At 42.2% G+C, this 144,179-nt stretch overlaps 2 protein-coding genes, 4 non-coding genes and 2 pseudogenes across 7 annotated transcripts; 6 read left to right on the top strand and 2 right to left on the bottom strand.

Moving 5' to 3' along the window:
• Positions 1–822: 822 nt before the first annotated feature.
• On the top strand, positions 823–13,741 carry LOC144223754 (uncharacterized). 2 transcript variants are annotated; one of them, XR_013332812.1, is made up of 5 exons: positions 823–974; positions 3,505–3,716; positions 9,561–9,696; positions 10,710–10,751; positions 12,889–13,741. XR_013332812.1 is itself a non-coding variant. In XM_077754568.1 (5 exons), exons 1-3 carry the CDS (start codon positions 844–846, stop codon positions 9,660–9,662), a joined length of 504 nt encoding a protein of 167 aa, XP_077610694.1. In that variant the 5' UTR covers positions 823–843; the 3' UTR covers positions 9,663–9,696; positions 10,710–10,751; positions 12,889–13,741. The 2 variants fall into 2 exon arrangements, 1 of the variants encoding a protein (XP_077610694.1); XM_077754568.1 differs by having other exon boundaries at positions 823–1,033.
• LOC144223790 (small nucleolar RNA SNORA81) lies at positions 9,747–9,925 on the top strand. The gene has a single exon (XR_013332832.1). It is a non-coding gene; the product is annotated as a small nucleolar RNA SNORA81 (small nucleolar RNA).
• On the top strand, positions 10,513–10,643 carry LOC144223781 (small nucleolar RNA SNORA63). The gene has a single exon (XR_013332825.1). It is a non-coding gene; the product is annotated as a small nucleolar RNA SNORA63 (small nucleolar RNA).
• LOC144223785 (small nucleolar RNA SNORA4) lies at positions 10,823–10,957 on the top strand. Its single transcript, XR_013332827.1, has one exon. It is a non-coding gene; the product is annotated as a small nucleolar RNA SNORA4 (small nucleolar RNA).
• Positions 13,742–21,514: 7,773 nt separating the features above from the next.
• Positions 21,515–22,696, top strand: LOC144223753 (large ribosomal subunit protein uL30 pseudogene; annotated as a pseudogene).
• A 24,496-nt stretch (positions 22,697–47,192) lies between these two features.
• Positions 47,193–106,670, bottom strand: KLHL6 (kelch like family member 6). Its single transcript, XM_077754487.1, has 7 exons — positions 106,351–106,670; positions 84,749–84,914; positions 68,105–68,554; positions 61,168–61,405; positions 54,667–54,869; positions 52,884–53,097; positions 47,193–51,363 (listed from the first exon to the last, which is right to left on the bottom strand). Exons 1-7 carry the CDS (start codon positions 106,641–106,643, stop codon positions 51,062–51,064), a joined length of 1,866 nt encoding a protein of 621 aa, XP_077610613.1. The 5' UTR covers positions 106,644–106,670; the 3' UTR covers positions 47,193–51,061.
• Positions 54,052–54,155, bottom strand: LOC144223788 (small nucleolar RNA U13). Its single transcript, XR_013332830.1, has one exon. It is a non-coding gene; the product is annotated as a small nucleolar RNA U13 (small nucleolar RNA).
• Positions 106,671–127,004: 20,334 nt separating the features above from the next.
• On the top strand, positions 127,005–127,391 carry LOC144223752 (small ribosomal subunit protein eS17 pseudogene; annotated as a pseudogene).
• Positions 127,392–144,179: the final 16,788 nt, after the last annotated feature.

The following is a 144,179-nucleotide window of genomic DNA, read 5'->3' as shown; positions in this document are numbered from 1 at the left end:
GGGTACATGGGAAATCTCAGTCTCTTCTGCTCAATTTTGCTATGAACCTAAAAGTTCTGTTAAAAAGTCTACAGACTTGCAACTAGAAGATGAGTAAGTTCTGGAGGTCTAATGCACAGCATAGTGAACTATCAACACCATACTATATATTTCAAAGTTGCTAAGAGACTAGATCTTAAATGTTCTCATACGCACAAAAAAATAATTCTGTGACTTGATAGAGGTGTTAACTAATGCTACAGTGGTAATCATACTGCAATATATAGATATGTCAAATCAGCACACTGTACAGCTTAAACTTACACAATGTGATGTCATTTATATCGCAATTTTTAAAAATACTATTATAGAAAATATCAAGTCTATTTAAAAATTCTGTGATTTCAATTTTGAGGCGATTAAGAGGTCTTTTTTAAGTTTGTTTTTCACATTCTTGAAAACATAAAATTTTGTATACTTCTTAGCCCATATCCCTTTATATTCTAAATCAGCTCCCTTCCCTTCCCCCCTCAGAGGCTCTAAGACTTGAAGGTCATGGAGTGTTCCTTGCCCCAGAGCCCACGAGAGAGAAAGAGCCCCACGGACCACTGGAGGACACATCTACCTGACACCCTGGGGCCTACGGATGCTGACCACAGGGCCGACACCTCGCCAGGAGGCAGACAACCTACAGGGCAAAGGAAACCGACTGGCCAATCGCCACCACAAAGCCCAGCTCTGTTCTGTGATTGGCGTTAGCGGTGACGCCCCCTCCCGAATGGCCTGCTTGGATTGGTCTAGTTCCTGGCTCTGACCTGGACGGTGGCCAGAGGAGGACAAGAGACTTCCAGAAAGAATGGAGGGATGATTTGGGTGACACATGAAACGCAGTCGCACATCCACAAGCAGCCGGGCTCGGGGGACGTGGCGGCGGCGCTGATGGCGACTGAGAGGAACCGGGGGGAGTGCCTCCCGAGCTCGCGGCTGCCGCCGAGGTACCGGGTGCCTTCCCGCTCAGGGGTGGGGGATGTTTGGCCTGCCAGAGCAGTGAGAGGTGAGGAGGGGGAGGAGGATTGGAGGAAAGAATTTGCTCGATCCGGGTTTCTGCTTTCAGTCCCACCCCGAAACGGAGTCTTCTTACACCCAGCCCTTCCCTCTCTTCCCCCTCCCTACGTTCACCCTTCAGCCCCAGTTTCTCCCTTTGGGGGGTGGAGGACCATGGAGCTGGGCTTGCCATTCTCCATATTCCCTCGCCCTGGATTTGCCAGATTTGGCAATAAAAACACGAGACGCTGGATAAATTTAAATTTCAGATAATTTTTGAATATAAATATGTCCCCAATGTAAAGTGAAATTTAAATATAAAACATTATTTGTTATTTGTCTGAAATCTAACCGAGCGTGTTGTTTTTTATCTGGCAGCCCTAGACTAGAATAACACTTGTAAACCTCCGAACCATTTACAAGGCGCTCTCCCAGTAGCCCCAGTGTGGCGAGTGTTATAAAACATGTTCTGATGAAGCCTGAAGACTTGCCTAAGGTTATGCAACTAGTGGGTACTGAGGCCAGAACAACAGAAAAACCCATTTTAGTTCTGCTGCCCTTCATCATGAGAAGAGTCCTGGGGAGTTCTTTCTTATTGTTGGAATAAGTCCAGTTAACAAAAACAAATCCTTCAGAGGCCTGGAGAATAAGTTTATATTCAAGTTCTCCTCTATAATGAATACACAATGGCATATCATTTGGCTTTGATGTCAGTGGACAAGGTTATACTCATATGTATTGCAAGAAGTCCATACATTGCTCTGAAAGAAGGGATTCAGTCAGTGTAGCATGTAGAGGCTAAGAGCTCAAATTCTGGAATGAAACACACCTGGGTTTAAAGCATAATTTTGCCACTTTGATGGCAGTAGGCAAGTTATGTAATCTCTTTGGGCCTCAGTTTCCTCTTCTTTAAAATAAAGATAATAATAATTGTACCCACTTATAGGATTGTCAAGTGCTTGGGACATCAAAAGTAAATTTAGCTATTAGTAGCTGTTACATATGACCATTAGAGTGAACCTTTGGCATAACAAACCATTCTATAGTTTATTTTTAATTTGTAAATTTTTACTTTGATTTTTAAAAGGCCAAACAATTAAAAATGTTATAGATATCTGAGTTTCAGTGAAAAGAAATGCACTGTTCAATAATAAAGCAAGTATTTTAGATTATAATATACCAATTTTACCAAATCAAATATTCTATAAGCTGGGCTAATAAAATACTTACATATCAGGCTTATTCATTGTTCCCCATGCATAGTTTATTATTATTTTTATTTTCATTGTGTTTTAAACAGAAGAAACATTACCAACCACTAGGGGAGAGAAAATAACTACAAGGTAATGGGTAAAGCTAGAAAATGGGTTTACAGTCAGTGGTTATTTACAGTAAAGTAGACTTAGTATGTTTTAGAAACCAAAGGTCAAGCCCAATAGGAGTTTTATATTTCTTTGTATATTGTTTTATTTGCTTAATGTTTACAATATTAAAATAGTTTACTTGTAGACTATTCTCTAAAATCCCTTTGGGAATTTTTCCTGGTTTTCCTTCAGAAAACTACAAAACCTTTCCACCACCTAAAGAGGAATGTAGAATTACAAAGATTGGAGTTCTAATCTTAGCAACTACTGTTTATTACCCAAGTGATTGTAAACAAGTCACTTATCATCTCTGATTCTTGATTATTTGTAAAATCGTAACAAAAGCCTTAGTCTCCGCCCCTAAAGTTTATAAATGCTGTCAATTATTACTAGCTATTTATCCACCAGAGAAAGCCACCGCCATGGATGGATCCAACTGTTTTTCTTCTTTGTGCCTACGTCAAGCTTCCTAGAAGAGCTGGAGAAGCTTGTGCACTGAGAAGACTTGGTGCTAAAAGAAATTCATGGTAGTCACTGTTACCTAGTCATTCAGCACTGCACAGCAGGCCCATGGCCTTTCTCTAGCTACCTCATTGTTTCATTTTATGCAACTGCTGTATCAGATTTTCTTCACTCTTTTCAAAGTTTTTTTAATGTTTTATTTATTTTTTATGAGAGACAGAGACAGTGTGAGGATGGGAGGGTCAGAGAGAGGGGGGAGACACAGAATCCGAAGACAGGCTCCAGGCTCTGAGCTGTCAGCACAGAGCCCGACATGGGGCTTGAACCCAGGAACCGTGAGATCATGACCTGAGCCGAAGTTAGACGCTCAGGGGCCCGTCTCTTCACTCTTTTCAAACCTCTGACGTCCCTGACAAGCCATTCTCAGCAAATGATGTCAATGTTAATGAGGAAATAGAATACCTGAATTCTGAGCTTCCCTCCAGCAAACATTAATGTTTCCACCCCCATGCCAGTGTCATTCTTGTCATATCATAGTTCAATCTGAAGTCCTGTAGTCCCATGGTAATGTAATAGAGCACAGGCTTTAAAGCATTTTTCCTGAAAATGATATTCTTGCATTTATTAGGGACTGTGTTGTGCTTCTTCTTCCTAGATTGTGGACTGCACGTCACACTGGCTTCCTACTCCACCTGTGAGGGCACCCAGAGTTTGACACTAGAAATCATACACACATCATTCAGCAATACAGTGATCAATTTCACCTCTATGGGCTTCAGTCAGAGAAGTTTTCTGCCAGAAAACTCTGGGTCTTATCCTCAAAAAGAAAGCTGGGACCAGTGCTTTCAAAGTTCAGACACGAACAAGGTACAGAATGTTTTCTATTTCCTATGATTATCAAGGGTTTTTATTGAAGCCTCACTCAAACCTGCTTTTCTTTCTTTGACACCATTTTCTGAAGTTATTTTTATTACCCAGTAGAGCTTTGCACTCATAAAGATTAAATTTAACTACTCCACTAATGTTGTAGAAATGTATCCCTTTCATCCACACACTAGGTCTTCCTGCAGCCTGTGCTGATCCCTTCCAATTTGTTTTGCTCACTCCTCCTCATGGTCGTCTTGGCTGTGTCCTCCATATCTGCAGCCACTTCCTTGGACACTGGGACTGGAGATCGAGCTGTGCCACAGGGGACCCTAAGTGGCTGGCTTATGGTTTCTCCTTCTAAATCACACCATGGAGATTCAGATGCTCTCAAGTTCCCATCATTTATGGTTGAGTTGTTTCCTCTTGGCTTTACCATCCTATGATTGAATGTTTGTTTACCTAGAAACTTAAGCACCTTATAGTACCAAAGACCCGTGCATAGGAAGGACCATGACAGGGATTCATCCTGGCTGCTACACACACACACCCAACCCCACCCCTAGCATCCTCACTAAATTGTTGCCCAACCTCTTCAGGAAGTGGAAATCCATCACCTTCTAGCTTAGTACAATTTCAGTCATCTGTCCATTAGAAAGTTCTTCCCTCCAAATTGAGCCAAAATATTTGCTTTCCCAAATAGCCCTCGTAATTTTTACCCAGGTTAATTTTGACCTTTGGAGCAAAAGAAAAAAAATCTAATTTAGTCATCCCTTTTATACTTGCAATTGTTAATTTCCAGGTTCATTTAATAAATTCTCATTGAATGCTTTTTGCATCATCTCTCATCTTCTTCTAGTAAATGAAAACACATCTACATATTTCGCACAAGAGATTCTTGAGCATGAACAAACTTTTTACTTTACCTTCCTCTTCGTAAAATTAGTAATTATAGAGGGGTACCTGGTTGGCTCAGTCATCAGAACATGCAACTCTTGATTTCAGGGTCGTAGGTTTGAGCTCCATGTTGGTGTAGATCACTTAAAAGTAAAATCTTTTTTTTTTCATGTTTATTTTTGAGAGAGAGAGAGAGACAGAGTACGAGCAGGGGTGGGGCAGAGAGAGAGGGAGACACAGTATACGAAGCAGGCTCCAGGCTCTGAGCTGTCAGCACAGAGCTTGACACAGGGCTCGAACTCACAAACTGCAAGATCATGACCTGAGCTGAAGTCAGACGCTTAACTGACTGAGCCACCTAGGTACTGTCTTAAAAGTAAAACCTTAAAAAAAAAAAGATTCTAATTGATACAGATATGAGTTTCAGATTAAATTACTTAAATTTAGCTGAGCTAGAGCTCCTGGATAAAAAAAAACCTCATACTCAAATGTATACAAGGAACTGGCCAAGCAACCCACATAAGTAAAAAAGCCAGTTGCAAGGAAAATAAGGAGAGGTAGAGGTCCTGTTACGTACAATGCATATGCCATCTAAACTGGGGTATCAAAGCATAAGGAACAGGGTTACAATCTACTAATTTTTCATGTGAAGGTGGAAATTTGGATTTGCATATGAAATTTCCTCAGAAAGCATCTAATTCGGATTTAAAACACTGTGTAGAACAAAGAAAACAAATGAGCTGCCAGTTTAAGACTTATGTTGTTTCTTTTCTGTAAATTATAAATGTTAGTAGGCTTCATACTCTTATTTTTAATTTTACAAACTTTTAATTTGAAATTATTTTGGACTTCTAGAAAAGTTACAAAAGTGGACAAAGAATTCCTAAATATTCTTTATCTAGATTTCTCAAATGTTACTATTTAAAACACATTTGGTTTTTTTCTCTGTATAAAAACACAATTGCACAGATACTCACATAATGTTTTTCTGAAGCATTTGGCAGTAAGTTAGTGACATTATGCCTGTTTACCCCTTAATATTTCAGTGTGTGTTATGTAGAAATAAGGGCATTCTCTTACATCATAACACAATTATCAAAATAAAAAAATAACATTGATTCAATATTATTTAATTTGTAAATCTAATTCGAATTTCACCAGTTGTCCAACTAATGAACATAAAAAAAAAAAAAAGAGAAAAGAGAAAAATGGCTTGTTTACTGGTCCTGAATCTAATATAGGATCACATGTTGGGTTTAGTAGTTATGTCTCTTGGGTCTCCTTCATTCTGGAATAGCTCCTCAGTGTTTGTCTTTCATGATTTTAATAGGTTAGATGATGAAGTGATTTTTGGTATTCATGAGTGTATCCTTGATAGAGATCTCTGTGTGTACTAAAAATATGTGAGGAGAGGATGGTGTCAATCATTGAGAATGGAGGACAGTTTTTTAATAGAATATTCCTCCATTGTTCATTTGTTTGTTTTCCGACACTGCTCCCTAGATAGATTCAGGTTATCCATTTGGGGAAGAGAAACCACGGAAGTGATGTTGTGTGCATCTCAGTGCATCGTATCCAGAGGCCAGGCAAGCTATCCTCTCAAGCAGTTTGCCCTGGAGGTGGCTCCTCCCCACAGAAGAACTGTGGGATCAGTGTAGCCATTCCTAGGGGTTGTCCTTACCAGAGAGCCCGCACTCCTGTATTTACATCTGCACCATCAGTCATTGGTTAATGGCTGTCCCCCAGGGGGACGTTAATTTTCAGATACTGAAGTTTTACAGAAGTGAAGAATAGCTTAAGATTTAGTATAAAGTGGTCCATTCAGAACCTTTTTAATTATTGTCCACGTGCAAGCACAGAGTTTTGTTTCAAATTAAACAGGAACTAGGTTAGCAGAGATGGTTTGCAGGGCTATATCTCACCAGCCTGAGAAACTAAAGCTTTCTTTGTTTCAGGGTAGACAGAATCCATGCCCTTTGTGTTTTTATTGTTAAGTCTACATGCAATTTTGCAACATGAAACCTGCAACGATCTGTAATTAGTTGAGAATCTTTCTGGTTCATGATAAATCTGTTGCATGCTGTTTTTCAAAGCTCACTGCAGGCGCCTGGATGGCTTAGTTGGTTAAACATTGGACTCTTGATTTTGGTTCAGGTGATGATCTCATGGTTCATGAGAATGAGCCCCATGTCTGGCTGTGGGCTTGTTGTGCCCGAATCGCGAGTTCCAGAGACCTCCAAGGAGCCGGCACCGATGCAAATACAAAAGGGTCTTTATTACAAGCTCGAGCAGGGGCTCACCAGCCTACCGGTGTCGTGGCAGCAAGGTGAAGCAAAGAACAATAGCGAACAGGGTTTTTAAGGAGTAAGGGATGGGGGTGTTACAGTACATGTAGCATCATCACATAAGCACCAATTACAATTACAGCTTTGACCATTCAGTATCTGTGAGGTGTTCATTACTTTTGGTGGGACCCAATCAGGACTTTTGAGAATCCTTTGAAAATGACCAATTATGAGGTGAGTTTAAAGGGCCCACGTGGGGTTCAGGCGAGTGGTGAGAAATTGGCTAGTTTGTATCTGCAGTTCCCAGCCTTGACTCAGACCATAGGAATGTTGTTGGTTTTTGTTTTTTGTTTTTTTCTTTTTGATTAGCTGAACTGAGGGCAGTCTGAGGATGGCTTTAGCCTTGAACAATCTGAGGCTTTTCTTGGGACTGGGACTGGGGCTATGTGCAGCCCGAGGTTTCTCTTAATGGAGGACTTAATTTTTGGCTCTTCAGGCTGAAGCACAGAGCCTGCTTCAGGTTCTCTCTCTCTCTCTCTCTCTCTCTCTCTCTCTCTCCCCCTCCCTCTCCCTCTCCCTCTCTCCCTCCCTCCTTCCCTCCCTCTCTTTCTGTCCCTCCCTGCCCTCTTTCTCTCAGAATAAATAAGCATTTTTTTTAAACTTCACTGCTATTAGCTATGAAATAAAGCTTTTCTTAACCAAGCTGTAGGCTTTATTAAGATCAAGGCTATATGTTATAGCTTCCCATTGGAAAGATTTATTTTTAAAATAACTGATAATCAGTGAATACATAACAGAACAATTTGCCTTGAAGGTATAAATGCAGAACTTATTTCACTACTTACATATCCTGCACATAGAAGAATAATGTAGGAGATGTTTGTTTGGATTCTTAATTATCTAACTGGTATCTCTAGGAAACTGAGGATCGCAAGTTTGTAAAGGCACAAAAATCTAATTAAAAATGAGCCGCTGTGGGGTGCCTGGGTGGCTCTGCCAGTTGAGCATCATCAAACTTTGGCTCAGGTCATGATCTCACAGTTCATGAGTTCAAACCTCACTTCAGGCTGGCTGCTGTCAGCTTGACAGCGCAGAGCCCACTTCAGATTCTGTCCTCCTCTCTTTCGGCCCTGCCCCACTTGTACTCTCTCTCAAAAAATAAAACAGTTTTTAAAAATAAAAATGAGATGCTGAAAGGGATTTTATCATGAAGCAGTTTAATTCTTCTTCACTGTAAGCGTAGAAGTGATTCTGTGTTGTGCTGCATAAAAGCTGTTTGCAGACCAGAATCTTAAACTAAATTTGAGCAGTTCAGCATTTAGCCATGTGCTTCAGAAATTGCTTGGTAGAGCCTCTATTTCTACAACATAATAATTTAAGCTTTAACTTTGAGATCCAAATGGTAATTCTGGCACTTGAATACTATAAGGAAACAATTTGTCATGCCTGCATTGTGGAAATGGTGTTCCAAGTGAAATGCACAGCATACAGTTGAAGCAGCACATACCGTTATTGGTATTTCAGGGAGAGCATCTGATATGTTAAATAGAAGCTGTCTTTGTAAGTATCACCATATTTTTCCTAGAGCATTTTTAAACTTGTGATACTGAGGTATGGGAGGGAAAATAATTAGCCTAATTGTTTAAACCAAATGCATGAATTCCTAGACATGATACTAGCACTTTCCTTTAATAAACTTTATATTTTAGATCCATTTTAGGTTTACAGAAAAATTGAGAAGATAGTTCAGAAAGTTCCCATATACTTTGTAATGAGTTTCCCATATTAACATCTTACATTAGTGTGGTATTTGTTAAATTAATGAACCAACCTTGATACATTATTGTGAACTGAAGTCCAGAATTTACTCTGATTTCCTTAGTTTTTACCTAATGTCCTTTTTTTTTTCCAGGATCCTACCCAAGATACCACATTATATTTAATTGTCATGTCTCCTTAAGCTCCTCTTGGCTGTGACAGTTTCTCAAATTTTCCCTGGTTTTGATGACCTTGACAGTTTTTAGGAGTCACATATTGGTCAGATGTTTAATAGGATGTTCTTATATTGGAATTTGATATCTTTCTCAAGGTTAGACTGCAGTTACAGGTTTTTTGGGAGGAAGACCACAGAAGTAAAGTGCCACTTTCATCTCATTAAATTAAGGATTATTACTGTTGAGTTGACTTTGGTCTCCTGGCTGAGGTTTTGTTTGTTAGGTTTCTTCAGATAAAGTTACTCCTCACATCCCCCTTCCATACTATAGTCTTTGGAAGGAAGGCCCCATGCACAACCCCCATTTAAGTAAGATTTATTTTGTTAACTTTCCAAAATGGGTCAAGATGCTTATTTTGAATGAAGCAGATAAAAATGTTGAGTAAGGTCATACCCATGAGATTTACCAGAAATTAAATACAAGTATTAAGGTGTGCACATGATTTGTCTATAGTTAGCGGGTTGGGTTAATTGTTACAGTATAGCTGTGAAGTGCTATATTGTCCTTTCCCCCTGCTGAAAGCAATTGTTTCCTACAATCTCTGTCTAGCTCAATTCTATAGTAAGACAGGGACGCTTGGTCTCAAACATTTCTCTCTGTATTATTATGAAAACTGTTATATCTGCTTAATTGATATGTCAACATAATTAGTTATCTCTCTTTTTTTTAAGGTTGTTTTCTGCCTTAATGTCAATCGTTATGATGGAAGTTATCAAGAAGTTCATGAGAAATCCATTTCAAATTCTAATGAAGAAGGAAGAATTGACCCTTGAAAGGACCAGTATTTTATACTATTTTTGAAAGAGGGTAATGTTTTTCTAGTTGATATACATAAAATGATGGCCAGAACTTTTTTTACCTTCTTACTTAAGCTCTGTACTAAAACTGCAGAAACTAATAATCATGTCTTAGTATGTATAAATAAAGCAGCAGAGTAAACACAAAAAGAAAATCAACTGTACCAGAAAATAGAAAACCTGAGTTGAACCTCTTTCTTAAGCCCAGAGTACTTTATTCTAAGATTTGGACAATAATATCTGTATTTAGGTAGAATTAATAGAAAGAATTTCTTTTTTAAAAAAATTTTTTTTACATTTTTTAATGTTTTATTTATTTCTGAGAGAGAGAGAGACAGCTTGAGCAGGGGAAGGTCTGAGAAAGAGGGAGATACAGAATCTGAAACAGGCTCCAGGCTCTGAAGCTAGCTGTCAGCACAGAGCCCGATGCAGGGCTCAAACCCGTAGACCGTGAGATCATGATCTGAGCCAAAGTCAGATGCTCAACCGACTGAGCCACCCAGGCACTCCAATAGAATGAATTTCTAACACGTCCCTTGCAATAGCAAGGATGAGAGTAATCAAATGGCTATTTACTCTGACTCTGAAGGGAATTAACATTTTCCTCTCTGAAATACTGGGGGGAAGAAAATTGTATGCTCTCTGTGGCATACGAGAGACCAACTGGTACACAGGCTGTTCTTTTTCAGAACACAAGACAAAGGGAAGGCTGGCTTCTGAGAAAATGCATGCCAGGAATTTCAGCTTCTGATGTCGTAAGAGTAGTCCTTCCCTATTATTGCCAATTAAGACACAGTTAGTATCTAATTATTTCCTTCATGAACGGATGCAGGATCTAGTTACAATGTAGCTGTAAAGTGCTGCCTTGTCTTTACCCCCTGCTCAAAATAAAACTGTTACCTTTCTAGCTCTGTCTGCCATGGGACTTAGCAGTCAGGGATGCATGGTCTCAGACATGTCTACCAAGTTAAACACTGACTTGAGGAATGACTCTTGAGGATTAAACTTATTAATATTTTGCAGGTGGTGACGGAAAGAAAGAGACATCATCAGGAAGGAATTCAGGTACGGGACAAACCACATTTTGATTACTACCAACTTACTGGTGTTTCGATTCCTTATTTAATTATATTTATCTACCAAACATTGGTTTTGAGGAGAAGATTTTTAGCAGTCTTTTTTAGCTCAAGCTATGTGGGAGAATAAAAACCACACTCCACAGTGAGCTGTATCATTTCTAGGCAATTCATTACTGTTTTGTGGCCTGAAAGAGTATGCAGCAGCTGCTTTTAGAATCAGAATTTGAATGTATACTATCATGATCTCAGGCTCATGGTTTTTATGTACCACTAGTGTCTATGGTTATAAACTACAAACTGCCCACTACTTGTGAAAACTGTATTCTGAGATGAATATTTGTCATGTTCATTGAGTATTTGCTTGTATTCTGGTGAAATAAATTTATGTATTGTTGTTCAAGTGTGATTCTGTTAGCCAGACAATCTTTAAAATCAGATATATGAATGAGGACAATAATCCTATCACCTAGTAACATGATAAGATGTATTTAAATTCTACTTGCAGAGATTCATGGTTGATCAGAACACAGTAGGAAAACAAATGGGAAATGTAGCCCAGACTTCGGATTTTGTACAGTTGATATTCAAAGGAAAAAATCAATCATGCTGTTAGATCTGGTTGCCTTAGCTTGCACTTGAGATTTTTTAAGTCACGTTATTCATACCTTGTGCTCTCTTGGTGATTTGTCTATAATTGGGATTTTGTTAGCATTTTCTGGTATCAATTTATATTGACCCTGGCTTAGGTATAGTGGTTTTATTACTAAATAAATTATGTCTTACTATTAATATAAAAGTAACTTTAAAAATAATATAGAGACACCATGTCCAGCAGCAAAAGGGGGTGGGAAGAAGTCCCATGAGTCCCTTATATATAAGGCATTCAAGCAGAAACAGAAAGAAGAGCAGAAGAAGCTCCAGGAGCTGAAAAGCAAAGACCAGGCCACAGGGAAGGGCCCGCTGGCCACAGGTAGAATTGAGAAATCTGGCAAAAAGAAAACTGTTCCTTGTGCCTGAGGCAATGGTGATCCTTAATTCCATTCCTGTTTAAACATCTGGATTCCCTGTGATAGCACTGTTGACACCTATAGCTAGAATGTTGTCTTAGATCCTATTGTACATTTAAGAATAAACTTTTGTTTAAAAAAAAATCAATCAGTAAAAAAAAGAAAAAAATGTAATAGTCAACAAGAATAGATGATGAGATGGTGTTCAGGAGTGGCATTGGCCTAATTTAGGACATGGTTTCATGAGTGAAACAACATGTAGTGTCAATAAAGAGTGAGTCATTATTTCCATTATTTGTTTTTTTCTTGTTCTGGTTATCTGATATTTTAAATTGCTCCAGCCACAACATTTTTGATTGGCATATTATCTGTTTTGGTATAGAGCTGTGGTGGTAAATATATCTCAGCCATTTGTGTTACAGTGAACTGAGCAGAAAGCAGTAATAAATACAGGTTATCATGACAGACCTTTGGAGCTTCCTTCCACACACACTATAAAAAGTTTTAAGTCCTAGACCAAGTCTGTCCAATAGAACTTTGCAGTAATGAAAATATCCCATATCTGTGCCACCCAACACAGAAGTGAGAGGCCACCATGTAGCTATTGAAGTGTGGTTAACTGATTAACTATTTTCTATTTTATTTAATTTTAATTTCAATATCGACATGTAGGTAGATGCTATTGTATTAGATGCTAAATAATAGATAACATTCCTATAGTTCTGAAAGTGTGTCAAGATGAATGACATAATTGTTCTTTTTGTTTGGTCTGTGGTGTTTACATCTGTCCCAGGCCAACAACTGCTCTTGGCTAGACCTTTTGGGTATGAGCTTTAATTTCACTACCAGAAACACAATACTGTCATGTGCTTTATAAATAATAATGCTTAAGATGCCTGAAAGAAGCTGATTTTGCAGCCAAAGGANTAAAAAAAAAAAAAAGAAAGAAATCCTTTTTTTTTCTCTAGATATTGTAATTGGCATCTAGTTAGAATCACTGTATATATAATCTTGGCAAAAAAACAGCCACTGATGGTTAACAAGTAGCTCATATTGCTAGTAGTTCATGTCATATTTGATAAGCAATATTCTGATTAATAATTTTTGTTTGTTCAGAATTGGCAGTGGAGGTCGATTTGGGAGGAAAGCTGTGGCCATAAACATTAAAGAAGACAAGTAGATTCTTTGTGACAATGAGACTTTCTACAATACCACTGTGGAGGAAATGCCAGTGAATGTGACTGACCTTATTTAATTCCTGGGATGAGAGAGTTTTGAATGCAATGCTTGCTGTTGTGGAATAAGTGATGATAACATGCATTGATTTCCTTTCTTTGGGAATATTTGAAGCTTGTCTCAATGCTCATAACGGATCAAAAATACAGATTTTGATGGTAACACTACTCTTACTCGTGGGCCCATATGATGAGGGTCATTGGTTTTATCTGCTTTAGAATTAGAATATTGGAGTCGGATATGAAAAATGAGGTTGTAAAAATTATTCTTAGAAATTTATTTCCTAGTTCTGCAAAAATGGTTATATTGAGTGTTCTCTATTATTTAGTACTATATTGTGGACTGTGCTCTGTAAAAGCACCCAATTATAGGGGCACTTGGTTGGCTCAGTCAGTGGAGCGTGTGACTCTTGATCATGGGGTTGTAAGTTCAAGCCCTAGGTTGGATGTAGAGATTACTTAGAAATAAAATCTTTTTTCTAAAAAAAGCAGCCAATTATATTAAACTAGTGTATCTGCTTTTATTGTGTCAGTCATTAGACTGAATTAAACAAACTCGAAAATTGTTTTTTTAAAGGAAGAATTTGATTTCATTTTGTATGGTATTGTGTTTTTACTTTGTAAAATAGTTTATTAGTGGTAAGCGTGAATTGGAGCCTTTTACTAATAAGTACCAGTAACAACCATATACTCAGGTTTAAATCCCCCCAAAAAATGCCATATTGTATATTGAATACTCAATAAATTATAATAAAGAATATTTTTCTTTAAAGTTGTTTGGTCCTTATTCCTTAAAGAATTATGCTTTTTGCCTTAATTCCATATTTTCCAAAATAAGATAAAACAGCACACTGTGAGAAATATTTTATTCTAGTTACAGAATTATAAACAAAGAATACACCCACTGTGGCATTTCATTAAAAGTTTTAATGGCTCCAAATTATCTGCTGTTTGGCTATAGCACAAAGACTAGGCACTTGGTCAACTGCAGATGTTCATCAGGAACATTGGCTAAGCACTCTGTGCTTCTTTGACCAAAAAAAAGAAGTATTAGAATGCAAGATTTCTCCTTCTTCTGATGTGGCAAACATTTCCTGGTATATGCAAAGTAGCTATTTAACAGCAAAGTTTTCTATGTTAATAAACTAATTAATCAGTAAAGCTCTTTTTCGATAACAATAACATGGAGTCATAGGCCCTGTTAGGGAAGGATTGACACCAAGTGTGATCCTTGCTTTTTCTTAAAAATTACTTATTGAGCAATCTTTATGTTGACCACAGCCCATAATTTATCAGAAGAACCACTGATAGGCAGCAAATATTCCACCAGTTGTTTTGATTGGTATCACACAGAAAAGAGTATGGTGGTGAATTTCTAGGTGAAAACAGCCCCCATCTGGGGCGCCTGGGTGGCTTAGTCGGTTAAGCGTCCGACTTTCGCTTAGGTCATGAGCTCGCGGTTCGTGGGTTCGAGCCCCGCGTCGGGCTCTGTANAAAAAAAAAAAAAAAAAAAAAAAAAAGAAAACAGCCCCCTTCCTTTCTCAGTCCTAGTATTGATGCTTGCCACTTTCACAGAACTGCTGCTGTGACAATAAGGCAAATGCTAGAATCCTTGAAAGTATCAGAGCAATTAAAAGTCATCACTGCCTTCAGTAAGTAAATGTACAAAAGGAAATCCTAAATAATAAGATGCTAGGGATGATATTTACCCTGATGTTCATTCCCTGCCAAGACTAGAAGGCAGGTGGAAGGAACTGCATAAAGATGAGATCAAAACAAACATAACTTGTATTTGGAAAAGGTATAACTACAAAACTTACTAGAAGGCCTTCATTTCCCTGTCTAATGTGGATTTTATTCAGGCTCATGGTCATCCATTACCTCCATCCAAGGACACCTTTGATTACTTTCTTCAACTCATTAGCACAAAGCACTGCTTCATCTTCCACACTTCCTCCATTCCAGGGCCTCACTCCCACTCTTCCTCCTCTGTACAAGGCCCTCTGCCTCCTCTCCACACCCTCGTTGGCTTCCTATATATCCTTCCAAGCATCAGACCAACTGCTCCCTGGATGTTTTCAATCTGATGACTCTGGCACTTCCACAGGTTCAAAATCCAACTTTCCATCTTGCTCCAGGGCTACTTTTCCCATTACCTTGAACTTCCTTCTCTTATCTAGACTTTGGCAACAGTCGCCAAACTTGTTTCCCTGTCCTTGGTCTTGCTTTATCCAATCCATTTACCACTCAACCCTCAGGATGATCTCATAAAAATATAAGTTACTGAGTGGCTTTCCTTTTGCTTCAGGATAAAGTCTAAGTACAAGGCTTCCCCACTTTCGGTGTTGCATCTAAAACATCATCATCAAACCTAGGGTCATCTAGATTTTCTCCTATGTTATCTTCTAGGAGTTTCATACTTTTGTGTTTTACATTTAGGTCTGTGATTCATTCCAAGTTCATTTTAGTAAAGGATTTAAGGTCTGTATGTAGATTCATTTATTTCCACATGATGTCCAGTTCTTCCAGCACAGTTGTTGAAGACACTATCTTTTCTCCATTGTATTGCCTTTGCTCCTTTGCTAAAGATCAGATCAGTACAGTTGACTATATTTATGTGGGTCTACTTCTAGGCGTGTATAAGAGAAACTAATTTTCTCCTCTGCTCTCAAAACTCAACACTTCTGACACTGCTGGTCATCAAATGTTGGGGCTTTTCCCACACAAAGCAGTTCTGCAAAGCCAACCGGGTGTCCTAAAATTTAACTCAACTTTCACACCATCTAACTTAGAGATAAGTTTAGGTCTCAAAGGCTAAGGGTTCAATGCTATGAGAATAACCCCTTAACCAACCATTTCAGACGCCAAATATAAGTCCTTGTTATTTATGCTTCTGACCAACTGGCTATAAATTGGAGTTTCCCCTGACCCCCTTCTTAGGTTTTATTAATATACTAGAGTGGCTCACAGAACTCACGAAAATTTACGAGATTACCAATTTTAAAGGATATAGTTCAGGAATAGTCGGATGGAAGAGATGCATAGAGCAAGGTGTGAGGGAAGGGACATTCTCCTAGCACACCTGTGTGTTCACCAACCCAGAAGCTCTTTGAACGCTGTCCTTTGGGATTTTTATGGAGGCTTTGTTATATAGGCATGATCGATTAAATCCTTGGTCATTGGTGACTAATTCAACATCTGGTCAGAGGCTTAAAAGTTCTAACCTTGTAACCACAGGGTTGGTTCCTCTAGCAACCAGCCTCCATCTTTAGAGGCTTTCTAAGCCATCTCATTAATATAAATTCTGGTGTAGTTGAAAGGGACTTAGGATGAATAACAAAAGACACTTTTTTCACCTTTATCCTTTGGACTATTTCAGGTACTGGGAATAAAACTAAATATCATAATGAAAAGTGTCCCTATGGTTATTATATAGGAAATTACAAGTGTTTTAGGAACTATGTGCCAGGAACAGTGGAAGACAAGTATATATTTCTCACTATAAATCACAATATCACAGCTCTCTTTTCTGTTCCATTGATCTATTCATTATTCTTTTACCAATACAACACCATCTTGATTACTGTAGCTGTAGAGTATGTATTACAGTCAGGTGGTATCAGTCCTCCAACTTCATCTCCTCCTTCAATATTGTGTTGGCTATTCTGGGTCTTTTGCCTCTCTATATAAACTTTAGAATCAGTTTTTTGTTTTTTTTTAATATCCACAAAAATAACCTGCTGGGATTTTTATTGGGATTGCATTAAATTTATAGATCAAGTTGGGGAGAATTAACATCTTTTATAATATGGAGTCTTCCTATCCATGAACATGGAATATCTCTGTTTATGTATTTCTTTGATTTCTTTGATCAGAGTTCTGAAGTTTTCTTCATATAGGTCTTGCACATATTCTCTTAAATTCATTCCTAAGTACTTCATTTTAGGGGTATTAATGTAAATGATAGCGTGTTTTCTTTTTTTTTAATTTTTTTTAATGTTTTATTTATTTCTAGGAGAGAGAGAGACAGCGTGAGCAGGGGAGGGTCAGAGAGAGAGGGAGTCACAGACTGAAACAGGCTCCAGGCTCTGAGCCGGCAGTCAGCACAGAGTCCGTCGCGGGGTTTGAACCCACGAACCGTGAGATCATGACCTGAGCGAAAGTCGGACGCTTAACCGACTAAGCCACCCGGGTGCCCCAATGATAGTGTGTTTTCAATTTCAAATTCCACTTACTCATTACTGGAATATATGAAAGAAATTTATTTTTGTGTATTAATCTTCCATCCTGCAACCCTGCTATAATTGCTTATTAGTTTCAAGGGCTTTTTGTTGATTCTTTCAGATTTTCTACATATATGACTAAGTCATTTGTGAACAAAAAACTGTTTATATCTTCCTTCCCAATCTGTATACATTTCTTTTTTTTTGTCTTATTGGATTAGCTAGAAAGTTGATTATGATATTGAAAATAAGTGGCAAGATTACTTTAAGTGTTCTATAATCCTATGAATAGGTCTTAGTGTTTTAGTGGCACTGTACCCCTCAGCTGTGAACTTCACATATGCTTCTCAGTTCTCTCCTCTTCCCACAACTCCTACCCTTTGATGTGATAGTATGACTAGAGTGAGCTGGAGTTGGGTACTTTCCTTCCCCCAGGTCAGTTAGTCTCTGATTAAATATATTTTCCTGAGGGAAGCCTTGTTAAAAAGAACAGAATGCTCTGGCTTATTTCAAAAAAGTGACTTTTCTCCTCTTCTGTTGGAAGCATGAGAATATTTTCCCTCAGTGTTCACTGTAAGAACCTGGTCAAGATCCTAGAAGTAGGGGTACCTGGTTGGCTCAATCGGTCAATGGCCAACTTTGGCTCAGGTCATGATCTCACCAGTTTGTGAGTTCAAGCCCTGTGTCAGACTCTTTGCTGCTAGCCTGGAGTCTGGAGCCTGCTCTCTGTGTCTCCCTCTCTCTCTGCCCCTCCCCAACTCACACTCTGTCTCTCTCAAAAATAAACATTAAAAATTAAAAAAAAAAAAAAAGATCCTGGAAGTAAAATTTACAGAAGCATGGGACCACCAATGATTGGGCCCTTCTTCAGTTTAAAAGTAAAAATTTTTAATTATGACTCTTTTTTAAGAGCATTTTTAGATTCAAAGTAAAATTGAGGAGAAGGTAGAAATTTCCCATGTACTCTTTACCACCCTCGTTATCACCATCCCCCACTAGAGTATTACAATTGATGAAACTATATCCCTTGAAGTTTTTTTTAATGTTTTTATTTATTTCTGAGAGAGAGAGAGAGAGAGACAGACTGAGTGGGGTGTGGAGGGGGTCAGGTCAGAGAGAGAGAGGGAGACACAGAATCCAAAGCAGCCTCCAGGTTCTGAGCCAGCTGTCAGCACAGAGCCCTACACAGGGCTCAAACCCACGAACCGTGAGATCATGACCTGAGCCGAAGTTGGACGCTCAACTGACTGAGCCACCCAGGCGCCCCTATCCCTTGAAGTTTTTAACTCTCAGAGTTGTCCACCCTGAGTTCTCACCAGTTCATCAATTACAGTTGAAATTTCCCTACCCTGGTACTGGTTCCCGTGGTGATCTGTGCTTGTGGGCTTCTGGTCAGGTAAGCTGTGATTCCTTGTATTCACATGTGGGTCTCTCCAATTTGGGGGCAGCTGTTTGTCCTGTGACCTCACTTCTCCCATGGATAAGAAGAGTTGTTGACTTTTCAGTTTGGTCAGCATTTTACTTCTTGTTAGGATGGAGTGGCAACTTCCAGTTTTTTACATGATGGGCCAGAAACCAGAAGAGAAGGTTTTCAGACTTGTAGGAATTAGGTCCCAGCTCTTCAGTAGTATTCACTTTGTATCTACAGACTTGTTTTGGTAGACCAGCTGTTTGTCAGCCAAGTCCTTTGTTTCTATTAACACATGATCAGCAACAGTGATAGCTATCTTGTGGGTACATGTCTGAAAAAGCTATCTCCTTAATCCCTATCACCTATTTAACCCATCTCTTCACCCACCTCTCCTCCAGTAACCATCAGTTTGTTCTCTATAATTAATAGTCTGTTTCTTCTGTTATCATAAAGAGAAAATGATACTGGCACAAAAACAGACACATAGATCCCTGGAACAGAATAGAGAACCCAGAAATGGACCCACAAATGTATGACCAGCTAATCTTTGACAAAGCAGGAAAGAATATCCAATGGAAAAAAGACAGTCTCTTCAGCAAATGGTATTGGGAAAACTGGATAGTGATATGCAGAAGAACGAACCTGGGTGAGCCGCTCTGACAAGTGTGATGTGATATCTTAGGGTAGTTTTGACTTGCATTTCCCTGATGATAAGTGATGGTGAGCATCTTTTCATGTATTGCTGGCCATGTGTATGCCTTCTTTGGAAAAAATGTCTAATCATGTCTTTAACCCATCTTTTAATTGGATTGTTTGTTTTTTGGATGTTGAGTTTGAAAAGTTCTTTATATATTTTGGATATGAACCCTTAGATATGTCATATGTAATTATCTTCTCCCATTCTATAGGTTGCCTTTTGGTTTTGTTGATTATTTCCTTCACTGTGCAGAAGCTATTTATCCGGATGAGGTTTCAATAGTTCATGTTTGCTATTGTTTCTCTTGCCTCCAGAGACATGGCTAGTAAGAAGTTGCTGCGTCTGAGGTCAAAGAAATTGTTGTCTGTTTTCTCCTCTAGGATTTTGAGGTTTTCTGTCTTACATTTAGGCCTTTCATCCATTTTGAGTTTATTTTTGTGTATGGTATAAGAAAATGGTCCAGTTTCACTCTTCTGCTGGTCAGTTCTCCCAGCACCATTTGTTGAAGAGACTGTCCTTTTCCTATTGGTTACTTTTTCCTGCTTTGTCAAAGATTAATTGACCATATAGCTGTGGGTTTATTTCTGGGTTCTCTATTCTGTTCCATTGATCTGTGTCTATTTTTGTGCCAGTACCATACTGTCTTGATGATTATAGCTTTGTAATGGCTTGAAGCCTGCAATTGTGATGCCTCCAGCTTTGCTTTTCTTTTTCAGGATTGCTTTGGCTATCCGGGGTCTTTTGTGGTTTTATACATATTTTAGGGGGCGCCTGGGTGGCTCAGTTAAGCGTCTGACTTTGGCTCAGGTCATGATCTCACAGTTTGTGGGTTCGAGCCCTGTCTCTCTCAGAAATAAATAAAATATATTTTTTTTTAAATTTTGGGATTGTTTGTTCTAGCTCTATGAGAAATTCAGATGGTATCTTGATGGGGATTGCATTGAATGTGTAGATCGCTTTGGGTCGTATAGGCATTTTAACAATGTTTCTTCTTTCAATCCATGAGCATGGAATGTCTTTTCATTTGTTTGTGTCTTCTTCAATTTCTTTCATCAGAAAGAGAAATTAAGAAAACAATCCCATTTACAATTGCACCAAAAGTAACAAGGCATCTAGGAATAAACCTAACCAAAGAGGTGAAAGACCTATACTCTGAAAACTATAGAACACTGATGGTTATTAAATTTCTTACTCCAATTGTATGTGTCCCTTCATCTTTCTTTAACATAATGAACACTTAGGACACACTGAGGTTGCAGACTTCAGTTGCATCACTTAGAGTCATACATGGATGAATAATTGATTATTGTGAACTGCAAATCATGACTGCCAACATGAGCAACACCAACTCTGGAAGACAAATAATCTATGCTGTACCCATTTGACACTAAAAACAGCTTTTGGGACACTTGGGGCTGCCATATGGATTTATGCATTTATAAAATTCAGTGTACATTGTCTAAAGCTGGATTTTCCATGTGCTGGGGCAGTGGTTTCCTAGTATGCAGGACTTTCCGTGCTAACTCAACAGAGCTGTGCAAATAGGAACAGCCAGTCGTGTAATCAGAAAGAGTTAGGGGTCTCCAGAAAAATAAAGTTGAGACACAGTTTTCCTGACACAAAAGAAGTTATTTCAGGCCCCCAACTATCCTCACCCCCTTCAGCCCCACCCCCATTCCCTACTTGTCCAAGCACACTTCCTACAGAACTTACTAGGAAGTGTCAGAATTACAAAAAAAAAAAAAAAAAAAAAAAAGGCACTGAAACCTCAGCAGTTAAGGACTTGGAGGAACAAAGTAAGTTCAAAAACTAACAGTCTCTACCAGGCAAGAAAAGAGCCTAACTGTATCAGAGACAATAATCAGTAGCAAAAACTGTGCTGTTTCAAAAGTAAGCAAGGCCCTAAAGTCCTTTCCCAAGATAATGAGCCCGAGACCCCAGCCAGTTTATACTAGCTCTGGAGCTTGCCTTTAGCCACTTCCCCTTGTCTGACAGTTACCTCTGCATCACTATAAAGTCTCTGTCCTAGCGGGAGTCCAAGCTTCATTAACATACTGTACCATGCATGTAAAGGCGTAGAGGCGTGTTTGCTAAGCTTGTGCAACCTTTAAAGACAATGANAAAGAATTTGTCACCACTAAGCCAGCCCTACAAGAAATCCTGAGGGGGGGAAAACATGGCGGAGCAAGAGCAAAGAAAAAAGATCCCTTTGGTTCCAGAAAATCTCCTGAAAAAGAGGAAAGCTTATCAGGCCCTTAAAGCCACTCAAGCGAAGCAGGCACTTTTGGACAAGAAGGAACAATAGAAAGGAAAAGAGGTCAACTTTAAGCGACTGGAATGGTTCCTACATGATTCCTGGCGGCAGCAACGTGACAGGGTGCGACACAGACGACTAGAAGTGAAACCTCACGGTTTGGAAGTGCCGGATAAACATTCCTTGGCCTTTGTTGTACGCATCCAAAGGATTAACGGGGTGAGTTCACTGGTGCAGAGGACCATTGCAAGGCTTCGCCTGAAGAAGATTTTCAGCGGTGTCTTCTTCAGAGTGACCCCCCAGACCATAAAAACACTGCGAATAGTGGAACCTTATATGACCTGGGGATTTCCAAATCTGAAGTCTGTCCGGGAACTCATCCTGAAACGTGGACAAGCCAAGGTCAAGAATAAAACCATCCCTCTGACAGACAACATGGTGATTGAGGAGCACCTGGGGAAGTATGGTGTTATTTGCTTGGAAGACCTCATTCATGAAATTGCCTTTCCGGGGAAGAATTTCCAGGCGATTTGTGAGTTCTTACGTCCTTTCCATCTCTCAGTGACCCGTCATGCTACCAAGAATAGAGTGGGCTTCCTCAAGGAGGTGGGCTTGCCCGGCTATCGAGGCAAACGCATCAATCAGCTCATTCAGCACCTGAATTAAATCCAGAATATCTGAAAGCACAGCACATTGGAGCCATGTGTTTTGTCTTTTGGAATTGTTATCAGTGTCTTCGAAGAAGATTATTTTCTGCTATGTCTTCAGAAACTAGAAGGGGAGGAGTCAAGGAAAAGATGACGACGTTCCTGGCAGGCACTTCTGGTCGCAGTCCAGGTCCAAGAAAAAGTTGCAGTGTGTTTTGCACGTTGACTGCACTGTCCCCTCTCAAGTCAGCAGAGGACTCATGCTACGGAAGAGGGAACCCTGCTACGTCACATCTTCTATTCTGGGGTTTGATGTTGGTAAACGACTATCCAAGCATGAACACAAGACCGCAGTGGACCAAGCTCAGGGTCATACTTGAACCTGGGGGCTCCTGGGGCTTTTTTCTGGAAGGAACTTAAAATACAAAGAGCACGAACACAGTGCTCAGTTGTCCCTGCTGTGAAAAAAAAAAAAAAAAGACAACGAGAAAGCCCCTTTCTGAATATTCATCCTAAACCCTTAATAAAAGGAACCTGCTTACCCCTGCTCAGGGAGTCGTGGCTTTGGAAGTTATTCCTCTGATCTCTTTATTTGCTGCAAATAAAGTTTACTTGGTGTGACAACCCCCTCCCTAGTGTAGACTCTACCTGTAATTCACCAAGGAGCAAAGTCACATGAGTTCAGTTACCGTCACCCTCCTCAGTTCAGGGTAGTTAGGAAGTTTTCAAACACAAATGCCCCATCCTCAGTAGCACCATTTACATAAACTGTAACCAAACCCCACTGGTAGAACTGATCTGATGAGGGCAAGATTAGGAAAGGTGAACTACCCTGTTGCAGTACCCAGCTTTGTAACTGAACCAATGTGAGTTTGCTCCTTGGTGAGTCAAACTGCACCAGGTTGAGTTGTGACACAAAGAAAACTTTATCTGCAGCTAATAAGGAAGTCTAACTCCACAAGCAAGGGTGGATGGGTTCGTTTTATTTAGGGTTAGGATGAATATGTAGATAGGGAAGCTTTGTCACCATATGTAGAGGTGACACATGTTTTTTAAGGAAACATACCTATGTGTATGTTCATTGTATGTTACATAAATGAGCTTGTGCTTATCCTTGGGCAGAGATTTTAGTATTATAATGAAATAGAGGTAGTTGCTGGTCATTCTACATGTTACTCCATGGTCCATCTGCGGGGGTGCAAATCAGGGGTTAAAACTCAGGTCTGGGTGGTCTCGCAGGCTGCAGGTCTTGTCACAGGGGTCACTATCAGTGGAGGGGCAGCAATTTGCTCTTGATCAGAGATTAGTTAGAAGGAAGAGCTTAAGGATAGTAATGGGACAAAGCTTGGGGAGTACAAGCAGGTGGGTAGTAAAGGTCGGGTCTTAGGGTCTGGCTGGCGACAGCTTCTCTTCTTTAACAAAAGAACACTTGAACTTCACCAAATTGAACACGGTCACTAGGCAGCCTTGCCCAATCAAAAGCAAAAGCACTTTCAGGGTCAAAACTCATTAATTACAACTAAACAATGTTGCCCCAACCTTGGCTTTACTGACTGAAAAACTCACAAAACTACCAGCACCAGCTCTTTTGGTCTGCACAGTCACAGAATATGAAGAAAGCCCCAGGCTCTGAACTGTCAGCACAGAGCCTGAGAGGGCTCGAACTCACAAGCTGTGAGACCATGACCTGAGCCTAAGTCCGACACTTAACCGACTGAGCCCCCCAGGTGCCCCTATTTTGCGTAATCTTAAAGCTTGTCTAAAATATTTTTTAGGGTTTATTTATTTTTGAGACAGAGAGGGACAGAGCATGAGCTGGGGGGTGCAGAGAGAGAGGGAGACATAGCATCTGAAGCAGGCTCCAATGTGGGGCTTGAACTCACAAACTGTGAGATCGTGACCTGAGCTAAAGTCTGATGCTTAACTGACTGAGCCACTGAGGCCCTCAAAGCTTGTCTAAATGAAGCACATCTTCTAGCTTCTGTATTCAAAGTGCAGGGGAGGGGACTGCAGAGAAACCACAGCCTGCCTGACCTGGAGAAAGAAAATGCTGGGCCTTACAGGAAACAAAAGATCCCGATAATGCATGTGAGCTCAGTAACCATCCACAGCAGAACGCTGTGCCTGCAGCTTCCTTTGTGTGCCCGTAGCCCGCAGCTCAGGGACCAGGCCACAGGCTGCAAACTCCAGGGCTGCCCCCACGTGGGGCCAGGGTCATTGTGTAACCTTGGGCAACCCTCACTGCACTCTGATTTGGTGGCTTCATCTGCAAATCCAGGCTGAATGTCCATGTATCATTACCGAGGGGATATAAAAATTACAGATGGCTTCGGAGTCTGCGGGAAATAGGAAACAAGAAAGACCATGAGAGAGAACAGGGCCAAGAACTGCTTAGAGGGAAATAGGCAAATATTTGGAATATAATTTGGGTTTGTGTTTGGTCTGGAGACATATTTATATCCTCTTTTTTTTAAAGTTTATTTATTTTGAGGGAAAGAGTGAGAGAGTGAGCAAGGGAGGGGCAGAAAGAGAGAGAGAGAGAGAGAGAGAGAGAGTCCCAAGCAGACTCCACACTGCCAGCGCAGAGCCCAATGTGAGGCTCGAACCCATAAGCTGTGAAATCATGACCTGAGCAGAAATCAAGAGTCAGACAGTTAACTGCAACTGACTGAGTCACCCAGGTGCCCTACATTCTCTTTTTTTAATAGAAGGGGAACGGTCAGAAGGATGAAGAAGAGAATAAGAGAATAAAGGAATATTGAGAAGCAGGTGGTAGACCCCACCCCAAGTCTGGGAGCTATGTTTCATAACTATTCAAAACATACTTCTTCACAAGAGAGCTCCCTTAAGGTTTTCTGGACTAAGCCAGTTTAGTACAGTCACCTGTTGCACCTGAATTTAGCCTCAGTCCTTCTATCTTGACCCAGAGTTTACCTTCTGGGTCTACACAACTATCCTCAGGTGCAAGGAAAAAAACAAACAAGAAGACAAGGGTTAATGGTCCCTGTTAATGGTTATTTACGATACAGCTGGCATACTCTGTCCTTGAGGTAATAACTGTTTTTCAAAACCCGCCTACGACCCTAAACCTTGCCTTCAGAATGACAAATGTTTTCCTACACACCAGGATAAGGGTTGCTTTCTTTATCACTTTGTAGTCTTTTTACAATAACCACTCAATTCTGCTTCTGTCTCGCCTGCTTGCCTGCTTGCTCATTATAAAAAGCACGAAGTCCTTGGACTCGGGGCCGCACATTTAGAGTTCTGTGTTAACTCTGTGCGGTCCGGCCCGGTAATAAAGACTCCCTCAATTCAAAGACTCCCTTAATTCGGCTTTTGTGGTCTCGGTTGGTCTCTGTGTCTCTCAGCATAACAACCTTTCCTTTATTGCCTCACCCCTGCCAGTAACTCGTTTCTTTGTTGAGTCTACTTTTTGATGCTAAAATATATGCAAAACCAATCATACGCATTGATATTGTAATTAATTTACATTAAACTACAACAGTTTCCAGTATTTCAATTCATCCTGTATTTGAGTACTTTCTACATAAGTACTTATACTAGGCACAAAGGAAAATAATAAAGTACTAGTGTCTTCCACCTCGAAGTATTGAAAACAACCAGTTGAATTCAAGACTAAATCGCAGAAAACCAGCACCTTACCGTCAGGTTCAGAGGGCCCATCAGCTGGAACTGGGCAACCCCAATGGCAGCCCCAATGGAGGGTCCCTGAGAGCAGAGATCAGTGGTGGTTGTGATAGGGAAAAATCTGTTATAAAATGACTGACATGCTGATAAGGAAATACCTGTTCCTGATCAAAGACTCCCCCTTCTGGGTTCTTCTTCCCACCCCTGTTTTACGCATGCATTAATGAGGAATGCGAAAGTAACAGACTATAAACTGTTCCCTCTGCTGATTCTCTGGGCTCAGACCTCTGGAGAATGATCTCTGAGCCCACAGATGTCAAATAAACCTCCTGCCTTCCAAGATCTCCCAGTGCTGCTTGGTTCTTTTGCTGGTGATCCAGACCAGATTCCATAACAGTTGGATGAGTCATAGGATTTCAGGAGACCCTGAGGATCAACAGGAGTTAGGTGGTCACCAGAGGAAACAAAATGATTGTTTCAGGTGTCAAAGATAAAGTGAAACCTTAGTTAAAGCGGTGGAAACATTTTATCCAGTAGTCCTGTCAGTGGGTGAAAGAGCTGAGCCCATCCCCATTTGTGCAGGGCTGACTGGTGATTTCAAAGGGAGACCAAGAGTAGGGAGAGGGCGTGGGCGGGGGCTCAGTAAGGCTGGGAAATGAGAACTTTCAAGAAGTGAGTATGTGTTGGTCCGTGTAATCATGGTTAGCCCAGCTGCATCTGCTGACTGGCAATCATGGAGTTAGGATCCTGTCCTCCCACAGAGACTGGCAGAAAGAAGAGGTCCAGTCCTTCCTGATGATTACATTTCAGAGGAATGGCTTTCAGGTCCTTGAGAAAGACACTCCCAGGTTGAGGGGGTACATATACATTTCAAAGGAACAGAGGAAAAATACACAACTCTAAGCTTATTTTAGTAAATGTTCCAAGAAGGAAGCAGGTCAGGGATCTATCTTCAGGTCTTGTTTAGGACGAATAATGCATCCCTTGAGTTTTTTCAGGGGAACTCAAAAGGAGACTGGGTCATCACAGGGATGCAACCTTGGGCTTTCAGAGGTCATGGTAGGTCAAGTCTTAGTGCAGGGGTTTGGACGGAGTATAACATTATAAGCGGAAAGTTCTCTGCATGCAAGGAAAGAATTGCAGTATGGTAAATACTTGAGACACAGGCATGTATTTGAAAGCAGGGAGATCGGGGCCAGCTTACAGAGAATCTTGAAAATGAGGCAGAGGAGTGAGTGTGTGCCGAGGCCAGCAAGAAGTCACAGAGTTTCTGTTTTTGCTTCTAATGATATCTCCTGATGAGGGAGCATAAGACAAGCTGACAGGCTGCAACCCTCCCCACAGGTGGGATGTGTGTGATATTTCTCGGTATCCTGGCTGCCCAAGAACAAAAGAAAGGGGAAGAACAAATGGTTAACTGATAGAGTTCATAGTCCCTCAGAACCCAGTCTCCATCAGTTTACAAATATCTTAGTAAATCACAAGAAAAAGGCAATCTTATCAATAACCTAATCTCCAAAAACCTATAGACTCTGGTTCCTGCAGCCCCAAAGTCAACCCTCCATAGTGATGTGGGAAACAAAGGCAGAAGGAAATGGCAGATAGAACTAAATTTCCTTATAACCTACAGCCCATTGGCAAATACTTGAGGCTGGCAGAGTAAAACTTCCTGTTGTCTTAAACGCTAATGCTTTGCTAGAGGGAAAACCAACCTTAGCTTGATACAAGCTAGGCCTTCAGTATCCTGTGAGTCTTCTTTAGCATATGAAAAGCTCACTGGAAACTTCCCTTGGACTTTACCTCCCGCATCTCTGTAGTATATAACCAGTCTCTCCTCATGGTCTGGGAGCAGCAATTCCTGCCCATGGGTCCTGACCCCGTGCTTTAATAAAGTCACCTTTTTGCACCAAAGACATCTTCAAGAATTCTTTCTTGGCTGTCGGCTCACATCAGCCCCGTGAGCCCCACTATCACCCCAAAAAAACCTCATCAATTCTTTTGACAATATGTATTAGGCTTTATATGAAAGGAGTTAATGCAGCAGTGGTATGCAGGGTGGATGTAGGGAGAGTGGAGATTGGACCCCANCTCTTCACGGGTCCCCAGGCTGGCCCACCTTCTCCAGTCCCTCTCTAAAGCACACACTGACTGTCAGGGAGACACAAGTGAGGCACTTATTTAGGGCACAAAACTTAAGGGGGCGCCAAAAAGCACAGTAATCAAAATAAATACTATCTTAATGCAATGCTTTTAAAAAATCAAATTAATACACAAAATCCATGATAAGCCAAATTTCAAAATTTTAAATAGAGACAGGATCTAACCTGTACTGATTCAACCCTGCCTCACTCCCCTCACCCTAATATCCTGGCTATAGGTGCTAAACGCTGCTGACTAGAGAGTCATCTGGGTTCTGCATTCATATATACATGCTGGGAACAAAGCTTCACCAATAAATATTTATACCTACTATATGGCAGTCTACATTTTCACTTAAAAAAAATTCTGATGTAACCACTAAAAGGTTTCCATGAACCATCAGATTTCTCTCCAATGGTAAAAGGATCGTCTTCCTTACCGATCATTGCCACAACAAAAACCAACCCCAAAGTTCCTCAAAGGAGATGATATAATCCAAAGAGATGACTAGAGAACTAGAAATAGGCAATACTATATGATTATTAGAAAAAGATCTAAGTCATTTAAATGAAAAAAAAATTTTCTTTTAATGCTAAGTCATTTAATCATTCCATTCTGACTCCAGGTTCCTCTTTGTTGGGGAAATAAAGCATTATAATGAGGGGCACCTGGGTGGCTCAGTCTGGTTCTTGGTTTCAGCTCAGGTCATGATCTCACGGTTGGTGGGTTCAAGCCCTGCATTGGGCTCTAACCTGGCAGTGTGCAGCCTGCTTGAGATTCTCTCCCTCTCTCTCTCTCTCTCTCTCTCTTTCCATCCCTCCCCCACTCATGCTGCCTCTGTCTCTAAATATATAAATAAACTTTAAAAATAAAATAAACAAAAAATTTTAATGTTTATTTAATTTTTTTTTTTTGAGAGGCAGAGAAAGAACATGATCAGGGGAGAGGCAAAGAGGGAGACACAGAATCCAAAGCAGGCTCTAGGTTCTGAGCTGTCAGCACAGAGCCCGATGTGGGGCTTGAACCCACAGACTGTGAGATCATGACCTTAACTGAAGTCTGATGCTTAACCCACTGAGCTACACAGGTGTCCCCCCACCAAAAAAATCTTTAAAGCATTATAATAAAACCTGCCCTCCTAATGTCTCTATATCCCCTCTATGGACATACACTCAAATTTTAGGTCACTTATTTCAGCATGAATAGCTTTGAATGAATTAGGAAATAAGACTGTGGCTCTCATTAAAAATCAATCTAATATTCAAAACACTTCATGAATCATCACTATTAAACATGAAAGCGGCAGGTTCAAAAGTTATGAGCATAAACTGATGAGGCTCCCCTGGGAAGCCACAGTAAACCTCCATTTTACTGCCTTGTATTTTTTACTTTTAATCTTGCAGTGCCAAGGTAGAACGATTCTTGACTCTTGTCCAAGGATGGCAAAAGAAAGATAAAATTACCTCTAAATTCTTTATGCTACCTCAACTTCTACATTCTAAGTCCTTTCCCCCTGGCTCATTCTGGTGATCTGTTCCTCATCAAACAGCAAAACTGGATTTTACTCCTGCTAAATCCAGTCCCGGAGCCAAATGAGCATGTGAAGTGGAATGACAAATCACAAATCTACTGGAAAGCTTGTCATTTCAACTATGTAGATTTTTCTCAGTAAACACATTGAGCAACTGGCGCTCAGAGGCATAAATGCTTACTATTTAATGGTTCTTGCTTATTATCTTAACCTCCTAAGAAAGGAGGGAACAACCTGCAGTTTGAATTTATAACCTACATTTTTTGTGTTTGGAAAGTTATATGTTCTCTCAGGCATTACTTATTAATTCAAATTTGAGGGCTTCCAACGTGTTTGACTCCTTTACAAAAGACAAAATCCTTCTGGTGGACGGCCAACACCCCACCCCGGGCTGCAGAAAGCCCCTCTCCCACAAAGAGCCAGCAGAGGTAGTCTTCAGGCTCATCCCACCATCGCTATAAAAGGACTTGCTTGTTTCTTTTTTTTTTTTTTAATATTTTCAATGTTTATTTTTGAGAGAGAGAAAGCTTGAGCAGGGGAACAGCAGAGAGAGAGGGAGACACAGAATCTGAAGCAGGCTCCAGGCTCTGAGCCGTCAGCACAGAGACTCTTGAGGGACTCGAACTCACATACTATGAGATCATGACCTGAGCCAAAGTCTGGTGCTTAACTGACTAAACCACCCAGGAGCCCAGGACTTGGTTGTTTCTTTTCGCATAGTTGGAAACACATTTTCTGTTAATACAGCATCACCCATTAATATAATGCAGCATCTCCTTGCTGCCTCCCCTCCCTTACTGCCCGCCAGCCTCCTCCCACCCCACACATATCCTTCTAGGTTTCTTTTCTCTCAACACTTGATCCTCGGTGATCCCATCCATTGCCTTTAATGCCTGATTTATATTTGTAGTCTAGATTTGGGGCTCCAAACTTGAGTTTCTCCACTCAAATGTGTCACATAAGTCTTCAGCTGAGCATGCATGGAATGGAATATCCAAATGCACACTAATGAGCTGGTTAATGGATGGGGCTTGAATGCCCCAAAGGCCAGAATCCTGTTCCTTCCCATCAGTGGACCCAGCCCAATGAGTGACATGTTAATAACAGTCCATGGCACTTTGGCGGGGAGGAAAACCCTTCCGCCCTATGGTCTTTCTTGCTGGACTTAGAATCAACTTGACATGAGACCGATTGACAGGAGAAAATCCAATTTAATCAGGTCACAGGGGGAATCCATACAGGTATGAGATTCCAAAGACAACAGAGGCAACAGGAAGTCTATAAAAGCTTAGGAGAGGGGGAGGGTCTGAGGACACAAAGGGGAAAAAACTCGTTAGCAAGAAGATGCAAGGGGATGTTNGATTCTGTGTCTCCCTCTCTCTATGACCCTTCCCTGCTCATGCTGTCTCTCTCTCTCAGAAATAAATTTTTAAAAAATTAAAAAATAAATTTAGGCAGTTACGGGGGAGGCAGAACTTTTCCTGCATCTGTTGAGTATTTATGACTTTTAACTCAAAGTAATCTTTAGGCTAAAGTGGCACATTTTGGAGCAGCATGCCCTAAGCCTGTACACATTTCCCTTGGGAGTCAGAGGATTAATTAGTAGAATAATGACTATCTTCTGGGTCTGATGAAAATGGGTGTAGAAAAGGCAGCAGGCTCTTCTAAACATTTCTGGAATATTAAATAGTCATGTTTTTCACCCATGAGAATTTTTGTACTGGATCTACTTTTGCTTCTATGTAATCCAGCTGAGAGCACATTGATGATTTCAGCATGTTTTTCTTTATTGAACATTGTTTAGTTACTTGGATACTCTTGCTGGGAATGACTGCCAGCACAATTCTCTCCTGTGTGTTGAAGCAACGATGGTTTTTCCAATAGTTCCCATCTGTAGTATTCCAGGAATATTCTATTGTAAGGCCACAAGTCTAAACGTCTAAACCAAACTGACTCCACGATAGGCTTTAAGTTTCCCCTCTAAACTAGAAGGCCTGAGTTTCGGCTTCCCCTAGTTACACATTGCCCAAGGCAGGAGAAACTACCCTTGCAACACCCAATCAAGAAAGGCCAGCGACCACCCTCCACATTGTTAAGGGAGAGGTCTGGAGATAGAAACTATAGATAGGACCCTGTTACCTAATGTTAAAGTTAACCTGTTAGTCGCGGAACAAGACACTAGGCTCGCTCTGTGATTGGTTGAATTTAAAGGTACTCTAAATGTTGTAATTGGATCCCGCCAAAAGTAACGAATACTCTAGGCAATGTGTATGGTCAAACCCGCTGTCAATGATGTTGAATAACTATGATTGGATCACTGTTCCCATGTCACAACTTCTGTAATTCCCCCGTCTCAAACCCCATAAAAACCCTACTCTGCCCTTGTTCGGGGCTCTCAGCACGGATCCATTGCGCTGGTGAGGTCTGGGAGCCCGAGCTTAAGCCCGTAATAAAGCCCTTTGCCTTTGCATGTGTGACTCGGTCTCCCCGGTGGTCTCTGGTCGGTGAGGATACTGCGATCTGGGTATAACACTGTGGTATGCCGGGAACCTCTCTCTCGCTCAGCATCTTGCTGCATCTGGATTGTAGGTGTGCTGCACACCATGACCCTAAGAGTCAGGCCAGGTTCCTTAAATCCTGTGCGTACACAGGTGAGGGCTCGTTACAGCCTCCCTCTAACCTGCTTGTCTGTGACCCTGCTGTGCAGACCCTGTCACAGAACTGTTGCAAAGTCAGACATTGGCCAGCTACTCTCTTGCCTTTGGTTCCTCTTGCCTAATGGTCTCTCTTAGAACCTGGAGCTGACCTCTTTTTTTTTTTTTTAATTTTAATTCCAGTATAGTTAGTATACAGTGTTATATTAGCATCAGGTGTATGATATTGGAGTTGACCGCTTAACACGCAGTCTAACCTCAGCTGAGTCACTGAATTAGTAAGAATCAGGGTTTCTGTGGTGTGCTGTCTTGGCCAATGGTCAAGAAAGAATTCTTGAAATGTTTTCAGTGCAAAAACGTAGTTTTAGGGGCGCCTGGGTGGCTTAGTCGGTTAAGTGTCCGACTTTCGCTTAGGTCATGATCTCGCAGTTCGTGGGTTCAAGCCCCGCGTCGGGCTCTGTGCTGACTGCCAGCTCAGAGCCTGGAGCCTGTTTCAGTCTGTGACTCCCTCTCTCTCTGACCCTCCCCTGCTCACGCTGTCTCTCTCTCTCTCCTAGAAATAAATAAAACATTAAAAAAAAATTTTTTTTTAAAACACGTAGTTTTATTATAGCATGGGGACAGGGTCCATCGGCAGAAAGAGCTGCATTATAAGTGTGAGGGGTGACTGATTATGTAAGATTTTCTATCCTACGGAGGGGAGGGTGATGTGAGGGTCCCAGGAAATTGAGTCTATAGGTTCCTGGAGGTTTGGCTATTGATAAGATTGCTTTTTCTTATAAATCATTAAGACAGTTGCAAACTGATGGAGACTCTTGTCCTGCATGGCTGCGATCTCTATCAGTTAACCACTTGTTTTTCCTTTTCCCCTGTTCTTGGACACCCAGCCAGGAGTGCCCGAGGAATGCCACACACATCCCACCTGGGGGAGAGGGTGCTGGGTGCTCATTTGTGCTTTGCCTTCAGCTTGCCTTTTGCTCCCTCATCACTGGCCAATGCTTAAAAACTTGCTCTCAAGGAATGGGGGGTGGGAGGGTGCTGACTTACAGTTTTTGCTGATTTCATTGGTGTAAATATTCCCACCAAGGCCAACTTCAAGCTGCTGAGATGAAGTCATTTAGCACTAGTGGAGCTGAGAAGAAATATATGCCATTGGCTCTCCTGAGATGGTCCTGACGCCAGCACACCTCTGCTCCCTCTTCAGTGAAACAGGAATAATGACTAGAACACATTCTTGCTCACAGAATTATTTTTACTTAATTCATTCATTCATTTTTTTCAATAAGCATTTATGGAGAATCTATGTCAAAGCACTGTGCTAGGTACTGGGTATGAAAGAGTTCAGTGTCAGGATTGTGGCTCAAATAAAATAATGTACACCAAGAAAAAACTCCACCTTTTTTAATCCTTAAAATGCTATACAAATATAAATTAATTTGAAATAGGTTTAATCACATGGGTTTACAAAGGACTTCAAGTTCTCTGTCCAAAAGGGCTGTGTCTATGAAGAGATGAAGAGCTATTTTATAATTATTAGCATAATGAGATATTGAAGAAAAATAGATCTAGTGAAACTTTAATCATTTATTTATATCCTACCCACTTCCCAAAAGCATTTGAAGTAGTTTATTACGTAAAAAAAATAGGTTAGAAATATAAGACTGATACTCTTTCTAGAAAACTCAAAAGACTCCACCAAAAAATTGCTGGAACTAATACATGAATTTAGCAAAGTTGCAGGATATAAAATCAACATGCAGAAATCTGTTGCGTTTCTACACACCAAAACAGCAGAAAAAGAAATCAAAGTATTGATCTCATGTGTAATTGCACCAAAAACAATTAGATATCTAGGAATAAACCTAGCCAAAGAAATAAGACATCTGTCTGAAAACTAAAGAACACTTATAAAAGAAATTGAAGAGGACACAAAGAAATGGAAAAGCATTCTATGATCATGGATTGGAAGAACAAACATGTTAAAATGTTTGTTCTAACTAAAACTTCCCAAAGCAATCTACACATTTAATGCAATTCCTATCCAAATGCCACCAGCATTTTTCACAGAGCTAGAACAAGCAATTCTAAAATTTGTATGGAACCACAAAAGACCCTGAATAACCAAAGCAATCCCAAAAAAGAAAAACAAAACTGGAGGCATCACGATTCCAGATTTCAAGCTATATTATAAAGCTATAGTTATCAAGACAATAAGATACTGGCACAAAAAACAGATGCATAGATCAATGGAACAGAATAGAGAACCCAGAAACAACCCACAGCTATATGGTCCACTAATCTTTGACAAAGCAGGAAAAAATATCCAATGGGAAGAAAAAAACAGTCTCTTTAACAAATAGTGTTGGGAAAACTGGACGATGACATGCAGAAGAATGAAACTGGACCACTTTCTTATACCATACACAAGAGTAAATTCAAAGTGGATGAAAGACCTAATGTAAGACAGAAAATCATCAAAATCCTAGAGGAGAAAACAGGCAGCAACCTCTTTGATCTCAACCACAACAACTTCTTACTAGACAAATTGCTGGAGACAAGGGAGAAAAAAGCAAAAATGAACTATTGGGTTTCATCAAGATAAAAAGCTTCTTCACAGCAAAGGAAACAATCAACAAAACTAAAAGGCAACTGATGGAATGAGAAAAGATATTTGCAAATGACATATCAGATAAAGGGTTAGTATCCAAAATCTATAAAGAATGTATCAAACTCAACATCCAGAAAACAAATAACCTAGTTAAGAAATGGGCAAAGGACATGAATAGACACTTTTCTAAAGACATCCTGATGGCTAACAGACACACGAAAAGATGCTCAACATTACTCATCAGGAAAATACAAATCAAAACCGTGATAAGTTAGCACCTCACACCTGTCAGAATGCTAAAATTAACAATTAAAGAAACAACAGTATTGGCAAAGATGCAGAAAAAGGGGAACCTTCTTGCACTGTTGGTGGGAATGCAAACTGTTGGTGCACTGTTGATGGGAATGCACCCACTCTAGAGAACAGTAGAGTTTCCTCAAAAAACTAAAAATAGAACTATCCTATAATTCACCAATTGCACTACTAGGTATTTACCCAAAGGATACAAAAATACAGATTTGAAGGGGTACATGCACCCCAATGTTTATAGCAGCATTATCAACAATAGCTAAACGATGGAGGGAGCCCATATCTCTATTGGCTGATGAATGGATAAAGAAGGTGTGGTATATATACAAAATAGAATATTACTCGACCATCAAAAAGAATGAAATCTTGACATTGGGAATAAGGTAGATGGAGCTAGAGTGTATTATGCTAAGTGAAGTCAGCCAGAGAAAGATAAGTATCATATAATTTCACTCATATGTGGAATTTAAGAAACAAAACAGATGAACTTATGGGAAAGGGGTAAAAAGAGGAGAGAGGGAAACAAACCACAAAAGACTTTTAATGATAGAGAACAATCTGAGGGTTGATGGAGGGTTGTGAGTGGGCAGATGGGCTAAATGGGTGATGCGCATCAAGGAGGCCACCTATTGGAATGAGCACTGGGTGTTGTATGTAAGTGATGAATCACTGAAGTCTACTCCTGAAACCAATATTGCATTGTGTTAACTAAAATTTAAATTAAAAAAAGAAAAAAGAAATAGACCAAGTCCAATGATCACAAAGGCAGAAAATGAGACACAAAAAGACAGAAGGAGCAAGTGAGCAAAACTTTCAACTGTGAGCCCCCTAAAAACAGGGAAGTGTTTATATTCATCAGCTTTTTAAATTAATGCCTAAAAAATCATTGGTTTCAACATGATCACTGTATGGGTCTGTAGTGTCCATGTTGCTACCGTGTACAATGGGACTCAGAACATGGTGCACGTACCATGTTCTGAGAATGTATTGTGTAATTACGGAACACCTAATCAAAACAGAAGAAAGATGTAGAACAAAGAATATCTTCTCCTAAGTCAGAGCTCTCAGGGCCCATCCTGTGCTTAGTGAAAAGGGCTCCTGGAGAGTTGCCCAAATGAATCTCCTGCACCTTCCCCTGGGCATCAAGTCTACACTGTAGCCCAGCAGGATAACCATCTTCTTCATCTGGGATCCCCCCAGCCCCCTCACTCCCCAGCAGCGTGGTTCACACAAAGGCCTGCATGTAGTCAGAACTCCTAGACCCTGCTCATGTTTCCTTCTTCCTGGAACAGCCCTGTCTTCCTGGCCAAGCCCTCACCTCTTACAGAGGACAGTTCAGATTTCACTGACTCCAGAACATCTCCAGCCCATGTTGATTCCCCTTCTTCTTGCTGTCCTGGTGCACTTTCCAGTTACACACCAGCTATTTAGCCACTTGAGGATGTGAGTGAATTGACTGTCTTAAAAGCGTTGCTTCATTTCTTGTAGAAATGAAAAGTGAGGTGTGATTCGGCCAAAGACCACATGGTAAAAATATTTTAGAAATAGAAACACTTCTATAGAATCAGTGTAGACTGGGAAGGGATCATAAAAACAGTCTATCCCAGCTCTTTGACACATAACGAAACTGAGACTCAGAAAAAAAGTGACCAGCTCAAGGTTTTTCAATAGGTTAATAACAGAATTGAAACCACAGTCTAGGGAATCTAGGTATTTTATAACACCAGCTTCATTTTGTATTTCATTGAACAGCCAGTAAATCGGACTTCAGATATACACCAACACAGGCCCCAAACATCACGATTAGAGAAAAGAACAGTGAAATCAATGAGTCAGGACATCTTGATTTCCACTCCAACTTTCCAAAGCCTTAGTCATGTAACAAATCACTTCATAGTCCTGAACCTTTTCTCAAAACTCCGCTCAAACAGCACACACTTAACATAGTCAGCATCCACCCCTGACTACTAGCCAAATTAGATGTCCCTCCAGCTCCTGTAAAATATTGTGTAAATATCACTATCACCGTCTCACTCTACATTGTCATAATTTTTCCTCATCTCACCTGTTAGGATAAGAACTTACTAAAGCTGGGAGTGTGTCTAGTTCATGGTTCTATCTTAAATACCTATAAGTATGCATGGCTCATAGCAGGAAATCAATAATATTTGGTGAATGATTTGTATTATTTTAGATCAGGAAACAAGATCAAGTCTGTGGTACTGATTTTGGTTGAATTTGTTAAAGAGGCAGCTTGACTGAAGGCTGGGATTGGAACTGAACATTTGAGGATGGTTAGAATAGAAGAGATGTGGAAAACTGTGACATAACACTGGCCTCAGTCAAGATTTTATTTAAAAATATTTTTTAATGTTTGCTTATTCTTGAGAGAGAGACAGTGTGTGAGTAGGGGAGGGGCAGAGAGAGAGAGGGAGACACAGAATCTGAAGCAGGCTCCAGGCTCCTAGCTGTCAGCACAGAGTCCAATTCAGGGCTCAAAGCCACAAACCATGAGATCATGATCTGAGGCGAGTTGGCCGTTTAACCAACTGAACCACCCAGGCGTCCCTAAGCCTCCAACTTTTGATTTCAACTCAGGTCATGATCTCTCCAGTGTGAGTTTCAGACCTGCGATGGGCTCTGTGCGGACAGCATGAAGCCTACCTGAGATTCTCAGTCTCCCTCTCTCTGCCCCTCCCCTACTTGTCTGTGTGCGTCCACATGTGCTCTCTCTCTCTCTCTCTCTCTTTCTCTCTCTCTCTCAAAAATAAATAAATGTATTTTTAAAGGAGTGGAGAGCCTGGGTGACTCAGTCAGTTAAGCAGCCAACTTCAGCTCAGGTCATGATCTCGTGGTCCGTGGGTTTGAGCCCTGGGTCAAGGCTCTGTGCTGACAGCTCAGAGCCTGGATCCTGCTTCAGATTCTGTCTCCTATGTCCTTTAAAAAGTTGTGCATAAATTGTTTACCTTTATTTTCTGAAAAGAAAAAAAATTAGATGGAGCCAAAATAAAAATAGTTTCCTCACTTTAAACCTGTGTGGGAGAGCAGCCTCTGAGCTACTGATATCTAGTGTGGTCCCATCCCACCATCTAGTGGACAATTAGGGAAAACCCAAATTTAGAGGAAAGTAATCTGGCCCTGATGTTTGTTTCAATTAATTCACTGAAAATGTGTTTCCTAAATTTTTTTGATGTTTATTTATTTTGGGGAGAGAGACACAGAGTGTGAGCAGGGGAGGGCAGAAAGACGTACACAGAGTCTGAAACAGTCCCCAGGCTCTGAGCTATCAGCACAGATCCAACCCAACAAATGGTGAGATCATGACCTGAGCGGAAGTCAGACGCTTAATGGACTGAGCCACCCAGGCACCCCTGAAGATGATCAAGATAATTTAGATTTCCTATTATGTTCACTAGTTAAGAGATTTTATTCAGTTAGTTAAAGCAAATCGACAGTGCCAGTATTTAAACACTAAGCCCAAACACTGAATTTCCTGTGGCACAGTGATGAAGTAGGTCTGCTTAGGAAACAGAGAACACTCCCCAGCTCTTACCAGCATGAATTTTCATGCCTCACCATTCTCATTCATCTGGTCCTTCTCCTTCAACACACTTGGTGTTTATTGTGGCGTGCAGACTGGGGGTGCCCCCAGAGACTGGGGTTATGTCTCCCCTATGGACTGCTAGACAGACACTGCAGGATCAGAGTCATTCCGTTAATTTTCCAAGAATGCAACCATCCTTTGTAACCAGGATAAATGCTTGGCAAGGGCCCATGTTCTTGGTTTGTTGGTGTGTGTGTGTGTGTGCGCGCGTGCATGCGCCTGAGTGTGCTTTTCCTTTCCTTTTATTATTAAGGCTGTTCATGACAAACATAACCAGCTTCCTCCAGTGGGTGTTTATGAATATTTCCTTTTTGTCTAGGATGAAAACAATAGCAGCCTCATCTCCCCCCAAAACTCAGTAATGGCAGCGCGCCTGAAGTATCCTGAGTGGTCCTGAGACTCTCTAGTTAGTGTGGCTGTAATTACGACTAACAATAATCATAGCCTGTACTATTTTTGAGTTCCCAGGTGCTCTATGTTATATACATTTTTGCTAATCCTCACACCAGCCCTGCAAAATAGGTAGTATCACCCTCATCTTAGAGATAAACTGATGTTCAGAGAGGTTGAGTGGCTTACCCAAGATCACACAGCTAGTGAGTAAGTGGTAAAGTCAGAACTGCGCTCAGGTCTCACTGACTCCAAAGCCCCTTCTCCTACAAATGGGCAGTGGGCCTTTCCTTTATTCATTCATGTGAACTGCCAGACCCTGGGCCCAAGATTCTAGGGTCCCCCAGTGCTGTCACCCCTATACTACCTAAGACTTAGTACCTAAGACCCCTAAAAGCCCATGACCAACGGGTCCAGGAGGAAGGGATTAAATATGCAAATGACAAAGATATAGCAAAACTCAGCCTGTGAGCTGCACTTTTGTCCCCAAACTTCCAGCTTTGACTGAAGGACGTCGGGCTCAGATCATGCTCTCGCAGTTGGTGAGATCAAGCCTCACGTCACTCTGACAGCACAAGGCCTGCTTGGGACTCTCCCTCCCCCCTCTCTCTGTCCCTCCCCACCTGGTCCTCTCTCTCACTCTCAAAATAAATAAACTGAAAAACAAGGAATGAAACATTGATGCATGTTACCACATACGTGAACCTTGAAAACAAAAAGCCGGCCAGAACGTATTGTATCATTCCATATATTCCATATACATGAAACGTCCGAGAGTAGGCAAACATGGAGGCAGAAGTAGAATAGTGGCTGCTTAGGGCTGGGCATGGGACAGGGAATGACTGCAAAGGGGCATGGAGTTTCTTTTGGGGGTGATGGAAATATTCTACAATCAGATTTTGGCGATGTTTGCACAGCTCTGTAGATGGACTAAAAGCCACTGAATTGTACATTTACATCTGGTGAATTTTGTCCCATCTAATTAATATCTCAACAAAGCTGTTTAAAAAAAGAAAAGAAAGAAATTAATGTACTGACACACACAACAACGATGATGAATCTCGATAATCGCTAAGGCAAAGAAGCCAGACAAAAAAGAGTACAAGTTGTATGACTTCATTTATATAAAGTTCTAGAAGATGCAAACTGATCTATACTGACAGAAACAGATCACAGGTTGCCTGTACAGGGGTGATGGAGAGATGGGGATGAGTGAGAGGGAGGGATTCCCAAGGGGCAGGAGAACCTTCGAGTTCTATTATCTTGTTTGTAATGATAGTTTCATGAAGGTATACATTCATCAAAACATCAAATAGTACACTTTTTTTAAGATTTAAAAAAAATAATCTCTGCATTCAACGTAGATCTCGAACCCACAACCCTGAGATCAGGAGTTGCACACTCCACCGACTGAGCCAGCCGGGTGCCCCCAAATAGTACATGTTAGACATGTACAGTTTGTTGTATGCCAATTACATCTCAACTAGGCTTTTCTAAGGAATGACTTCAAGATAATAATGCTATGATTTGGAACTGAAACGAAAAGTTCCCATTTCCAGAAAAGCAAGGAAATCGAGCATTGGGACATAAGTTTTATATTAGGGAAATCAATATTCATTAGAGGGAGATTGACCACAATCCCACATTTTCTTGCAGAGCAACAAGCAACAGCTGTAAAACACCTAAGGAAATGATGCTCTGTTATGCTTTAGCACTGAGAATAGGTGCTAATGATTGCTGATTTTAGGCTAAGGAACACAAGTGAAGGGAGGGTAAACAGCCAATTCTCTGAAGACAGAGAAAAGAAATTTCAAAGCAAAGAAGAGTTGATGTGAGCCATCAGTGTGAAATTCTGCCACTAAAGTACTGTAACATCTTTCCTTTGTTAGAGTCATCTAAAATAAAGAGGCATCTTACAATCAATATTGTGTTAGATTCATTGACTTCAGGCCGTGGTTGCTCTGGGACCTCGTTCTGAGGCAGAGGGCCGGGTAGGGAACTAGAAGGACAGGACAGAGCCTTGGGGCTTGGCATTTCCCACCAGGCCTTTCCTTTTAAGACAAGAAAGCCTGAGAGTCCTTGGCTCTGCCCCATCACCACGTTGTAACTAAGGAATTCATTACCATATTCCGCCCCCATGTGGACACCTTTTAAAAGTGCAGTCCTCCCTCCAGCAGGGAGATTCGTCAGGGCTGGAAGTCAACTTAGAGTCATCTCCAATCCCTTGTTATTTTGTTAGATGTCTCTGGCTTTGCACAGGTCACATAGTGAGTTAGCCATAAGTATTTCTAGATTTTTCAGGGTGACTCTAGAATTGTGACATGCATGATCAAAATCCTCAAATCAAACAATCATGGAATTACATGGGTCCCATGTCATCACTGCTTTCAGTAAGGCCCCTCCTCGCAAGCAGCAGTGGGCACAGCAGAAGCATCACCAGCTTGGGAGACTCACAGACCTGTGTCCAGCCCTGACCCTAAGACGTTACTCAACACCTCTAAGCCTCGGTTTTCAAGTCCATAAAGCACCAATATACTTCAAAGAGTCGGTGCAAGGATTAAACAACATAGTATATGTCAGAGGCTGTAAGTTCAAATGCCTCTGAGGTCAAACAGGTCAGTGGAGTCTGGTAAACTAGAGGGCACAGCCCCTTTCTAAGGAGAACATCCCCTGTTCTGTTCCAGCCACTTGCTATGGGCCTAGTGTTGCCATTTAAAAAAAAAAAAAAAAAGTTTATTTATTTTTGAGAGAGAAAGAGAGAGAGAGTGGGGAAGGGGCAGAGAGAGGGGGTGACAGAGGATTCAAAGTGGGCTCTGTACTGACAGCAGAGGGCCAGATGCTGGGCTCGAACTCATGAACCGAGAGATCATGACCTGAGCTGAAGTCGGACGCTTAACCGACTGAGCCGCCCAGGCGCCCCCCCAGTATTGCCAATTTTTAAAAATATTGCATAGTCCTAACAAAAGATATCAGTGGTATTTATTGTTCAACCTCTAATGTGTGTACAGTGTCTGGGAGGTGATCAACTATGGTGATGGTAATTGTTGTGGTGGAAACTTCACAGGACCCGTCCCCATACATTATTTCTGCCAGGTGACAGAGTCTATGCAAGATGCTGTGTTTACAAGGGCCAGTGAACCCCAGCCCCTATGACAGCTCCCCTCGGGAATCAGGGAGGCTGTGTGACCACACTGGAACCCAGTCTAATGCACAGGATCTCCAGCCTTGGTTCCTACTGAAGATTCCACCACCTTCTGGGAAGACACAATCTCTAAAGTTAATGCTTTTAGCATCTAATTTCTAGCTGGCATCAGGATTGCCACACATTTTACAGAGACTTTTTTAAAATAGATTGTTGGTTTGCACTTAACCACTAAGGATTTTTATTTGTTTTTAAACATGCTGAATCATAGTCTGCATTGTTTTCGGCTAATAATAAGAGGTTTCAAATATCATCTAGGCTTCCTGGGTGTCACTGACTTTAAAAGTTCCTACTTCCATCCCCCTTGACCTGCACCACCAATATCACCAGTGGTCTTCTTACCAGGATGCCACGCTTGAGTCCTGCTATTTCTGTTTATGCAGGGAATGATAAAGATCTTAGTTATTTGAGTGGCTTTCCCCAAGCCCCCCTCCCCCCCCCGCTCGTGTAATGAGGCATTTGGGAGGGGCCAGCCCAGCCCACCTTGATGTGGGTGCACAGAGCAGTATCAGAAGGACCAAGGATTTGGAGAAAGAGCATAATGTTTGTTGAGTTCACGAAAACCTTGCATTCAGGAGATCCTAGCTACTAATTGTCACCGTAAACGCAGCAGAATTGAACGTGTAAGCCACAAGCTTGGGTGTGTAACATTTGTGATCTTTAGAATTTCTAAACTTAGTTTGTGACCTATCATCCCACCCTGATATATACAAAGTGCTTACAGTGGTCTTGAGACTCCTTATCATCACTCAGAATTCATTCGAACCACACAGACTTTTTACTGTTCCTTGTAGACACTGAGCCTCCTGACTCAGCCTTTGCACCGGCTGTTCCCTCTGTTTGGAACACGCTTCCTCCAAATATTCACAGGCCTCACTGTTTCTCTTCACTCAAATTCCTACATAACTGTCTCTCTCAGAATGTACATCTGCTAACCCTGTTTAAAGTAGCATGTATACCCTTTACCCTGCTTTTCTAGCATTTATCACTACTTGGCATATTTATATACTTGTTTGGTTGTGGCCTGTCTTTCTTCACTAGAACCATAGCTCTTGAGAGGAGCAGCTTTGTTTTATTTGTGGATGTGGAACGTAGTGCCTAGAATTGTGCCTGGCACATAGTAGGTGCTCAAAAAACATTTCCTGCATTGTTTCGCAAAGACCAACCCCATTACTTCCTCCATCGATGTCTATTTATGATTCAGCCAGAACAAAGCCTAACGTATTGTTTTCCTCCAGGTTTCTAGGGTGACATTTTCTGGGAATGCAACATTCTACCAGGATGTACTTTGATAATGAAAAACTCCAGCATTCCTTCCTAGACTGGTTTTGTCACTGTCCCGGTCTCTTTGACTATTTCTGGCTGTGTGCCATGTTTCTGGGAAATTACACAATAGATGTTTCCATGACTATCTTTTTGTTACAAAAGAATAGACTATTACCTGCAAATGTCTGTCTCCTGGGTTTCTCTGTGCACTCAAGATTTTTCCCTCTGGTATCTGCTGTTAAGTGTTAAACCAAGGGTTTGCCAACCTCCTCTTCCCTCGCCCCTGCCCTGTCTTTGTCTAGGTTTATGCCCAGACACCTTGTATTTTTCAGATGTGGCTTGTTGTGACTTGCGCCTCACGCGTAGATGATGAAATTACCTTAATAAGTTGTGAACAGCATTTTAAGAGACAATAGAATAGGGGCGCCTGGGTGGCTCAGTCAGTTAAGCATCTGACTCTTGATTTCAGCTCAGGTCATGATCTCATGGTTTGTGAATTCAAGCCCCGTATTGGGCTTGCAATGACAGCACAGAGCCTGCTTGGGATTCTCTCCCTCTCTTTGCCCTTCCCCTGCTCCCTCTTTCTCTCTCTCTCAAAATAAATAAATAAAACTTTAAAAAATGGAACAGAGGGGCACCTGCGTGGCTCAGCTGGTTGAGTATCTGCCCCTTGATTTCGGCTCAGGTCATGATATCACAGTTCATGGGGTTGAGCCCCATGTCAGGCTCTGCACTAACAGCATGACGCCTGCTTGAGCTCCTCTCTCTCTCTCTCTCTCTCAAAATAAATAAATAAAACTTAAAAATAGAGTAGAAAATATTAAAAATGTTTCCTCTTTGAAACTGTGGGACATAGTCCAAAAAGTCTGAGAACACCACTCTGGCTTATATACACTGAAAAAACTTTTAGCATTATTTTTCTCTTTAGTTGTCTTTAGAATATTCTAAAAGGAGAGATTTGGGCACTCCTGGCCTCACAGTGGGCTTGTGTTAAGTTGTAGAAAATGAACAGCCCCCTTTTAAAATATCCCCACCAGCAGTATGAGTGGTGGGCACACCTATTCCTTTAATTGTATCTGTTTCATGAAGCAAATATACCTGGGTCACTAAAAATGGCAAAAATTCTCTGCGTGAACATTCCATTTAAACTCCTGCACTAACAGACTTGCTCAACCCCAGCATGGCTGCCTAAGAACAGACAGCCCTCCTTTTGTGTTTCTGCCCGGAAAAGCTCAAGACTGTCAAAAGAATTTAACCATCTGTTCTAACCAACACCTGATGATAGCTCCCTGACCTCCCTTTCTTAGAGCATTTACTAAAAGGGTTTAGGATTGTAAACCCTTTCTCTGTCCCTTTGAGATGTATATGTATGTATCTCTTACAGCCCAGAAGTGTCATTCTCAAGGACCTGATAAGGCATCCTTTGAATGTAACTATCAGGAAGTACAGCCTCTGTCTGCCTGTGTCTGTAGGAAGATAGAACCCTAAGTTCAACACCGCCAGCCAGCAGACACAACAGGGCTCATCACATTCACTGACCAACGCCTTGTAATGTTTCACATCCTGGCCTCTACTTCAGTGCCCACCAGCTCCCCATCCCCTCCCCCTTCTCAATCTTCCCTTTAAAGCACTTACTCAGCTGTGCACAAATCAGAATGGGGCTCAGCTCCTTCTCTACTGTCAGTAGTTACTGGATAAAACCTGTTTTTTCCACTTTAACTATGTCCAGCTTTATCATTGACAACACGTACACACACGCGCGCACACACGCGCGCACACACACACACATACACACACACACACACACACACACACACACCGCTCCTAAGGATAACACTGCTTCTCAAGGACAGCTGAATTCTGGCATCCTCATTATCCAGAGCGTTGCCCCTTCTTGTGCTTATTTCCTGGTATCATCTCTAAGTTGTCGGTGAAGTCATATTCCACTGTTCCAGCCTGGTCTGCGATTTCCTTTAGGAAATTCAGAGCCATGTATAGGATGCTTTCCTTGTAAGGACAACAGTTGGGGCTAAGAGATCCAATTCTCTGTCCCCACAGGGAGTTTCTCCATCCACTGCCAAACTTGGAGGAACCGGGTTAGTTTTACTAAGGGAAAAGGAAAGTTTCCTTACTCACAAGCCTTAATATGTAGCCAGGAAGTCTCATATCTTCTTTTGCTCTTTCTCCAAACTTCAGAAATCAGGAGACCCTTAGTGACGCTTTGGTGCTGGGACAGCTACAGGTCAACAACACAAGAAGGATAATGAGGTTTCTATGCGTGGAGACCCCAGGGGACACAGCAGGTTAGGGACCAGATGGATGACCGGATGGGGCAGGTATGGGTGTCTAGGTAGCCCGCCATGCAGGAACCACAACGAAGGAGCCATCAGAGCACGCAAGAAGGAAAGGAGGATCCCTAGGTGTTAGAAACAAATATGGAAGTGGAAACCAGAGTGACTGATAATCAGGCAGGCTGATACTGGGCAGCTTGGGAGTGGATGGGACCTGACCCAAATCAGTCCCTAGCACCGAGGGGACAGACGATGGGACATGAGCCATAGAAGGCAAGGGAGAACTGAGATCCTATATGAAGGCCACATCTCCAGTGAAAAGGGGGCTGGCCCAGAGGATGCCGCACACCAACAGAGAGCGCCAAGAGCCGGGAGAGGGGCCAAGGAGAGCCGGGTGCATGCCAGGCCCTGGCCAGGCTGCCCAGGCATCAGATTACCACTCACTTCGATCCAGCAGGGGGACTGGAGGGCTCGGCAGTGAGCTTAAGGTCAAAACCCCATTTCAACTCACAGCTGGTGCACTGGTTGTCAGATCTATTGCCCAGGATTAACTCCAGAACACTTCCCACCGGTGAGATGGGGCTATGCTTCCCAAGGTTTTCCACCCAGGGTCCCCAGAGCAGAGGAGCCAGCACCTCTATTTCCCGGTAGGCCCACGAGGAATTCTATAAAGCTATTCATGTGACCCCACCTTTCTTTAAAACCTCAGATTCTCCTTTTCAGTGATAGAGGATCTTTGTATTGTAATCCCAAAGAAACTGAATTGATGACAAATTCTCCAGTGGCTGAAAACTACAGCTCACTGTCTCTTATGCCAAGTTCCACATGCCCTGATTTGAGACACACAGTTGGTTAAGGCTCCAGAAACAACACAGTGACATTGGTGAAGGCAGGATTGAGAGTCAGAGCAGAAATCAGAAGCCTAGAAGGGGGCTCTGGTAAGAAGGGGTAAGGCAGGCAAAACAAGAGTCATAGAGTTTGCAGGTGGGTTGGTAAAAAGCATGCTCAAAGAGGCAACAAGACTTTAAGGAGGGAAAAGCCGTCTAATCTTTGCCATTCTACCCATAGACTACCTCAAATCAATTCTACCCTATGATTTTATCGAAACCCTCTTGAACCAACTGAAATGTTTTAAATATCCACCTCCTAAATTAATTTCTAGTCTGATACCACTAATTCATATCAGTCAAAACAAGCAAAAAAATTCACATATTGATTGTATATAACATAATCTGATCCATTCCACACACATTTTTAAATAAATACAAACTTTATTTGTATACTTATGTATAAACAATATCCTTAGTTTGATCATTAAAAAAATACAGATTCATATAACCCAAATGCTTGAAGGACTTAGTCAACTAAATGTTGCTATTTTTACCTATAAATATGAAAATTCAGCCTGCCAAAACTGGTTTTGCAATAGCCATATTTGAGATATTTGTGGATTTCCATGAAGGTTGACTCTTCAGATTATGAGATCTAATACAACACTCAAATCAGATATTAAGGGAAAAAACGATTTTGCACCCCCAAGTTAGAAACTTACGTAAGAAATTCCAGTGGCAATTGCCCACTTTGAAAATTCTAACGAGTACTTTTCTTTTTCAAAATCAAATAGGATACATAAATAACAAGAGTACCTCAAGTGCTTTTATAAATAGCAAAGCTATACTTTCACAGCTTCAAGCAAATGACATTTGTATTTCCCTGAGAGCTTAGTTGGAGTTCAAGGGCAATATGTGAGTGTGTGAGTGTCTATGTGTTTCCTGAAGCCACTGATTGCAGAATGTGGGGAACGCTAAGATAAGAACATGTATCTGTTGATATTCAGGTGAGCTTAGCTCCCCGCCCATTTCAGATCAGTGTGGGAACTTGGGTCCCTTAACCTCTCCTACAATTTCCAGCCCAGCAGAGCCTCTGGGCCTCATTCTAAATGCAATAAAATAGGAGACCCTGCCAAGCAGCTCAGAGGCCCCCCAACAAGTGGGGCTGGCTGCCAGTCCTGCTCTCATTTATGCCTCTCTTCTCCTGGAACCCACTTCCCCGAAACCCCTGTTCCTTATTCTCCCCTTACCCTTCTTGAGAATGGAGTCATGCTCACAAACTCTAGGGACCATGATAACACTTTCTAGACCTGTATCCTTAAACCTGACCTCTTCTACCTCCTCCTACCTCCTCCTTTTCCTCCCGGCCAGGGGTGCTCTGCTCATTCACATGACCGGTTTCAAGATCCAGTCGGCTACACCAGGATGTCCCACATGCCCTGCATCAGTCCCAGAGCCCTTTGCCTCCAGCTCATCTGGCACCAACCTGCCTCATCCCCCTGATGGTGGTATGGGTACGACAATTACACAAACTAGACTTCTGATTCACTGTTTATCTGTAAATGGAAATTAGATTTTAAGAGCTTCCATCCCTGGCTAGTGCCTAGAAGCTTAAATCCTGATATGCTTATAAACTTTCCTTGAATTGGTTGAACTCTTCTCTCCTTAAAACTACTGGCTGGCAGCCTTAACTGCAGGATTCTGTGTTGTCTTAACAGGTGTACCTGTCTGCCAACCTATGTCATTATTGAAGATCTCTCTTGAGGGCCAGGCATCTGAGATTTTACAGTTCACTTGCATATCTGGTGACATTAAAATTACATAGAATCTGGGGCACCTGTGTGGCTCAGTGGGTTAAGCATCTGACTTTGGCTCAGGTCACGATCTCATGGTTTATGGGTTCGAGCCCCACATCAGGCTCTGTGCTGACAGTTCAGAGCCTGGAGCCTGCTTCGGATTCTGTGTCTCCCTCTTTCTCTGCCCCTACCCCACCCATGCTCTATCTCTCTCTGTCTCAAAAATAAATAAACATTTTTTTTAAATGACATAGAATCCTTTCCTTGACTTCATTTATGTATTCTGAACTAGTCTTGAAACTTGGGTCCTGCAATTAGAAGCAGATTTATAACACAGAGATCCTGAATTCTTACTTTCCCTGAGTAGGGCTGATCCACTGATGGGCACAAAATTTGTCAATTGCTCTTATCAAAAGTCCTCCATGACAAGGAGCATTCTTTTTCTGAGGGGATCTCTCTGCAAATGCCACTGATGTTGTCATTGATAGCCTTTATGGAAGTTCTTCCCTAAAATCACCTTTGGAAAATGATTCCTCCTACAGCTCATAAATGGTTTCTGAAGACGATCTCAAAGGAAGTCAAATATGTAAGCAATGGCCACATCATTGATCTAAGAGTACAGCTTCCCAAGAAGACCACTGAGAGGGCAATAAAGACATGGATGTAACCTCATAACTTTGCAGACATATCATTTTTCTCTAACTGGATCAAAAGAAAAATTATAATGTTGACTTGTGGCCTGTTTATCTGTTTGCTGAATGTTTCAGGGAGTGGTTATCTTACTCATTGGTGTCCCCAAGGCTTGACAAACAGAAAGAACTCTTTGGATGTTTGCTAAATTGAACTAGATTAAATTGTTTCTGTTGAAAGCTTTGTTAAGGTTATTAGTGCTCAGGAGTAAGTACATCACTTACTATAATGTGTTCTAAATGTCCCTAGATATGTTTGTATTTTCTTATCTTATCGTTTGTAGCAGGGAGCTGAACTGTCACACCTGATTCTAAGGCACAGAGCTTTTCACACACCAACATGGGTTTATATTTATCCCCAATGATCTAAGCATACACAGAAATCTCATGTGTAATGTTCCGAGTCCTTTTTTCTTTATCAGCTTTGAACTTTGGCTTCTTCTAACCATAACTTTTCTATGAAAACTCAACTCACTATAAACTCTAATATCTCTACTTCCCAAACTGTTCCAGAAGTACAAGCACAATATGCTGCATCTGACATGAAATAAAACTCTGTTAAAGAGATTTGAAATCATATGATGAAAATAAAACACATTGGGTAATGCAGTTACTATGTTGCTATCATTGTTGTTGCTTTTTAAGTACAGCACATGAAACAGGATCTCTTAATCTGTTTCCCCAACTTGGGGATTAGAATGAATTTCCAGTGAGCTCATTTGAAAGCTCTATCAGAGTGAAGGACAGACTCCATTCCTTGAGTCAAAACTGTGCCCAACTGAACCAAAAACCGAATAGTAGGGCTTAAAAGGATCCTGAAAACTAAGGTTCCAGGAAGGTGGGGCTCAGGGACATGGACTCAAATCACAGTCTAAAAAGTAGAAAATATACTGTCAAGAAGAGTCAGCCATTCTTGCGGTGGCCAGCAGTGTAGGGGTGCTTACATTAAAGACACAACAAAACAAAACAAAAGAAAACAAAACAACAGTATTCTGAGTCTCTGGAAAACTCTTTTCAACATTGCAATACAAGTGTCGGACATGAAGAGTCCAGGGCACTGGACGGTGCTGAAGGTACAATTCTGTCTGGCAATAACAGTTCTAGTCCAAAATGCACCTCGGTGATCATGAAAAAATAGAGGTTTTGATGGGTGAGAAGTCTTTTATCTCTTTCAAAGCATATAGGTCACCCCAGACCCATCTCCCGGTCCTGTCAGATGCAACATTTGAAACACTCTTAACAAGGAGCCCAAGGCTCTAACACCAAGGATGCCATATGGTTTAAATATAAGAAAAAACAAAAAACAAAAAACTATTTCCCTGCCTTGCTGAGTGAATCCTTTAGCAAACTTGTCAGAACAAAAACTGAGCCCATTTTAGTTTGTTGTTTCCTACTTGGAAATAGGCAGCCAGAATCAGCACTGACCTTGACATTGAAAAGACCTGAGGTTAGCCTCTTGGCTTCCTACTTATAACCTGGGTGACCGGGGGCAAAGCACTTGGCCTCCCTGAAACTCAGTTTTCTCACCTGTAAAACAGAAGTGATAATGTCCAGTGACCAGGTCATTGTGATGGCTAAATGAATTGGTACACAAAAGTGCTTGGCACATAACCTGGCATGGGACAAGTGTGTCCTGAATGTTACAGATTACTCTTCTTCCCTCCTGAGGTAGGTCGCACAAACATTCCTGGCTGGTGTCCTGAAGGTGTGACTTCCAAAAGGAGCCCCCATGTGGAGCCGCGGGGAACCCAGGTGTATGGCCTGTAGCTCAAGCCCAGCCTGCTGTCTGAAGCGGGACGAACCCAGGAGACAGGTGAGGAGGGAGGTCTCCCGGGGCCCCGTCCAGCGCCCCTCGCCGTCCGCAGTCACACCGACACGGCTCCGGGCACGATCCTCCGGATGTGTGTGTAAGACTTCCTGATGGTGACGCTGCCATGGTGCGAGACCCCCCGGGGCAGGACGCACTCCTCCGTCAGTTTCTGGGCCTCCGGGTCCCAGCACAGCACCGTGGCGATGACCTCGTTCTTTTCGTCCCGCCCCCCAGTGATGTAGAGGCGGTTGTTGCAGGGCGCGATGCCGCAGCTGGCCCTCTCGTGGCTGAGCTGGGTCACCAGGCACCAGCTGTCTTCCAGGGGACTGTAGGCGTAAAGCGCTCTCATGGCCCCTCCTGAAGAGGAAGGGAAACACGGTGGGCATCTCACTGTTTTTCTGGTTTTTTTCCCCTTTAACCACAAAAATTCTACTTCTGCTAGATCAAATCTACCCTCTTGCCAATGGAAAGAGGAGATTCGTGGCTCTCCAGAAAGCTCAAATGGATACTAGGAAAAGCACGTCTCATGCTGGAAACACTTCACAAAGCCCCTTAAACTCTGCTGTCAGGCACTAATCAGGATCTCAAGGACGATTGTCTTCACGTGGTGCCAAAATGTACCCTAAGACTGCTCCCTGAAATACCACCTGGTACAGCTGGTGCATTCAGCTCATGACCCCAGCTCTGCCACATTTTTATTGAAACCATATGCACTGAGACCGCAGTGGTTATACGACATCAAAAGGATCATGCTCATAAAGCACCTGCAGAAGGCCTGTACAGAAGTTATCAGTACATGGCAGTGACTAGAGGTGGTGGCATCTATTTGTAGACTGAGCATGACCTGGGACGCCAGCCCTTTACCCATCTGAAGATGAGCTTTGAAGTCATGAGGCTGACCATAACACACTGGAAACCTGAAGCAAGAGAGAGAAGGGGTTTTTCCTTAATCTGTTCCTGTATTCTGCCTCCGGGAAGCCTTCTCTGATTGGCTCTGGTTTGCTGAAGTTACATATCTTTGGCATCTCCTTAATCAGTAATTCTCAGTCCTTGGCTGCACACGAAAATCACCTGCACATTAGAAACACCTTGCACTGTGGGGGCGCTTGGGTGGCTCATTCTGTTAAGCATCCGACTTCAGCTCAGGTAACGATCTTGAGGTTCACGAGTTCAAGCTCTGCGTCAGGTTCTGTGGTGACAGCTCAGGGCCTCGTGCCTGCTTTGGATTCTGTGTCTCCCTCTCTCTCTGCCTCTCCCCTGCTTGTATTCTCTCTCTCTCTCTCAAAAATAAATAAAACATTTAAAAAAATAAAAAGAAACACCTTCCACTATAGACATGCATCCTCCCTCTCATTCTGATATAATTGCATATTTTTGTAAAAAGCTCCACAGGTGATTCTAATGAGTAGTTGGTATTGAGATCCATCATCTTTAACAATTACATGCCAACTGTGGTGTGGCTAGTCAGGCTTTCTTTGTGGCTAAATGCATCTTTTCAGAGCCCCAAAGCAAATGGAAAGAGTAAAATTCCCATGAACACAAAATAAGAAGTAATGATAGCTACCATTCACTGGTCACTTACTGTGTAAGTTTCAATGTTCATACATTTGCGAATGTTTACAACACACGTTGTTCCTGTAGCAGCATCTGGCGCCTCCACTGAGCCCTACTGTCAGTCTATTTTGTATGTCCCCTGAACATGAGCTGTCTCTGTGTCCAGTACGGCAAGGCCTGGACCAATCCCTTCTCTTCCTTTTCAACCTCACCCACATCACCCGGGAATCCATGTGAGTTCCCAGGAGGGCCTTATCTGATCTACCTGCATGGCTGCATGGGTGGGGGACCTCAGATAAATAAGGTGCCATTCATTTACTTACCAACAACATAGATGCGGTCCCGGAAACTGACTGCATTGATGCATTTAGCCTCCACCGGCATGGACGACTTTAAACTCCATTTATTGGTCGAAGGGTCATAACACTGAGTCTTGTCTGTGGCCAGTTTCCCATTGGGCCCGCCCCCAATCACATAGAGCTTCTTCTTATGGCTGGTAGCTGCGAAGGAACTGACGTGGACAAGAAGGGGTGCTGCCTGTGAAGGTAGAGGGCATCAGGAGAAGCTGTCAGTCACACAGCTCCAGACTGCCCCCAGATTGCTGCACTGGCTCACAGGACACAGGCCAGGAGCTCGAGAACACAAGCCTGGGAGTCCTTTGCCTGAAGTCACAAGGTCTGTGGGCTTGACTCCCCTTGAAACACGAGGTCAAAGCACTCATTTCCCACCCTCCCTGCAGGCTCCGACAGGCTAGAACAGGTTCCAGTGTTGGATGTTTCCAGCCTGTTTCTCCCAGAGTCCAGCTACCAGGGGAGGGAAGGTGTACATAGGAAAAAGTGTTTATACAGATGAAACTAGCCACTATTAGAGGAAACTACTTTCTCAGACATGCATATTTCTATCCATTCATGTGTTCCTTCATTCAAAAAATATTAACTGAGTGCCAACGATGTGCCACTGTCCTTATTGCATATAAGCAATATATGGGATAAGGTGGCCATAGGTAAGCAGACTCCCACTCTGGGGCAGCATGAAAATTTCGGTATTTAGCCAGACCTGTGCTTCTACCCTGTGAACACCAGGGTACTCAAGGAGACTTCCAAGAGCTTCTTGCCCTTTAACATGGCCCTCTTGGGTCATAGAGCAACTATGTCATGGCACTTACAAGTTGAGAAGATCTAGGGACACTCCTATAAATATTAAGGGCTATAGAGCAGTTTTCAGGTTGACAGGTCTAGGCTAGACGCCATGATGACCTAGCTACCTTTGCTTGTGCCTCTGATGACCATGTTTTACACTCCCCAAACTGGAACATACTCTGACATATAGTCTCATAAGGAGAAAGAAAATTTGTAATTGAGAATAACCTGGAAATACAGGAAGTGAGACTGCTTTACTTTTATTATTGTTGTTGTTGTTATTGTTGTTGTGGTTGTTATTGTAAGGACATTTAACATGAGATCTACTCTCTTAAGAATTTTTTTTTTTTCACATCAGACAGGTAATGTGCCAGGGTCTTAACAAGGTTTGAGGGAGGCACATGTCACATGATGGTATGAAGACCCAATCATCACACTTATGAACTACAAAAGAAATTTCTTAACAAATGTTTAAACATAAAACGCAGTATTGCTATCTGCAAGCACAATGTTGTATGGCAGATCTCCAGGGCTTATTCACCTAGCATGATTACAAGGGCTAACTTCTAGCCACTACCAAATGACTCTGGCTCAGTAAACAGTGTGGCAAAGGGAGGCCTGTATGCCCACTGTGGAAACAACATAGGCAGATGGTATCTGGGGAGACAGACTCTAATCTAAGACATGCGGACTGAGATTAGAACCAAGCCTCCCCTCTACACCTGGGGTTCTTGCCAGGATAGACAAGTGCCCACGCAGAGCTTCCCCATCTGGAAGGAAGTTGTTTCTCTGACCTGATCAGCAATGCTGTAGCAATGGCTCCTATTAAGAGGGAAGCTTGGAGACCCCAAAAATGTTCTCAGTGGGAGCAGAGAGATCAGAAAGCCATAACCTACACTGGCATATACTTTTTTTTAAAACTTTGAAGTAATAATACAAAATTACTCATAGAAATAATCTGCTATACCTCTGACCAGCAGTTATGGAAGGGATCATAGGTCTCCACATTGTTGATCCTCTGTAAGCCGTCAAAACCTCCAATCACATAGACTTTGCCACCTAAAACCACCATCTTATGCCTCCAGCGGCCTATGTTCAAATACTCAATTTGAATCCATTTGTTGATTGAAGAATTATATTTCCAAACATCATGCTGTGTCTCTTTGCCACCTAGAAGAGATACAGAGCATTTAAGAAACCACCAGATGTGAGAGTGCCTTGGTGACTTAGTTGGTTAAGCATCTGACTTCACCTCAAGTCGTGATATCACTGTCCGTGAGTTCAAGCCCCTTGTCGGGCTCTGTGCTGACAGTTCAGAGCCTGGAGCCTGCTTCACTTTTTGTGTCTCCTTCCCTCTTTCTGCCCCTCCCCTGCTTGCACTTTCTCTCTCTTGTGGTAGGGTCCCCTCCCTAAGAAAGAAAGAAAAAAATAAAAAAGAATATCTCAAGGCAACCTTGCTATTCTTGTATGTGACGACATCCCTCACGACCTTGTAACATGAGACCACGTTAATCAGACTGCATGTTTGTGTGTTACCATTTTGGGGAGACAAAGAAGTAAAAAATATATAAAAAGCCATGCCACGTGGTGTTCAGTTCTTTGGGTATGAACCCTACTGAGCAACACCGGCTGGAATAAAATTACTTCCTGGAAAGAAAAGCCTCGGTGTCACGACTCTGTGTGAGAATCCTGCTACACTCAAAATAAATAAGCTTTAAAAAAGAAAAGAAACCACCAGATGTGTCAGAAATATAGCCTCTCCCATAATTTCCCATAGTCCTTAAGTGCTATATCCCTGGGCCAGTCGCCCTCCCAAACAAAAGAAATCGTGAAGGTGTGAGTGGTCTGGATGAGAAACCGAGCCAACATAGGGGAATAGAGAAAACCAGTGTGAGGCTGGGGTGAATCGTGTACCAGACTGTGCCATGTGTCACATCTGTGCTGTGAGAGTTCAGAGAAGAGAAGAGGTGGCTGAGTGAGTTGGGTCCAGAGAAGTCTCCAGGAAAGTGGCACCCAAGTCCACCAGGGTGGATGGGGGCCAGCGGCCGCCTGGACTCAGGGTCTGTGTAGCCAAGAGGCAGGAAGTAAGGCAGGATAGGTAAGGTTGGACAACTGCCGTGGGCATAGTAGTACCTTGACCAGCAGGCTAATTAGAAAGCACCTTAAATTCTGCTTGTTTCTTTATTTAGACAAATATAAACCTGGGAAAATCACCAAGAAATCTTACAAAATTGTCTTGGTTCAAATCTCCGATCTATATAAAAAAACGTTAAATGGGGTTTGTCCTACTGTTAAATAGTTTTATTATAAAAGAATAAGATGCTCACAATAGATAATATGAGAATGAGATGGTAAACATATTTTTCAAGACAACCCTCTTAATAAATAGAAAATACATAATTCAGTTAGGGAAAGACACCAAGAAAAAGGAGAACTGACTTTTGGGGGACTTTAATAAAATTTTTTAACAGGTTTGTGTTTCTATTCCCCATCAGCACAGAGTATCACCAACTACTTAAAGCAAAACACGTACTTTTCAGGGGCACCTAGGTGGCTCAATCAGTTAAGCATCCAACTCTGGATTTCAGCTCAGGTCATGATCTCACAGTTCGTGGGTTTGAGACCCACTTTGAGCCCTGCACTGAGAGCATAGAGCCTGCTTGGAATTCTCTCTCTCCTTCCCTCTATCTGCCCCTCTTCTGATCTCTCTCTCTCTCTCTCTCAAATAAATAAATAATTTAAAAAGATGTACTTCTCAGACTTATAAATGTGCACTCCTGGGGTAATGTGTATCACGGGATGATGCTCTATTTCCTGGGTAAATGTTTCTCTAGGGTAGAGCCCAGAAGTGAGATATCTAACGGAAAGGCATGCACACCTTGAATTTTTATAGGTATCGCCAAAGAGCCTTCCAGAGATGTCCTGGTTGACCTTTCCCTATACCCCACTCATAGCATTTATTAACAGTGTTTTTGGTTTGTGGAGGCTGATGGAGAAAAATAACACCATAGTCTGTTTTTTCCTGGATGCGAGGAAGACTGAGCTTCTTCCTCTTCTATGAAGTTTCTGTTCATATAGTTTAACCATTTTTCCTTGGGTTGTGTGCCTTTTAGAGGTCTCTGTTCAAAACACTGTGTGTGATATTGATCCCATTGAAGTAGTGTCAAAAGTTATAAAATAACTATGTGCTTTCAAAGAAATGTAGTTTTATTTCAAGATGTAAAGGAAGACCTGATTGAGTGGGAAGCACGACATGTGCATAGGTGACATAGACGAGAGGACAGGTTATTATAGAGATGCCAACCCTCCCCAAGCTCATCAATATATTCAGTGCCTTCAGGACTTTTCAGGGAACTTGAAGACATCACTCTAAGTTTCATTTGGAAGAGGGGCACCTGGGTGGCTCAGTCGGTTAAGCCTCTGACTATTGCTCAGGTCATGATCACAAGGTTAGTGGGTTCAAGCCCTGCGTCGGGCTCTGTGCTGACAGCTAGCTCCGAGCCTGGAGCCTGCTTCAGATTCTGTGTCTCCCTCTCTCCCTGACCTTCCCCTGCTTACACGATCTCTCTCTCTCAGAAATAAATAAAACATTGAAAAAAATTTAAATTTCATTTGGATGAGTAAATTTGGGAAAATGTCTGAGAAACTTTTGAAAAAAATAAACAAGGAGGCTTTTGCTAGCAAATATCAAAATATATTAAAAAGCTATGATAATAAAAGCAATGTGGTACCAGCATAAGATGAGACAAACTGACCAATGAAAAACAAGAGTATGGAACAGACTGAAAGACAGAGGATCATTAAATACATGGTATTAGAACAACTATTTAGGGAAAAATTAAGTTAGTCTTCTTTCACATTACAGTTAAAATAAAATTCAAAAGTAAATGGTATAAAAGTAACTGGAGTATATATAGGAGATGCTGATGATCTTGGGGTGAGGAGGGGCTTTCTAAGTATGACACAAAATGCAGACTCACATAGGAAAGAAAGTTACTATATAAAATGTAAATCGAAGTTCAAAGATAACCATAGTCCGAGAGAAACTTTGCAATACAAATAGCAAAGGATATATAATAAGAACTCCAAAAAATTACTAAAAAGACAAACAACCAATAGAAAAACAAAGGGTAGGAATAGATAATTTTTAAAAATAAAGTTAGCTAATAAATATATGAAAATATACTAACATCATTAATGATCTAAGAATGTAAATATAAACATTCTAGGCTATAAAAAATGTAATTGATAATAAAAAATGTCAGCAAGGATGAAGAAAATAGGCCTTGTCATTCAACTTTGGTTGAACTATAAATTGGTACCCATTTAGCAATATCTATAAAAATTCTAAGTTGATATCTTATGACCACCTCCAGGAATCTCTCCAAACAGCAGCACAAGTTCATAAATATAGTATTTAAATGCCATTGCAGCATTTTTTTCAGGGGGAAAATAAAAGCTGAAAAAACTGCATTTCATTCATTCAATAAGACTTCCCAGAAGCTGGTAGAAAGAATACTAGCAATAACAACAAATAACACTGCTGAGCTCTCCTATGTGCTTGGGATTGTGCTGTGCTTTACACGTATTAGGTCACTTAATCCACATGACAGATCCCTTATGTCAACATGTGATGATGTCCAAGAGACTGTTATTTGAAGCATAAGTTTCTCTGTATAAGTTAACTGTGTATAACAAGCATGGCTTCATGTATTGCTTGTGTCATTTTTTAAATTTTATTTTAGAGAGAGAAAGAGAGTGCATGTGAAAGCTGGGGAGAGGAGCAGGAGGGAGAGAAAGCGAATCTTACGCAGGCTCCATGCTCAGCAAAGAGATGTCAAGGGGCTCAATCCCATGAGCCTGGGATCATGCCCTGAGCCAAAACCAAAAGTCAGATGCTCAACCGAATGAGCCACCCAAGCGCCCCCAGTGTCACTTTTAAATAGACAACAAGTCTAAGTGAGGGGAGGTACAAGTTATAGAACAACACGTACGGTGTGTGTGACAAAGACTGACTATGATTCCCAAACCTGTCTTTTCCTCCTGGGCACACAGCTCAACTACATTTCCTAGCCCACTGCTTGGGGGGCTGGGAGTGCAGGGGTGGGGGCACGTGGCTAGTTCTTGCCAACAGAATGTGAGTAGACTGATGCCTCACGTCCAGGCTGAGGCTGCTATGAGCAAGTATGCCTTCTCAACTCGTTCAGTGTCTCCTTCTTCCTGTAATGCATCAACCTTGAAGACCACTTGTGGAAAACAGCAGCATCATAAGATGCAAAAGCCTAGGTCCCTGAATGACTGAGTGAAGGAGGTCCACTCCCCCCAGTGCCCACAGACTATTCCATAATTCACTGAGATTTAGTGTTTGTTACAGCAACTAGCATTACTTACTCTAAGCCAATATAAATTTATTTTTGTAAAAAAGTTAAAACATATAGGATTTTAATAGCACAGAGAAACTGCCATATTCTACTTTCCACTCTGTATTATTTGAATCTTCTACAACAATCAAAAAAATATTTCTACAAGATAAAATAAAATTATAATCTAATCTATGGTATTAACATACCCAGAGAAGAACTGACCTGCTCTTGACTTCGGAGGAAAACAGTTCTGGGAAGGGGTTCTTCCCCAAACAAGTTCAGATTAGAGAAATCTTCCAAGAGAGGACAAGGGATGCTTTTCTCCTCCCTTGGGGCCCACAGAAGAGCTTGGTGACTTTTGATGTCATGGGAAGAGGATGAGACTCACATAACCTGGGTTGGAACCCTGCCTGTCATTTACCAAGGTATGACCTGTCTTTAGGTACATTCCATAATCTTTCAGAGCCTCCGTTTTCTCCATTTGTAACCTGGAGATTAAAATCACCTATCTTACAGAGTTGATATGCGAGGCAAATGATTAAATGCCACCAAATTATAAATTCATCTACTGTGCTGTTAAAATGGTACAGACTTTGTCATTTAATAAATATTTATTAAGAATTTACTATGTAGCCAGGCACAGTACTAGGTACTGGCAATACAGTATTGACTCTTATATAACTTAAGGACTAATGGGAGTCAGGCATAGTGTAACTGTAAATAATTAAGCAATAACTCAGAGAAATGAGGGGTGCCAGGGTAGCTCAGTCAGTTGAGCATCTGACTCTTGATTTCAGCTTGAGGTCGTGATCCCAGGGTTGTGGTATCAAGCCCTGCAAAGGGCTCCTTGCTGAATGTGGAGTGTGCTTGGGATTCTCTCTCTCTCTCTCTCTCTCTCTCTTTCTCCCCTACTCTTGCTCTCTTTCTATCTCTGTCTAAAATAAAAAAAGAAAGAAAGAAGTGTGAAATGAAAAAGTACTATGTTCCAGTGAAGCATCTAAAAGTATGACAATAAATTTGAGCTGAGGTTCAGGTTTAGGGAGAAGAGCAGACATTTTTATTTTTTTATTTTTTTTAAATAGTTTATCATCAAGTTGGTTTACATATAACGCCCAGTGCTCATCCCGACAAGTGCCCTCCTCCATGCTCATCACCCCCTTTGACTGCCCCCCCACCCCCATCAATCCTCAGTTTGTTCTCAGCATTCAAGAGTCTCTCATGGTTTGCCTCCCTCCCTCTCCCCAACTATTTTTCCCCTTCTTCTCCCCCACGGTCCTCCATTAAGTTCCTCCTAATCCTCCTATATGTGCAAACATATGGTAGCTGTCCTTCTCTGCCTGACTTATTTCACTCAGCATAACACCCTCAAGGTCCATCCATGTTGCTACACATGGCCAGATTTCATTCTTTCTCATTGCCATGTAGTATTCCATTGTATAGATAAACCACATCTTCTTGATCCATTTATCAGTTGATGGACATTTAGGCTGTTTCCATGATTTGGTTATTGTTGAAAGTGTTGCTATGAACATCGGGGTCCATGTACCCCTATGCATCAGCACTCCTGTATCCCTTGGATAAATTCCCAGCAGTGCTATTGCTGGGTCATAGGGGAGTTCTATTGTTAATTTTTTGAGGAATCTCCACACTGTTTTCCAGAGGGGCTGCACCAGTTTACATCCACACCAACAGTGTAGGAGGGTGCCCGTTTCTCCACAACCTCGCCAGCATCTACAGTTCTCTGATAGAGCAGACATTTTTATTCATTACTATATTCCCAGCACCCAGCTTAGTGTCCTACTCCTATACCAAACACCAAATAAACTCTAGTATCACTTTCCTTCTTCCTTTTCCATGAAGGACTGGACCTGTCTGCCTGCTCCCCCAGATCCTAGTATAACACTGCTCACAGATTAGTGTCCATTAAGTAATCATGTGCTTTCCAAGCCAAGACCCCCTGAGCTCCTGGTTTCCATATGCTGACCCAGTCAGAGCTAGACTATTGCCATTCACAGAAATTCTTGTAAGATGGCGGCCTGGCTCTCACTCAGGAAACTACATAGCACCACTGGGACTTGCTTTGTCATCATGAGGCTCCTGCTTACCTGAGATGTAGACCTCATTTTTTAATGTCACGCATGCAAACTCCACCCACTTCTTATTCTCACTCTCCAGCTCATGCTCTGTCATGGGGAGCTTGGCCACCTCCAGGCGGCTGCGCCTCAGGGGGTCCAGGCAGGTTACCTCCGCCACAAACCGTTCATCCTTCGTGCAGCCACCAATGATCATGAATACCTCAGACTGAAACTCATGCATCCTGGGCTTGGTGCGCTCCGAAATGATCTGGAAAACCAATGGGAGTACATAAAAGCAGGATGATACAGAGGTTCAGAGCCTAGGTTGTGGAGCCAGACAGAGCAGAGCCCAATTCCCAACTCTGCCACCATATGACCAGGTGACATCACCTCCAGGAGCTTCAGTTCATCATCTGTGTAATGGGGATTTTAGTGGTAACTACCTCGTAGGTTTGTTGTAAGGATTAAATGATATCATACACATGGCGTGCTTGGCTTGCAAGGGGCCTGGTATATAACAGGTACTCAACAAAGGTTACCTATTGTTGCTTTTGCTGCTGTCTTAAGAAATTCAGGTCCATTTACCATCAAATGCACTTTCTGCCTCACCCTTCCTGCATGGTCTGAGGGCTTGAAACCTGGAATTTCATTTTTGGCCACCTTCCACTCTCTCTTGGTTTCAATTTCTTGATGATATCCCAGACTTTGCTCACCACCAGACCTTTTCTGAAAGAGAAGCCCTGATGGTAGGCACCTACAAGCACTTAGAGACTTAGGAAGAAAAAACCAAAAGGGAGCACAGTGTGACCAGGGAGGGTAGAGGACTGGGTTCCAATATCAAAGGTACGACCCTTCAGAGCCTTGAACAAGCAAATATACCCACACCACAGCTATTTGAACCCAGCTTAAACAGCAGAGGTTTGGAAGTCAAATACGCCAGATTTCAGTCCTGGTTTCACCATGTATGGCTATGTGACCTTGGAGAAGCGACACGATTTCTGTAAACACCTGTCATCACTTCTGTGGCATCAGGTCATCATGAGCATTCACAAGGTCACGACGCAGAGGGAAGAGCAGAGCACCTGGTGCAAGCACAGCCCGTAACAGGCAGTCGTGGCAGTAGGAGCAATTGGAGATGTCATATGGGCCTTCTTAGGGAAAAGGGAGAGCTGCCTCCTCCTGGTTCCATCCATCCCCTGGGCTCAGTGGGGAAGGTTCTGCAGGTGGGCTGATGGGAGACAGAGAGGCAGCACCCATTTCCCAGATGACCAAGGCAGCCACTTTTTCCTGCACGGTCAAGCCGACCTAACACAGACTATGAAACTACCATCTTGAACACAGATGCGACAAACAAGTTACAGTAGCAAAAACTGCATCCTCAGGTGATGAATCCAATCAATGGTCACAAGTAATCAGGCTGGCCAACACCCAACCTCTACTTGTCCATAACAGACTTGGGGGTTTTTTGTACCAAAGAATCAGATACAGTAAATTTTGCATCCTCAATTCATAGCCATAAAGTCTGTGGCAGGGCTCTCTTCTGGGGGCCAGCAGAGAGTCAGGATGTGTGGGGAAATGGGCAGAACCTGAGGGCACTGACAGTTGAAAAGACAGAGATAAGGGTAGGAGGGGTGGTCCTGGGAATTTGGAGAGGCACAAAGAGAATGCCCAGCTGGCAGAACAGATGCTGAGTGATGAGCACCAAAGACAAATCTTGCCACTCTGTGACATTCTTTCCAACTTCCTGCCCTGGTTCACAATGAAACCTCCAGCACCAAGCTGGTCCTCTCAAGAGGGTTAGGGACTGGAGGGCAATGCCTAGAGGACAGCACAAAACTCCCAGAACCGGTTCCCATGTGGCCTTTATTCCAGCTCCGAGAGCCATGCCTCAGCTTTCCTCTGAAGCCCCCTATCTTCTTTAGTGACTGCTTTCCTGCCTCAATAGCCTGCTGGCCCGTAGGGGACTTGACTGTGATCTTACTCGTGATTCCCAGACTGGCATTCTGTTTCTGAGTCCTGGGCTGTGGAAGACTCAGCTCCCATTGACTAAAACCCCTGCATTCCTGACTTCTATCTGGATCCCCACCTTGATTTCCCACACCACCTCCCCATCCACTTACCTTTTAAGTCACTGGCACTATTTGTACTGTCTCTTTGTCCTTTCCTCCAAGAACCCATTCTTGACCTTCTACACATGTTCCCACAGTCCTCAATTTCCCCATCACAGCACTTTGCATACTTCTTTGTAATTTACTAGAAGATCCCTGAGGGCAGGAACAGTCCTCATTCTCTAATGGATCCTCAGCATCAAGAACAGTGCTTGGAGATTGTGGGTTTCTATAACCATTTGTTGAATGTGTGAGTAAATGAATGAATAGGAATGAAGGAAGGAAGGAAGGAATAGGAGAGCTAGGTAACCCAGGACCAGATACAGATCTTTTTTTTCCCAGTCTAGATCACTGTTATAAGAAGCCTCCTCAGTGGTGCCCAGCAATCCCCACCTCAGGATATTTACATCTATGTTATTCTCCCCACATTGTTCCAGGGTCAGTTCCTGTGTCAATAGAATACAGCAAAGGTGATGGTATATCTGGTGAAACTAGGTTATGAAAAGCACTACAGCTTTCATCTTGATTGCTCTCTCGGTTTTTCTGGGGCTATTTGCTCTGGGGAAAGCCAGCAGCTATGGAGAAGCCCATGTGGCAAGAAACTGAGGCTTCCAGCCAGTAGCCAGCAAGGAACGGACACTTGTCAACAATCCTGTGCATGAAGTTGGAAGTTGATCCTCCAACCCTGTTTGAGCTTCAAGATGATTGCAGCCCCAGCTAATGGTTTGACTACAGCTTCATAAGAGACTCTAAGCCAGAACCATCCAACTAAACCACACCTAGGTTCCTATGAGCTGTGAGATAATAAATGTTTGTTGTCTTAAACCATAAAATTTGGGGATAATTTGTTACATCACAATAGAAAACTAATACAGACATCTAGTTGATAGAATTGCTGGGTATTAAGACCTGCCTTGTCACTGGTCACTGCAGGACTCTCGAGTGGTGGCACTGTTATCAAACTATAAATTCAGCTACATTTGGCAAAATATTAACCCCAAAGGCATGAGACATGCCCTTCTGAAGTCAGAGACGTGCAACTTTGCTGCAGACACACAGAAGTGTTTGCCAAAGAATTGCATGCAACAATCAGGCCTAACCAGTTTATTTTTAGATTGTTAAAAATAGAACATGCAGGGAGGGGGGATCTGGAGGGCTCAGTCAGTTAAGTGTCAAACTTTGATCTTGGTCATGAGGTCATGATCTCGAGGTCCGTGAGTTCGAGTCCTGTATCAGGCTCTGTGCTGACAGAGCCTGAAGCTTGCTTCAGATTCTGTGTCTCCCTCTCTCTCTTTGCCCCTCATCTGCTTGTTCTCTCTCTCTCTCTCTCTCTCAAATAAATAAACATTAAAAAAAAATTTTAAATAGAACAGGCAGTTGCACCTTACTGACTACTCATTAAAAGGGCCTATACTAGAGGACCAACATAAGTGAACATATTGCTTCAACAAAGCTGTCCTCAGGGCTGAGCCTCTGCTACCTCTGTCCTCAGGAATGAGTGACACCACACATGTCAGAGTAGCCTTTGGTACAGATCAAGGTGATCGCTGGAAATTCAGGAGGTAATCAAATAAAGGAGAAACTTTCTCTGCTCCAACAAACTTCTCTCAATGAAGGTACTGGCTACCACTCCTATATCAAATGTAGATTGACATCTGCTTTTACGGTTCTAAAATGTTGCTACCTCCGTGAGCTTAGAGGAGGAACAAGGTTAAAAGGGAAAGACAATGATAGGACAAGAAGGGTTCAAATTTGAAAAAGGAAGATTAAGGGGAGAAGTATGTTCAGAGACTAGCCTCCAGGCTTTCATTACTATTATGAGGAGTAAGCCCAAGATCATTCAAGCAGCGAACAGACAGGGGGTTTCAGGGAATCAGCTGGCAGTGAGACCCTGATTCAAAGATCACTGCGGTTGGCTGGTTCAGTTACCAAGACTGTAACATGGGAATGAGAAAGTGCCCTGGGGGGGACTTAGGACATAAATCAGCAACCCTAGGACACAGTGAAAAGAGAAATTTTAGCTTCAGAGAAGGAAAATGCTTGGTTGTGGGAGATAAAGTACCATAAAGGAAGTGTGAAAGAATGAGAACATGTTCATTTGTGGTGTCTTACATAATGCACCAGATACCACTAACCACATCGCATTCATTATCTTATTTAATTATCAAAAAAATTGTATCAGTTGGTAGACATTCTTATCCCCATGTTACAGGGCAGGACAGAGCTTTAAAGCAGCTAAGCAGCTTACCCAAGTTCACACTGTCAGTAAATTCTGCAGTCAAGATTAAAACCCAGATCTGCCTAACTGTAAGCCCAAGTTGCTGCCACTCTTCCAGATAGAAGAATTCTCTCTTCTCCTAAACCCAAAATTTATAATCCCACTCTCCCCATGTTGCAAACACCAAAGTCAAAGCAGATATTTCATAGCAGCCATTTTGCAGAAGGTATAGTAGAGATATTTTATAGCAGAGGATAACCTTTATCACCTACATTTCTGGGACTTAGGAAACAGGAAGCAGACATAAAAATAGCTAGAATACTGGAAGTGTAGCTGATCAAGACCCTGAACTGAGAGCAGCTGTAGATAGAGATTGGCACTGTCTACAATTTTATGAGTGCTTTAATGTCCGGTGCTGAGCCATCTGCCAGGGACCCACATAGCCAGCATAGGGCAGGGCCCATATGGTTGGCTGGACTCCCTACATCGGTGTACTCATCACTGTTCATCTGCTTATTGTCTTGGCTTCTCTGACAGACCATCAATTTCATAAGGCAGAGACTGTTTTTGTAGTGCCCAGGGCCATATCCAGCAAATAGCTGGTGTCTATGACTTATTTGCAATAACTAAATATATACATATATAATACATACATACATACATACATTTGTAGCTTATTAAAATATATGGGATGCTGTTAAAGTAGCACTTAGGGGGAAATTTATAGTACTGCCGACAATACTAGAAAAAAAATTTCTCAAATCAATGACTTTGGCTCCCACTTAAAAAAAAAAAAATCAAAGAAAATTAAACCCAAAGCAAGCAGAGAAAGAAAATAATCAAGATCACAGTATAAATGAATAAAATAAACCATAAAAACAAATGAAACCAGAAGCTGTTTCTTTAATAAAATTGATAAATCTCTAACCAGACTCATCAGGGGAAAAAAGGAAAAAGAGGAGACACAAATTACCAGTATCTAGAATGAGAAATGTGACATCACTATAGATTCTACAGTTATTAAAAGGATACTGAAGGAATACTGTGAGCAACTTTATGCCAGTAAATTCCACAGCTTCTTTGAAAGACACAAACTACCAAAGCTCATCCTTGAAGAAATACATAACCCTATATCTACTAAAGAAATAGAGTTTATTTCTCACAAAGAAAACTACTGGCTCTGATAGTATCACTGGTAAATTCTACCAAACATTTAAGGATATATTTTCAGAGTGAATCAATGACAGCAGATCTGAGGGCAACACAGAACGACAAGAGAAGGCACAGGAAAAGGAGGAGGCTCCCAGCGGCCTCAGAAAGACAATTTCTAACCCACTTGTGGCTAGGATTTCTACCAATGGCCCTAATGAAGGTCTGGTAGCCTATCCCAGGTCTACTGTACAGTGGTATATATATGTGTGTGTGTTCATGTGTATAGTTTTAAATACACTATCCTTATAGTATTATTTCCTGATAGTTTTGTTCCTCTCCACTAAGCCTACTTTCATCTTTATAAAGATTTGAATAAAACATTTCTTCAGAAATTGTTAAGGAGAACCAGGTACATCCAAATGATACACGTATGCATCATCTGGGAACTCATTTCTTCATTCAACACACATTTGCCAATCACTTACTCTAGAGCAGGGGTTCTCCTAAGGTCTGGAGGTGAAAAGTCCCATAAGATATATTTCCTACCATAACAAGCTCCCAGTATAGAGACACTTACAGATGAAGAACACAGTGGTACCATGTGGTGGTTGGTGCTACGATAGAGCAATGCACCAGGGACGATGAGAATGAGAGAGGTCTCTGAAGAAGGTTTTGAAGCCAGAGTAGAAGCCAACTAGATGGAGAGAGGAAAAGGCATTTGAACAGGACCTCATTCGCCTGCAATAGAGGGTGAAAAAGCACATCCACTTTGGGGAATTGCAAGCAGAGCATTAGGGCATAGCAGAAGGAAGAGGTTGGAGACGCACTAGAGAAGTGGGCAGGAGGTGAAGAACGTAAGGCCAGGCTCTGGGAGCTCAGGCAGGAAGTGTGTGGGCTTTATCCTGAGAGTTACAGGCACCCAGGAAGAGGGTAAGGCCCCAGAACACAATGATGAGGCATGAGTTTTAGATCATCCAGCTAGTGAATGAATTGGGGGAAGGTCAGACTGAGGGGAGGAAGGTGAGTTTTGAGGAATTTTCGGAAATTCAGAAAGGAAACAATGACAGTCTGAACCAAGGTAACATTCACATGACATCCAAAAGACTTGCAGCTCCCAGAGCAGGCAAACTAGGAAAGCAGTGCTCCTGTGGAATGGTGACTGGACAGGGCACTTTCTGTCCTGTGTGCATCACCCCCACCAACCTCTACCCTTAAGCTCTGGGAAGAGGAAGGATGTACAGGGCATGGTGCTGAGCAATTTTCTATCTCACTCAATCCTCTCAGTAGCTGTTTATGATGCAGTATCATCCCCATTTCACAGATCAGAAATCCAAGGCATCTGGAACCATCTGACTCAAACCATAGACAGTGCTGCATTTGTCTTCACCATGAAGTAAGGATCTGCAAGCCAGCCTCACCTCATTTCTGTGAGGCCCACAGACTCTTTCACCTCACCAGTTAACTTCAGTGTCGTACATTGTCAACTCACCTCATTGCCTGAAAGGTGGTACATCCTGGCTTCCTGAAGCAGCGGGAAGACCTCCGGGCACTGTCTGATGAGAGGATCTGCCTCCACCATCTCCACAAAGTACCACGGGTCCAGAAGTGGCAAGCGCACATTCTCAAGTACATAGGGGAGCAAGCAGAGCCTTTCTGACTGTTTGTGCCGGACCCAACTCATCACAGTCTCAAACACCTGAGCCTCCTCTGTCACATAAAGCTCATCACTCTTCAAGATATGGTACAGAGTGTCCACGGGAAGTTCAAGGAACTCTTCAGAGTTCAGAATCTGCACAAAGTTTTGGATGATGTAATTTTGCACCTGCTTTTTCAGGCTGTCCAAAGAGTGTGTATCTGCCAGCCTCAGTATTCCAACACAGTTTTCCGGGTTCAAGGCTTCTGTTAGGAAGCTGGCACAGGCATCCACCATCCGTAGGAACTAAGAAAACAGAAGGGAGGCAAATCAGGCCAGAAAACCATTCATCCCCAAGGAGGTTTATCAGCAAGTTGTGTGTAGCGACAAAAACTTAGAACAATCCCAGTGACCGACAATAGAGGACTAGCTAAAGAAATGATAGCACGTTCTTGTTTTCAGCAGCTCTGTAGTCACTAATAAACCATGTAAGAGAATATTAAATGACATTGAAAATGTTCATAATGTACTGAGTTTAAAAATCTGTTCACTGAACCTGATCAAGCTTCTAGATTTAATCAGCAAATTACAGGAAATACAGCAGAAAGAGGAACATGTTAAACGACGCCATGGGAATATACCATCAGCAAAATCCAGACTGTGAGAAACTTTACAGAACAGCCAGTTCAGTTTCTTCAACAAATAAATCACAAGGCTAAGAGAGAGACATGGGGAGGAGGAACCTGAAAACACACAGAGATGTAAGAGACACATCAAGCTAGTGCAAAGTATGGACCTTATTTTGGTCCTTATTTGGATTATTATTCCTTTTAAGTGTGGCAACAGTATTGTGATTATGTTTAAAGAAGAATCCTTGTCTTTTAGATATATATGCTAAAACATTTGTAGTTGAAATGAGAAAAGCACTTCATAAAATAATAGGTATGCTATAATCTGATTTTTATTAAAAATATGGAACACAGGCATAGAAAAAAGGCTGAAGTGTATACACCAAAATATTAAGTTATGATATCTCAGAATATCAGGTATCTTAGGACAATTTATGCTACAGTAACAAACTACCCCCCAATCTCAGATGTTGACAAGAATAAATGATTATCTCTTGCTCACATTATATGTCCTACAGGGGTCTTCATGCCAAGACCCAGAATGACAGAAAAGCCTTTGACGGAGACATATGTCAATCTTATGACAGAAGGAGAAAAAAGACGGCAGAGCTATCGAAATGCTCTTAAAACTTTAGCTCAGAAGTTGTACATGCCCTTTCCACTTACACTTAACCAGCCAGAGTAAGACATGTGGCAAAATCTGTTGTCAAGGGAAAAATAGTCATCCCACAGAAACAGTCCCAGAAGGATAGAAAGAGAATATACTGTAGAAATAATACAAGGTACCACACTCTCTAATAAGACTCTGAGAATTTCTCTTCCCCTTTTTTATATACTTTAAAAATCCTCTAAAATGAGTAAGTAGCACTTCCATAATTTAAAAATTCATTCGTAAAATCATTGGTTTCTATGTCTTAGTTTTAAATGATCATCATTCTCATAAAAATATGAGTCCCTTCTTGGTTTCAACTCAAGTCATAATCTCATGGTTTGTGAGTTCAAGCCCAAGGCTCCCAGCATGGAGCTTGCTTGGGATTCTCTCTCTCTCTCTCTCTCTGCCCCTCCCCTGCTCTCTCTGTCTCTCTCTCTCTCTCAAGATAAATAAACAAAAAATATGAGTCCCTTATGCTTATATAGCACTTAACACTTTACAAAGCACTGCTATATTCATTATATTATTTAATACACATTTTCCAAATGAGGTGTCTCAAATGCATCAGTTCATTCTTTTTTTATTAGGTTTTTAATTTTAATTCCAATGTAATTAACATACAGTGTTACATTTGTTTCAGGTGTACAATATTCCAATGCATCAGTCCATTCTTATTCACTGTTCTCTGGAACTTAGCTTTGAACAAGTCCAACTTCCTATCCCCACCTTGTCCACCGGGCTCCATGCAGGGTCAAGTTCTGAGTGTTCTTGGTTGATGAATTAACAGGAGGGAAAGACAGAGGCTGAGTGGAGAACACCAAGGGGAGAGGCCCAATTTGAAGGCACGGCCCAGTGAAAGTATGAATGGGACAGACCTGCACAGGGAGGGGTGCAGCCTGCAGAGAAGAGGCTCCAGTGACAGGAGCTGAGGGTAGCAGGGTTGTGGGGCCTGAAGGGTGGAGGTGGGAGCAGAACTGGTCTTTGAACCATATTGATTTAGGCTTTGGTCTTCAGTCCACTCTATTCTAGCGGGCACACAGCCCTGATTTTTGGATCAATCTCAGTTGTCACATATTATCTTTCCATGTCAGAACTCCCATTCCAATTGTCAGTTTATAAAACATTGACTAAGGGTCAGGGTGCCTGGGTGGTTCAGTCGGTTAAGTGTCCAACTCTTGATTTTGGCTCAGGTCCTGATCTCACAGATTTGTGAGAACAAGTCCTGCATCAGGCTCTGCACTGGAGCCTGCTTGGGATTCTCTCTCTCCCTCTCTTCACCCCTCCTCTCCTGACCTTTCTCTCTCTCTCAAAATAAATAAACAAACTTTAAAAAACTGACTGAGGGTCAATGAAATGTTGGAGGAGCTTTAATTCTACCTCAGACTGCCCTGTCTGCTGGCTCCAGCCATGGCCTACAGATCTACTCCTCGCATGAGCAACTGTAGAAACGGTTGAGACTGAGAACTCTAACACCTGTTGAGTTGTCTGCAGATTTTCAGTTCAAAGAGTAAAAATATACAACCAAGACCAAGCCTTGCTGAGCCCACAGAACCTGTCACCAGAGCCATATATCTATGAGTGCTAAAAGGGAACTCATTTTTGTGGCAGCCTCTAGCGTAAATAACACGTACACTAATCCAGTGTTTGCATATGAAGAAGATGATATGAAAATAAAACAGATTTTCTAAATATGTAAACTGTCTCTGGGAGGCCACCTAAGAATCTGGTAACAGTGGTTGTCTCTGGGGAGGGGAACTGGTGGCTGGGGTCAGGGTAGAGAGGAAGGCTTACTTCTCACTGTTTACCTATATGTCCTCCCTTGCATTGTGCACCATGTGACTGAATTATCTATTTTAAAATAAAGTCTCTCGTGAATGGAGAAAACACTCGAAGGTAACACATCAAAATGTAAATCGTGTTTATCTCAAATGCAGTTTTATAAAGTTACTAATTTTTCTTTTAGACTTTGCTGTTTAGAACAAATGTTTTACACTGAGCATGAAGTTGCCTTTACAATCAGAAAAAATAAAATAAAATAAATACTCCTTGCAATTTTGAAGGACACGATGAGAAAATAAAATGTAAAAAATAAAACAAAGAACGCCTATGATGTGGCAGCCCCTTTATATTACTGAACTAATTTAATCCTCACAACACTATAAAGTAGATATTTATTATCTTTCCTGTTTTATAGATGAGGAAAGGAGATCCAGAGAAGTGAAGTGGTTTCCTCAGACTCTTATAGTTAAGAAGAGGTAGAGCTAAAATTTGAACCAGTCCTATCTAATTCCAAGAATGCATGTTTTTAGACAACTTCAAGCTACCTCAGGTCGAGCAGTGTGTGTACAGAACAAGGGCCTGGCAGATGCCAAGCATGGTTTGCACACTTCACCAACGAGGGCTCCAGTAATCTGACCTGCTCAGAGGAAGGCTTGACCCACAAGGTGCCAACTCCTACCCCCTGCTTCATGACTACTGATGAGCAAAGCAGGAAACCACTGAAGGAGAATCAAACCAAGTACTGGAGCTCACATTTGTTAGAAACATTGATCCAGAGTGTCCCTCCCCACCCAGAAACCATTCATTCCCCCATTCCTCCACCGGTTAATTTCCAGAATGTGTAATGAGCATCTGTAGTAGGCTATCAACCAGTGCCAGAGGTGCAGAGGTGAGCAGAAAGACACACAATGCCAGTGCTCACTGGACCTGACAGACCAGTGGAGAAGGCAGATGGTAATCAAATAATCACACAAGTGTCAAATTACAGCTGTGATAAATGCTGTGTAACACAGTTCAGTGATTCCACTGCCTGAAAATGAAGACAGCCCTATTCTTACCTCTCAAGCTGCATACTGTCACTAGGACTTTCCCTGATAGAACCTCTCCACAGTCAGACCTGTCTACTCACCTTCCCCAAACATTCCTAGGCTTGTCTGTCACAGAGCCTGTCTGTGCTCAGGCTGTTTCATCAGCCTGAACCTGCTTTCTCTCTCATCACTCTGTTAAAATCCTGCTCTCCTTGCCCAGGCAAGTTTGACTCCCTCCAGAGCTCCACTTTTTAAGAAAGAATGCAGGATAGCTATCCCCAATTTCAACTGAGAAGGCCCCTTTTAAATTAACTTTAAAAAAAGGGGGAAGAGGGGCGCCTGGGTGGTTCAGTAGGTTAAGTGACTCTTGATTTGGCTCAGGTCATGAACTCATGGTTCATGAGTTCGACTGACAGGGCAGAGCCCGACGGGGGATTCTCTCCCTCTCTCCCTTTCCTGCTTGGGATTCTCTCTCGTGCTTTCTCTCTCTGCCCCCCCCCCCCAAATAAATAAAACTTTAAAAAGCGGGGGTGGGGGGGAGGAATACCATGGCCATCACCTTATCTACACACAAGTTATTTTCTTCAATCAGAGTGTTAAATTTGGGATTGACGGATGGGCTCCGGAGTCTGTAAACCCCTACAATGATGTGCAAGCACCTGTTTGCACCTGTGGAAGCTTTCTGGGAATTGAGTTTACAGGAAACACCGTGAGTTGCTCTCTAGTATCCATGCACCTGAGGACAAAGCCAACACAAGAAGGAGAGCCAGGATGACAAGACCAGAGAATCTTAACTGGACTGTGTTTTAAGCCTTCCCTGCCTCTGGACATTTTTAATTTTGGGTCAATATGTGCTTAAGAAGAAAGGACAATGAAAGAGAAGGGAAGGAAAAAGAAATGGAGAGATCGTACCGATTCATGAAGCTCTTTCTCAAAAACCACTTCCTACTTCATGGCTTCTCCAATTGCCCAACATGGAATCAGTTCCTGCTTTCTCTATGCTCCACTGAGCGACTCACTTGACCCTCTGTGGAGCACCAATTACACTTCTCCCTTGTACTATGGTCAGGCATCCCAAGGGCAGGTTCTGGATCATACTTGTGTTTTTATTTCTAATAGCCCCTAGCACAAACTGCCAAAAGAAGATGAGGAAAGAGAGACGAGGAAAATAGTTTTCAGATACCTCGTATGTACCAAGATCTGTGCTAGACACTTTCCCATCCATTTTTTAATTTAATGAACAAATTTTATTTTTTAATAAATATACTTTATTTAACAAGTAATAATAAGGTAGGTATTAGTACAGACCATTTGCACAGGGGAAGAAATAGAGAATTCAAAGAATTAAATGTGTTGACTAAGGTCACACAGCCAGTAGGTGGTACAGATGACTCTCAAGGTCATAGCTAGCTCACTCTTCTCATTGGGCATCACACAGCCTTTGTCACTGTCGCATGGTTGAGCTAATAAAATTCAAGGAGAGTCTGAAGAGGCCTTATGAGGACAAGGGTAGTGGGGATCTCCAAATTGTCTACCTTCCCCCCAAAATATGCTTCAATAAACATTTTTGAGTATGAGGGGCAAAGAGCTGCATACTAACCAATGACTGAGAAACTGCTGGTGGGCGGGGCAGTCATGGGAACAAGAAATTGTTTTATTTAAAATATATATGTTTTTTTGGAAAGAGCCTAGGTGTCCATCAACTGACGAATGGATCAAGAAGATGTAGTTCATCTATACGATGGAATACTACATGGCAATGAGAAAGAATGAAACCTGGCCATGTGTAGCAACTTGGATGGAACTTGAGGGTGTTATGCTGAGCAAAATAAGTCAGGCAAAGGACAGCTACCATATGTGTGCACATATAGGTGGATTAGGAGGAACTTAACAAAGGGCCATGAGGGAGAAGAAGAGGGGAAATAGTGGGGGAGAGGGTGAGAGGCAAACCATGAGAGACTCTTGAATGCTGAGAACAAACTGAGGCTGATGGGGCTGAGAGAGAGGGGAAGGAGGGTGTTAGGCATGGAGGAGGGCACTTGTGGGGATGAGCACTGGGTGTTATATGGAAACCAACTTGACAATAAACTATTTAAGAAAAAAAAAATATATATATATATGTTTTTTGTTTCTTCATATTCAAGATTATTTAGGACTTTAGGACAAATTTTCTTTCTCAGCCTCTCCAAATGACACATGAACTTGTTTATTAAAGCTGAGTGATCACAGATAATGGCAACAGACAACCAACTTCCTGTTTGAGGGGACATGTGAGAAAAGGTTACAGTCAGGCACCTGACCTCGAACAAGAACTAAAAATACAATCAAAGAAACCACTTGAGACATGGCTGAAGTTCCCATGAGAAGTGTCTGTCTCCATGAGAATGTACCCCCTACTCCTCCTCTCCACTGTCCCTCCTCTGCTTTCCTTCATGGTCTCCAGAATCTGGAATCTTAACAGAATTAACCAGTGTAATTCCACATCTCCCTAGAGGTGCCTTCAAATCCACTCCAGAAAAACTGAAGCCCTATGTTGGCCCAAATCAGCAATTCCACTGACCACAGTCCTTAAGTGACCTTACAGTTATTGCAGAGGGTATATAAAGACATTGGTATTCTTACCTTCAAGCCCCAACAAATCAGTGTATGTGAAGAGTATATAATTTATTGATGAGATTTTAAAAATTCAAATTTATTTGAAAGTGTGAATTCATTTTTTTAAGTTTATTTAATTTTTTAGGGGCTCCTGGGTGGCTCAGTCAGTTAAACATCCAACTTTGGCTCAGGTCATGCTCTCACAGTTCGTGGGTTCAAGCCCTGCGTTGGGTTCTGTGCTGACAGCTCAGAGCCTGGAGCCTGCTTCAGATTCTGTGTTTCCCTCTCTCTCTGCTCCTACCCTACTCACATTCTGTCTCTCTCTCTCTCTCTCACTCTAAAATAAACATTTAAAAAATTTTTTATTTATTTTTTAAAAATCTTTTTAATGTTTATTTATTTTGGGGAGAGAGAGAGAGAGAGAAAGAGAGCATGAGCAGGGAAGAGGCAGAGAGATGGAAACACAGAATCCAAAGCAAGCTCCAGGCTCTGAGCTGTCAGTGCAGAGCCCAACACAGGGCTTGAACTCTTGACCTGTGAGATCATGACCTGAGCTGAAGTCAGACACCTAACCAACTGAATCACCCAGGCATCCCTATTCATTTAGTTTTGAGAGAGAGAGAGCACAAGCAGGGAGGGGCACAGAGAGAGAGGAAGACACAGAATTTAAAGCTCTGGGCTTTCAGTGCAGAGCCCTGACATGGGGTTCAAACCCACAAACTGTGAGATCATGACCTGAACCAAAGTCAGATGCTTAACCAACTGAGCTACCCAGGAGCCCCTGTTTGTAAATTTATAGTAAATTTTTTTGTCACCATTTTTCTTCTTAGATAATAGTTATAAAAAATAAAGCTGTTTTATGGGGTATTAATATGAAATAAGGGTCTTCATACTTAAAATCTGTAAATTACTACTGATCCTAATCTTCCATCCCTGCCCCTTTCCCTCTCTCAGACCAATGGGAATACGCTCCGCCTACTCCCAGGATGTCCTCTGCTCCAAACTTTCAGTTTTTGCTCTAGACTTAGCTGAGGGGTCTGCTGGTTCCTGGAAGCTAAATGGGGTGGGCAGGAAAGGGAGCAGAGACCTGCAAAAGGCACACTCACTAAGGTGGGGCAGTTCTGGGGGTACTGAGGCAACTATAGAGGTACACTGACCTCAGAAGTGGGATCAGAGGGAAAGGAAAGGGTGTGGGAAGTTTGGTCAAGATGAAGGCAACATACAGCCCCTGAATTTCCAGAGGAGCTAGTGGGGCCCCCAACACGCCAGCAGCACACAATGAGGGAGTCACGTGGGACATAGTAAGAGTCAAGGGGCAAGTGCTGGAGCTTAGCGACTCAGCCCAGGGCCAGAATGAAGGCCAGGAAGGGATGCCACTATGAGGATTAAACAGAATGACTATGTCTGGGATATTTTTGATGCTCAGGATATGGGGTGTGTGTGTGTGTGTGTGTGTGTGTGTGTGTGTGTTTAGGACACAGAAACAGTAGGGCATCTAAGCAAAGCCAAGTCCTGAGAAGCAGGTCCATGAGCAGACAGCTACAATAGGTAAGGTATCAGGTAGGGAAGGTGGAACTTACATCTTTGCTTTTGCCTAGATACTTTTCCCCCAACCCAGGTGCCACATGGTGAAACCCTACCCATTGTATGAAGTCCTAGTCAATGCCACCTCCTTCAGAGCCAGAACATTCTTCAACCCTAAACTGTGCCCTAGGGTCTGGCTAGATTGCCCTGTGGTTTGAAAGCTCAGTGGGAATCCTTGCTTTTGAGATTTTTGGGGTAGTGGCAGAAGGCAGGTATAGGGGTCAGAATTTTTGGGTTTAGGTCTCTGATTATGGCTTCAACTTTTTGATGAGCTGAACTCTCCCTGAGCTACAGGTTCCTTGCCTGGAAAGTGTTGAGACTAATAAAGCCCACTTTGCGGTCTCATTGTGAAGGAATTACCTGGCCAGCCCACTCACAGAAGTATTGTCAACATCAAATTGGATTGTGCAAGGGAAAGAATACAATAAATTGCGAAATAAATGTGGTCTATATTTACAATTTTTCTCTTTATTTCCCCCCTGATAGTTTCTTACAAAGTACCGTGAGCGTAGTAAATGGTTAGTAATTTGGAGAAATTAAGTAGAAGTAAAAGTCAGAATCTGGTAGCAACATGGATTTTCATTACAACGAAAACCCCATATCCCACTTCCTGTATTTCACAACCATAGGCAACAACTAGGGCGTTCCAGGCTTCCATACCCAGGGAAAGAGTGATAGGATAGACAAAAGAAGATGATTTTGAGTTCCCAAACACACTTTCAGAATTTATAGTAGAAAAATAGTTTTGAAACACCAATTAGTGGTAATAACTGGGCCCTTTGAACTGAAAAAGCCAGAATACCAAAGAGTCTAGGCATAAAGTTATGTCAAAGCAGCAGATGTAGGAGACTGGATGATAATGTAGGAGCCAGCTTTTCCAACACTGATCCCCGAGCCAGGAAGAAAGAGGAGAAAGAGTCTAGCAATAAAGAGAGAAGTAAGTGTAGGTCTTTGAGATGATGCCCTGCCTCCCAACCGAGGCCAAACTCTAGAATAAGGGAGAAACAAAAAGCTCCTTAGAGATTGTGGATCTGAGAGCAAAAGGATGTGTGCCTCAACTTCCTAAAGGAAATCAGAAAAGTGGCAATCCAGTACAGCAGAAGCAGAGGAGAAGCAGGAATGTGTTGTTTCTACACAAAAGGGACCTATGGCAGTTGCTCCAAGTTCCCGATAGCTCCAGACTGGCACAGGTGAGCAAATGGAAGTTTCTTGTGTGCTCCTGAGAGGGACACAGAAATCACCGAGAGGACTGGCAGACCTGAGGAGGCCTTGCAAATGGGACAAAGAGAATGCACAGTGACCCACAAAGACTGAGGGCCAGGACCAGATGGCCTGAAGACTTCCAGCTGATGTCAGGGCAGAAGGGTGGATGATCAGAGAGAGACCAATGGGAACACAGCTGTTCCAGCAGGTGCCAGCATAGACCAATGATGCAAATAACCATGGTAAGCCTGGGCCAGATGCCTCTTTCTATAATGTCCTGGTATGCTGTAAACACGCCCTTGGAACTATTTAAGCAACCCAGATGCTAAATTGATGAAGCTTGCCTGAAATGAGATGTCATTAGGTTGACTACAATTTCTATCACTGGTAGAATGGGAAGCTCAGGAAACAGATTAAGTTCAGTGTTGGAAAAATAATAAGTTAAATCATGCTTTTACCTTTGTACACCTGAATTTGTAGCCTCAGACGCACGCAGTATGTAGTGGAGAACAGGCTAGCATAAGCAGACAGGAGTGAAATCCAGGCTCCTCTCTCATTAGCCATGAAACCTTGAACTTTTACTTTACGTCACTGAAAACTGGGAGTAATCAAACCTCATTTTAAATGAAACCGTAGAAGCAAAACAGTTGCCACATTGTGAATGCTCTGGAAAGTACAACTATTACTGTTCTGTGGACCCAGGAGAGTAACCTCAGTTCCTTATCACCTACAATAGCCACACAGGAACGTTGGTTGACAAAGCGAATGTGTGGGAGAGGGTGCATCAGTCAACAGATTGATTTTCTCTACATAGTAGCAAAGAAATAGCTGGGCTGGTTTTCTTGCTTGGATCCACTGTTTATTCTGATGTTGGGTAGATACAATCTGTGGGTCCCTATCAATGACAACAGAAGTTCATCTGTAACTTACAGTAATGAGTGAGACCTGCTTTTGCTAGGTGCCTGGCACTCAGTGGGTGCTTAAAAATGAAGCAATTATTAGTATTAACCTGTGGAATACTTCTTCCGCCCGCACACTTCTAAAAGCCAGGAGTGGGCTTCTTAGTGTCCTCTTAAAGGAGGTCAGGCAATTTTTGATGGGGTCTTGAGCAGTTTCTGAGGCAGTCCTCATATTCAGCTAGTAATGGACAAGAGCAATACATGCCTTCACTGATTTGACAAATATTTATATACTATGATCTAGATATTAAGTAAGCAAAGAAGCCAACCCCAGCCATCAGGGTCAGCCATTGACCACATGGCTATGTCATCCATACAGATCTCAGCCCCAGAGGTGTTGTGGGTCTTCTCAGGCCCAGGCCAGATGACCAGACTCCCACTCTGGCATCCCTCTTTCTTTCCTCATGTCACCCCTCAGGTCTCAGCCCGATTTCCCTTTCTCTTCTAAGCTCCTTCTTTTAACCAGCTGTTCTGTTATCTTAGCCATCTTCTGTCCCAAGACTAAATGAACAGTGAGCATGGTCTCCCTGGCCTCACATCTCTTGCTGCTCTGCAGATAAGTTCACAAACACTTATTCTTTCATGAGTTTTTAATAATAAAAATGAAAATAACAAGTATGACACAGTGCTCCAAGCAAATGTGGCAGTTCTCCACAAATGAAAAATCTTGCCACGTTCTTACAGCCATTGTCCCACACCTACAGTGTCCGTAGTTTCTGACTGCCTTGCTGGAAGCCTGAAGTTCCAGCTAAGGCAAGTTCCCTGCAGCCCCCACTGGATGACATTCATCTCAAAAACCCTGCCTCACATGGGAAGGGTCACTTGGGCCTTTCCTTGTAGGCGCTTCTCTTATCTTACCTTTTTAGAAACTACTTGGAGAAAATATATTTCCCCCCATAATTAGCCAATAAATCATAGCTAAGTTACTGCAAAGTTTCTCTGGTGGCAGTTCGTTTAGTACCTGCCACACCCTAATTTTCCTCCTAAAAGAAATTGTCCCACCCTGTGCCACAGCTGACGGGACCAATGACAATGGTAATGGTGGCCGACCCCAGGGTCATCAGTCTTCATGAGGCCAGCAACTCATGAAGTTCCTTCGCATGAAAAGCTCGTTTCAAACAGCATTAGTGGTGACTGGCTTGGTCCATCAAATGATCTCTCTCTGGACTGGGAAATTCTGGCATAGAAGCAATCAACAGATAACAAGAAAAGACCTGAAAAGAGAAGTAGAAAGGGAGGGGGCAGCTAAGGCACAGCGACGGTGTAACAGCTAAAACCCTTTACTACCAGATGGGGAAGAAAACACCAAGCTCATCTGGTTCCTATTGATTTCTGTCCAACAAAAGTGGTATCAGCTTCTGTGCATGTTCTAAAACAACAAGATAAAATGCCAACTCTGGCACACTTTCCTCTATCTGAGTCAATTAAATATATCACCAGTCCAATTCATTCTACTAACCAAATGTTACAGGAACATGATAAAACAAAACTTTAAATAATGGTCTCTTATTAATCCTAATCCAGTAAAAAGCAAAACTTGGGGGATAGGAAACATAGGAAAATGTTCTCACAGCTCAATATCAACCCAGTTTATTCAAGGCACAAATTATCCAAAGTAAATCAAGTTAATGCACAAATGATAGGAAGAAAATTCTACTCAGCATCTATTATGTGTCAGGTATGTTACAAATAGCAATCACTTAATTCTCATAATAACTCTCCCTGAAAGGTAGGTATTGTTATCATTCTAATTTCACAAATGAGAAAGGCAAGACTCAGACAATCTAAGTAACTTGTCCACATCCATGTAGCAAATAAATGACTGAGCTGGGATTTAAACCTAGGTTCTGCCAGGGTCCAATACCCACTTTCTTTCTAATCTACCATTCTGCCTTATAAGAGACTATTATAGATAACCCAACATGTTTCACTTCTGAAGAGATCCCAGCAATATTATGCAGCCATCAAAAAGGCTCTCTATATACTGATCTATAACAATCTCCAAAATACATTGTGAAGCCAAAAAAAAAAAAAAAGCGAGATAAAAAAAAAGACCATATAGTATACCAACAATTGTGTTTAAAAAACGGAGGCAATGAGTGGGAGTGATATATGCACATATAGACTGGAGTATGCACAGAATATGAAGGACAGGGGCACCTGGGTGGCTCAGTCAGTTGAGCATCCAACTCTTGATTTCGACTCAGGTCATGATCTCATGGTTTGTGGGATCGAGCCCCGTGTCATGCTCTGCACTAACAGCACTAGACCTGCTTGGGATTCCCTTTCTGTCCCTCCTCCAAGAGCCCCCACACACTCTTGCTCTCTCTCTCTCTCAAAATAAATAAAATTAAATTTAAAAAAAGAATATGAAAAAAGACAGCAAGATACTACTAAAAGTGAAGATGGCAAAATGTTTCACTGTCTCCCCTTCTGTTTTTCTGAATTTGGAACAAGGGTATGTTTTATCCATTCAAAAGAATATGTATTTTTAAGACTACAAAGTGATTTAAACAACTTACAAATTTCTGTCCTTTGTGATTCTTCCAATAATAAAGATATTCCATGGGGTGCCTGGGTGACTCAGTCGGTTGAGTGTCCGACTTTAGTTCAGGTCATGATCTCACGGTTTGTGGGTCTGAGCCCTGCATAGGGCTCTGTGCTGACAGCTCCGAGCGTGGAGCCTGCTTCGGATTCTGTGTCTCCCTCTCTCTCTGACCCTCCCCTGCTCATGCTGTCTCTCTCTCAGAAATAAATAAAACATTAAAAAAAATTTTTTTTAAAGAATAAAGATATTCCCAGTGTTCTTTATCTGAGACTTCAAAGCAAGTCTCCAGAAGCAACAGAAATCAAAAAGTGGGTTAGACTTTCTAACCAGATGCCCAGAGCACACTTCTCTTGTCTTCATAAGAATTAAATTCATTAGGAAAATGAGAAAAATAGCCTCGGAGAGAACCTGCTAGTTTTTGCCTAGAAAGTGAGTGAGATTTGGAAATTTTTGAGGTGAGGGATTACCAGAATAGGGGAATTAATAATAAACAGAATGTGCTCTATCTTTACCCTGTCTGTCTTCCTCTTCCTTTTACCTCTCATTAAAACTACAATCTCTACTGAAGCTCCCCACTTGAGAGAAAACGAGAAGGAGGAAGAGTAGGGAAAGGAGGCAGAGGAGAAGGACGACGATGACAAAGACACGGAGAAATTTTATGACAGAATAATTTCCAGATACATTAAAGATTTAAGTATCAAAGCTGTGGACATAACAAGACTAACAGAAACTATAAGTGAATAAGCATACAATTAAGCAATGGGGAAGGTCTTTCTAAAAACATATAACAAAGGCAAAAAAATATCAAGGAGATGATCAATAGATCTGACTAAACACTAATTTTAAACTCTTATACAATAAAAAAAGCCATTACTAAAAATTATGAGTCAAATGACCAACGGAGAATATTTGCAACATTACAAAAGGTAACAGTCTTGGGGTGCCTGGGTGGCTTAGTCGGTTAAGAGTCCGACTTTCGCTTAGGTCGTGATCTCGCGGTTCGTGGGTTCGAGCCCCGCGTCGGGCTCTGTGCTGACTGCCAGCTCAGAGCCTGGAGCCTGTTTCAGTCTGTGACTCCCTCTCTCTCTGACCCTCCCCTGCTCACACTGTCTCTCTCTCTCTCCTAGAAATAAATAAAACATTTAAAAAAAAAAAGGTAACAGTCTTTACTATCTAAAGAGTTTTTATAAAAATCACCCAAAACTGAAAAGGAGAACAAGAAACAGAAACACAAACTCCATCCTCACTGAAACCAAGAGATATCAGTAACCCCAAACCACAAAATGTGAAGACTGGCAAGTGACTTTGTTGAGAGAAGAGAGGTCAGACCAAGTGCCTACAAAGGAGTCTGTCCCTCAGAACCCCAGAAAGCAGAAATAGTAAAGTCCCAGGGAAACAGCAAGGCCAGGGCAGGTGGGCCTGATAACAAGAGTGGGTTTAAGAAGAATTTAAGTCTTCTGGGACTCCTCCCTGCCTCTTGTAATATAATAAAAGATAGATTTCTGTTGTGGTGGTTGTTCCTGCTAGAAAAGATTTATCTCTGGAGAAACCCGACCAGAGAGGTTCCGGACTCAGGGACACCAGAAACTGAGGAAGACATGTGAGTACATCATACTGAAAATAAGAAGGCTAAGTAAAGATTTGCACATATACCCACACCCACACACCCACTGTAGAATACACGCAGCTCCGTTACAGCCCCCAGGCAAAAGCCGAACTAGACAGAGGCCCTATCCGACCTGGGACGGATTTCACTGAGGTCGATTGTTGGAGCAGTTTGGGGGTAGGGGGAAGTGAGCTGGAGCTGCTGAGCATGAGACTGCTGAGTCCCTCACCCCACATAATGAGGAGTATTTTCCTGCCAGTTAATAAGGCTGAAGGTGTAAGCAGGTAAGGACAGAGAAAGGGGGAGGCTGTCTGTGGGGGTAGTAACTAACCTGGACACATCACCAGAAGGCATGACCAGTCCTAATGGAATAACTTGCTCTGTATCTTTAAAATGCCCCGAGGAGGGGCGCCTGGGTGGCTTAGTCGGTTAAGCGTCAGGCTTTCGCTTAGGTCATGATCTCGCGGTTCGTGGGTTCGAGCCCCCATCGGGCTCTGTGCTGACTGCCAGCTCAGAGCCTGGAGCCTGTTTCAGTCTGTGACTCGCTCTCTCTCTGACCCTCCCCTGCTCACACTGTCTCTCTCTCTCTCTCCTAGAAATAATTAAAACATTAAAAAAAAAAAATGCCCCGAGGAAACTGAGACAATAAAATTGGCAAATGTTTAGAACTCATCAGTGCTGTTTCATAGTTGATTCTCCTCTCTCTTTCCACGCTCCCCTCCTGGCTGGACCCCACAGATCCTGCCTCAGCGCCAGTCTCCACAAAAATGATCCCAAAGCCTCTGGTCTTGACTCTGGGCCCCTCATTCTCCACCTGTTTCCCTTCAACTACTGACCTACTGAGGATCCAAAAGGATACCACCTCCCAAAGTCCCAAACCATGCACAAGATCTGATGTTTGTCCCAGTCCCTGGGAATGACCTGGCTTGTCCCTGGACTCTGTTTGTCATAAATCTCAGCATCCTCAGTGAGAGAATCTCTGTCTTCACCCAGCAAAACCAAGTTTAAGGTGTACTTTTAGACCTAAGCAAAGATGGTAACTTGGGATGGGGCCCCAGTGATAACTGCGGATGCAACTGACAGAATCTATGGATGTAATTTTTCAATGATGCTAAATATAATTGTAATCAGATTGAAACATAGTCAAAATGAAATAATAAAACTTAATCCTAGGGACACGTGGGTGGCTTGGTTAATTTTGGCTCAGTTAGTTCAAGTCCCACATTGGCATTGGCATTGTGAAGCCTGCTTGGGATTCTCTCTCTCTCCATCTCTCTCTGCCCCTCCCCCCACGTGTGCACTCGAGCTCGCTCTCTCACTCTCTCTCTCTCAAAATTAATCCCAAGGGTTCTCTTTTACCTTCTGCAATACCCCTCATTAAAAGTGCTCTTCTTTCATATCCACCACAACGTGCTAACCAATCAAGGCCCCACATCCCAAATCTAGACACTTGTTCCCACAGAGACTGCATAGTGTAGTGGCAAACATGTAGCTCCTGGACTCAGAAGGCCCAGGTTCAAATAACCCCCTTCTCTGTGCCTTACTCTCCCTACCTATAAATTAGGGAGAAGTCACTACCTTCTCTTCCTTCCCAGTAAGGATTAGAAACTCCTGGCTCCAATTAGGCTTCCGCAAATTGTAGTCACTGCAGTCAAGAACCATGTATAGATTCTAGGCACCAAGCTGCCCTGGCTTTATGGCATTAAGGAGTCCATGCCACATCTCACCCCCTCTGAGGAAATTTCCAAAGGAGCATCTTCTGACTTTCAAGTAAGTAGAGCCCCAGCTAAGTGTAGGTATGGGTGTGGTTGTATGTATGTCCCAGGTACAGCCCTGGGAGCCAGTCCAGGCATATCCCTGAGGAATCACTGGTTTCCCTTGTCTGGAGAAAAGTACTGAGACTATTTGTTCACACACCTGGAAGAGGTTAGCAGCTTCCAGGACTCGTTGCACATTCTGCTTGGTGATCAGTGCCTTGCTGGTATACGTGTAGTCCAGAAGAGTGTGCATGGTCTCGGCATCGACCCCTTTGATAATGATCCTCTTCTCATACTTTTCCTTCAAATCATTGCAGAACATGGCCCTGGAAGAGAGATTTCTGAATGTGAGTGCTACCATGACCTAAAAAGACCCTGTTCACAGCTGTCTGCCCCCACAGAACAGCGAGGTCCCTAAGGTCAGGACCTGGGATGATTGCTCTGTCTTCCTCCAACACCCAGCACACATCAGATATTCAATCAATACTTACTGAACTGAACTGTCCTGTTCTGCTGTGTCTCAGGTGGTCCCTAAGGCAATCCCAGATCTGAAGGGACAGGAGCCCTACTGGCAAAGCCGGTAGAATCTAAAACTACTTTATTGGCCCAAAGAACTACTATAATGGCTCAAAGTGCTGGAGAGTCTTCTGGGAGCATTGTAGTACCCTTCCCCTGCCCAGACCTTCCTAAGTACTAGTATCCCAAAACAGGGTTTCTGATTCAGTTCTCAGTTCTCACTTAAGCTTTGCTCTGGCCTGAAGGCTGGCCCCAAACCCAGGCCTGGCCATCTAGGGCCCAAATGCCCTCCAGTAACACAAGAGATCCTGACAGTACCTCTCACTCCAGAGGCTGAACCCCTGTCTGTGGGTTCCCAGCTGCAGCTGGGAGTCTTGAATTGCTTTGCCGCAGGACAGAACTCCTCAAAGCCATTACTCTGTCTCACCTCTGGTGTATGCCTTTCTTGTTCCCTCCCCTGGACTAGACTTTTGGATATTTAGGGTCTATCCTGAAATTAGGGGAACAGATGGAAAAGATGTTGATCTTGGCATGAGATGGACCAAGATTTGAAAACCAGATCCACCAGCTCAGAACTTGGACATGTTACTTAATCTCCAGGAGCTTCAGCTTTCTCATCTGCAGTGGGAATTTCAGCAGTCATTTAAAACTCTGCTGTAAGGATTATCTCAATAAATAATAGATAAGTAGAAATACAGGGATGATTTTTTTTTTACCCCCCTGCCAGGCTCATATATGAATTTATCATGCTACCTGGACTTCGATATTTGAATTATCAGTTCCTCTCAGGAAAAGTATGAGCAATTTTATTTATTTTTAAAATAAACTGAAGTCCTACAGTGTTTCTGAAAAGATTGCTGGAGTTTTGAAAACCTAAAAGTTATCTAAAATATAATGATTGCATAAATGACAAGCAGGGGAAAGGAGATCAAAAAAATACGAGTGGAGACATCAAAATAGTCTATGAATGAGGCCAGAAGTGCCACTGAAATGTCACCACAAGTGGGCCTCCCATTTGGCCAATGCAAAAGAGAGACCATCTGGTCAGTGACACAATTATATATATATATATATATTTAACAAATCCAAATGCTCAGAATTACTATTGTTCTCAGCACAAAAACTATATGGAATTTCTCTTATGAATAGCAGCCTCACAATCTTCCCACCAGCGACAGTACATTCATGAGGCTGATCCTTAATAGCCATAGCTGAAACAATTCCTTGAGTTTGATTTCCACAAAAACCTGTTAACTCCCTCTTGCCCTCCCATGGGCTATGGGACCCCAGCAGTCCCACAGGCTGGACCAGCACAGCTTATGAAAACAACTACTTGGAGGTACTGGAATTAAATTTCTTTCAATATGCCATGCATTTACTGAGTACCCTTTCTGCGTATGATACTGGGCTAAATCCAGAAGGGATTTAAATATCAGGCAGTCTCTGGACTTAATTGAGTTCCCCTAAAATTCATATATCGAAGTCCTAACCCACCAATTTAGATAGTACTTTTAGGAGGTAATTAAGGTTAACTGAAGTCATAAGGGTGGGGTCCTAATCCAATAGGATTTGTGTCCTTAAAAGAAGAGGAAGACACATCAAAATTTTCTCTCTCACTCTGTCTCCGCCCCCCCTCCTCTCTCTCTCTCCCTCCCTCCCTCCCCCCACACCCTCTGCCATAAAGCCAGGAGAGTCTTCAGCAGAATACAACCATACTGGCACTCTGATCTTGGACTTCCAGCCTCTAAAATTGTGAGAAAATAAGTTTCTGTTGTTGAAGGCAACAGGCTGACTAATACAGGCTGTCTCTCCCCTAGTCTCTAGTTCTTCAGAATCTTGCAGGGACACGTCTGCACAAATAATAGTCTACAAGGGTCAAAAAGACTTATAAAGTGCTGTGGAGGCCAGGGATGGCTTCTCATGGAGAAAGAAAAGGTTGCTATGTGACAACTGTGAATAGGACATCCATGTAATACACATGGTAAGTAGATGCAAGAGTGTGGGGCATGCAGAGGATCTAGCAGGTTTGGCTGGAGCCCAGGGGTGATGAGAGAGGGTGGGGAGAGATCAGTCCAAACAGATGACCTGGGTCCTGACTGTGGAAGGTACTGGAGGCAGGCTAAGGAGTTAGGTTTTTTATTCAGTGGGAAAGGAGAAGCCACTGTAGGCTTATGAACAGAGGCAGCACTCAAAAAGAACATTTTTTAAAGTTTATTTATTTGAGAGAGAGAAAGAGAGTACTAGCAGGGGAAGGGCAAAGAAAGAGAGAGTAAGAGAGAGAGAAAGAATCCCAAGCCGTCATCACAGAGCCCAACATGGGGCATGATCCCATGACCTAAACCGAAACTAACAGCCAGATTCTTAATTGACTGAGCCACCCAGGTGCCCCCAAAAGAACACTTTTAACAGGCGTGTTCTCACTTTAGTTTGCTGCTGACATATGCCTTGGGAGTAAAGCATTAATTGCACCCAAACAGAGCTGGGAGGCTCGTGACAATGCCAAAACCTTGTCCCACAAACGGGACTACTTGAGGCAGTCACCATGCTGCTAGGTGACTGGGCCTCCTGAACTTCAGACATAGGAACAGGAGCCTTAGAGCCATAATCTCCCAGCCAAGTAAGTCACTGAAATAGGAAAGTCCCAGGGTAGAGCCCTGATGATAGAATGCACTTCCCCAAACTGGGACTTCCATACCAACACAGAGGGCATTTTATCCCTAAATCTTGCTCCTCCTCCCTTTTCCACGCCTCCTATTTCTCTCTGGGAATACCCCATCAGTTTCTTTTCCCCATTTCCAAATCTGCAAAACAAAGTTACCTGCTTCTGGTTTCCCAGGAACAATCATAAACACCAAAAGTCCCCAGAAAGAAAGAGACTGAGAAAAAGAAAGAAATCACTTGACTAGCTGACTCTGAACTTTTTGTGTTAGCCAGTGAGATCTTCTCCCTAAGATCTCCTAAGTGTCCTCCCCGCCCCCAAACCTCCTTGTTCTAATCAAGAATAAGCCTTCCACCCTCCCTCCTCCTCTTCTCTTCCTTCAACTGGTCTCTTTCTCCTCAAGAATATGACAGCAAAAAAGAAACAACAAATGTGAATTCTGCAAAGTACTTGGAAGCAGACAGGCAGTGATGTCATTTGGCCCAATGACCGATTTACAAGCCATTTTTGTCAGCCATAAATCCTCTTGGCCAGAGACGCATGGTCATCTGCAGAACCATGTGCCTTTTAAAGCGGTGTCACACAGAACTCACCTTGCTGCCTCCTGATCATGTAAAGAACCCTGCTATCACAATAAGCACACAATTTCTTCCCAGCTCAGCCTGTCCAGGATTTGGACAACTTCACTTGCTAAACCTCCCTTTCTTTGAGTCCCTAGAGCAGCACTGCCCATAGAAATATAATGCAAGCCAAATTTGTAATTTCAAATTTTCTAGTAACCATGTTTTTAAAAAGTAAAAGGAGATGGAATTAATTTTAATATCTTTTATTTAACCTACTACACCTCAAATGTTATTTCAACATGTAATAAATATTTTTAAGTGATTAATGAGATAACTTACATCCTTGTTCCCACAGAAACTTCAAAATCCCTCATGGACATTTTATATTTAAAGCACATCTCAATTCGGACCAGTTATACCTCAAATGCTGAATTGCTGCATGTGGCCAGTGGCTACTCTCTTAGATAGCACTGCTCTCGAGTATCATCCAGATCTGCCATCATCCCAGGGGTAAAAGTAAATGTCACCCCCATATATGTCAGGTACATCAATACACAGAAAACAGGACATTTAGCAGGAGAAGGGTGGGCAGTGATGGTGGAGTCAAACGAAGCTTCACATAACTAAGGCACCAAAGCAAGAGTCCCACCCAAGTGAAATTCAGAAATGCTATTTCACCTACAATGTGATTTTAAGATTAGTAAAAGGTGAACTTTGTTGAATCTGTATGATCTCATACATTCCAATGAAAACTGGAAAAGTCCAATAGATGTTTTAATATTAAATAAGATAGGAATATAAATTGCCTAATTCAATGCCTTCCACTTTGAGGGGCTCTTTTGAAGTCTATTTCCCATATGAGACAATTAGTGGGATCTCTGGGGTCATCTGAACTCTTGATCAGGCTGTCACTGCTAGACACAGCTTCCGAATTCTTTCTTGTAATCAGTCACTGAATAACATCCTGCTCCAGCTCAGCCCGTACCCGAGTGGGTATCTTGATTGCCCAGAAGCTGACCCTTGTAAGCTAGTGACGTGCTTGGGATATAGGAGGAGCAGGACAGGGGAAGGGAGGAGGCAAAGCAAGACAAAAGTCATATAGAAAATAATTTCCGCCTACTCCTGCGGGGACTGCTAGAGAATAGACTCCAGAACTGTCTCAGCAAGAGACAGAGGAGCTGGTCTGATACTCCAGCACCTCCTGACAATCTTAGCTAGGGGCCTCCCCAGGAGCAGGTAAGCTCTCAGGGACTTCTGGCTTTCTGTGTGTGTGAATGGGGGTGTGCAAAGGGAGTGCAAAGGGGCTCCAGGGCCCTAGGAGAGTAGGAAGAAGAGCCTGCAGTACTGGCTGTTGGAAGGCAAAGGGGGCTGTGGTCTAGTCTAGGCTCTAATACTAACTCACTACATGACTTTGTACTAGTGAGCAAAAACTCACCCCAGTGAGTTGTTGAGAAGAATAAGTGAGATAATATAAGCAAAGTGTTAGCACAATACCCAGCACTTGCTAAGGGAAGGCATTTTGGACCAGACCAGAGGAATCTTGGCAGGCTGCTGGTAGATACTTGGAGTAGGCAGACCCATTACTGTCTTGCAACTCTTGACTTGGCAGCATTCAGCCTGGTGCATATCAGGTAAGTGGGTTGTCAGAGTCACTGACTGTCCACCACCCCTCCAGAATAGAGTTAGGGCTAGGGCTACACACAGACCAGTCATGTCTGGCACACATCAGCATGGTGCCTGTCACATAGTAGGAGAAAGGAAGTGCCCTAAAGACAGAGTCCTTTCTCTCAGGTTCTTTTTGTCCCATTTGGCTCCCCAAATCCTAGCATTTATCTGTTCTCTTCTGAAACTTTGTCACTGATTTTCTGCCACTTAAATACCCTCTCCTGGGCCACAATCATACTGAATACAGACAAGGTGAAACTGGGAGAGGTCCACATATTTCTTAAAGACCAAACTCCCAGGCTTCCTGCTCTCTTGAGCAGTCCATGGAAACACTGAGGCAAAATTGGGACCCTATGAATGGTGTATAACCTATGTAAGGTGGATCACCCCTAGATATCCACTTTAATAATAGTTATCTCTTATATTTATGTTGATAGCACTTTGTAAGACAAAAAGCTGTATCTTCTTTAAGTATTATACCCATTTTATAAATGATAAGACTATAGAAGTAGAAGTTAAATAAATTGACCAAGGCCATACAAGTTGTCAGCAATAGAATGGATATAAGAATCTAGGACTTTGGACTCTTATTCTAGAGCTCAACAGTGTGCTGAAACCAAGAAAATCAGCAGAAGTTCAAGGCCATCTTGCGGGGGGGGGTGTCAATTGAGTGAGAGAGCACTAAGTGAACTGAACCAAGTTTCACTCTCTAAAAACAGAGCTGAGTTAGTTGCTACCCATGTACTCCTTAGCTTATACTCAAGATAAATATAATTTTTGTGTAATAAAAAATACTTTCTATACAGACACTGACCAATTCTCATGAGATTCTAGTAAACAAGAGATAGCTACTGAGATCCTCATTTTACAGTAGAAACAGTCTCAAGCTGGGAGCCAGTTGCCCAATACTCAGCAGTGAGTCAGTGCCAATCCCAAAATAGAGGCTGGGCAAGTGAGCTCGTCTCCCACAATAGCTATGAAAACTTCCATGGGCCTAAGAATCTTCTGGAATGAAGTCAGGGTGTGGCTGCAAACACAGCCTGGGCCACACTCTTCTGAGTTCTGCTGGCCTTAATTCTCACTTCATTCAGGTCTCTGCTCAGAAATCACCTCCTCAGAGAGGCCCTCCCTAACATCTTCACCTCTTTTATTTTTCTTTACAGCCTGTCACAACCTGAAATTAACTAGTTTAATAATTGTGTTCCCACAACAACGTGACCTGAGTGAGGATATGGTTTATAATCTCCATTGTATTCCTGGAGCTAGAATGGTGCCTGGAGTCTAGTAGGGACTCAGTAAATATTTGGGGAGAAAATGAATGAGTGAATGAATGAACAAATGACATGTCCTTCCTAACCCCTGTGTGTTTGCCTTTGATAGGAATAAGCACCTCCAAAATTACCAAACACACTTGGGAGAATGAGGCCAAGGAGGCCTGTCTCATGAGCCTTCCACCTCCACAGAGAATTCCCATCACACCCCTAAGTCCAGGGCCTGGAGTATGGAAAGAACACAGGCACACTAGAACATCCACCTAGACCCCTGATGAGCGCTACATACCTCTGCCGGTCCTAAATGTTACCAAGTCATAATCTTTCACCCAGCCCAACATTACTATGGCTTACCCCCTCCCTAAGCCTTCACACTTGCCTCCTCCCTCATCCCTCCTGTACCTCTAAACCGAATTACAGGCCCACAGACCAACACCTACCCCACCACCCCCACTATTTCATTCCTAGACTAGCTCCACCCAGGCTGCCCCTGTTCTATTCTTTCTCTAATCCCCTTACCATCCCATTTATACCAGGAGCTAACTCCTCTGCATTAGTGAGATATTCTGTGTTGAATAGCTCTAATATTGGTTAACTGAGTAAATTCTATTTAAGAATATAAATGTTGGGGCACTTGGGTGGCTCAGTTAATTAAGTATCCGGCTCTTGATTTTAGCTCAGGTTATAATTTCACAGTCGTGAGATCAAGCCCTGTGTTGGGTTCTGAGCTGGGCATGGAGCCTGTTTAAGATTCTCTCCTTTCCTCTCCCTCTGCCCCTCCCCTACACACACATGCTATCTCTCTCTCAAACACACACACACACACACACACACACGTTAATGTATATACAATTGGTTAAAAAGTTTTTAATTCATAATCATGTGCTGTTCAATGAACAGTATTATTAAGAAAAGATTATATGGATATAAGCCCAATGTGGATGGTCAAAAGGGTCTCCACTGCAAATAATCAGGGAGTGAGTATATGCAGGGGTGACCTAGCATGGGATGAAACACTCCTGATGGTCCCCAGGTCCTCTACACTGAGGGCACCAAAACCTTTCACCTGCCATTTCCTAACCAAGGGAAGGACATAAACATTTGGATCATTTCTGACCTCAAGGTGCTCCCTATGCCTTACAATTTAGACCCTGTCCCAACACTGGAGTCCTGCCAAGCCCACATCCCTGGCCTGCAGACACCCTGGAGTCAAAGCCAAAGGGTCTCAAAGTATGTTCCCTGGACTACTTGCATTTGGAATTCCTGGGGTGGCTGTTAAGAATGCAGAATCCTGAACCCCACTCACCCTAGACCTACTGAATCAAAATCCCTGGCAATAGGGCTGGGAATATGAATTTTATTAGGCTCCCCCACCCCCTACCCATAATTCTTTGGCAAACCAATGTTCAAGTACCAATACCCTAGGGATAAGTCACCTCACTTCCCAACACAAGCCCCTATGGCTCACCCTCAGAAGGAGGAGATTGCACAAAGTTCCACGTCAAAGAAATAACTGGCAGTGGCGTTGGGGCAGATATGCCCTTGAAAATCCTCCCTCTCTGTAGATTCTCCTTTTCACCTTCTGAGATCCAGCCCTCCTAGAATTCCATGAGGCCTAAGGCTGCCTCCCAAACTGCAGGTAGAGGATGGGGTATGTAGGCTCAGATGGAAGCTGGCCTCGTCCTGGCCTTGTAAGTCTTTCTTCAGATTAGCTGTATAGACGGGGCCCCTGCAGCTTATATTCAAGTAACACAGTTCATTAGAGCTAGGAGTTCCGAAACAGGATGTGGTGCCAAAGCCCTATTAATAATAAACAGTGTGCAATTCTCTGTTCTTATCTGCAGTTCACATGTAAATTTCACACACCTGGTGGGGAGCTTTCAGAGAAGGATTTGAGGGTACATGGCCATCTCTAAGAGATATGACTAACCACATGCTGCTATCTCTGTCTGGAGCCAGGAGTCAGTTCCCTGAACCCCAGCTGCTGGCTGAGTCTTTGCTCCAAACCAATAGAGGAGCTAGAACCCCAGAGCTGCCCCCACCTGACTCTAAACATTAACAAGCCGTGAAAGGACTGCCTCTTGCCCACCTCTTTGACCAAGTTCACCACTCCTCAAGGACAGTGCACAGGTGTCCTTTGGGGACCAGAACTCCAGCCATGTTTCCCAGCTCCACCGGACCATTGCTGAGGCCTCAACATGCCATGTAACTCAGCCCATCCAAATTTATGACAGAAAGAAGGGCTTGTTCTGTCCTGCGACATCAAGCAGGATAGACCATCAATCATAGCAAATGTTTATGGACAGGATTCAGCAATAATTCAACTACAAAGATATAATTGGCAGTTCTTGTTTTTCCTTATTTTTCTTATTATTCCTAATCTTTTCAGTAGTTGTACCCAGATTTTCCTTTGGAGAACTATCCCTCCTCCAATTTCTGTCTGGAAAGTTTGAATAGAGCTGTTCCCACATCCTAGACTGGAGTGAGTACAGTCCATGTCACATATCAGTCTCCTATGCCACAGTGATCAGTTCCCTGATGGGCATAGGAAGAAACCAGTCCAATCAAAGCCAATTCTAGAGCTCTCCCTGTAACCCCTGGGAAAGAGAGGTTTATTCCTGCTATAATTGCTGAGCTGGGAGAAATAAGTTTGGAGCTGCTGGATATTTCCTTGCCTCCATCTGTGAAGATCCTCCCTGAGTGAGTAACCAACACAGAGGAAAGCAGAGACAAGAGACAGAGGGAGAAGCTGAGTCCTGATGATATTATTTGAACACCAGGATCAAACAAGACCTAACGTCAGTACTCTTAAACTTTTTTTTTTGAACTTTTAAATAATGTGAGCAAATAACTTCTTTCTTTGATATGCTTGAACCAGTTTGAACTGAGTAGCTACAATTTGCAGTGCAGAGTCCTGACTGACACAATTAGACAAATGAATAGTGAGTAACAAATGGGTCCAAATGTTAAAGAACATGGTGTTAAAAGTGCCCAGAAAATGAAATGTTAATGTACTGTCAATATTGCCATACAAGGCCCCTCAGAGTCTAGTCTATATACCCCCTTCCAAGTCCACTGAAGCAGCAATGCCCAACAACTAGTAGTTTCCAGTATGTGTCTCTGTTTACATCAACACCCTTGGGCCAGACAGCCTTCTCTATGTACACTCTATATAGCTTATTCTTTTAAGTTAAATCTAGGCCCAACGTGGGGATTGACTCATGATTCCAAGATCAAGAGTTGCATGCTCTACCAACTGAGCCAGCCAGGCACCCCTATATAGCCTACTTTTTTTTTTTTAATATTTATTTATTTTTGAGAGAGAGAGAGAGAGACAGAATGTGAGCAGGTGAGGGGCAGAGAGAGAGGGAGACACAGAATCTAAAGCAGGCTCCAGGCTCTGAACTGTCAGCACAGAGCCCGATGCGGGGCTCAAACTCACAAACTGTGAGATCATGACCTGAGCCGAAGTCAGACGCTGCATCAACTGAGCCACCCAGGCGCCCCTATATAGCCTTCTTTTAATGAGTCTTCTCCTCTATTAGATTTATAAAGCTCTGAAAGGCAAGGGCTAGATTTTATTTCTCTCTCAATTCTTATTTGCTGGTCCACAGTATAGATTTAATATTTGTAGGATGGATGGATGGATGGATGGATGGATGGATGGATGGGTGGATGGATGGATGGATGGATGGATGGATGGATGGATGGATGGATGGATGGATGGATGGGTGGATGGATGGATGGATGGATGGATGGATGGATGGATGGATGGATGAGTGAATGGGTGGATGGATGGATGGATTGATGGATGGATGGATGGATGGGTGGGTGGATGGATGGATGGATGGGTGGGTGGATGGATGGATGGATGGGTGGGTGGACAGCCAGAAGGAAACTATACACACAGTGTAGTCCTGTACTTGGTCCTGCAGGCCAAGAGGATCTGCCTACTGTACACCACACTCTCCAATCCACATTTCTCTTCTAACTGCCATGCGAATAATGAGCTCCAAGACTGAGTGACCTGAAGTGCAATGTGCATATAGAGAACTGTATTAGTGATTCTCCAAATTGGTACCCCAGGACCCTGATATTTACCCTAAGCCCTCCCACTTGAGATGTTATAGTACAAAACATGGTACTTGTTCTCCACTTTAATTTGCTTTAGCCCATCTTCCATCTCCTTGCCAGAGACGAAACCTGGCTTCCCCTAACAAAACACCACTTCCCTCTTCAAAGAGGTTTGCTCTGATTCTCACTTCCCACTGGGCCACAAGCAGGGTCAGCATTTATGATAACTGTCCACTACCACATTCTGACCAGGCTGTTGCCCTGGAAGCTCCTTATTATCACCCCTTTCCAAACATTTTCCATCGCAACCCCCAGGACCTCATGCTAGCCTCCTTGTGACCTCCGTGTCATTATCCAGAAGTCAAAGATCAGCCTTTGCTCAGAGATTTTTCTGCACATTCCCTGGTTCTGACCCCTTAGAAACATGTGAAATGGCACTGGTCCTAATCCTCACTCCAAGGTATTCAAATGTTGAGGCATAAAAGTTATTCCTATTGTGATAGGGCAAAAGTGATCACATATGTGTTCCAGACTTCTCCCTTCACCAGCTGCCACAGAGGAATCTAGACTGCCGGGCCTGTTCCTTGGGCTTTTATGACACAGATCCACAGAGAGAGGGAAAAAAACAAGAGATACTCCAGCTGAGAGTGCAGAGGAGTTTTAAAGCCAAAGGTGAAGAAGGAGCTACCATAGATTGGGCTATACTCTTGCAGGAAGCCCTCTCTGATTGTATTTTTCTCTAGTCTGACTTAATGCCCCTTCTGTGAGCAGAACTCCATCATGTTAGCTATACTGAAACATTGATATTATTAGCCCATACTGAAACTGATTTGCCTAACTTTCTCCTCTGATTGTGATTTTGAAGTCAATAGGGAACCAGAACTCATTAATCTTTGTAAATTCAGTGTCTGATAGAGAGTGAGTCATTCATTCAATTGACCTTGAGTGCTATGTCTACTAACCCCACCTTCCAAGAATTATTCACTGGGCATCTACCCCTCCTCTAATTTCCCTAACACCAAAATGCCCTTGATATCTACCCCGGACAAGCCTAAGCTTACTCTACATGACACATGATCTCCTGAATGTCAGTGAGCTCCTACTTGACCCTGAACCTGAATCATTATGTGTACACCTGCTGGCAGGTAATTTTTATAGATCCTTCAATGTCTCCTCAGAAAGAGCTACAATGCAACTTTTGGTTTGACTGTATTACAGCATTCCTGTAGTTACTGTGGCCTTAACGCTTTCCACAAAAGTTAAATGTAATAAAAGAATGCCTACCCTTACAGCTTGCAGAGGACATGTAGGTTGCCTAAATGATATTTTTTCATAGCAAAGGAGACTTATCTTTAAACAAAAATGGTCTCTCTAGAGGCTTCTGGCTGGCCATTGGTAGAGCATGCAACTCATGATCTCAGGGTCATAGATTCAAACCCCACGTTGGGTCTAGAGCTTACTTAAAAAAAAAAAAAAAAAGCCTCTCCAAAATAACTTAAGGTGGCTTATACTAAAGCCTCAGAGATATTATAAAATTCAAAACAGTAGCAACAAAAAGTAAGAAGATAAGATCTAAGTAATTAAAGTAGGAGAATATATCACCGAAACCCAGGCTAGGGAACGCTAATGCACAGAGCATCCTAACAGCCAACGCAAAGGCAGAAGTACACTAAGTTAGCTCAGAGAAGAAAGTAAACCATCATTTATTAGCACTCTTTAATGTACATTCATTTTTCCTTTTGTCTAGTGCCTTCCCCTTCTGGGAAATGCTCTCCCAAGTCCCATTCAAATCACGTGGTTCAAACAGAAGCTCTTACCTTTTTACCAATCTCCTCTCCTTTGCCCTGCCCCCCACTTTTGGCCAACCCTTGGACTCCTAAACTAAATTAGGCTGATCACTGTGCCCCACCTCCCTGACACAATGATTGGTCTAGGATTGGGTAACAGAATGGAACCAGGCCAGAGTCTTTCCTGGGGGCTTTTCAAACTGAAGCTAGCCCCTTGGTGTCTCTCTGGAATAAACCAAAAAGGAGTGAGTCTCAGAGCTGCCAAGGAGCAAACCCCCAACCATGTGGCAGAAGCCCATCTGAGAAATCTCACCTAAGAAAGAAGTCAAATGAGGGTGGAAAGAAAGCTCCCTGACTGCATTCAAGGCCGGGTTCCTCTTCTCCCCGGACTCTGCTGTATCTCAGCCCTTCCTATGAATTGGCTATGTGGCCAAATACCTTCCTCTTTTGCCAAAGCTGATTTGACCTCAGCTTCTATTCCTTGCAACCAAAAGAACACTGACTAATATAGGAACATTGAGCAATGTGATGGATGGTGAGCTCCAAGGCAATTTTACCAAAAACATAGATGTTCTTCATATGGGCATTTCTTCTCATGGACTGTTAGGTGTTTACTATATTAGAATCTACGCTGCAAAGGCATTTTCATTAATGGAAAGTTACATATCTGTGTACTTGGAATAGGGGAAAAGCTCAGAACTTGAGATATCAATGATGAGTATTTCTGTGTTGTGTTTAGCTGAGAGTTCCATGGAGCATTATTCAAAACAGGAGAAGAATGGATTTTCTGGTCTTGAGTGAAAGAAGATCCAAAAGCCCTAGACACCAGGGGTGGAGATAACAGATGCTATTTTATTAAAAATTCAAAGGACTTACATGCTCTTCTCCCCTGGGGCAGCAACTCCTGCCCAGTACCTTCCAATCCTTAAAAAAAAAAAAAAAGTCTGCAGGAGTCTCTATGTAGGCATAGCACATTCGTGTCCAGATGGTCATGTGAGTAACCTGTTGAATCCACAACATTCTGAAGCAATCTGCGTTTTTAACCGATCCTTCAAATCTTTCCTATAATGACCATACTTTATCATTCTTCCCTTTCTTAAAGTTATGCAATAGCCTCCCAATTCTGTGAGGACTTCCTGCTCTGACCAGGATGCTACCTATCAGTGACTGAACCTACAGGAGGAACGTCAAGTTTTTACTGGTATCAAATATATACAAGGTGTCTGCTGAATGCCAGCCATTCCAATGGTGTCAAGGACCCTCCCATAGCTCAAACTTCCAGCCAGTTTCTAGACCATGCATGATGGATAATGCCTATATGCCATACAGTCTCACAGGTATTCCAGGACCACTCAAAATTTGAAGGAAGAAGAGAGTAAAAGTGCAAAATAATTGTACTCTTGCCTGTAAGATCTCAGGATCATTATCTCTGATGCCTATGAGACAGGAATCATGGAATTCTCTAATACCTGTATATTTTTCATGATACCTTAACCCTTACCCTGTACCTAATGTAGGACTGGCACATAGTAGCTACATATAATGGATCTTTGTCAGTTTTGAGTTGCCCAGCATCTGAAACCCTCCCTAGGTATGGCAAATTCTGCCTCTGAATGAGATGTGGGGTGTGGCAGAAGCCACTTCCTGATCCAGAAACTGCAAGGCCCAATGCACACTTTCCAACTTCTGTCACAGCTAATTCATTAACATGTGTCACTCAGCTTTGACCAATTAGATAAATTCACTCCAGGCTAGGAACTGGGAGCTGGTAATGCAAAGAAGCAGGGACAGAGGAGAACCTATTCTGGTGGAAGCAGCAGCCTCCAGTTTCCAGGAATTGCGAAGGCGACAGCGCCAGTGGCCAGAGTTGTGCTAGCCTTGGCCTCCAGGATCCTGCAGCAGCAGGAAGGTCTTCCCCACATGGGTTCTGGGTGGCTGTAGGCTGTGGTCCTGGCCACGGTCTGGCCCTCCTGGCTTCTGTATATTTTCTGAGTTTAGCCTTCTGGGGGATTCTGTGAGTTATCTACATAAATCCTCAAAAAAGCCAGTTGACTTCTCTTCCTTAGAATGAAGAAATCTGACTTTTATCATCCATAAAATATGTAGGCAAATAAATTCGTAAATGAATCTATTTTATTATGTGTATTTCACAAACTTTACTGGGATGGATAGACACAAATCAGTAGCTTCACTGTGTTGTATAGTAGCACTGAACCTGAGAAAGGCCAAGCAATTCCTCCAAGATTTACACAGCCACTACATGCGAGAGTATAGACTCAAATGCCAGTGACAAGGTTTTAAGATGGTGTTCTTTCCATTAGACCATGAAGTTACTGGTTCCTGCCCCAATGATGTCCTACAGGTTCTTGAGGCCCTATGCTTTCAAAGCATACTGTCTCTTCACCCCGCCTCCTGACCTACTTCCTTATTTCTTCTTAATCCTTTGACCCAGACTGGTGCCCTAAGGCACGCTGAGTCTTTGATGCTATGGGGTCTATCAGTTCAGCCCCAGATGCAAATTAGCTTGAATGTTCCCATAGTGTTCTGCCTCTGTGTGTGTGTGTGTGTGTTTGTGTGTGTATGTGTACATGCACATGGAGGCAATAACTTTTACACTTTCTCCTCATCTACAGCTTACATAGACTATACTAGTATATGGTAAGGAGGGGGAGTTAATGGTCTTGCACGGTTAATGTCCCAATAGTCACATTTCTGCCCAATAGAAAGGTCTGCTTTCAGTTTAGATACCAATGGGGAAACCATTTTTCCTATCAAAGTGAGTTCTTTGGAGGGTGAAATGGAGACAATGCTATCCACTAGTTGTTACCTAATTGTTGATATTGTAGAAATTAAACAAGATAAAAAAAGAATCCAGCAAAGTTCCTGGCATGCAGTAAATATTCAAAAAATGTTGGCCTTTCCAGATTCCAAACTGCAGAAATACTTATTCCAAAGATGTTTATCACCACATCATTTATAAAAACAAAAATATTAGAAGTGACCTACATTCACAATGAATGGTTTTCATATTATGCATCTATTAAAAATGGTAGCTAAATAAATAAACAGGAGTTATGAAAACTATAGGGGAAAGACTATAATGAAAAAAATGCAAAGTAAGATGTAAAACTGTATGTAAACTAATTTTACAAGAATGTAAAATATTCATATGAAAGAAACTAGAATAATAACACCAAAACGAAAACAAACTTTATCAGAAAAGTCCCATAATCCTTTACCCCAAAATCTTACAGTCAGATGTGCTCTGACATTCAGAATTGTTTAGATATTACTATATCTTGAATATTATATAGCACCTCCAGCACTCCTATATCCAGAGCATTAGTAATCCAGCAATGAATATACGCATAGTGGAATAAACAGATTCCAAGTAGCCTCTTCTCAATTCAGGACTGATACCTCTATCAGACAAGTACAGCTCAAGTCACAAATCCATCCGCCAAATAAGTTCTAAAAACCTTTTCATTTCTCAGCACTTGGGATATTTTAGAACTGCTGATAAGAAATTATAGATCTATAGTACTTAAATATTTTTTTAATGTTTATTTATTTTTGAGAGACAGAGGGGGACAGAGCGTGAGCAGGGGAGGGGCAGAGAGAGAGAGAGAGAGATACAGAATCTGAAGGAGATTCGAGGCTCTGAGCTGTCAGCATAGAGCCTTGAACTCATGAATGGTGAGATCATGGCCTGAGCTGAAGTCGGACACTTAAACAACTGAGCCACCCAGGCACCCTGGTCTACAGTACTTAAATATTAACCACCACATTAATTCTGTCAAATGAACAAGACCAAAAGCATAAAATGCAGGACCCAATCCTAGAAGTACAATCACCAGTTCACTTGATCAGGCATACCCACTGTGGCAACAGCAATCCTCAATGTTTCACCATTAGCCAGATTGCTAATCAGGCCCAGATGGCCTTAACTCATTCTTGTTTTCCTTTGCACTTAGTCTCTCAGTTGTGCTTGCTGGCTCCCTTGGAAACACCTTACACCACTATGCAGAAAAAGCAAAGGATTATAACCTCTACACATAGTTTAAGAGTAGCCTCTCACCCCACTTGCTGCCATACAGTAATTGGTTAATATATAATAATAATATTAATAGATTGGGGCCAGAATGCCATTCCCATTCCTGACCCATGCTTGATTTTTGTAGCAAGTGGTCAAAGTCCCCTCATCGTAGCCTAGACCCAAAGACCAAGGTACTGAGGTACAAGCAGGAGCCAAGGTCCAGGCAGATTTCGAGCATTAGCAGCAACAAAGGAGCTTGCTATCAACTCTGCCTCAGCCTGGAAGCTTTTGTATTCACGTGGGAAGGCCAGTCATCTCGTAGGACTGCGAGGAGCCTGATTATCCCTCCCTACATCACCACTCCTTCCCTCAGCCACCCCTGGAAATCACAACACGATTGCCCTCAGGGGTCAGCATCACTTATGGAGTGTGGCATCTCTGCAGTGAGTTGTTTCCTGCCCCCACAAAATGGTGAGAACCACTAGTTTAGATGGAGAGCCTTTGGGAGATGGGGTTCAGCATGTAGGATGCACAGCCAGTTCCAAACACTTTGATTTGGGGACATGTCCAAAGGCATAACACAAATGGAAGCTTTCTTAGTAGTCTTATAAAAGACACTAGTAGTTTTATAACATTTAAAAAAACAATTACTATGAATATTAAATTATGCTTTCCTTGATTTTCCTGCCAGGATAATATTCAGACACTTTGACAATGGCTGTTTGACATTTAATATATGTCATGAGATACTTTTTAAGCTTTATTCTCCCTTGCACTTTTCTCAGCTTCAGCTCTATGTATTTTCCCAACTTCCTCATTCCACTCAAGACTTCTAAATAGGCCCCCAAAGGGAACTACATTGTCTGAGTTACTAATATAGTCCCTGTTTATAGCCACCATGGTTACATATGCAGGTAGACAATAGCCGGGCAGCAGGTCCAGAGAACATGTATGAAACAATGTCAGTCAGGAATATTCTGGGGGGAAATGGAACTGGTAGATTCTTTCATGCACTAAACCACATGAAAAATCATGGTGAGAAGCTATGAGCAAAAGATAGTCCCAAAATTAACGATGAATTATTAACTTTAGGAATGACAAAAAGCTTTATAAGAAACAAAGTGTAATCATTTCACACAGCTTGGCTCAATAGGAAACAATGTTTTCATGGATATCATGTAAATTCCTAATACAAATTTATTCAGGAAAAATGTGATAACATTATACTGAGAGATTGTAGGAAAGGTAAGTGTATGGTAAGGGAGCTAGGAGTAAGTGCTAAGTCCTTATCAGACATACCAGGAAATTAGTAAATGATGTCTAACATTGAGAAATCAAGAAAGAGTAGTATATTTAAAATTTTTTTTTTATGTTTTATTTATTTCTAGGAGAGAGAGAGAGACAGCGTGAACAGGGGAGGGTCAGAGAGAGGGAGTCACAGACTGAAACAGGCTCCAGGCTCTGAGCTGGCAGTCAGCACAGAGCCCGATGCGGGGCTCGAACCCACGAACCGCGAGATCATGACCTAAGCGAAAGTCGGACGCTTAACCGACTAAGCCACCCAGGCGCCCCAAGAGTAGTATATTTTAAAGAAAAATAATACCAGAAGAAACAGCTAAATATCAAAAATGGTGGCCTTTGGTGAACAACACTGAAGGAAAGAGGAGGTGAAGAGGAATTTTCATTTTTTTATTATAAGTCTTCAAATACTACTTGACTCTTTGTTAACTATCTGCACATAGTACTTTGATAAAAATAAATTTTAATTAAAAAAAAATATATCTGAAGGGGCGCCTGGGTGGCTCAGTCGGTTAAGTGTCCGACTTCGGCTCAGGTCACAATCTCACGGTTTGTGGGTTTGAGCACCACGTCACGCTTTGTGCTGAACGCCTGCTTAGAGCCTGGGGCCTGCTTCAGATTCTGTGTCTTCTTCTCTCTCTGCCCCTCCCCACTCATGCTCTGTCTCACTGTATCTCTCAAAAATAAATAAATGTAAAAAAATTTTAAAAAATATATATGTATATATATATATCTGTGTGTGTATATATATATATATATACATATATATGTGATATGCACACAGATAGATATATATATATCTGAAAATTTGGGGTATGTGGGTGGTTCAGTCAGTTAAGCAACAGACTTCTTGATTTCAGCTCAGATCATGATCTCACGGTTCACGAGTTCAAGCCCACATCAGAATCTGTGCTGAGCATAGAGCCTTCTTGGGATCCTTTCTCTCCCTCTCTCTCTGTCTGTCACCTACTGACACACACACACGCGCACACACACACACTCTATCTCTCTCTCCATGTCTGTCCCTCAAATAAATAAACATTTAAAATACATATATATATGAAAATTTGAAAGGCTGTGAAGAGACAGTTCACAGAAAAAGAACTACAGACAATCCTTAAACATCGAAAAGATGTTTGAGCTTATTCAAAATAGGAGAAATGCAAATTAAAACAAAATTCATCTGTCATATTGGGAAAAATCACAACTTATTGGAAGCCATCCTCTTTTGGCAGGACTATGGGGGGTTCAAAATGACTGAATCCCTATAAAGGAGAATCTGACATATATATCTGCTTAAACTGCAGATGCATTTCTCCTTAACTCAGCAAGCCCTCTTCTAGAAATGGACCCCCAGGTACTCCTGTGTGGATAAAAATAACATATGTGTAAGGTTATTCATTACAACATTGTTGTATGGCAAAAGATTAGAAATAATCCAAATGTCTGCCATCAGGGGACTGGTTAAATAAACTGTGGTTCAATCACTCTACAGAAAATATTTATGTCCTCAATGGATCAAGAAAAAAATGTACAAAATGTCACAGCCAGCTTCCAGGCTCTCCAAAGCAAAGAGGGCTGTGTCAGAAACCTCTCAGACAAAGTCGACTCTCTGCCCTTCTGAAGTGTGAGCATAAGAGGAACTTGGCTCCCAACCCCTTTCAAAACCTTAGAAACAAAGCAAGATGGGTGGTGAGGCAATGTCAGACTTCATGTCAGCCCTAAGTCCAAATCCCATTTGGTAACTTTAGAGCCCGAGGCACCCCGGGCTTTCATCCCTCATGTGTAAGTGGGGATAGAATTCGCTTCCTCGCAGGGCTGGTGTGGGATGGTGTATGTGGCACATGTGGTACAGAGCTTTGCTCACAGTAAGTGATCAACAACAGAAGTTATTATTAATAGCAATACCAGAAAAAAAGAATTCTGCCTCCAAGACCGTGTTTGTTATAGGAGGAAAGTCATCCTGTAAATACCAAGATAAGAATCAAAAGTTGTTGCTTTGAAGAAAAGAACAGAAGGAATTTCCCTACGTGACCTGGCTTTTGGAAGGGAGTCTTCACCCACAGGCCCACACGCATACTGTGCGGGTGCCTCCATGATCTGATGGCTACCACCTCCTCTGAGGGCTGACAGACACTTTCCCTAAGTATCCTACATCAGTAGGGTGGGAAGGACCTGGGCCCAAACACCTTCTGTTTAGGATGAGAAACCCAGGGACCAGAGGAATCAGTGATGTGCCTGAGAGCACACAGCCAGTGGTCCTGTTCCAGAGACAGGCTGAGCCACTAACAAACTTGCTACTCAGGCATGCATTCGTATGACTGCCATTTTCCAGTGATTCAAAAGAGAATCAATAAATCTAAAAATGGGTACTCTGTACATTGAGCTAAGCTGACTTTTCATTCACTTCTGAAAGTGGTTGTTGATCCATGTGAAAGATACAATCAATACCAGTGGGATAGAAATGTGTTTATTTGTGTCATCCCATCTGTATGGTTGTACCTACACATTACCTTTTATATACTTCCTGTGGAATGTATAAATTTAGTGGCGATTTGTATTGCAGTATACATAAGGATTTCTAGAACATGCCCAATCCCTACTCCAGCAATGATTACATTTGTAATGTTGGGTTTCCATTTCCTCATCTGTAAAAGGGGACATTAGCCACCGTCACCACAGTGCTGCAAAAATAAAACCAGATAACCATGTCTGTCTGGCACATAGCAGGCACTACTTCCCACAACCCCAGGTGTCCCCTTGCCTTGTTTAGGGGACTTAATCAATCCCACAACAGTCCATTGACTCTGCTCTTTGAATTCCAAGTAAAAATTTCCCTATAAGCATCTCAGAAAAAGTAAGAAGTTAAAATATTTTTCATGATGTTTACATGGGTAAATCGTTTTTAATTTCCTCAGTCAGAACCAAGAGTTAAGAAGAATTTCATTAAAAGGAATTCTAAAGCTATCTCTTTTTCAAGTTACCCAGATACATTCTTCATCCCTATTTCTCTTTGAGACTGTTTCCCACCATGGCTGCATTGATCTGGAGATGTTTGAATCCAGCCCTATTCACTGTATTCCTGATTTTCCCACGTTCCTATCCCAGACATTTGTTCATGGTAAACAATAAATGGTTCTAAGCCGAACCAAACAGAATGAGATAAAGACTTTCAACAAAGACATACTGAGCATCTATTATACCCTAGACACTGTGTAAGACCCTTTCCCTCTCACATTTAATTATCACAACAATCCAGAGAGGTAATCATCATTGTCCCCAGCGTAAAGATAACAAAACAGAAACTCAGAGCATAAAGTGACCTGCCTCAAGTCTCACTGTCAGGAAGGGAAGAGCGGGATGGAACCCAGGTCTCAGGGTGTGATATACCTGGGAGCCTCTCGCTGCTAAAGCACCTTTGTTACTGCGTTCTTTTCCAATCCACCCCCTTGTGCATAACCAGACGCCCCTAATTTTCAGCAAGTCATTTGAAAACTCCAAAAGGGGGGCCACAGCATTTTCTCTACCTCAGTTTGTGAACAAAGACAACATCATGTTTCCAACACACTAGTCAGACCAAGGGGGAAAAATCCCCGTGACTTCAGTAATTTTCCATCCTCTGGAACAATGACACATATATACAGAAGATTCGCCATAATATATAAACATTGCTTTTAAATGACATCAATCTCTTTTTTAATATGCCTTAAACAAATCTAAAACATAAGGCTTAATAGCTTCCTTTCTTGTATCTGGAATAAACACACAAACCTAAATAGATATACAAACCATACACGCAACAACAGCCAACTAGTTAGATCGGGCTATCACATCAATACCGATTTTCCTTACAACCTGAACCCAATCTGACTGTAATCCTAGGCGTGCTGACCTGAAATAGTTGCTGGCCGCGGCAAGCACCACGCGGTGGCAGGAGAATTCCTGAATGTCCACACACAAGATGACATCTGTCAGAGCATTTTCCATGCGCAGGGTGTCCAGGCCATTCTGCAGTATTAAGGAGAGTCCCGTGTCATCGAATTTTACCTTATCCCCATTTAAGATTTCTACAAGGTCTCCTCTTTTCTGGGAGGCCTCATCCATAGGAGGTGCCAGCGGCCCTTCCAAACTCTTCTCTACCACGTCGCCCATGGTCCAGGCGCCCCTCTGTCCTGCCATCAACATCCAGACTGAAGGAGCGCCCAAGTTTCAGGCAGGTCACATTGCAGAAGCTGAGCGGATTTCCTGTGCAGAGCCCTCCACTTATCACCAGCTGTCACACACACACAACAGGAAGTCTCGTACTTTCTCATCCTGTTACTACAAACGCCAGTAACTTCAATTCTTCTTTCTGTGAGTCAACAGAAGGTTGGAAATTACTTAGAAGAGGTGTGTATCAAGGGGCTCCAGGAGAGAAGGGGTGGCTTCTCAGAGTCTGCTATCAGTATTGTGAGGCTATTTTGGTCCATCTCCCCCTCATATCCGTGAGCAGGAAGCCTCTGATTCTGGTTATTACATTTGTACCTCGGGTGCTTTTATAACGCAAGTTGTCAATGATAGGATAGGCAGGGAACATTCTACAGTCTTCCCCCTCCCTCTTCTCAGGAGTCTGAGACCCCATGATAAGTCCCTACCCAGTCCCTTGGGAACTTTGGAAAAACACTTACCACTGACATTCTCGTTTATATCAGCACTACACATCTTCTTTGTCTTCCTCCCTGCTCAGGGGAAAATAATGTCATTGCAAACATTCTCCCCCATGAAGAAAGTCTATTGTTTCAGATATGTATCTGTGGACAAAGAAGAAGTGATCTCCAGAAACTCTATGCCCAGGGTCTTCTCTCTTAGACGACTAATCAGGGTAGGTCAACACCTAGCAAGTCTCAAATTGGCCTGATCGCACTCAGCATCTCTTGCCATGCATCTAGTGGTACACTATGAAGCATCTTCATCCCCTCTGCAGGTCTCTGTTAAATGATCATAATTATCTTTTCATAAACTCCCACTATATTACAAACTAGAGAAGTTAATTCACTTTAATGTATTCCAGTGTTTATAAGAACCCAGTGGGGCAGGTACGATTGTCCTCATTTTACAGAGAAGCAAACTGAAGCTCTGTCCAAGTGAGTGGCAGGACCCAGATCTGTCTGGCTTCAAAGCCCCTGTTTCCTCCACCACCATCAGGCTACCCGGAGCTGTAATACCATGTTCGTCCTGACCCCTGCGTCTCCCACAGAGAGGATGGTAGGGCTTGCCTGCCATGGCTGCACCAGTTCCCAACACCTTGCCAAAGTGGCCTCTGCTGTCTGGCTCCTTCTTTGACGTACCGTCTAGCTGTGGGGAGCACTGGCTGTCCTCTGATCAATAGGAGTCCCAGTCCATTCTCTGCCCTAGTCAGTGGTGACTGAGCCCCCTCCAGAGACCCTGGTTCTGCCTCAGCTCTTCCTCTCTTCCATGGATACTTCTTCCTAAGGTCAGGGTCTTTGATATCTCCCCTCCCACCAGACTTGTGCTTTATCCAGAGCTCTGTCAATCAAGATAGTCCATCAAAAGTGGTTTAAACAGGGGCGCCTGGGTGGCTCAGTTGGTTAAGCATCAACTTCAGCTCAGGTCATGATCTCATGGTTCACGAGTTCAAGCCCCGCATCAGGCCCTCTGCTGTCAGCCCAGGGTCCACTTCAGACCCTCTGTCTCCCTCTCTCTATGCACCTCCCCTGCTCTCGGTCTCTCTCTCTCAAAAATAAATAAGCATTAGAAAAAAAGATTTTAAGTAGTTTAAACAATAGAAGTCTCACACTATAAGAAGCCAAATGCATGGAGTATCAGGTTAAACAAGAAGCTCAGTGATGTCTTCAAGGACACAGAATTTTTCCATTTTCCCACTCTGTCATTCTCTCAGTGTGACGGAGATGCCCCCTCATGATCACATAATAGCTACCACAGTACTAACCAATCCAAAAGCAGGAAGAAAGAAAGGCCTCTTCTCCTTCATCTCTTTCTTTTTACCACAGAGAAAATATTTCCTAAAATCACCATCAGGCTTCTTCTAGGTCACTTGACTACCTGAGACCAAACTCTAGGAAATACAAATGGAATAACAAACTCTTGCACTAAACATGATTCACCTGCTGGTTCCAGTCTACTTTCCCCAAGATCAAGGAGTAGATAGATAAAATCAGGGCCTGTTAGCACAGAGGAGGGGGAAGGGCTGGTACGTCGTTGACCGCCCAGGCCCACCACAGGGACAATCACACTCTGACTCTCCCTGCAGGCCTCAACTGGGAGTAACTCAGCACTTTCGCCCCCAGGACTCTAACTACCACCTCTGGTAGAACTGAGAACAACACATGACCCAATCTTTCTCATAGCACCTTGTCCCCAGAACCTCTCAAAGTTTGAACAACACTGGCCATATTAAGCTCCACTCCAACTCCCCCTCAAATAAAACAAAATAAGAATAAAACTCAATTCTCCATTCATGATGGATCCTGTTCACCAAGCTCCCTTATTATTTTTCATAGACCTTCCAAGTCCATTCACCCCATTCCCTTGACATAAGCAGTTAACTGTTACCTTTTCCTCACCCCTACATTCTTCTAGTAGGGATGCCTGTACAGACTTGTACCATAGATGTGATAATACCTACAATTAGATTTAGTGCAAAGGTTAAAAACACAACCAGTTTGGCATCCATGTCAACCTGGATACGCTCTGAGATTTAGCATTAACTGATAAATATTCTTTATAGCTACAAGCAAAATAATTCTGTTCTGTGGAAATTTTATTTTCCCTACCAAGCAACAAAATGTACAAGCCACTGGCAAAAGCTTTAATACTGGGAAAACAATAATTATATCTTATTAGGCTAGTTAGTTGGTTTTATAATGCTTATAAGGAATAGATTCTGTCTCCATGCAAATGGGTAGCTTCACTCAATGGAAATCTCTATTCCTAAAACCACAGATTGCCCCTTCTGACCCCAGACAACTGTCCTCTCTAACACAACTTACCGTGATAGAAACAAGTCTTAAGTCAGCTACAAAGGAAAAGCCAATGTTCTGTCATGTTAACTTAATGCTACTAAAGCTATCATTTATTATCAACTATGCTTCAAGAACTATGAGAGGCATTTTATGAACTCTGATGCACTTACTCTTCCCACCAATTCAGTGTAGTTAAGTTTTATGATTTCCATTTTGGAGACATGAAGACAGATTAGATCACATAATTAGTATCTTGCCCATAGCCCCTCACTTCATCCTGGAGGTCACCTGCAGACAGTTCCCAGAAGCACACCAATAGCATCACTCTGCCTGAGACCATTTTCCAGCTACAAGAGCATGTGGGCTCACCAGAGATGCCCCCAAGAGTGACCTGCAACTGAGAGCCAGGAGTTGGTAGATAAAAATGCTAGCTTCCTTATCTCTTGGTGGGACGCTACTGAAGTGCATCCTACCCTGTCTATCATAAGACTTTCAGAGCACTGAGCTCTAGCTGCCCATAGTAGTAACCCATTCATCCTCTAAGGGCTTTCCACCCTTCCCATCTCACTTCCTCACCCTATCATTGTGCTTCTCAAATAAACTAATTGTACCCAATCCTTGTCTAATATCTGCTTTGTGGTGAAGACAAATTAAGACACACAGCTACTGAGTGACAGAACTGAGATGTGAACTCACATCTGGCTGATTCTAAAGCCCAATGTTTTCACCTTTCACTGTTCTCCAGTGACCCAGTAGAATCCCAGTCTCCAGCAGGGGCTTTCCCAGAAACACTCCAGGGTAACTGTGACTTTGATGCATCAAAGTCAGAGGACCCCACCTTCCAGTTCCCTGACCTGAGAGTCTCTCTCCACCAACCCAGCCGATGTCCAGTCAGCTCTATCTCCTGCTCTCTGCTGCTGCACCTCAGTGCTCAAGCACCTAACCCATCACTGACAGAAGCACTTCACAAAGTCAAGTGAGACCATGCTTGCTTTTTTAGGAAAGAGTCACAATTGCAATGGCACCAAAGCATCACAAGCTACCCCTGGAGTGCTCTGGGCCTCTGCCTGCCATATTTTTCAAGACAACACTTCCTTGAACATCGCCGCTGCCAACAACCCACTGCCTCTACTGCTTTATCCCAGAGATGAGAAGGACCCCTTTTTTTCCTTTTCTGAGCACAGAGCACTGGCATACTTGGCTGAAGGAAGATTAAATAAAAAACATACCTCAGAAGTTAGAGATAGTATATTGCCCCTGGGAGCTTTAGGGACTTATTTCTTCCTGAAGCCATTTGCTTATCACTTCTCAGGCCTGTTGGTTAAGATCAAGTGTAGTATCTGAAGCCATGTACTTATATTACAGGGTAGAAAAGGAAAAGTAGAGACTGCTCCCCGTCTCCCCAGAGAGGATTTATTTACATTCCAGAATAAAGGTTTCTCTCTCAGGAAAAGGAGGAGGAGGAGGGGGTGGAGGAAGCAGAAATGGACTCATGTGCCAGCTGCCATATCTATATAAGCTCCGAGTCTCATGGTTTCATGCTCATCTCTTGTGGTGCAACCCCACTGCACATTATCTAAAGAGACAAGCATGCAGGGAATTGGTAAGAAGATGGTCTGTGAGTAATAAATTATCTTTTCTCTGATTCAGAGACCTCATATTTCCTGTCAAAAAAATTGAAATATATACACACATATACATTTAACATGAGTTCATTTTTAACTTGATTTCTCCAGAGTGAGAGGCAGAGTGAACAAATGAAGATTTGCTTCAGGGTCTAAATCCTACCAAGGGAGATCTAGACTTCATACTTGCCTTGCTGCCTGCAAAATGCCTACTTATCCTTCAAGATAAATGTCTCTCCTGCCTTCATAAAGCTTCCCCAACATACCTACATTTATTGCAGGCTTGTGTGTGTGCTCATGCTTTGGCAGATGCACTAAAACACTGTATTGTCATTACCTGGCTACTGGTCTGTCTTCCCCAGTAAGCTGTGAGCTCACAAGTCAAGTCATCTTACATCCCAGAGCCTGGCACAAGCCCAATTACATATGATTCAGTAAAGAACTATGGGACAGATAGACAGATTTCATGGTTGGATGAAAGAATAATCAAAAACTGGAAGAAGAGCCCTGCCTTGGTAACCAGTGGCTCTCTTATGAGGAGTTCCTGCATGGCTGAGGTAATATGTGAGCTGACCTGGGAGGACAAGAAGAATTTGTGAGGAGAGAAAAGGGGAAGGGAAAGGAAGAATGAACACACTCAGAGGTATAAGAGAACAAAGGGTATTTGGAGAACTACAAGCCATTAGATACAACTGGAAGACAAGGTGTGTGAGAGGGGTGGGGTTGGAGAATGGGGTACAATTGTAAGAGAGTAAGCCAGTGAGGGGATATGGACCCATGCCCTCTGGCAGCAGTGTGAAACTGAAGCATGCATCAGCATTACCTGGGCCCCAACCCCAGACTTTCTAATTTGGTGGATCAAGGGTGGTGTCTGAGAATTTGCATTTCTAACAAGTGGTGCTGCTGCTGCTGGTCCTGGTCCCAGCTCTATTCCTTGAGAACCACTGTTATATGTGAATCTGTCAGAGGCTCTGTAGGTATTTAACAAAGGGAAAAAGAAGGACTCTGATATGGGATTTGGAAAGCTATCAGGTGGAAGAAACTAGAGGGTGGCTCCAGTGAGTCAAGTAAGACCCAACAGGAAAGAGTTACAGGCAGGCCACTTGGGGTCCAATATGAAGAATTCTCAAATCCTCAACAGTCATTCCTGGTTGGCCTAAAACTACTTCAAACAACAGACCATGAAATAAACCCAGATGATTAAGTGACTCACCCAAAGTCACACAGCCAGTTAGTAGCTGAAACGGGGCAAGAATTCAGGACTTGCAGCTCCTCAGCCAGTGCTTTATCCACCCCAGGCTCAAGGAGCATAATCAAGACTTTGTATGTTTGTGCTTGTAAGTGGAAAATAACTAGAATATCCACTCATGCCTCAAACAAGAGTAGCCTTACCTTCTGTCCTGTGATCTCCTTCTGGTTCCAATACCTGAGGACCCAGAGGACAGAGAACCTGCAGCCTCTACCTCAGGTCAGGTTCACTTGTGTATCCCCAGCCCACGGGTGGTACACCCCAGTCTCTCCCACTCCCATCCTGCAGATGTTATGGCTTGGTCTCTCTCCTCCCTGCCTCATTCAAGGCTGCCCAAGGCCTCTAGGCCCCTGCCCATCAGAGGCCTAGTCCTGGGCCCCTCAAGCCAACTATTCTTGACAACCTGGTCCCAGCAAAATAGTAACAAAAGATAAATGCTTTCATAAGAGAACAATGAGCCTGCTGGAGTCAGAAACTGGAAGTTGGAAGGTTGCATGAGAAGAAACATAAGGCTGATCTAAGTGGGGAGCCCAGAAATACCAAAATCTGAGTACAGGGCCAAGTCCAGAGCCAAGTGTTTCATAATTTAAATCTGGAGGTGACTATTTTTAAAAGATCTGTGTCAAGGCTTTATTTTCTCTTATAAATGCCACATATAGCAAACACTTTCCATAGTCTAAATTTTCATGGTTTAGTCAATACAATGAAAGACTTGTCATGTATTGGTTATAGTTTTCCCAAACTCTATTCCGAGCATGGTCCCTGAACATCACTCTGGAATGTCCTTTGCAGACGTGAACTTAAGGAAGGCCAGGGGTTCCCGAGACCCCCACCAAGTGATGCTGAGCAGCCTCTCTCTGCAACAATGTCCACAAAATAGGGAGTCAAAATTTAGAAGTGACTTCTTGAAGGTAGCTGTGAGCCCAACCAGACCTGCTTGCAGGCCTTAAGGTGGTCCCAGGGGCCAAAAAAAGTTAAGACTGACCTTCAACAAATGGCAAAATCAGAGAAGTTTGTCCTTAATACACCAGCCCACATTCCATATATTTATATTTATTTTTAAGTAACTTTTGTTACTCTTTTTCTGATTATAAAATAATAATAAATCACCTTCTTGAAAACTTGGTATGTTCAGGAAAAAAATAAAGTTAACATTTGGTGTTCTGAAATAGACTGAAACTGACTAGAGAGAGTTGTGTGTATTTATTCCCAACTTCAAGTTCAGTGATACTATGTTGGTTGAAATTGGCCACGATAGGAGTATTTACATCATAGAAATTGGTACATGCTATAAATCAGAGTCTGTTTGTCTGTTTAAAATCTAGTTATTAAACATATACCACCTTCCCCTTTAGACTATGGAGGTCCTGAGGTCACCTTGAATCTGAGCCACTCTCCAGCTCCTGTTAAGACTCTATTATTGAATTTCAGAGAATTTCTGAATTTCTAAATCCCTAAATTCCCCCTTCTCAAGATAGCTTGATTGAGCCTCTGCTCCTTTCATCCAAATGGGCTTCCCTGGACAAAAACATAACAGTACCAGGATGTTCCTCTGTCTGACCCACACACACACTAACCACCATATCACCCCTCATCCACAGACTCCAATGTTGGCCTCACCTCCAAACACTCACTATGGAAACCACATCTACAGCCCAACTTGGTACTTTCTAGCTTCTACATTTGTCCTCATTGCAATTCCAGGTTTCTCAAAAAGAGAATTTCCCAAAAGACATCTATTTTTGAACCATTTATCTTCATGTAGCTCTCACTCATTGCCCCATTATGGTTTTCTGTCCCAGTTTGCCTCTTGGCCAAATTTGCTCAACAAAATTGTTGAGCTCTGTCCCACCCCTGCCTGCACTCTGTCTCTCTCAGTCTCTCAAAAATAAATAAACATTTAAAAATTTTTAAAAAGAAAAGAAAATCTTTAAAATAAAATAAATTGATAAAATAAAATAAAATAATTTTTAAAAAGAGAAAACATGGACTTGTTCCTTTGGCCACATATATCTGAATCTAGAAGAAGGGCAATGTTGTAGACATCAAGGGAATAGCACTGCTCAAAAAGGAATATCTCACAACTGTTCCCATAGCAAAACTGGAAGAGTCTACAATATTACCCAGCACACTGCTGGCATTGCTATAAACAAACAAGTTAAGGAAAAGATTCTTGCCAAGAGAATTAATGTATATATTGAGCAAATTAAGCATTACAAGAGCCAAGATAGCTTCCAAGAGAGCCAAGAGCCAAGATTTCAAGAATCTACAATATTACCCAGCATACTGCTGGCATTGCTATAAACAAACAAGTTAAGGAAAAGAGTCTTGCCAAGAGAACTAATGTATATATTGAGCAAATTAAGCATTCCAAAAACCAAGATAGCTTCCTGTGAAGGAAAATAATCAGAAAAAGAAGGAAACCAAAAAAAAAAAAGTACTTGGGTTCAACTTGTTGGGAAGGAGGAAAATTTTTTTCCTAGCCTGCTTGGTTTTTTTGGCTTGTGTAATAATTAAATTGGCACAAAACAGATAAACAGGAAAAAAACCAGATTTAATTAATATGTATGGAGATCCCATAGATATGGGACCTAAGAAGTAACCAAGGCAGGTAGCTTTTATACTTTTTAGACAAAGAAACAAATTTCTAATGAATTGATAAGACAAACTTAGGTTTGGTTATTAATTAGTGGAGAATCTAAACAGAATTTGTTTATATAGCCTTCTTGGCCCTCAATCTCCAATCTTTGACTGTAAGGATGTCTTTATACCTCTTGGTACAGGGAAGTTACCTTTCACATGAAAGATTTATTTCCTGCTTTCTGGAGACAAAAGAAAGTCAGAGTGTTCCTCTTGCACTGGCTGTTTCTTAAGTAATTTCAATTCAGAATAATCAATATGCCACTGTAGTACATCTTGGTGTAACCTACCCAGAGCCCCAATAAGCTGAAACGCCAGCCTCCTCTAACCAGGGAAGAACACTTTGTGGAAATCAACACAAAGGAACCTGAACTTCTAGGACCCATTCCTTATGAATTCATGGCATAATAGATGTAAAAAAAATAAATAAATAAAACTACTCTGGACTGTTAGAAAAAAAAAAAGGCGGGTGGGCGGGTTATTATTAGCTCTGGTGGCAGCCCTCAGGTTTGAAGTTCATGGAAGAATGTTAGCCCTGGAAATAAGCTGGAAGACTGAGGCAAGACTCCAGTCCTGAAGGAACAGCAATGCCACACATGGTGTCCAGAGGACAAAGGACTACAGAGAGACATAAGGTTAAAGTAAGGTCAGTTTATTGAAAGGATTTTAGGAACAGGTCAATGTCTCAGTATCTTTATCTGTACATTGGAGGTAGTAATAGTCTCCACCTCCATGTGTTGTGAAAAGGGGAAATGACTGAATATATGTGAAGCCTTTAAAACAATGTATGACATATATGAAGCCCTATGAAAGCATTAGCTATTATTACTCAAAACTTTCTATATAAAAGAAAGTATGTGTATTTCAGTCTAAATCTGGCTTCTGGCTTCAGACCAAAAGCTCTTTCAGTACAATGGCTTTTGTTAGTACCTACAGGCTGTCTATTGTCCTGTGTTATCTTGAATAACTTCCATGTAGTCAGTGTAGGGAGGCCCATAGGACACCATCTCCCCAGGGAAATAAACATTCCCATCTCTCCACCCTGTGCATCAGAAATATTGTTCTCCCCAGAGTGACAACAATTCATAGAAGAATTTATCCATTGGGAAATTCTTCCCAGAAGTAACCCAGTCTAACTAGAGGCAATTTTAAAATATATTGTTTCAATTATATTAATATATATAATATAGTAATATATGTTAATTACAAATACAGGTGACCCTTAAGCAACACGAGGATCATGAACACCAAACCCTGTGCAGTTGAAAATCTACAAATAACTTTGACTACCCACGAAAACTCAACTAGCCTACTGTTGACCAAAAGCCTTAGCAGTAACATAAATTGTTGAGAACTGCATGGGTGGCTCATTGGGTTGAGCGTCTGACTCTTGGTTTTGGCCAACTCTCATAGTTTGCGGGTTTGAGCCCAGCATCAGGCCCTGCGCTCACAATATGGAGCCTGCTTGGGATTCTCTCCCTCTCTCTGCCCCTCCTCTGCTCATGCTCGCTCTCAAAATAAATTAATAAACTTAAAAAAAACATAAATAGTTGATTAACACATCTTTCATATTTTATGTATTATAAAACATATGTATTATATACATTGTATTCTTACAATGAGGCAAGCTAGAGAAAAGAAAAGGTCATAAAGAAAATCATAGAGTGAAAATGCATTTACAGCACTGTACTGCAAAAAAATCTGCATATAAGTCCACCCATGCAGTTCAAACCTGTGTTGTTCAAGGGTCAACTGTATCTTAATACACTATAAATGACACTATTACTATAGAAAGCATCAGTTGTTAAGATGTTACTGGACTAAGTGCTCTGTACGCTTTGTGTCATCCTATTTCCTTTTATCCTGATACTTTGATAAAATGGATTATTTTCTTCTTTTTACAACTGAGGAAACTGAGACTCCAAACTTAAGTTGGGCACTTTGTCGCAAGTTACACTGGCTGTATTAGGTAAGTCAAGTTATAGTATCTGATTTGCCTAGGCCACATCCTAATGAAAACTTCCCAGCCCAGACTGATGTTGCCTAGGAAGCCATTTGGGTTACTACGTGACTCTGCTGTTCCCCTTTGCTTTTTGAACTAGAGTGGGGGCACCCATCCAAAGACAGCCATGTATATACAGAGATTAGTTTAGGGACACATACAGCTGGCTCAGAAAAAATCCAACAGGTCGGATACCATATGTTTGCACATATAGGAGGATTAGGAGGAACTTAACGGAGGACCATGGGGGAGAAGTAGGGGGAAAATAGTCAGGGAGAGGGACAGAGGCAAACCATGAGAGACTCTTGAATGCTGAGAACAAACTGCAGACTGATGGTGGAGGGGAGGGGAAGGGGAATGATAGGCATGGAGGAGGGCACTTGTGGGGATGAGCACTGGGTGTTATATGGAAACCAACTTGACAATAAACTATTTAAAAAAGAAAAAATAAAAAAATCTTTTTAAATCCAACAGGACAATTAGAGACACTCTCTCTAATTTGAAATAAGAAACACAGAGTTTGCCATTTGAGAGAAAAAACAGGAGGCATAAGGAAGCATTAAGAGATACCAGATGATAGAGTCAGAACCAAACTAAAGACATTTGCAAGCCAACTTCTGGAAAGCATAAGAGACTTGAAGGTAAGTAAGCAGAAGCAGTGAGACCTGGAAGGTAAGAAGAGAAGACTGAAACCAACATGAAGAGAGTAGCTGAGACAGGTCACCCAGAGACTAGGTAGAGAGTCAATGGCTCCTGTTGCTTAAGTCTTGAGGCCACTCTGATTCTGAATCTACCCTTTAGCCCTAGTTAGGGTTCTGCTCTTGGATTTCAGGGAGATTTCTGCCTACATCCCACTTTTCTTGAAGTAGCTTGATTGAAACTGTTCGTTACATCCAAACAGACCTCAGTGAAACAGAAGCTGCGCAGTGCTGTGAACCTCATCTATCTGATTTCACATACTAACCACTGTCGTATGCTTTCTCCAGAGACCAGAGATGTCTCCAGGTGCAGAGATAGGCCCTGAAAGAGGATCAGATATCATAGCTGCACCCAGTGCTATTTCAGGTCCGCGATCCATTTCCAACTCTAAAGTAGACTTCCCAAATGAAGAGTCATGGAGTAAACTGTAAGCAGCAAATATTCCAGGGAGTGAGTTTTGTCAAAGAATAGCCACCAAATGTTCACTCACTGCTAAGCAGGGGTAAAAACTATAAAACAGTAGAGAGAGTATGTTCCTATTTTTGCAAATGTGAGTGTATATGAAAGGCCAGAAGGAAAGGCATTTGCTTATTTATCAAATGTTTAATGAGTATGTTCTAGGTGTTCAGGATACCATAGTGAGAAAATACTGAAACAGTTCCCACCCTCAAGAAGCTCCCAGTCTAGTGAGGAAGGACCTACATTAAGAAACAAACTTTGTGGGGATGAGCACTGGGTGTTATATGGAAACTAATTTGACAATAAATTAAAAAAAAGAAAGGAAGAAAAGAAACAAACACGCACAGATAGAGTGTGAAATCACTATATTGTACCTCAAAGACTAATATTACACCATATATTAACTAACTGAGTTAGAATTTATTATTTTTTTAGTTTATTTATTTTGAGAGAGACAGCATGAGTGGAGGAGGGGCAGAGAGAGAGAGAGAGTGAGAGAGAGAGAATCCCTAGTAGGCTCCATACTTTCAGTGCAGAGCCCCACGGGGGGCTTGATCCCACAAACCATGAGATCATGACCTGAGCTGAAATCCAGAGTCGGACGTTCAACCAACTGAGCCACCCAGGTGCCCCAACTAATTGGAATTTAAATAAAAGTTTAAAAAAACAAAGTACACACAAACATTGCATTCATTCTAAATGCTGGGATGGAGATGCACTTGGTGGAGAACCTTTATTAGGGGCAATTTGATCTGGTTGGGGAGGTCAGTGAAGGCTTCTCTGGTGACTGAGCTGTGATGGACGACTGTGCATAAACAAATCTCATAAAGGTTTGTCTAAGCAGGACTACAGTGTGGGCAAAGCCCAGTGGTATAACAGACCGCAGCAAGTATAAGGAAGTGAGAAAAAGCCATGTGGTTGAAGTAAAGAAAGTTGGGCAGAGAATGGTGTGGGATGGGGCCAGAGAGGTAATAGGCCAAGTCTGCAGGGCATCATATGCCAGGGTCCAGAGTCTACTGCTGAGGCAGTGGGGAAGCAAGTGAGGGTGGGGTATGGTAGATACCATCAGATTTGCACTTTGGAAATATTTTCTGTATGGAGAACAAATTATGAGGGGCCAGCATGTGAGCTAGAAAAGGACCACTGTGGAATCTATCACAATCCAGATGGCCTATGACGAGGGAGTCGTGCTGGGGACAGAAATAAGTAATGAATCTGAGGCACAAAGGAAAGTTAAATCAATAGAATTTGGTGTAGGATTGGACATGGAATGTAAAGGAAAAAGAATTTTCAAGAATGGCCAAGGTCTCTAGTATGAACAGCTGGATGAAGGAAGACACCAATACTCTGGTATGGAAAACGTGCTAAGGGAACAGGTTTGAAAGAGAGGAGTATGAGTTTATTCTTGGTCATGCTGAATGTGGACTCTAAGACATTCAAGATGTGCTATCAAGTGAGATGTTTGATACACAGTCTAGAGCTCAAAGGAGATGTGGGTTGGAGATAAAACTGATGTACTAAAACATGAAAAGTGGTTATTTCTGGGTAATAATCTTTTGTATCTTTTGTTTTATTCTTTGTACTTTTCTGCTTGTCTCATGTTTTCAGCAATGAAAAATAACTTATTTTCTAAATGGAGTAAAATTTTCCCTGTGCTTGTAGCAAAGAGGAGTTCTCTACTTCTCATAACTGGCATTAGTAACCTCAACAGGAATGTCCCTAGAGTGGGGAAAGCCAAATTAGTTCAACCCTAACAACCCTTTGGCAATACCATATTTCTTTTACATGGATCTACAGAGATCTAACCATCTTCTAAAGTGTAACTTGTTGTCCTAAGCAGATTTATACAATAGGAGGAGGTCCACTGTGCAAACAGATGGTCAAGTTTGGTATTCAGGTGTCCCCGGACAACTGAGGCATTTTAAGAAGTCTGATAAAAAGCAATATTTTGCCCCTCATACTGGAGATGGACCAACTGACAAGTAAAACAAAGAGTTAGGAGACGTGGGCCAAATACTTGTGTACTAGCTAAGCTGGGGAGACAAACTGTATAATCAACAGATTATCTACCCAGTTGTGCCAACGCGGGAACAGAGCCAGCCCCCGTCTCTCACCTTACCCCCAGAATTGCAAAACAGAAGGCACATTAAAGTAGCCAGAAACCAAAGGAAGAGGAAAGGAAGACTCTGGATCAGGCACGCACAGTTTCTATCTCCTCACTCACCATTTTCCCTGAGGCAGAATGAGGGAGGGATGTAAAGATGGAGAAAAGCCAGGGGTGAAAGGCTAATATCAAGAAGTGAGGTGCACTCATACTCACCAACACCCATTATGAGTTCCTGTGTTTAGCGTCAGGTTTATCAAACTCAATCATGCACAAGATACTATGCAATCCATGTGCATTTGGATAGAGTCTGAGTCCCTGGTGACTAGCAATAAGTCAACACTAGCTGATTTTTAGCAGAAATTGTATTTGTTAGGACAATATTGGGTGCAAAATTCTTGTTTGGATCCTGGATTCAAATAGAAAAACAACACTCCTGTTCCTAGCAGCATTATTCACAATAGTCAAAAAGTGGAAGCAACGGAGTTCACTGACAGGTGAATGGAAAAACAAGATGTGGTATTTACATAGGATGGAACATTACGCTGCCTGAAAAATGAAGGAAATCCCTGTCAGGTGCTATAACATGGATGAACTTTGAGGAAACTCTGCTAAATGAAATAAGCCCGTTGCAAAAAGATAAATACTACGTGATTCCACTTACATGAGGTACCTAGAGTAGTCAAAGTCATAGAGACAGAAAGTAGAAGTGTTGCTCCCAGGGGCCAGTGGGGAGGTGGAGACCTAGGAGTTAGTGTTTAATGGGTACAGAGTTTCAGTTTTGCAAGATGAAAATAATTATGGACATTGGCGCACAACAATGTGAATATATTGAGCACTACTAAACTCTACAATTAAAAATGGTTAACATGGCTTTTAAAAAAAGCAACAAGAACAACAAAAACAGCTAAAAGAAATTTTCTTTCTTTCTAGTTTTAACACATTGAAAATATTGCGCATGCCTTATTCCACAGTTCCAAAAGTACTAACATCAAATGTCACATGTTTCAATATATTGTTAGATGAAACACTATTGACTATTGACTTAGGTTTGAAGTAGAAAATTAATCAAAGTTCAGTCTTGGAATATTTGAGATGACATTTCCAATTATGTGTGAATTCATCTAGCACAAAAGTGGTTTTAAAGGTTTGATTACATTGCCCAAAGAACGTAGCTACAAAGGATGTTTTAAGGACTAAGGAAAATTTAAACATGAACTATACTCAGTGATTTTATATCAAGGTTAAGTTTCTTGCACGTGATAATGGCATTATGGCTATGCAGAACAGCGTCCTTGTACTTGGCTGATACATGTGGTTTTTAGAGTGAAGATCATACCTGCCACTTAATTTCAAATGGTTCAGCAAAAGAAAATATTTATAGAAAGAGAGATAAAGCAAAGCGTAGATGGGAGTTCATCATACTATTCTTTTATATTTTAAATTTAAAATGTTTGGAGGATGCAGAGGGAGCACAAAATCTTCAACTTAGAAGAATGATGCTTGAAAGAGGCAGTTAAGAGCAGGCTTAAAATCACTCTGAAGGATCAGCCTGTAAGGACACCCCTATCATCACCCCCAAGCATAGGACGCTACAACATGGCAGCAGTAGTACTGCCGGTGCAGGGCCTGGGATGCCACGGTCACGCCCGTGCCATCACCTCTCCCGAGGACTCAGTCTTACAACAACCTCCAACTTGAGTAAATACATCCAGCAGAGAGAGTCACCTCTGTACCATTAGAATTAAAGTGAACCTGATCAGCTGATGATAAGATAAGGCATGGCTTGGGGCAGAGGAGTTGGGGGACGGGGACTTCCAATCAATGTCATTCTGAAACAGCCAGGTGGCCTTCTCACCCTTAAGACACTTCACCCAGGGTAAAGAAATGTGATCAAGTCTGTTTGAAGTTTCAAGCTACAGAATTTCAATACACCTTTACGTGACAGATGAAAAATAAGAAACACACTGGATTAATAAAATCTACTTTTTCTGCATCTCCATTTCAAGGGAAATTTTCATGTATATCTACGGGTATATCATCCATGTTATCCAGAGATTTCTGAATTAACTTAAGTTCTTCTGGCCTTAACATACTGGAAACCTGATACAATAAACGTGACCCAGTAGCTCTTATCTTTATGATTCTTTACAAATATGGGGCGCCTGGGTGGCTCAGCTGATTAAGCGTCTAACTTTGGCTCCGGTCATGATCTCACAGCTCATGAGTTTGAGCCCCGCATCGGGCTCTGTGCTGATGGCTTGGAGTCTGGAGCCTGCTTCGGATTCTGTGTCCCCTTCTCTCTCTGCCCCTCCCGCATTCATGCTCTGTCTCTCAAAAATAATAAACATTAAAAAAATTTAAATAAAAACAGGTAGAAATATTTCAACATATTCCAAAGCCATTTAGGAAGGACTTTTACACGATCCTCAGATTGGGTTAACAATGCTGCTGCTTGGCACTGTGAATATATATAAATGAAAAGAGAAAATATTATTAAAGGTGCCCTATATAATCAGCAGTCTATCTATAACATAGTTAATCGTCAATCATATCAGCCCTTCCAAGTACAGAGATGACAAAAGATGTTGGTTGGGGGGCATACAAAGTAAAGGTCCCTGCTCACTCTGAACCTCCATTGCCATTTTGCAAACTGCTCCCTCCAGCATGGCATGTAGCAGGGGAGGGTGTATTAACCAGTTCAATCTGGGGGTTGGAAAACTTAGCCATAGCTTTCTCAGAGGGATATTGGGATTTTGAGTTTTTATACATAGAGAAAGGATCCTGGTGTGGAGAGAGAGTCAGGAAATGCATCATCCCATTCTAAGGGTCGAGGGGCTCTGCTTGAGCAGGAAAGAAGACCACTGGAAAGGGTCCAAACTTTAGCATGAATTTTAATCCCTGTTACTGCATTTCCCACAGTACGGCATTCGGCAATTTACTTAACTTTGCAGACCTTCAGACTCTTCATCTGTAAGATGGCTTCTCCATCTCATAGCATTGTTGTGGTCAGTAAAGGAGACATCCATGTGTAAAGCCCTCAGCACTGCACCTGACATGCAGTAGTGCTAAACAGATAGCAACTATTATTAAGTAACGAAAGTTTCAAAACCTCAGCAAAGAAGAGCAGAGACATAAATTCTCTCCAGACATGAGAACCATTTTGGCCACTGACTGACTGACTGGCATGTAAATCATCTCTAACCCTCTCAAAATAACCCACCTTAACGGAAAGTCATTTCTATGTCTAAATTGGACACCCCTTTCACCAGGCTGTGCCTTTATCTACGGGCTCTGTCCTGGGTCATTGACAGGTCTGCAATGATACTGGCTATGGGGAGTTGAAATAGGCCCTTTTCCGGAATTGAAGTTTAAGTTTAATCAATTTGCATTAAATATCAAGCATGGCCCAGCCATAGTGCTGGATACTAAGAGATCTCACTAAGAGGTGACTAAAGAGCCCTTAGCCATGCCCTCAAGATGCTCCCAACCTAATGAGGCCAACATGTGAAAAGGAAAACCGAACAGAATATGAAACATACAGGCTACTGTGAGAAAATCAGATGCCTTAAATTTTATGGGACCTTTTTGACCCAATCTTGATATATTTTCAACATTTTATTTTGTTCTGCAGTTTAGTTATTTTCCTTAACAATTAAATACTCAGCAAATAGGCTTAAGTCCAATGAACATTCAAATGAGAACAAAATTCACCACTTTCGGTTCGCTTAAGAGTTGCCATCTTTGTCTCAATTGTGCTAAATTTGTGAGTTCTTTGATTCTCGTCGCTAGCATTAGAGGAAAGTTTCCTAATACAGCCTGGAGAAGGCTGTGCCAGGAAAGATCTCTCTGCCATGCTCTCTGAGAGCCATACTGGGGATTCGGGCTTTCAACATATGAATTTGTGGGGACACAATTCAATCCACAGCACTCTGCCTCAGGCCCCCCTCCAAACCATGTCCTTATTGCATACCAAATACATCCATTCCATCCCAACAACCCCGAAAGCCTCAACTCATTCCAGCATCAACTCTAAAGTCCAAACTCTCATCTGAATATCCAAATCAATTATAAGTGAGACTAGAGTTGTGATGCATCCCAAGGCAAATTCCTCTCCAGCTGTGACCCTGTGAAACCAGACAAGTTATATGTGCCTCCCAAATACAACAGTGGGTCAGTCATGGGACTAGACATGGGAATGTCTATTCCCATTCCAAAGGGAGGAACAGGAAAGAAGGGGATGATAAGTTTTAAGTAAGTACAAGACCCAACAAGGTAAATCCCATTAGATCTTAAGTCAGAACAACCCTCTCGGGCTTGTTGCCTGGCCTTCCAGACCCATTGGGACAGCGGCCCCACCTCTGCAGCTCTGCCAGGCCAGGGTCGTGCCCCCAAGGCTCTGCCAGCTGCACATCTTCCCCTGAGGCTCCAATTATTTTAAAAGAGTGAATTTAAAATAGAGAATGTTTAACTAGGTATTAAGGATTGTTAACTAACTAATTGAAAAGGCAAAAAGAACATGAAGCTATCAGAGAGGTAGCAAGAGCAGGAAGCAGTTCATAGGGCCTGGGGAACAAAGGGAAGAGGTTGTCATTATTATAACTTAGAAGTTTGGAGAAGAGTCCTAGTGGTTTGGGGCCCAGCTTCCAAAAAGAGGTGCCAGCCATTCGAGCTGGTATCTCTGCAGAGATACAATGAGTTTTGCCTCTGCAGGCTGGTAAAACCTCAGACTAGATGGAACTGTATGTTATTTGCTGGGGCAAGGTACCACAGACTTAAAATTCTGTTGTCTCCCAGATCTGGAAGCTAAAGGTCCACAATCAAGGTGTCAGAAGGGTGCATTCCTTCCAAAAGCTGTGAAGAAAAGATCTATTCCAGCCCTCTATCCAAGGCTTGTAGGCAGCCATCTTCCCCTATGTCCCTTCACACTGTCTCCCTCTCTGCATATCTCCGTGTCCAAATTTCCTCTTCTTATAAGGACATCGGTCATAGTGGATTAGGGCTCACTCTACTGACTTCATGTTAATTTGATTGCTTCTTTAAAGATCCTACCCACAAATAAGGTCACAAAATGGGGTACTGAGTGTTAGAACTACAGCGTATGAATTTTAGGGGACACAGTTGAACCCATAACAAACTGCTTCTGGAATGAACTGCCTCTATCAGAGTGGAAGAAGCAGCATTGCCAGACGCTGATGTCAGGAACAGGAAGCCAACCAGGAAAAAAAAAAAAACAAAAACCCAGAAGCAAAGAGGAAAGAGTAAGTCCCTTCCACCTCATCTAGCCACGCAATCCCCCTCTACTGTCCCTTACTGACAAAGCCTAAAAGGAAGCAGCTGGCAAAGGGAAAATGTGGCTTGCAGACTCTCAGTCCCTGCCTCACAAAGCAGAATAGAGAAGAGTGGTTTTGAGGCTGAGAGCCAATAGTTCAATAACTGGCACAGTGCTTAATAACTGTCAGTTATTCTTATTAATCACTCACATCAGAACTTTTATTTTCATTTTCCATATATTTTTATAGTATACTAAGGAAAAGTTGGGAGGCCAAGACCTATGGGAGACCAAGGTGTAATATGCATGGTGTGTAAGAAACTAAAAATCTGGAGGCCAAGTTGTCAGCAAGTGTCTTCTCCATTTTATGGCTGAGAAGATGAACATTCAGAAGGAGTAACTGTTTGGCCAAGGTCACACAGCTAATAAGTGACAGAGCATTGATTTGAACAGAGGTCTGATTCTCTGTGCCTCAATTTCTTTATCTGCCAAATGAAGATAACAGTATCTACCCAATAGAGCTGTTATGAGGATTAAATGAGGTAATACGTGTAATGTGCATAACACAGAAACAGCCCGGCATGTTGTAAGAGCTTTAAAAAAGCTGGCTACCTCTGGGGCTTTTTCTACCATAGCAGGCTATCCTGTTACATGCACTTGTCAAAACTTTACAATACTTGGAGGTTAGAATTATAAGGAATAGAGATAGGGTTGGGACTAAAATTCCTTTCAAAAATTATTTTATTATATTTGACATCAAATCTTTCTGAGGGCAATCATCCCTTTTAGACTCCCATGAACTACAGACAAATATTTATTGAGCACCAGCCATGTGGTAATTACTGAAGATACAACACTGAGACAAGACAGCCTCACCCTCAAGCGTCTCATCAACTACTTGAGGAATCAGTCAAGCAATGACGACACACAATCAGGGCTATGACCAAGGACACCCAGGATAGGAGCCTGTAACAGGGAAACCTGATGTAGACTTGAGGATGTCAGAAAAAGTTTTCACGGACAAAGTCACATTTAAGCTGAAATCTGGAGAACAAATAGGAGATTGGTAAGTAAACATTAGGGAAAACATGAGAAGGAGCCTAGAGCAAGGAGGAGCAAGGAATATTCAAAGAACTGAAGGAAACTAACTGTGGGTGGAATTTGGGGTGGGCAACAGGCAAAGCTGGAAAGACCCCCAGTACTTGTTCCTCAAGGACTTTGTGAGCCATAGGACCCTGGACATTAACTAGAGGCAGTACAGGACCATTGTAGGGTTTTAGTAAGTGAGGGATAATTAGATGTACATTTTATTAAGATCAGCTTGGAAGCCATGTGGAAAATAGCTTTGAGTGAGGTAAAAAGGAAGGTAGGGAAATGAGAAAGCTGCTACTTGCCAGTAAGCTAAGAGGGAGATGATGGAGGTCTGAGGGATGTATCCCTAATGGTGGAGAAAAATGAACGAATTCAAGTAGCATTTAAAAGGTAGAGCTGATCTTTTACCAGAACCATCAACATGGGCCACATTTGCACCAAAACCGTGAAGAAGGTGCCCAGGTCGTCATGGAGAAGTACTACACGTGTCTGGGCAATGACTTCCACATCAACAAGTGTGTGTGTGAGGAGATCACCATTATTCCCAGCAAGAAGCTCGGCAACAAGACAGCAGGCTGTGTCACACATCTGATGAAATGGATTCAGAGAGGCCCAGTGACAGGTATCTCCATCAAGCTGCAACAGGAGAAGAGAGAGAAAGGGGAGATAATTATGTTCCTGAGGTCTCAGTCCTGGATCAGGAGATCATTGACGTAGATCCTGACACCAAAGGAAATGTTGAAACTCTTTAGAGTTTGGTAGTCTATCCAAACTTCAGGTCACCCAGCCTACAGTTGGGATGAATTAATTTCAAAATACTGTGTGGAACCATTTAAATCTTTCTGCTGTGCTGCAATATCTTTAATAAACCTTGGGCAACAAAAAAAGAAATCCATAACAATTTATTTTGAAAGGTAAAACCAACAGGATTTGGTAGGTGATTAGAAGTAAGAAGTGAGGGGCAAGAGAAACAAGAAAAGACAGAAATAAAGGAAAATGCCCAGGTTTCTACTTTGGGCAACTAGATGGATGGGGATACCCTTTATCAGGACAGGGGGCACAAAGGCAGAGCAGATTTAAGGCAGAAGATGTTGGGCTTAGATTTAGATGTAGTGTTGAGTTTAAAGTATACAGGGGTCATCCAGATAGAAATGATGTGTAGGTAACTGCAAACCATCACATCTTTTTTCCATTTCAACCGTTGACCAAACAGCAGAGCTGTCTATGAATCAACCAATAAGTGCCTTGAGTACCACCTGCTATCTAGAGTATTATTAGCCTCTTGTTTTAATAACCAATAAATTTAAATTTTCTCTCCCTTCAAAATGCATCCTAAGTGAGAACAGGATGTGGGTGCAATCAATAGATAATTATATGCATACTACGAACTCTATTTAAAATAAGACCATTCTGGGGCGCCTGGGTGTTTCAGTCGGTTCAGCGTCTGACTTCGGCTCAGGTCATGATCTCACGGTTCGTGGGTTTGAGCCCCAACGTTGGANCTCTCTGACCCTCCCCTGCTCACGCTGTCTCTCTCTCTCTCCTAGAAATAAATAAATAAATAAAAATATTTTAAAATTTTTTTAAATAAATAAAATAAGACCATTCTTATTCAATTGATAGGAACTTTCAAACCCAAATCAGATTTTTGCTCTTTATTTTGCTACCACCAACAAGAACAGAGGGTCCATTTTTTGTAATGTCATCCTGTCTTACTGTTCTTCACAAAACTAAACACTAAGGAATGGAACACAAGTTATTTGAATTTTTTAGTCTTGAAAAGACAATCCTAAACTTTACAACATTGAATCAGATTTCTTAATCTAAGAACGTGGCCAGTTTAGAATCAGCAAATGTTATAGCTAAAACATTTAAATAAGTGGTTATGTTTCATTCAGAAATCCCTAAGTACAAGGTTCTTTTCAACAAATTTTAGCCTGTGTTGGAAGACATATAAGTGCAATTCTGGTCTCCTCCACAAAGGTCAAGTAGCAGCTGCAGGGGAGGAAGCGGTGAAGTTTTTCAGGTGTAAGTTTCAGATGTAAGCTGCTTTCCAATGAAAGAGGGGTGGCTAAACCTGGGACAGACTTCTAGTGGGACTACACCTTAGAAGACTGAGAAAATAGGAAAGCCACAGCCCACCCAATCCAAAGGAATCATATATATTGAGAGGAATTCAAAAACACCACTTCCCTACAAGAATTCTGCCTTCATCCTACTCAGGCCAGTTTAGATGTGTCTCAAACTTCTTCACAAAGAACCTGGAGCATTTCTGCCATGGCACTTGACACCCCTTATTACAAACATCTATTCCAGGAACCATTCCTGTATTACACATACTAGTGTGCAACGTGAGGGCAGAAACTATGTCTTGGATATTTGCATCTCCCTAGTGTCAGGCACAGTAGATATTCAGTAAAATCTGATGAAGAAAATAGCGAATGTCCTACACACGTGTTTCTCAGGCAGCTCTATCATCAGTAAAGTCACTTGACTGTTTAGGGTTAAATACAAATAAATATGTAATTTTATAAAATCTTGTTGGCTCTTAGTTCTTCTTACGAATACAAAATGCAGCTCTCTGAAAAGTTATTTTAAAGAGGGCATTGTTTTAGATGGGCCCCCAAATAAATGTGGTTTTGTCTCTGGTCAGCCATTGTATGAAATTTGTCCTGGTCCACCTCCACAGAGCACCATTCATACTTAATTCAAACATATTTTTTTAATGTTTATTTATTTCTGACAGAGACAGAGACAGAGCACAAGCGGAAGAGGGGCAGAGGGAGAGACACAGAATCTGAAGCAGGCTCCAAGCTCTGAGCTGTGAGCACAGAGCCTGACAGAGGGCTGGAACCTATGAACCGCAAGATCATGACCTGAGTCGAAGTCAGATGCTTAACTGACTGAGCCACCCAGTCAGTGGCACCCCAAATGTATTTATTGAGTGCATACTCTATGGTAAGCACTGTGTTAAAAGCAAGATATGCAGCATTGAACATGAGAGAACCAGACCCATGTCCTCATGAAGCTTATGGTCTAGGGCTCACCCCTCACCTCCAAAACTCTAAAGGCTCTGAGAATGCCACATGGGCACAATACATTTTTATCTTTAAGGTCTTGAGAATGTAATACATTGATAAGGCAAGCCCAAGCTAATTCAGGAACATCTGGAGACTTGCTGTCTAGAATTCAATAACAAATCTGCAAGGGTGCCTGGGTGGCTCAAGTCAGTTGAGCAACTGACTCCAGCTCAGGTCATGATCTCACAGTTTGTGAGTTCAAGCCCCATGTTGGGCTCTGTGCTGAAAGCTCGGAGCCTGGACCCTGCTTCAGATTCTTGTCTCCCTCTCTCTCTGCCCTTCCTCCACCCATTTTCTGTCTGTCCTTCTCCCATGCGCACTCTCACAAATAAACAAACATTAAAATTTTTTTTAAAAAATAACGAGTCTGCTAAACTATTTTAATTCTCCCAAAGCAACTAAGAACTGATCAGCCCAAAGGGATTTTTTTCTGAGGCACATCCAAGTTTCCTTTTCCCTCAGTGTGGGCACCTGGACAGGGATAACCCATCTCAGAATGGCCTAAGGGAGCCGATGTCATGCAGCATCATTTGGTAAGGTCTTTCAATTGCCTGCTTATGAAGCACTCTTATGTGAATTAGGGAAAGGCGCCCCCTCTGGGCAGGCATATTAGAAAAATGCAACCATTCTTCCCCACTCAGTGGTGCACAGCTGGGTAAGAGGAACTCAGCCAGGATTTCAATCCCAGCATGCCCCTTCGGCATAGTCCCATGCTGAAGCCCTGCTACCAACTCCCCAGCCCATGCACTGGGCACAGAATGCATTAGTGCATTTATATTATATGTGTTTTAAGTTATCCTCATAACTAAGGAAAATATTTCTGTGAAATTACTGAACTGTATGGAAATCCCTTCCTAAAATCCAGCAGCAGCCAAGGAAACTTTAAACATGATTCAAAGTCATTAAACTTTTGCCAAGATTGCAACGTATTTCTGCCAAATAACTCTGTAACTCTTCAAAACCTGTGACTTCACTGAGCTCTGAGCTTCAGAAATGGAAAATGAGCAGAGTCTCCAGTCGTGTGGTTTGGGACTAAAGACTTGCACCACCCTGGACAAATATCAAGGTCAGTGTTCCCACAGTTTGCCAAAGTCAAATCACTAAAGAAGTGTATTCTAGTAGTTTTTGAGTCTTTCAGAGCTTAAATTCTCAATAAGTCATTTTTCTCAAGGAGCAAGTCCTTGAAATCCCCTCATTTCTGCCCCTCCCCTGCTCACTCTCTCTCTCTCAAAATAAATAAACTTAAAAATTTTTTTTAAATAAATCCCTTCATCCTAGCCATATATTATATTAAAATAATCCACTCTCTGGGAACGTCTGGGTGGTTCAGTCAGTTAAGCATCTAACTCTTGATTTTGGCTCAGGTCGTGATCTCACAGTTCTCAGGACTATGTCCTGCGTTGGGCTCTGCTCTGACAGCATGGAGCCTACCTGGGATTCTCTCTCTGCCCCTCCCCACTTGTGAGCGTGCTCTCTTGCTCTTTCTCGCTCTCTCTCTCTCTAAAAAATAAATAAATATACATTTAAAAACAAATTGATTAACTAAATAACCCACTCTTTGTATCCTTTGGGTTCAGCTACTTCCAAACGCCCATTAACTGGTAATAGTTCAAAGCTCAGGCATAATGAAAAACAAAATCTTAATCATTTCTTCCATCACGTGATTCAATAAATCTCACTTGAAATATAGTCTTAATATCAGCTGGGGTAGCGGTGTCTCTTTGAGATCTAGAGAGGACAGGTGTAAACCCCAATCCTGGGCCTATGGGAAAAGTCCAGGCTCTCCTGAGATGTCTGCAAATGATGTAGGGCAGGAAGGACTGTGCTCTCATAGCTCCTTCAGCCACTAATTCCCAGCCTCCCTGGCCATGCATTCTGCTCCTTTACCCTGGCCCTGGTGTGATTCACTTGGGACCAGTACTTGCACTTGGGACCCTGAGACGTGAGCACAGGCTGCTGTGGGGAGACACCAGCTGACACTCAGGCAGACAACCTGTTCTCAAAGGTCTCTCGGACACTCAGCACCAGATATATCACACCTCATCAGGGACATCCTGGCCTTGCTCATGCCTCTCTCTCTCCTCCTCTCCCCACTTTCCTGTCACCACCACACTCTAGGGCCAGATTCTCCACACAGCTTGAGGTGAGCCACTCAGCTCCTCCTTTCCGAGTCACCTCAGGCCCAACTTCAAGTAAACCCTTCAAGGGGCTCAGCTGAATAAACAGGCCATTTACTCTTTGAACAGAGGCCTTGACTTACAGTTGTTGTTTTTTAACAACATTCACCATTCTTAAAGACAGTTGTGATTTCAAAGAGCCATTTCTCTTGGCCTTTTCTTTTCTAATGAATGATGCAATGGAAATCAGGTACTTGAACCTCCTTCTTCAGCTTGAATAAACAGTGGAAACCTTTTTTTTTCCTTCTTTTTATTGCAGGTGTTTAGTTTACGGTCAATGCATTCAAATTTTCCAAGCTTAGAATAAAGTTCCCGAATCACTAACCCACAGGTGGTTTAGCCCTACTGGTTTATTGTGCTAGCTACTTAGGCTTAAAGACAGAAAGAGTTTTAGTATAAAATCTCAGTCAGGCCATGGCCTCAGATCTGACAGGCCCATTTGGTTGACAAGCTCTGTCTCAGGAATGCTGCCACACAGTGGCTCATGGCCTCCTAGATGTCTGATGGGCTACTCAAGGCAAAGGGCCAAGCTTGTTTACTTTCATAGCTTCTGCGGCTGACAGTCATTTTGCTTTTTCCTCTGATCCTTCCCTGCCATCCCTACTCACACATCAAAGGAAGAAAGGGGGCAGATTCTAATTTTCTACATTCTCTGAAAAAATGAAAAGGAACACTCTCTGATGTGTGTATATAGTCATACACATACATACATACATACATACGTTTGTATATGTACACTTTTTCATAGACTCCTAGAGTTGATCATAGTAATACTAAAGCCTGACAACATACCTAGAATTACCTCAAGAGCTTTTTTAAAAAGTCTGGTGCTTTGGCCAATTGTATTGCTACACCAATTGTATCATTAGAAGTAGGGCCCGGGCACCTGTAGTTTCTATGAGTTCTTTTTTAAACTCCCAAGAAGAAGGAGTTGGTTAAGCATCCAACTCTTGATTTTAACTCAGGTGATGATCTCACAGTTCAGTTCCTGAGTCTGAGCCCTGTATTAGGCTCCCCACTGACAGTGAGGAGGCTGCTTGGGATTCTTTCTCTCTCCCTCTCTCTCTGTTCACGTTCTCTGTCAATAAATAAATAAACAAATAAATAAACAAACAAACTCCCAAGAAAATCCTGAGGTAGAACCAAGATTGAGAACTCCATAAAGGCCTTCTAAGCCTTAACTATTCTAATCTGAATGGCAGAGTCTCATCACCCAGACCTACTGAATCAGCATCTGCATTTCAGTAAGATCCCAGTAATCTACCTGGTAGGTAGTAACATCACCATTTGAGAAGCACTGCTCTGATAGCTCGCTCATTTGATCATGAGGCCCCAAGAGACTAAGTTACTTCAGAGGTCATTCTGTTAACTGGAGACTCAAATGAGACCTCTTTATTACTAGATTCTTTGTTTTCATTACTTTAGTGGTTTTCATATTTAGCCAATAGTTAAGTATTCCTCAAAATACGTGTAATATGGTCTTTCTCAAGTTTATCAGAGCTCTCTCTAACTTGCCTTTCTTGTTTTTTTAACCGTAAAAGTTTTTAAAAAACATTTAAGACTTTCAGAGGCTTCCTTTTCTGCTAGTAGAGGACAAAATGGTTAGATGGCATGGCAAAAAATACTCCAGAAAGACATGGTGGAGCAGTTGCACAGAAAAGACAGAAGACATTTAACCAAATACTTGCACCTAAGCTGTGAATTAGCAGATTGCAAAAAGCCACACCAATGTTTATAGGACAGAGGTTGCCTATAAGCTAGCAAGAATGCATACCATCACTCAGCTTAGAGGAGACACCAAAGCCTTCATCTGGCATCTGAAAAAGAGCACCTAAAAGAGGGGAGGCTGTTTATAGGCTTGCAAATTTCATAAGTGCCTTTCCTATGAGAACAGTCCATGCTATGGACAAACGAAATGAACAAAATTCCACAGATCCATATAAGACAAAGCTTTATTGTCAGGACAGCCAACTGTACCAGGAATCTCATCAACCCCACATTTCTACAGCCCTAGGAACTCGCGGGATTCCCCTTCCACCAGGTTCCAGGCTCCACGTTCCATCTGTGTACCTGAACCCCTACTTCAAGCCCTCGCACCCCCAGAATCACACAGGCCCCTCATGGAAGGAGGACTCCCTCACAAACTTGCTGTACACAGCCTTCATCTTGAACCAGTCTCCTTGACCCGGTTTTCATGCCTTATTCCATTCTGATTATGTATTTGTTTGGGAGGTGATTTTGATTCTCCACCCTGGCCACTGGACTCAGGCTGCTTCAAGCAAACAGCTCTCTGCCATCTGACCTGCCTATGACCCTTGTGCTCTGGCCCCTCTCCTGTAGTAGAACTACTTCCTGTCCTGAGAATGGCACCAGGCCACCAGGAATCCACTGTCCCAGGCCCAGGGGCATTTGCTCCTCCTTGGTTCCCTGTCCGACCCCCTTAAAACTTCTAGCAGGACCACACCCCAAGGCTGTTGACAGAGGCCTGAGAAGAGGCCTCAGGACTGTAGCCTGAGCACTGGCTGATGTGGCTTCACTGTCCCAGGGCTATTTCCTGCCCTAATGCCTTTGCAGGGGCATTTTCTGGCAAATTAATGCAGCTGCTTAGCTCTCCATGCATTGTATGCTTTCATGACTGTGACTCTCAGGAGAGACAGAATTGAGTGGTGTTTTGGTTCCCTGCCTAACGAAAGTGATCCACATCCAAGGACACATTCCTTATGTGATATGCAGAGTTTCCAGCTATCTCTGGCAACGGTGAACTCAAATAGTAGAAAATGCCACTGCTAATAGCAAGGTTTACAGAAAAGAGACTCTGTAACTCAAAAAGGTCATACTATCAAGGCAAACGCCCCTCTGCAGAGACATGGAGAAATTTTTTTCCAGCTCTTTGGATGCCTGCTCTCCTGAAGCCAGCTGGAAGCCAGGCCCGGTTTGGGGCAACACCAGGAAAGGAGGCAGCAGCTGTTACAGGGTAATTAAAGTCAGGCAAAATGCAGAGGAGGCCAGAAAGCTGATGTGAGGTCAGGCAGGATACAGATCAGCTTGAGTCTGTAGCTGCTATTAGAGGCCAACAGACAGGCATGGCTCATCTAAACACTGTCCAAAGACAAGAAAACTCTAACTTCAGGGATCCAGCAAAGTATTCCTTCATAGAACCCCACCACCAGATCCATTTCTTCACTCCCAAGCAGCTTCTACTGGGGGCTCCTTCAGGAAGGTTGAAGAATCCCTTCATGGATGATTTGACTAAGAGGAAATTATTTCCCTAGTTTGTGACACAATGGGTAGATGGGTGGACAAATGGATGGATGATGGATGGATGGATGGATGGATGGATGGATGGATGGATGGAGAAAGAAAAGTAGGAACAGGTTTATTCCATAGATAGAACCAGCTGCAATTTAGGGCCAGGATTTATCACCCTCCCCAAACTATCTCTGAGAACCACACTGACATTTGAGCTCCAGAAATGCCCCCACTGAGGCTAAGGGTATGATCTTTATGGACTGGTACCAACAGCAACAGTTATAATATTAGCAATCATTCTGTCAGAGAGCTGCTGCTATATACCAAGCATTGTATCATTTACTGCACTGCACAGGACTCTTGTGTGTTCTATGCAAGGTACTTTAAGAAGAGTGTTATTTTAGAGAATGGATGTGATAGCTCTTTTGTAATGCATTTCAAGAGGTATTTGTAAACACTTGTAATAATGGTTATAAAAGTGGTACCCACTTGGAACAAATAAAACAGTACTATTTAAGTGGGAAAAAATAGTACTCTTGCTGTTACAAGTAACAAAACCCAACTCAAATTGACACAAGTGTGAAAAATGAAATTGTTACAGATACACAGAGATCACTTTGAACACATGCCCAGGAATGCTCCCAGACTCTCCAGGGCAGATACTATAAATAAACCAGTAAACATTCCTTCTCTTAACATCTGATTTATTATTTTTCTCAGACTGGCTCTTTTAGCTTCTTCATCCTTATGACAAAAAACATGGCTGCTACCACCACCCACATTCATATACAATTTTATCATCTCTTATGGCAAACAATTATCCAGTGCCAGTGCTTGAGGGGATAAAGAAGATGTCATTGGCAAACGGCTGGAAAACAGAGGCTTTGAGGAACCTGTATGACATGTGGAGTAATTAATATAGTCTCACGGCCTTTGGAAAATAGTTTTCCACTTGTCTATTGAGAAGTTGAACCAGGCTTAGATTGTCATTCCTTTGTTTAGACTTAATCTTTTAAGTCATGATTTAGCCTGCCACCTTTCAACCCTGCTACTTCCTGGCAACCTCCTATCCCCTGGAATTAGATTGCCTTTTGTTTCCAGCATGGATCACAGAAACTTCCATGTCTTAAAATACACTAATAATATGCTGGATGTCAACTTTGACCCAGAAGAAATCACCTTCTTGCTTTACAGCATTCAACTTCACTAAAAGACTCAGATCCTCTAAGGTTCACTGTAGAGATGGGAGGAGAAAGGTAAGACAGGATTTTTCATTTTATTCTGCCTATGAAGTGTTTAGTACACTGAGCTGTAAGCAGAAAATCTCCCACCATAATGAACACACCATTTTTTTCAGGCCTTTTCCATGTATCGGACCCTTAAACCTGAATAACGTAACGAAGGTAATTATTCCTTAAATGGAGAAATAAAGATTCAAAGAGGTAACAAAGGTAATTATTCCTTAAATGGAGAAATAAAGATACAAAGAGGTTAAGTGACCTGGCCAAGATCATTAAGCCAGTGAGTGACAGAGATAGAATTCAAACCGATGTCTGACCAAGATGCTCATGTGTTTTCTGTCATACCATGGTGATCAAATAGTCATTGTCTTCTATTGCTATTTACAGTTTGAATTGGTTGTGGAGGAAGAGATGGAAGTTATAAACATAGGATGGTATAGCAGAATTTCTCATCACTTCTGTGACTCACAGCACCTTATCCAAGCACCTTGGATCCTCTATTGGTTTGGTGTGCACTAAATAAGTTTTCAGCTTTATGAGGTCTTGAGGGTTCCAGTAGAGATGAGCACTCTGTCCCCAAGGAGGGAGGTCTTTACTTGGGCCCTCTGTACTGAAGGATCTGTTACTCAGTCTGACCATTACAAGGTGGAATGGTTAAAGTGTTGCCCTTTTAGCCATTCTAGTAGGATTTTCTGGGGGAGAGACTGCCCAAGCCTTAAGTTTCCTTCTCTATCATCTTCTGGCTGCAGAAAAGAGAAAACTAACACAGCTAACATCTATCTTCCCTGGACCATGAGGATACTATACCCCTTGTCCCAGGTAACATGGTGGAGTGGGGCAGTCGCCTCACCTTGCCCTCACCTTGAAAAACCTCAACTTGAAATAACATTTCCCCCTCTGAACAAACTTTAGGTTCCCTGTGCTTTCACTCTAGGCTCTTCTAATGCAGGTCCATCTGTTCCTTCAGAGGACACCTACCCATTGTTGGATGTTGTCCCTTTTATTCATTTATTCACTGAGTGTTTATTGAGCACCTTCTACCTTTCAGGAACTATTCTAGGTGCCAAGAATATTGGTGTGAACAAGATGGAAAGGTCTCTATCTTCATGAAATTTGCATTTGGGTAAAGGAACGAGAAAATAAAATAAGATCATTTAAATTTGTGTTAAGTATCATAGATACAAGAAATAAAGTGATTAAATTATCTTAATGTTTATTTATCTTTGAGAGAGGGAGAAAGAAAGTCAGAGTGCAAGTGGGGGAGGGGCAGAGAGAGAGGGACATAGAATCTGAAGCAGCCTCCACCCTCTGAACTGTCAGCACAGAGCCCAACGCAAGGCTCAAACTCATGAGCCATGAGATCATGACCTGAGCCAAAGTCGGATGCTCAACCGAATGATCCACCCAGGTGCCCCAAGAAATAAAGTGATTAGGTAGAGAGTAACAGAGGACTCAGGAGGAACCACTTTAGATGGGATGCTCGCAAAAGCCTTCCCAAGAAGATGATATTTGAGCAGCGCCACGAAGTCTGAGAGAGATCCAGCCTTATAAGTGCCAGTAAAAAAGCATTAAAGGCAGAAGGAACAGAAAGTGTGAAGTCCCTGAGGTAAGCAGAAGACTGGGCCATTCAAGGAAGAGTAGCTGCAGCACAGTGAACAAGGAGGTGCTCAATATGAACTCAAAAAGGAAGAGAAAGACTAGATCAGAAAGGCTTCTATAGACCATGATTAGGAGTTTTGTTTTAGCTTTATGAAATAGGAAAATAATAGAGGATTTAAGGAGAACAGTGACATGTTTGGACTTAAATGCTCAAAATTCACTTTGGTGAAATAGAAAACAGACTAAACAGGAAGAGGATGGACGAAGAGAGACCAGGTAGGAGAACTTGGAGCAGTCCAGGAAAAGCTGACGGTAACTTGGAGGAGGCAATGACAGTAGAGATGGAAAAAAGAGAACGGACTAGGGATTTTTCTTTGGGTAGAACTGATAAGACTTGGTTATGGGCTAGAAGTAAGGGATAAGGAAAAGGGGAAAATCCAAAATGACTTTTAGATTTGGGAGTTAAGCAATTGGTTGAAAGGTGATGCTCTTTAATATTATAGGAAAGAACTGGAGAAAAACAAATGGTGGAGATAAGACAGGGAACTCTGGGGCACATTAAGATGTCTATTAACAAGCAGCAAGTTGGTTTCATGATTCTGGGGCTCATAAAAAATTTTTGGGCCAGATACACATTTGGTACACATTTGGAAGTCATCAGCATAAAGTGGGTCAAAGCCATAAAATGGAAACGGATCACATATTAAGAAAATGTAGACAAAGACAATGAGAAGATCCAAGACAGGTCTTGGGCACAACCTCACTGCATAAAAGAGGAAAAAGTCTATCTTAATGATACATTGAGCAAGAGGGATGCACTTGGTATAATTAGAAAACCATTTTATTCTTTTCCTCCACTACCTGTTAAAACCACCCCATCGGTGGAACTTGTTCCCTGCTCCTTGAATAAAATCAAAGGCAATTCTGTGACTTTGGTAGACATTCTTTTTTTTATGTTTTATTTATTTCTGAGCGAGAGACAGTGTGAGCAGGGGAGGGAGGGTCAGAGAGAGGGAGATACAGAACCTGAAACAGGCTCCAGGCTCTGAGCTGGCTGTCAGCACAGAGCCCAACGCAGGGCTCGAACCCACGAACGGTGAGATCATGACCTGAGCCGAAGCTGGACGCTTAACTGACTGTGCCACCCAGGCGCCCCTAGACATTCTTAATAAAAAGCAATCAGATTACCTCTGGTAAGATACACACACAGAGAGTTTCATTTCAGTAAGTATTACAAGTGGCCCAAAGTAATAACAACTTCCAAATCAGTGAAGAGTTGAAGCTTCACCACCCCCTAGCTTGGGTGTGCCCCAACCTGGCTTCTCCAGTGGGAGAAGGCTATAGTTGGCTCTTTATTTCTCTCATCAAAACCTTCAGTCCCATTTCTCTGCTTCTGCTTTCTCCAGGGTTGAAGCAGTGTGGGGAGGGAGCAAAGGTATGGGACAGGAAAGATCTTAATTGACTTAAGAACTAAACAAAGCTACTTGGGCTTGGCAGGTATTTAGAGCTTATTCTTTATCTCCTGGCACTATTTTATCACTTTTTTGGAGCTCCGTCATCTCAGGAAATCTTGCGATGGCTGCTGCCTTGTAAGTAAATGCATCTCCTAGGGCTGGTCACTTAAAACTCTCCCCTTACTACCCCAGAATCTAATGGTATATTTCCAGGGTTTGCTTGTTTGTTTTTGTGTTTTTCTGCAAGGAGCTCTCTAGGGCAGGATCTAAGAAAACCCCATGCCTACTCTCTATGTGTACTATATGAGGGAAGGTCTGAGCATCATTTGCCCAAAATTCTGGGAGAGCAGCCATCCCCAACACAGCATCACCTCTTTACCCTGCTATCAGAGGAGCTAGCCAGCCAGTCAGACTCCAGTCCTCTGTGTCCTCACTCTCCAAGTGCTCCCCAATAAAACCCCTTTCATTAAACTGGCAGAGGAGACCAAGCATCCCCACTGCCTCCCTACTGTGAGGGAAAACTTACATTGCAGATCTCTCTAAAGTAATTTTCTCTCCAACTTCCTATGCACTTTGGTCTCTTCAACTTCTTTTATAAGTTTGGATTTGTAATCAGCTAACAGACATAAAGCCCACACTTAGCCACCTCCTTTGCAAGTCCTGGCTAATAGTCTCATTCCTCACTTTGAAATATCAGAATCATCCAGGGCACCTGGGTGGCTCAGTCAATTAAGCATCTGACTTTGGCTCAGGTCATGGTCTCAGGGTTCCTGAGTTGGAGCCCCACATTGGGCTCTGTGCTAACAGCTCAGAACCTGGAGCCTGCTTCAGATTCTGTCTCTCCCCTCTCTGTCTGCCCCTCCCACACATGAGCTCATCTCTCTCTCTTAAAAATAAATAAACACTAAAAATAATAATAATTTAAAAAAAGAAATATTGGAATCATCTGATTGTGATGGGAAGCTAAAGCTGAAGACAAAGATGGATCCTATTTTACAACCTTGTGTACCCAGAAAACCAAGAAAAAAAACACAGAGAGGGAAAAGAAAAACCAAGATAACGCGATGGAGCAGAAGTTAAAGTGTACTCAAGTGGTCAAATGTTGCTAAAAGTGTAAGAAGATGAAGATAAAGAAATGCTCACTGAAATCTGGTTGCCTTGTGCTATTCCATTTCAGTGTAGTGTTGGGACAAGAGCTAAACTGACATGTTAGATACTTCCCCAGAATCTGTCCTCCACTTCTCTCAAATAGAATCCTGTGGCCAGCTCCAGTGTAAATTCTGATTGGTCCAAGCCAAACACTATAATCTACTTTCCTCTAGCAATGATATGTTTAAGAATGGGCATGTGATATAATTCTGTCTTAACAAAATGTGAGGGAAAGTTTTTTGGAGAATTTCTGTAGAGGCCTCTTTTTCCTTAAAAAGAGACATAAGAAAAAGACAGCTTCTTTTCTTCTGTTGGCCATTGTCATTTCTGCATGTGACACCTAGTTCTGCAGAAACCATCTTGTTACCAGCCTGAGGATAAAGCCACCGCCAGAGAAGGGCAGAGTCAAGAGAACTGTCACAAAGCAGAGCCAGAACTCATGCCTAAAGACTGCTCTACTGTGGGGTTCTTGTTATTTAAACTCAAAAATACTCAGTTGATTCCCAGTTTTCTGTTATTTAATGCCAAAAGCATCCTAAAGAATAAAAAATAGGCTTAAGGGAGGTGAAAAGCTAAAGGCAGAGTGTAGGCAACTCTTTTGAGATGTTTTTATGGGAAGAAAGGCAGAGAGATGGTCTGACAGCTGACAGGGGATGAAGGATCAGTGAGGGCTTTTTGAAAGATGGGAAACATCGTACGCAGCTTGTAAGCAGATGGGAATGATCCAGTAGAAAAGGGAGTGGGCAAATCTGTAGGTACAAGCATCTTCCTGCTGCCTCACTTAAAATGCACAACCACTCTGGGAGTCTCCCTCACTGATCTTGCTGATGCCCCAAAAAGAAAGAGCCACCAATTCTCACACTACTATTTCTACTGTCTGACTCTAACTGCTCCCGTGCTCCCTACCTGGCGGTCTGTTGGCAGAATCCCTCTAGCCATCTCTGAGCTCTTTCTCTGTCTGGAGAAAAGGTAATGGCTGATCTGTGCAGGGCTGGGCTCTTTAGGATGAACTGTGAGCTCAAGTGAAGTTGGCAGGAGCCCACCTTTTTATCTTCTTGAGGTTCTTCTCAAGGAAAGGCCAATCCTCCAAATTTTTACTTGCCCTCACATAGAGACCCAAGAGGCTAAGTTACCTAAGTACCTAGTTTGCAGTTATTTATTTATGCCCCAAGTTGAGCCCACCCCTAAGCAACACCTCACCCAGGGATTGCAGGCAGCTCAACTTGTCGAGCTTGTAATATAACTTGTTGTTACTTAACCCTCTCCCTCCTTAACGTTCCTACTTTCTAATTATAATTGTACAAAAGGGCACCCACGCCTGTTGGAGAATATAGTCTCTCTCCTCAAATGTGGGAAGCCTCGTCCCCAAGTCCCCAAGGCAGCACTCTCTCCCTTTCCTAGCCACTTGAAGTCATATGCAAATGAACTTTCTATAGAACTTCTATAGGGCCTTTCCCCAGGGGAAAAGAAACATTCAGTTGCAGGCGGGGCTTGCACTATATCAGACATATATTTACTGATCAACTAAATGGTGGTCCAAAAGGGTATTATTATAAAGCATTTCCAGTAAAAATATAAAAACAATGCAAAGGACCAAGTCAAGAACAACGTTGATTTGCCTTTCTATTGTTTCCTGTCCAGAGTAATGATTTGTTCCGCATTTCACTTCCTCTACTCAGCAGTAAAACAAGATATGTAGCCTAAAACATGTAATATTCATGCTATAGGGTACAATTATCTAGAGTCATATAGAAGCACCTGGTAAAGCCAGACAACTGGGTTTCATTTCCCTATGAAATTTCAACAATTCGTTAACCAGAATATTACAACTGACCAAGATATTTTAAATATCTAAAACCAGCTCCCTCTGTTAATTAAATTCAAAATGATTTACTAGTTCTTATTTTTATCACTTTTTTTTGGGGGGGGAGACAGCTCACTTGAACTGGGGAGGAGAAGGAGAAGGAGGAGGAGAAGGAGAGAGAGAGAGAGTGAGAGAGAGCGAGAGAGAGAGAGAGAGAGAGAGAGAGAGAGAGAGAGAGAGAGAGAATCTTAAGCAGGATCCATGCCCAGTATGGAACCCAACACGGGGCATGATCCCACAACCATGAGATCATGACTTGAGCCAAAGGCAAGAGTTAGACACTTAGTTGACTTAACCACCCAGGAACCCTTATCACATTTTCTTACTAATGTAATTTTGGCTAAACTACAGACTGTGTTTAAGTAAAAAGAAACAAAGAAGCCAAATACTCACTTTTTAAAATCTCCACACTTACCTGTAATCACTGAGAGTAAAACTTTCCACTTAGAACAATAATTTAAATTAAGTCACACTTGAAATTTTCAATGATTTTGGAGTAAAGCATATTAATACTAAGTTTATGTATTTTCCAGGCTTATTATATTAAAGTCTGCACCCCTGAATACTTTAAGATTTAGCTGCCTCATATCCTTTTTTAGAATAAGGCAATTATTGGGGCATATAGGTGGCTCGGTCACTTGAGCGATTGATTCTTGATTTTTGCTTAGGTCATGATCCCAGGGTCAGGGGATCAAGCCCCATGTCAGGCTCCACACTCAGCGTGGAATGGGCATAAGATTCTCTCTCTCTCTCCCTCTGCCCCCCTCTCCTGCTCACATTCTCTCTCTCTCTCTAAAATAAAAAAAAAGTCTGGGGCGCCTGGGTGGCTTAGTCGGTTAAGCGTCTGACTTTCGCTTAGGTCATGATCTCGCGGTTTGTGGGTTCAAGCCCCGCGTCGGGCTCTGTGCTGACTGCCAGCTCAGAGCCTGGAGCCTGTTTCAGAGTCTGTGTCTCCCTCTCTCTCTGACCCTCCCCTGTTCACGCTGTCTCTCTCTCTCTATCTCCTAGAAATAAATAAAAATATTAAAAAAATAAAATAAAATAAAATAAAAAAAAGTCGGTTATTAATTAATTATTTTGTAATGATCTTTCTCTTGATGATGAGTTCTTGCAATGAACATCAATGACATATGATTATAAAAGACTTATTTGGGAGTTCTCCTTTGAGAATTGCCCTTTCTTATTGGCATAATTTCCATAGGTAAGTTCCTGTTGATTTCACTCTCCCAGACACATTTAAGTGGTCCAAGGATAGACACCTGGCCAAGCTGGGCTGATCAGATTGTCTTTATGGAAATTTGGAATTGAATATAGCCACTCTAATCAGGCTGTCTGGATAATTAAGAGGATGGATGGGGGGCTGAGCAGACAGAAAAGCAAAGGAAAGAAAAGAACGAAGCATGCTTTCAAAGAGAATAGAAATAAAAGGCTATGGGGCCTCACAAAGAGAGGTAAAGAGGAAGAGACAGCCTGGTTTCTGGTGGCTTTCCAGAATCCGATCTGGTACCTCCTGGGGCTCTTGCTAGACCTTTGATTCTATGGAATACTTGTGGTCTTGTGTCTCTTTTTAGCTTATGCAAGTTTGAGGGAGTTTCTGGAACTCTGAATTAAGTTTTCTCTAAAATAAACACAAGGCCCTCAGGCCTATTAAATTATGGAGAATAATTGTCAACAATAATAACACTAAATTTCCACAATTTATGCTTGCTGAGTTCTTGGGTCTGTTCTTTCTTTCTCTGATGTGTTAAGCACCTATATAGACTGACTACTGCTTTCCAGTGTT

This window comes from Crocuta crocuta, unplaced genomic scaffold, assembly GCF_008692635.1.
Source record: "Crocuta crocuta isolate KB4526 unplaced genomic scaffold, BGI_CrCroc_1.0 scaffold70, whole genome shotgun sequence".
Classification (NCBI taxonomy): domain Eukaryota; kingdom Metazoa; phylum Chordata; class Mammalia; order Carnivora; family Hyaenidae; genus Crocuta; species Crocuta crocuta.
Note: the sequence above shows the minus strand (reverse complement) of the source record. Positions and strands in the feature narration are given on the sequence as shown.

What these genes read in the sequence shown, in the direction of transcription:
- LOC144223754 (XM_077754568.1), top strand. Translation starts at nt 844, where the DNA reads ATGATTTGGGTGACACATGAAACGCAGTCGCACATCCACAAGCAGCCG. An exon ending in GCCTGCCAGAGCAGTGAGAG is followed by an intron (nt 1,034 to 3,504) that starts GTGAGGAGGGGG and finishes TCTTCTTCCTAG; the next exon opens with ATTGTGGACTGCACGTCACA. An exon ending in AAAGTTCAGACACGAACAAG is followed by an intron (nt 3,717 to 9,560) that starts GTACAGAATGTT and finishes CTTTTTTTTAAG; the next exon opens with GTTGTTTTCTGCCTTAATGT.
- KLHL6 (XM_077754487.1), bottom strand. Translation starts at nt 106,643, where the DNA reads ATGTTGATGGCAGGACAGAGGGGCGCCTGGACCATGGGCGACGTGGTA. An exon ending in AAATGAGGTCTACATCTCAG is followed by an intron (nt 54,870 to 61,167) that starts GTAAGCAGGAGC and finishes TATCTCTTCTAG; the next exon opens with GTGGCAAAGAGACACAGCAT. An exon ending in TCCATAACTGCTGGTCAGAG is followed by an intron (nt 53,098 to 54,666) that starts GTATAGCAGATT and finishes CTACCTTCACAG; the next exon opens with GCAGCACCCCTTCTTGTCCA.